The sequence below is a fragment of the Mustela putorius genome, unplaced genomic scaffold (assembly GCF_011764305.1).
Source record: "Mustela putorius furo isolate JIRA1106 unplaced genomic scaffold, ASM1176430v1.1 tig00000083_pilon_pilon_pilon, whole genome shotgun sequence".
NCBI classification, from domain to species: Eukaryota; Metazoa; Chordata; class Mammalia; order Carnivora; family Mustelidae; genus Mustela; species Mustela putorius.
In genome coordinates, this window is record NW_025421273.1 from 40,769,120 (window position 1) to 40,913,298 (window position 144,179).

The following is a 144,179-nucleotide window of genomic DNA, read 5'->3' on the forward strand; positions in this document are numbered from 1 at the left end:
CCTTCCCCCTCTCTCTCCTTCACCCGAGTTCAGGGCAGGGCCTCTCCCAGTTCCTTACCCTTGTCTCTCACTGACAGTTCCCCTAATAAATTTCTAGCATGGTTAATCTGATACTGGAATTTGCTTCTTGGAGGACGTGGACTAACATGCGTGCAAAAGAAAAATGTCAGTACCCTAAGAAAGTAAGGCCTGACACCAAAAAGGAAAAAAAGGGGAAATTCATAAACTGATGATTAATTTAGAAAAACTGACCTTCATAATTTGATTACACCACAACAAAAACTGTCTGTAGAGTTTATGTGGTTTATGTAACCTGCCCTCCCTCTCAGGAGCCAGGCTATGACTACACAGTCCTATAGTTAGAAGGAGAAAATCCTGTTTTCCTGAGACCACACTGACGAAAACCCAGGGGAACCCCTCCCATTTCATGTCTCCCTATGGGGCCTTCAGCTGGAGTGAAGGCATCATGAGAAGAATATCCTGGGAAGAGTATCACTTTTCCCACCCAGTCCCAGGGAATTCAAGTGGGTGGAGCTATAGTTCATTCTGCTGTTTACAATACAATATTGAGTGAGCTGGCATCGATTCTAGTCTGAAGCATAGTTGTTATAATATATCAACAAGACTGTAAGAAATGTTAAAAGATAAACTGAAGCACGTTAAAAAATTTTTAAGGATTTATTTGAGAAAAATATATTCAAATCATGGAAAACCTAACCCATGGTGGCCAGGAGCACTCCCCGATCAGGAGACAGGGAAAAAAACTTATATGAAATACAGAAGCAAAGAGGGGAATTATTTGATTGTCTAGAGCTTAAAGCCTGCTTGGCTTTGGGGATTGGTTTTCCTTACCCTTTTGATTGCATATTCTTGAGGCATTTATAAACTTAGATTTTGGTTTATTTATATAGGCCCCCACAGAATTAGGGCCACATCAGTCAAATGGGCTCCTTGTTCAATTAATTTAAGAAGGTAAGCAAATCTTCATTTCATTAATTGCTTCAAACTCTATTCTTATTTCATGGAGGTTATTATAATACACATATCTAAATTAATACTCTTTTGCCCTAAAGCAAAATTATTTTCCAGTAGTACCATGTAATGTCCAAATGGCTCCACTGGACTCCATATAAGAATTTGCAGAAATGTTGATGCTCTTTAAAAAGCTTCTTGTGGAGGCCTTGTTCATTATTTTAGTGTCCTTTACGTATAGATCTATATGCTGAAATGATCCAGAATGCAGTGCGAGAAATGTTTTCCACCTCTTTTCATCTAAAAGGAAGACCCAAAAGGCTTCATCCTGTCATTACCTGGATGAAAGGCAATGGAAGTGTCAATACTTACGATTTCACTCGTGTAGAATTTAAGAAACAAAACAAATTAAGAGAGGGAAAGAAAGAGAGAGAGAGAGAGAGAAACCAAGAAACAACCCTTAACTATAGAGAACAAATTGCTGGTTACGAGAGGGGACGGTGGTGGGGGTGGGGGTGGGGGGGATGGGTGAAATAGATGATGCAGATTCGGGAGGCCACTTGTGATGAGCACTGGGTGATGCATAGCGTTGTTGAATCACTACATTGTATCCCTGAAACTAACATAACACTGTATGCTAACGATACTGGAATTAAAAGAAAAAAAAAAAAAAAGATGAACTTACCTCCTTCCTGGTCATTTTCCCCCCCTTTTTCCTTGTATGATTTCTGCTCTTTCTGGTTTTATTTGTAATGATCATATTGCTGATGAGTGTATTTTAAGAATGCTAAAATATTTGGATTTGTTTTGGAAGGAAGAGGAATAGGAAGGCCATATAATTTTAAATAAATTATATATATAATTATAATGTAGGTTATCATATATTATATATATATGATTATGTGTTTATAAATGTTTCCTCAAACCATGATTACAAATTACTGGCCAAACTTTAGAAATAAATAATACTTAAAGGAGTTATGAGTAATTTAAGTGTTCTAATTCAAGGAAGCGCATAGAGTTTACAATTCATGATTTTTTATTGAAGAGAACACATCTTTCCTGTCCAGGACTGAGCCAGGTACCAGAACTGGGAAGTGGAACTGGGAGGCAGCAGATGAGCATCATAGTAACTCCTCATACATGTGGCTATTTCTTTCCTCAGTGTCCACATCATAAAGTAAGAAGGTGGGACTAGGGCAAACTCAGATTTCTAGCTCTGGAATTGTATGATTCCTTTTAAGTTTAAGCTTATCGGATTTCAACATTCCAATATCTAATTACAAGAGAACATATACAGGAATGACAAAAAGAGGTGGCATTAGCAAGACGGAGTATCCAAAGTTGCAACTATTTACCAGACACACAGGAAATGGATACTAGTGAAGTATTTCCTTTCAAATTACATTTGGATGTTATATTACATAATGAGCCTTTTGAAGTTCCAAGAACTCAAAATTCCATTCAGTGATCCGACATCATAAAAACGGACCTTTAACCAATCAGAAGACCAAATTCATTATGGGGAAAACAATGATACTAAACATATCTGCAATTTTTTAGTCACTATAATGTTTTGTGAAGCTATAACCAGTTTAAAAACACATTTTTTTGGTATAGTATCATGGCATAGTATCATCAAAACAGATATGCTTGACAACAAGGGAGAATAGTCTTCATAATTATTTTGAAATGGAGTGATGTTTCAAGCCTAACTGTTAACAATTACTTTATTCTAGCACTCAAGATAAATGAAACAATCAGTGCTGAAAGAATTTGGTATTAATTTTGTTGTGAAATATCAGATAACCTTTACATGCTGCAACAGGTTGTGAACTGTCTTTTTACCCGTAGCACTAAGATAAGCTTCCCAAAAAATACATAATAAAGGCAGAATACACCGCGTTAGAAATAGTTTATCTAAGTCTATCTGAAGTAGTTAGCTAGTGAGCCTCTCTTGGCAGGCTGAACTACACAAACAGGATGTGTGTTTCACTTTACTATCAGCTCCATGAGGAAAGGTACTTGTGTGCCCAGTGCCTAAAAGTATTTGACACATAGTAGACGCTTAGTAAACATTTGTAACAAGTGAACATATTTGTAGGGTATCTTGTTAAATTTAGGATTTATAACTGAAAGTTATTGGGACTCACCAAAAGAGATGGATTTTATTTCTCTACAATACCTGGAACACATTTTAGAATGTGTGAGTATACGCATATATTTCAAAGCCAGTCGTGTTTCTGGTATAGTACATAGCTGTTTGAAGGTGGTTGCTGTTGTTTTCTTGTAAATATTTAAAGAAGGAACTCCCTAGGTATGGGAAATCCCTTGAGATCTGAGCTGACAAAGTGCTTTATTATAAAGCTCCATTTTATTTGTATTGAGGCTCTCCAAAGGATATACCATTCAAAATTCTAAGGAATCTGTATTTTATCTGGTAGATGCAATCAGTCATAGGACAAAAACAGCATTTTTCTGAAAGCATATGAGAGGGTCAAAAGTTTTGAATCTCAAGAGGATGAAAGTAATTATCTCATATTACATACGTCCATTGGTTTACCATTTTTGTATTCTAGAAAATCATTTGAGAGTAAACATAGGAAAAAATGTTATGTTGACAACACAGAGGAGTAGAAATCCCAGGATCCCCTAGAGAAGCAGCAGGTGTGAGAAAAACTGTTTCTTCCAGTACCTTCCATACTGTGTCAGAAAAAAAAAACAAAAACAAAAGCCAACCCTGCCCCCCATCAAAAACCAAAAACCCACCATGCTTACATTTTCATTCAAACACACACCCACAGAGTTTTCTTTGGGCCAACCAAATATATTTATTTACCAGGCTAAGAGATTCGAGGATTGAGCAGAAAAAATTCATTTTTAAACAAAAGTTGATATATAACCCAGAGGAATTTTTTTTTTTTTTTTTTTTTTTTTTAGGTTTAAGATGTCAGCTGTGTCACAGTTCCTGTCCCCACAGAAACAGGATGTGCTTGGTCTACCTACATGATGGGTGGAATGATGTCGTGGTTGCTTAGCTGCATCCTTGGAGATGGCTTCACCCCCAGGTTCTCCTGACTGCTGTGCTTTTGGTACATCTGTGGTTCCACTGCCCATTCTGCAAGTCAGGGACTTCGCCTCAGGTTTGTAATTGCATTGAGGATGTCTACATCGATATATATTGAGCCTCACTTGCCTGCCTGTGCTGTTAGGCCATTTCTTCCCTTTCCTTTCTTTGTCTAGTCTGTGGCATTAATTCTTCTAAAACCCTGGATAACACACGGCTGGTTTGCTCTTTTGATGTAAATTTTTGGTTTCCTCTGATTCTTATTAAATGCAGTGTTTGACTACTTCTGTTAGATTTTTAAGATCCACAAGGGCAAGAACTCTTTCTTATAAGTCACATACAGGATCAGAAGAATACTCAGCACACAATAAATATTCACTGGCAGGCAAATATCTTACTTTGGGGCTCCTGTTCTCTGTAATATGTAGATGAGCAGGTCACTTGTCCTCATTTTTATTCAGCAGAGATTTGGTGATAAACACCTAGCTTTTCTCAAGTGGATTATGGATGATGATCTCATCTCACTGTCTGTGCTAGTCATGGCTCACGGGTGATGAGAAGTTGCCCCCAAATAGGCTGCAGTATCTATTATAGGCCCAAATCTCACAGCAAAACTGCAGAGAATCTATCACCACTTTCACACTGAAACAGTTAACATTCTATGGAAACTAGGCTGTATGCACATAGCTGACTTGCTCAAGAATTCACTTGCCTTATTATATTCTGCTTCTTTGTTTATTTTGTATCATACAAAAGGGCATTGCCACAGCTGCTGGATTAAGTAATGGCTCAAAATATCAGTCTACAAGGTCATACAAACGCACTGCTATTTCTTCCTTTGAACAAGGATAAGGGTTTCAACTGCTGCAAAAATCTTCAAAACACAGTTCTATACTCACATGAATAGCCCTCCCATGGATCACTTCTTCCTCTTGAAAATTATATTGAAAGTATTTTCTCGAGTGTGTATGTGTGTGTGTGTGTGTGTGTGTGTGTGTTTTAATTCCTAACACGTTCGCTGCTCTCTATACTGACGTGCTCTACTTTCTGGGTTCTTAAGAATATTGAGATTCTGTTGGCAGGTATTAAGTTTAATGCTTGTTGCTGAAGGGAGAATAAATGAAGTAAAATAAAATATTTGAGAGTCTGGTACTTTTTTAAAATGTAGAATTTCTTACTGAGAATATTCTGAATGTGTTAAAAATGTATATTTAAAATCTTATAGCTTATTCCACAAGGTAAGCTGAAGGCTCCTTGTACTACCAGTAGTTGAATTAGTAACCATCAATTCCTTCAAAAATGTTCCTTTTTACTATTCTAAGCTATCATTAAAAGTATGAAGATTCCATTAATGAAATTGTGGTTTTCAAAAGTACCCAAACAGAGGAGTCAGCCCTTTCCATGCATGAATGCATCCTCTCTCTTATACATTCGGAATAAGAGAAGTCCTCTAGTATTGAACACACTGGCATATTTCTCCTGTGAACATTAGTCCCACATAGGATATAAATGAGGCACAGAGGGGTTAACTCTTTCAGAGCATAAGGAAGTTTCCCATACAGAGGTGATGACTTACTGTACTGTCCTGTATAATCAAATAAATTCATATGGCACCTTTACTAAAATGCAGTTAAATAATTAATCCCTAAGCACCTAGCTTATTCTTTTCCAGGAATGATCTTAGACTTTAGAAAAAAACAAACCCATTTAAAATCAAGGAGGAATTACCACCACGTATTTGCAACAAAGGGAGTATGAAGGGATGGTGGGGAAGACCAAGTGGACTAGACTATTTAAACTAGAATCTTCTTACTCCCACCCCTACCTGGACAAAGATTGCTTATAGGAATCACTTTTATTGCTTTTAAAACAAAACTAATATTCTGAAGCAATCACAGTGTATTAGAAAAGCGGAGACCTGATTTTCAGACCTGATTTTCAGATAGTGCTCTTAGTTCCTTTGAAGGCAGCAGCCAAGAGTTAAAAACGACCCTCCTCTTGCGTTAGATAATACCACAGAGACTACTTCTAACTTCAGCTTTAGCTTCTGTCTACTGGCTAGACCTACTTAAATTTCTGTAACCTGTTTAATGAGCTCCAAAAATAAATGTATATTATAGAGAAAACTGAAGCACACTCACTCTTTACAGAGAAATGACACGGAGGGCGTTTATGCAGTATGTGACCTAAATAACCCAAAACAGATTTAATTCACTATGGGAACCTGGGGTTACAGTGGAGCTGCTATCTGGGTCTATCAGGAATCGTAAAAGTATCTTTAAAAGGTGGCACCATCTTGGATCGCCTGTGTCCTAACAAATGTGAATCCTTCATGAGAACAGAAATTAATTTACTCCTGTTTTGGTTTTCAAAAATCAAATAAAGTTCCCCTACGATTGTATAGCTTAATTCTGAATGAAGAAACGAAACTCTAAAAACCATGCCTTGCTAAATAACATTGTTCAAAAGGACAGAAAACAAAAATGTTCCTGATGATATCACTTCATGGTGTAGACCTAACACACAGACTGAGAGGTACTATTGCAGATTCATTCTTTAAAAAAAAAAAAAAAAAAAAATCATTAATGCTAGTGAGGAAACTCACAGACCGGCCAAGACTCTAGTGCAAATGGGTTTATCCAAGGGATTCTTGGCAGTTAATTCAAGGCAGCAAGAGAAGAAGAACAGGGAAGATACACTGAAAGGGAGAGGCAAGAGGGAAATAGTTCGAGAAAGGAGATGCCAGTGATAATTTTGTAATATAAATGCTTGACTGGGGCCAGTTATGGCCGTCTTCCTCCATTCATTGCCACTTGCTGAGATCCTAGGGTGGCCTGGAACCTGGAAATCAGAGCAATGAAAGGGGAATTGACAGAAAAAGAAAAGATTGATAACTTTTTTTGATATTGGACATGGTTCATATCTGTAGTGGATGTACATAATATAAGACAGCAGTTGAATGCTCAGATCAATGTGTCAAGATAACAGTGGTCTAAGTGGGGAGAAAGTTGTGGTTCTGAAGAACATAATACTTTCTATTTATAATGAATTTTATTTCTAAGTTATACAAAGTTGTTTGTATTGTGTAGTGTATTTCTAGGTATACAAACATACCTAGATTGAGGATTGAATGGGTATAATATTGTTCTCCTGGTGAAGATGATGCTGTGGTCTTCTGAGGTGGTCTTAGCCTATCCATTTAATTGGAAGAGCTCTATTATTTCTAAAAAGCAGCAAATAATGCATCCCTCAGCATCCTATCTTTACTTCAAAATCGAGTTTCCATGATGTTGAGGGTGTGGTTCCCACTGAAGAATTTGTTTCTTGCAATTTTATTTTTGTGCTGTGAGAAATAAGATGGTGATTTCACTTCCCAAGAGATGAGTCCTTATATGATATGTTTAAGAATAAGGTCTCCAAGAGATGACTTAGAGTACAGGTGAAAGGTCACTTTGTGGAATTGACATCTAGGATAGCACAGTCATATTCTATCGGTAGATTATGTTATGACTGTCTGGAGGAAAGGAGGGAACATGGAGGTGAGCTTGGAGGACTATATAGTTTATATTAGACCCTTCTTTTTTCTTCTTTCTAGAATCTCTTTCTTTCAGGTACTTCTTTCTCTTTGCCAGAACTACCCTCAAAACTCTAATTACACCCTTGAAAAAGTCAAGCCATGAGGAAGGTATAGAAACACGTTCTAAATACTGGGACACCAAAAAAAAAAAAAAAAATACTGGGACACCATGGGTACCTGGGTGACTCAGTGGGTTAAGCTTCTGCCTTGGGCTCAGGTCATGATCTCAGGGTTCTAGGATGGAGTTCTGAATCAGGCTCCCTGCTTAGCAGGGAGCCCGTTTTTCCCTCTGCTGGTCTCCCTGCTCATTCTCTCTCTCTCTTAAATAAATAAACAAAATCTTAAACAAAAATACTGGGACAACATAAAGTACACAGTAGCAATGCATCTGGCACACCCTCATTTGAAAATGTGTCTCAGAAAACTTTGGCAGAGAGGAAAACTATCTCGTTTTTATTTCACATAAAAACTTATTTAATTGGTTTCATGTCATCAGTCCATGACTGTAGGAAGAGTCAGAATCCTTACAAACACATCAGTGACTCAACAGAGAAGTGTTGCAAAGCTGTAATCTAAACCCTGGTATTAATTTCAGAGGCCATTAATGCTGTTAAAAGAGGAGGTTTTGCTAACCAAATAATGAAATATCCTTAATTACTTCTCAATTCAACTATAGTCCCTGACAGTTTTACAGACCATTTTCTTTACATACTGACTATAGAACCTACCAATGAGGACTTGCAGTATTAAATTCTCAGGTATGACAAGGCATCTCAAATTCAATAATTTGACTGTAACTGGATGGTAAAAATTGACTATTTAAATATAAAGGAATGTAGCTACCTCTGTAAATATGTCTGCTGCAGTTTTGTAAATCTGATACCTTAGTTTAAATCAACCCTTACTTCTACTTCTCATCACATATAAAAATGGCAAAATGAAAGACAAGTTTCAAACCTATAATTAAATTGCTCTATCATCATTTTTAAAAAAGATTTTATTTATTTTTTTGACAGAGTGAGATCACAAGTAGACAGAGAGGCAGGCAGAGAGAGAGGAGGAAGCAGGCTCCCTGCTGAGCAGAGAGCACAATGTGGGGCTCGATCCCAGGACCCTGAGATCATGACCTGAGCTGAAGGCAGAGGCTTAACCCACTGAGCCACCCAGGTGCCCCTCTATCACCATTGTTATTGGCATTTTTTTCAATGAGTTTATCATTTTCTTTAATTTATATGAAAATCATTAACAGGGAATTAGTTGTCTATTTGGACTTTATTTGGAGTCCGACATTTAAAACTTGTGTGAAAAATAAGGTGTTTATGATTTTTCAAGGAACTTGAACCCTGGCCAAGGATTTGATAATATTAAGAAATAAAAAATTAATTTTTAAGGAACATAGTCTAATGACTTTTTTAAAAGGATGCATGGATTATTTATCACATCTCACCATTGTCTTAATCATCAAACATTTGTTGACCTTCTGCTATATCAAGAGCTCTGCGCTTCAGATGAAGTATTTGATATGAGGCCATTACCAGGTGGTAATTACTCCACCTCTGTGTGAGGATCCTGCCAAGTGCAACTGACTACTTGTAATTTAAGTTAATTCTTGAACACCTGCCACTGAATTCCAAGCATTTCCAAATGACAAAATACTCTTTAAAAAGTCAATAAGAATCTATATTCATTGTTCTGAAGCAACCCACTTGATGTGGCTATGTTTTGCAACTGTAATATAAATGCAATATTTGGTGTTAGTTCTTTTTTAATATATGAATTTCATTTGTATCAAAGTACTGCATGTATACAGTTCTTTAAGAATCAATAGCATGACAACTTTAAAGAAAATCAGTAGCACTTGTTCCTTTCCCCCTCCCAACCGAAGAACCCAAGTATCTGTCAATGCCCTATAGTCAAATGCCACCAGGAACACACCTGTCAGGAACACACCTAGAGCTTGTTACTCATTTCAGTAAAGGAGAACTCACACTGTGGAGAGCCATGGGATGTTTTAGTCAAACAGACTCATTATAGGGTTGGGCTTTGGTTGTGTGGTTTAGAGGTCGTTTGTTGCTGTGGGTAAGAAGTTGTTTAGAAATGGGGACCAGTCTATCATTGGGTATTTTCATAAATCTTATCTATAGGGAGGGAAGACTAGAGAGAAATACTAAAACTACCATTGGTAAGAAGTAGTCTTGAGCTTAAATGTGGAGATGTTTGGCATTTTGTGGCTAGGACAATGCTCGTATCTAGTTTGTGTTTAGACATGATTATAGATAAAGTGTTTTCATTTTGCCTTGATCTATTATAGTCACAGAATGTCCTTGTAGGGTATGGATGTTCTATGAAATTTTGGTGTTCAGCAGGAGAATACCAGGACCCAGTTGTGAGTGTCAGGCCAGTCTCTAACAACACCTGAACCCAGCAGGAAGTGACTGGCCTTTAGAGGTCTGGAGTTGCTTTACTCTTTCCCACAATTTTCACTAGGGGCAAACACATTCTTTTTTTTTTTTTTTTTAGCAGTTTCTTCTGCTAAAAATCTCTTAAATATTAGTTTCCTCTTATTCTTAAATATTTGATTTATTTTAAAATATTTGACTTCCTGTTATAGAAATAAGCCTTTGCTCTCATATCCATCTGATTATACTCATTCTTCCACATATATGTCTCCTGTACCCTCCTGGTAATGTACTAATATCACTGGTATTACTTAAGAGTAATTAGAGTTATTTTTGTTATTATGGCAGTACAAATATTATCCATAGCAGGAATACATAGTGTACTATGATTATGTTTCCTTTCCTTTAGAATTTCATTTTTTTAAAGATTTTATTTATTTATTTGACACAGAGAGAGAGATCATAAGTAGGCAGAGGCAGACAGAGAGAGCAGGGGGAAGCAGGCTCCCTGCTGAGCAGAGAGCCCAATGTGGGGTTCTACCCCAGGATCCTGAGATCATGACCTGAGCCAAAGGCAGAGGCTTAACCCACTGAGCCACCCAGGCACCCCTAGAATTTCATTTTTTTAATTGCTTCATTTTATTTCATTTGCTCAGTTATATGTAATTCTTCCCCCAAATTCTCCAATAGAATTGCAAAACTTCTCTTTGACTGGTTGAAACTCAGACAGTTCTTTAGTTCCACTTACCCCTTGTAGACAACCCTCTTGGACCCTCAGATGACAGCCGCACCCCGGACTAGGAGCTGTTAAGGACCTTGACCCTGGACTTCATTTTGCATTTAATTCACCTGTCCCTCTCTTCACTGGCTTTTCTAGCTCCTGATTCCCAGGACTTTTTTTCTTCTGTTAACTGTTGTTTTTTGTGAGTACATCCCCTAGTACTTCCCAAGAAAATGTACATAGTAGGCAAATTTTTTGATATGTGTATACCTGAAAAATCCCTCCCCACCCGACACACCTGTTTTTTTTTTTTTTTTTTAAGCTTTTATTTATTTGATACAGAGAAAGGGAGAACACAAGCAAGCAAAGTGCAGGCACAAGGAGAGGGAGAAGGAGACTCCCCGCTGGGCAGGGAGCCCCATGTAGGGGGGACCCTGGAGTCATGACCTGAGCTAAAGGCAGATGCTTAACCAACTGAGCCATCACGGTGACCCCAACCGCTCACACTTGAAAAAATATCTCTCATTTTTTCCAGCTGTATTGAAATATAATTGACAGGAGGCTTCATTACGTAGGCGTAATTGATGAAATCATTGGCCATTAGTAATTGATTCAGTCTCCACCCTCTCTTGCCTCCTTTGAGGGGAGACTTTGACAACCAGCCCTTTGACAACAGCAGGGACTGTCCAAAAGCCACTTCATTAACATAACAAAGAACACCTTGATTGCTGTCACTGCTTAAGAAATTCCAAGGGTTTTAGTAGCTCTGTTCCAGAAACGGGATCTAAAACCAAATTTGTATTTCTTAGGATAAATCACAATGTCCCGTCACTGCAATATGATGATCACTATAGCCTTAGCCGACCCTTCTACCACATCATAGCAGATTTTCTTTTTTGTACCCCAGTATACTTGCATGACAGTTTGGGGGAAACAGAATTCTAAGTAAGAAAGAGGTTTCTCTCTGAATATTAAAGTCACAAGTCTGTTATTTTCTAGGTCTTAGGGTTGCTGTTGAGAAGTATGCCTTTTGATAAAAAAGGGACCATTTTCCCTCTTCAGAGGCTACTAGAATCTTTGTTCTTGGGGTTTTGAATATTCCTTATGACATGACCAGTTATGATTTTCTTTTTGTATGTATTGTTCTGGGACCTTTCTATCCAGAATATGAAATTCTGCAGTTCTGGGAAACTTTCTTGTATTACTCCTTTGATAATTTATTTCCTTCAATTTTCTCTTTCTAGGGTTCATATTAGTTGAACCACCAGGATTGAACCACCAATTTTTCTTAACCTCCTTTTTTCCCTGTTGTCTCTTTGTCTTTTTGTTTGACCTTCTAGAAGACTTCCTCAACTATTTATTTCCACCCATATACCAGTCTGAAAAATTTCTGTTGTCCTATTTACATTTGTATGAGTTCTTTCTCATCGTCCAAATGTTTCTGTTTTTAGAAAGTCTCTTGCTTTGTTTTGTTTTGTAGATGCATTATTTTCTCATATCCCAGGCTCTAAGGATGTTAATTATAGCTTTATTTGATATTTTCTCCTTTTCCCTGTGTTCACTGTATTTTTCATGTTCTTTATTCGTGTTTGCTTAAGTGTCTAACATTATATTAGAGACCTTTTCCAATGCCTGACTCCCTTGTTCGTTATTACATTCTTTTTTTTTTTTTAAAGATTTTTATTTATTTATTTGACAGACAGAGATCGCAAGTAGGCAGAGAGGCAGGCAGAGAGAGAAGAAGGGAAGCAGGCTTCCTGCTGAGCAGTGAGCCAGATGTGGGGTTTGATCCCAGGACCCTGAGATCATGACCTGAGCCAAAGGCAGAGGCTTTAACTCACTGAGCCACCCAGGTGCCCCATGATATTACATTCTTAAAATGAGGCATTAGAAGCATCTTTAGGAAACTTTATATACACATGGTGGGCCTTATGATGGACCACCTAGATGCTTCATTGTTGATGACCTGGGGACAGGGCAAACTTTTGGGGGTAGGGAGTAGGAGGAGGGGCACTAACAGCTCCATTAATTGATAGATTTTGCTCTTTGGGTGTTTAGTTATTCCAGAAAGGAAACCTCTAATCTGCCTGAGAGGTCATGCTTGCCAACCTCGATTCTTAGAATGGAGCAGAACAATAGAGTGGGACCTCGCTATAAATATTCACATTTTACTTAACCTTTGTCATCATCATAGCACCTCCTTCCATTTCTCGTCTCAGTCCAGGCCTCCTACCTCCTGCTGCAGCTTCTTCATAAAGAAAATCTCTAGCTTCTGATATATATAGGAGAGAATGTTGTCTGGCTACTCGGGGCTGAGAAAGGGATTTGGGAATCTACCTCCTCCCAAAACTGAGTTTCAATTATACCTCGATTGCTTATACTCCCCACTTCACTCTCATAGTCAGTGATGCTGACAGTCTCTAATTCCTGGGACCTTCTGAGATCCCATGGCGAGAACTGGCCTATTTTCTACCCCTAGAGGTTCTCTCTTTGCTCGGTTAAGTCATTTAGCTTGTCTATCTGATTTTGATCTTCCTAAAGATCAACAAATACATATTTGTTGACATCTTATGTCTATCAGTGTAGCACCTGTTTTCTTTGTCCTTGAAGGTTTATATATTATTTATCCTCTCCAGTGGCATTTTGGGAGAAAGCAGAGACAGAACATTTATCTAACCTATATTGTTGAACTAGAAGTCTTAGCTTCGATTTTTACCACTTATTCTTTAAAAACTTTTAAAAATTGATAAGCACACTGAGAATTCTGTAACAAATTTCTGGGGGTAACAAAAATAAAATGTCTACTTTTCCTACTCCTTCCACACATCATGCAACTGTATGAGCTTGTCTGAAGCAGATAAAAAAATAAACAGAAATTCAACAAGAGTTTTCCAATGGGGCAAATGTAGTCTGTGCTTATTGCACCAAAATTTCTGATATAGGCAACTGCAGGCACTGAAAGAAAGTAACAAAAATCAGGAGCTATAATATTAACTCATGGTACCTCAAGCATATGTAACTATTTTGCTTCCATCTGACTTATGAACCATTCATTACTCACGGTAAGTTCCGTGGAAAGTGGCATACTTTATCATATCGCAGTTCAAACATTGTTTGGCTGGCATCAACAGATTCCTCATCTCTTGCAGAGTTTTCTTTCTCAGGTAGTAAATCAGTGAAGAACCTACTCAACTTGAATTTCATCTCTACTCACTGTGATGCTTTTAACATTAGAACAGTTGCTTTTCAACCACATAATGTTTGGTATGCGTTCACAACTGTGTATGAGTTTTTTTCATGTCAGTGAAAGCAAAGAGTTCTCAGTAAAGAAAGTAAAAGAAAGTCTTAGTAGTGATAATAACTAGTAGCCACAATGAAGATGTTAATCAAATGTCAAATCCATCAAGATGAATTTTCATAGTTAACGTCTGTGGGTGTCACAAATCTTGATGGCAAATGTCAGTTCTTTCCATGGTTAGTGACATCAGTTCATTGAAAACAAGAGGCAGGAACATGCTGATGCTTGTTTTAACAAATAAAGGTAGCATGGCCTGTGGTAGGTCTAACTTTGCAAGTATTATATGTTCTTGGGAAGCCAGACAGAGAGCAAGTTTGGACTTGAAGATAGCAAATGTCAATGAGGCTAAGGAGGAATGTTTTGGTGTTTTTAAATTCCTCTGCCCTGAGAAAAAATCTTCCCACATATCTAGAAGGGGGAAAAAAATGAGTATTGTTCCAGTGTCCATCATTTTGACTATTAGTTCTATCCAACACTCAAAACATGAATGGTGTAAATCTCTCCTGATCTCTTCTACTTCCATGGATTCACCCATCGGCTGGCTGTTTGCTGATGACATTCAAATATGCCAAGATTTTTCTGGCTTTTTTTCTTAATTTTTAGTACATTTCGAAGAACTGTCCTAAGCTATCTCAAACTCCACAAATCCCAAATTAATCCAATTTTCTACCCATCCAGTCTAATTTTTTCCCTAAATTTCTTAATTCAATGATTTTTTTCCCCACCAAACTGAAAGTTTTAATCACATTCTACCACCAAGCACAGTTCTTGCACCGATGGCCAATACATTTTTCTCAAATAAACGAATGAATGGATTTTCAATGCATTTGCTTCTTGTCCCTCTCACTAATGATTTAGTAAGTTGCAGTCACTTGACCACAAACCCCCTCTTGAGGCATCCCCTTCCCTTGGCTGCACTGTTTCTACTCCAACATGGGCCCTCAAGCCTCCTCCCTCTTGGGTCTCTACCATCTTGACCATCGTAGTGCAGCATTGGTCATATTTCAGCTTGGTTTAGAAATATTTAATGTCTCCCTTTTGCCTACCAAACAAAATTCCAACCTTCTCTTCCTGATTCTCCTTAATTATCAGAGTCTTGTCACTTCCTCTGACTCCTTACTGAATCCTCCAAAGCCGTGCTTTCCCATTTTTGATCACACTGGGTCATTTCATGCCTTTACACCTTTGATCGTGTGATAATTTCCTATGCTGGAATGTGCCTTTTCTCTATTGTCTAGCCTACTCAAATCCAGATTGTCCTTTAGCTCCTAATCCAGACAGTTCCCAGGCCTCTACTTGGAATTATTTTGATACACCTCAAAGCTTCCACGATCTTTCTATTTCTGCTTTTGCGCTACCTCACAGCACAGGCTGAGCCACATTTTCATAGTATGTTATGGGTCTGCCTCTCTCCCAAGTCCTAAAAGACCCCATTCCCAGCCCACAGCTTGTGGGCAGTAAATGCAGTAAATGCTCTCTTATCAGGCAAGAACAGTAAATGCTATAGAAAGTTTTCAGAAATGACACTGAATTAAAGCCATTATATATACTAATACCAATAACTAAATACTTATTTCAGGAGTTAGAGGAAAAGGAAAGAAAACAAGAGTAAAGAAAATTGAACAAGAAAATGTTTAGTGTTCAGAAGAAGGTGTAAAATTTTAAAACAATGTGACCCATGATGTGGTCTGAACTTGTATCTCCAAAAAAATCACCTTTTTGGTGAACAGGGGTTCACTGCGCCCCTACTTCTGCACAAACTTGGTACCTTGCTGCATACTTCTCCTTTCCTTTCCTCGAAGGCTCTTCAAACCACAGGCAGCTGGGACAGTATTTAGGCCTGTGATATCATTCCTTATTTATTCACTGGGTTTTGTCTCCCTGTCTTGTCTTCCAGGCATCAGGAGTGCGGCTCTAAGAATTCCCCAGTTAGATGAGATGATGCAATGGCTGTGGAAAGCAGCAGTCTGGCTCTGCTCTGGAAAGCTTTCACTTCACCAAGTACTTCTGAGAGAACATGTGTCTGTATGGAAGGTACTGCCCTGTCCCTTGGGTGCTGTGTTCTCTCTTATCAGGAGAGGGGAGTGGGACTGGATGGGAGGAAGCAGGCTGTCCTGGGTTCTCCCCACAACACCTCCCCAAGTTTCTCCTGTATCATGTCCTGTGTTGCAATGGCCTCATGCGTAATTTCCAACTGAAAGGCCAGTGGTAATGAGAACTTGTTGCATTTGATTTTTAATTATACAGGGTGCAGAGTCCTTACTAGTTCAGAGAGAGTCACCCTTTGGGTTTGCTTTATTTTAGGGAAGGGGCATTTTATCTAATTAGAGAGAAAGTATCACAGAGTTAAGAGTCCAAGCACCTATCTCAATCATACTGCAGATTTGCCCTATAGGAAGGTACTAATTAGATCTTCCCCAACTGATGCCAATAGACTTGCCCCAGCAAAGAAATCTTTTCTTAAGTCTTTATTATAAAAAAAATTATAAATATATGCTAATTAGAGAGACTCGTAATGACTTTGCTTATAACCATGTCCAGCTTCAACAAGTAAGTAGCAACCCATCTTAATTCATCTGCACACCATTCCCACTCTCCCAGATTGTTTGGCAGCAATTCGAATGTCGTATTACTTCATCCATAAGTATTTTGAAATATCACATAGGAATCTTGTTGGCGATATTGTTAAAAGGTTTACCTTTGATTAATAGTTCTCATCCTGCAACAGAATCTTTATTTTGTTGCCCCCAAACTTGAAAGGCTTGCAGGGCTTCCCATATATATATTGAATGTGTAATTCTTACATGGAAAGTGGAATGGTGTGAGCTAGTTCTATTCCTGTGATTAATCTATTCTGTACACAGTGGCACCCAGGGTATGGGAACACCCCTCCTTGGTCACCTAGTAACTTTTCACTGGTCAACAAGAAGCTGAATAAACTATTATATTGCAAGAAAGTGCTTGGCTGGCTCACTTGGATCATCTCCTAGATTTGAAGCACTATCGCCAAGTTTGAATTTGCTAAACCTTTAGGCTTTGCTGGCAGAAAAGAAGCATTCCACTCCTAGAGCATACATGGATTCAGAGGACATGGGCTCAAGCAAACTAGGAAAAATACTGAAGCAGATTTGGAGACAAAACCTGATGCTACAGCAGGCCCTCCTGGGTGAGAACCCTGGTGAAGGGTCTGGCGGGGCCACTTGGATAGCCACAGTGGTCTTTCTGGGTCAGGAGCTCAGTGGGGCCCTTCGCCAACTCTTGGAGCACGCTGCAGGCACTCTGCTCTCTACCTGCCAGCAGCTGTATGCACTGCTCCACAAGGAGAAGCAATGTATCCGGAGACAAGGCAAGTATTTCTTTGATTTATTCTTTCTCTAAGAAATGTTGGTAGGGTAGGGTGCCTGGGTGGCTCAGTGGGTTAAGCCGCTGCCTTCGGCTCAGGTCATGATCTCAGGGTCCTGGGATCGAGTCCCGCATTGGGCTCTCTGCTCAGCAGGAAGCCTGCTTCCTCCTCTCTCTCTCTCTGCCTGCCTCTCTGCCTACTTGTGATCTCTCTCTCTGTCGAATAAATAAATAAAATCTTTAAAAAAAAAAAAAAGAAAAGAAATGTTGGTAGGGTAGTCGCATTGAGAAGTACAAAGGAGCATGCAAAGAAGGCTAAGACAGAGACTTGTCCACAAAGGACCAACAATATATTAGGGGAAATCAGGTAAGACAAATGCACAATAATGCAAGGGACATTAAGGCCAGTCCCATTAAAGACATACAAAGGAAGCCCATTAAGACTTCACAAGCAGGCAAGATTCCATTTTCAGAGTGGGAAATAGGGAACTTTGCTGGACCAGATGCTGTATTTAAACTGAAGCTTAAGAAATGAATTGGATTTACGCAGCTGGAAATTACGAATCTTGAAAGAGCATTCCAGGCATGGTTATTATTAACAGGATCCAAGATTAAAGGTATGAAAACATCCCTAGTTTGAGGTAGAACAAGCAGTTTTTCTAGATTGGAATATGATATTCCATGTGTAGAATTACTTGCGTTTGAAACCATTATTGCAAAAACACTAGAAAGACTGGGCTGCGCTGAGCTATAGAATTGGATCTCCCTCCCACACATACAAAGAGGGGAGCAGGTTCTGGGAATAGTCCCCACTGGGTATAACGGATGCTGAGAAGTATGGCAGGAAGAATACTGTGTCTGATAAATATGATCTCAGACAACCACAGTTACTCTAGATAAAAAGGTGGGTGTTATCATGAAATCCAATTCTAAATAATACAGTGTCAAAGCAAGTGCATAGGTCTTATCAATCAGGAATCCAGGGGATAATGTTAAGAAATTATCTAGGGGGCAGTTGGTAGGCATCAGGGAAATTTGCCCAAAGGCAGCATGACCCAGAAAACAGCATCTGGAGCTTGTAGCCAGGACTCCAGTCTCTGGAGAGAATTGAACAAGGTCCCAGGCAACATATTGAGACAAATACTTATTCATGGAAAATGACAAGGACACTGCTTCCAGAAGAGGAAAATAAAATAAAGACAGTCTTAGGTACAAGACATTAAAAAAAAAAAAAAAAAAAAAAAAGCACAAGTTGTCAGATTGGAGCCCAAAGATAAACCCAGACTCGTCAAAAGATGACTTTTTAAAAAAATTTTATTTATTTATCAGAGAGAGAGAGAGGGGAGAGAGCGAGCATAGGCAGACAGAATGGCAGGCAGAGGCAGAGGGAGAAGCAGGCTCCCCACCAAGCAAGGAGCCCGATGTGGGACTCGATCCCAGGACGCCGGGATCATGACCCGAGCCGAAGGCAGCTGCTTAACCAACTGAGCCACCCAGGTGTCCCTCAAAAGATGATTTAATGATGATTCTTAAAGTACTGACCTATGGGGCTATAAAGTACATATTCCTTAGTTCAGAATTGAATTCTAAAGATTGGAGAGTTGCTAAGCCTGCAAGAAGTGGTCAGATGACTTCAGCTGTGAGCTGTAACCTCAGAGGAAGGATGGACAAAGACGAGAATGGCAGGACATGGGGATGGAGTGAGAGACCATATCAGAGCACATCATGGGGAGGGTCTACATCAGCATGAAGAGGTTTGACTTGGTTTAGCAGCCTCTGAGTAGCCAGTGCATGTTATCAGAGACTCAGAACCTGTACAGTTGGAGCTATTTTTTGGAAGGCCAATTTGAAAATTGTAAATGATCACAGGCTCAGCAGGAGGAATAGTGTAAACAGAACTTAATTCCTACAGCAGCCAACAAAGCACCTTATAAAATGTAACATCTGTGCCAGTAGAAATAGTGTAGCTGTGGTATGCCGGCTACCCAAGTCTCATCCAAAGTGTTTTGCTAAATTTTACGCAAATAATTATAAGTGGGTCATTGATAAATGATATAGTACATTCGAAGGAGAAGAACAATTCTCAAAACCATACTAAATCATTAAGGAATTATTGAGGAAGATGTTGATTTCAATTGAAGAGTTTTATGGATGTGATGGGGTCATTGTGTCTGCCTTAAACATTCAAAGCATTTTTATGAGCAGAAGGGATTAGACTTACTCTTTGCCACTACAGTAAGAAGCAGTTTGTCCCCAATTCCTAAGTATGTTAAAAGAGTGACAGTTGTGCAGATGACTTGTCTTTCAAGAGGGAGGTGGGTTTAAATGCCTGATAAGGGTCTTGATAGGTGTCTAAGGTTATCTTGCCATACCTCATTAGATGTCAGTGGAGAAATATAATTTGATTCAGTTTTGTATTTTGTTCTCTTTATGTATCTGTGTGTGTGCAGAAATCTCTACTTTCATAGACTGTCTCATGAAAATAAACGAATATTTGGGGAGCACTGCTACACTTCTAAAGAAAGAAGAAAAGGAGATGTGTAATTTATGCGGCATGCATGATGAATGTACCCCACTGCAGACAATGTCCACCATTCACGATATCAAAGCAGCAGACATTGCTGCAAGAGGGCAACAAAATGTCATAGAAACAGCTACTGTTTCTCCCACAAATGAAGAGCAAAGTCCTTATACAAACCAGGTCCAGTTAAAAAAAAATAAAGCACATATGAGTTCAGAATCAGTGGGGGAAAAAAACAATACCTCATTGAATGGAGATGTAATAGAGCGAGGGGAGTCACAGAACAAAATGTTCCCTGATAATGATGAAAATGAAGACGATGAACAAACAGTACACATGACTGTTGAGAACATAAATGGCAACAGGGAAGAGATGCATGACATAATCCAGACAACAGAAAGAGAAATTCAAGAGACCTCAGAGAGCCAAAGAGAAGATATTACCACATCCTCAGTAACACGTGATATCTCCAGCAAGTATCAGAATAATCTTCTTTCCAATGATTCAGAGAGTCTAAAGCAAAAGAATAACATAATGGAAAAGGAGTAAGTAAATGTAAAGCAGAGGTACTTGTATATCCCTGGTGATAAACATGTTTCTGTAGTTATTATACATAATATTTATATATGATGATTTTATTTTTCCATTTCAGATCTCCATAATATATTGTAAATCAATAATTCTGTTTAAATTATCCCCGGTAAAGTTATGTGACTGCTATTACCAATATTATTTAAAATTTTAGGAAACAAACATTAAATGGTTCTTTAAAGGAAGAGGATTCCACTATAGAAGAAAGTCATTTAAATGAACAATTGTCCAGAACATGAACGCTCTTCTAAATCACTACTCTTTCAATTATAATAAGAAAAAAGCTAGGAAGCTGTGGAAAGTTCAAATACTAGGAAAACATTTTCTAGCCTCAGATTTATTTTAGCTGTATCCTCAAATAAATTCTCATGTTTATTTTATTTATAAATTATCATAAATTCTTAACCTGTGTCTGTAGATTCTAGGGGGCATGAGTAAGCTTTAGGCAGTTTTTAAAACCGAATGTATGTTTTCATATTTATTTTATTTTCTTAGAGATGACAGAGCCTTTACCAGATTCTCAAAGAGCCCCTGACTTAAAAAAAAAAAAAAAGTTGAAATTGACAGATATACTTTATGAATTATTTCCCTTAAACAAGGGGATAATCATCCCTATTTGTCCAAATAAAATAAAATATTCACAGCCAAAGTTTTCCTGCAAAGATCACACTCTTAGAAGACAATGGGGAGTAATGAAAAGAATCATTGCTTTGGGAATCAGATGGACTTAAATTTTATCTCCTTATTTATTTATTTATTTTTTAAAAAAACATGCTAGTTTTGTGATCCTGCTCAACTTGCTTCATTTTTGAGTCCTATTTTCTTCTTTTCAGAAATAACATATACTTCCTGGGTATATTTGGTAAGGTCAAATGAGAAAGTCACATAAAGAGCCTAGCACCACACTCGTTTGCACCTGTTCATGCTGAGTGGATTGTGAGTGTGCAATTGATTTCACTCTCAACAACCCTCACTTTCTCTACCTCCCACGTGCTTCCAACCTTCACTTAACCCCTCTCCGCCATGACATATGACATATGATGCTCTTTTCAGGTGTACGGTACAATTTCCAGGGCAACACCACAACTGAGTCTTCAATCTCAAGCAACTCATTTTGCTATTTTGACCTTATTTATCTCATCATTAAAACGAAGAGGTTGAGTTAGGTCAGCTGTGAGGTTCCTACAGGGCTGAGAATCTAATGAATTTTATAGATGTCCTGGAAGTACATTCAGAGCTTGACAGACCCCATAGCTTTAAAGAATTACTGCCCCTGCAAAAGAGGTACTTAAATTAGTAAATATGTAGTTGCCCATATCACTTGAGAAAAAATTAACACTTCATATTCTCACATTCAGAAATGACTCAAAGCATCAGCTAATGAGTCACTGCTGAACCACTCCCTCTAACACCTCCCTTAGGTGTTCCCTCCTTGGTGATTTCCTCTTTGTAGCACCCAAACCGATTGTGCTTGGCTTGCGTTATTTATAAAGATGACTAGTCCTTTCAATCCTTCAGGCTAGGAAGCCATCAGGCCACTTAAAATATGTGTATCATAAACAAAACCTTGCTGGGAATCTCTTGTGATTCCTCCCTGGATAGCTTTCTGTAAGAAACCTATCTCGTCTAGTGTCCTTGTCCTAGTGTTTACAGACTTAAAGGAAAACAAGAGTAACACAAACCAATCTGATTACTTTAGCTGCGGGACTAGATCTCTTTGACTAAGGCTAGAGGAAACGGAAGTATTTATGGTTCTCTTTCCTCACCTCATCTGTGCTTTTAGTGCAGACAGTTTTCAAGGCACGGAAGAAAATTATTTTTAAAATTATACAAGGCTGGGTCACTGTATTCTCTATTAAACAATTCAGAAATTATTTCTCATTTTTTTGAAGTACCATCATTAGAGAATATACAAACAAACCAATGTACTGAGTAATTTTTCTTCCAACTTTACAGGTTCAGAATTATAAATATAAATAAATAAATCTCTGCAATTTCAACGTTTTTTAAAAAATATCTATGTTAGAGGGCATTATAAAATTCAGTTCACTAAGAATTGAAAAATAGTTAAAACCTGATTATACTACAAGTGGGTATTAGCATGCTATTTTGTATTGATCTTCTCATTGATATTGCCAATATTTTAGCCATTTCACTGACAAGAAATGAAAAGTAGAAAGAAGAGGAGAAACTCAAGCTGGTAATTTTAATATAGAGTTGTAATTTATTGAGCATGAAATTTATGCTAACCCCCTATTATAAGAAGTTTAAATATTTTATCTCATTCCTTCTTCAGACTATTCTGAATTAGGTATTAGTTTCAGTTTGTAATGAATAAAGAAACCAGTGGTTTGGAATGATTTGAGGATATTTTATCAGAGTTTGGGCTTTTGTGCTAAATATAGGTGGATTCAATTATTGATTCTATAGATCTGCCATCAGTGTAATTTTCTTTTTTAAAGATTTTATTTATTTATTTGACAGAGAGAAATCACAAGTAGATGGAGAGGCAGGCAGAGAGAGAGAGAGGGAAGCAGGCCGCTGCTGAGCAGAGAGCCCGATGTGGGACTCGATCCCAGGACCCTGAGATCATGACCTGAGCCGAAGGCAGCGGCTTAACCCACTGAGCCACCCAGGCGCCCGATCAGTGTAATTTTCAACAAGTGAAATTTTCTCAGCCTAGTTTCCCTATCTGTAAAAGGTGTAAAAAAATACCTGTCTGACTCCCTAGTGAGGGTTAAATGAAATAATGTGGTGGCACCTGACTGACTCGCTCAGTAGAGCATGCAAACCGTAATCTGGGGGTTGCAAGTTTGAGCACCATGTCAGAAAGAGAGATTACTGAAAAATAACAAAATTAAAAAAAAAAAAGAAATAATGCATAACCTAAAATCTGGTCCATAGAGATAGCTAAAATATTGGCTATTTTTATAATAATTATTGATGTATAAAGTCAAACAATGACTGATCTCAAATTTCAATCAAATATTTAAGACCCTAAAACCTCTGGCAAAGGTGATGGTTATAAAAAGCAAGAGTACAAAAAATGGTCAAAATAAACTTTTGGATCAATTCTTCAAGGATTGTAAATATTTTGCTTCTAATTTTAATAGTTAATGATATGTTCACAGTACTTTTGTACCTTTCTTGGGTTTTCTAAAAAACATAATAAACATCATTTGATATAATGCATTTGGATAATTCTAATACCAGATATGTATTTATCCCCTTTCCTCAAAATTCAGTTAATGATTCAGGTATTAGTACTTGGTTTTTCAAGAAGCATTAACAATCTTCAGATTCATATTGTAAAATGAACACAATGGAGAAATCAACCACTTAAATAATAATAGTAATGTCAATAGTAATAATAGTTCATATATATAATACCTACTATGTTTTAAGCATAGCTTTTTAATTACTTAACATATACTAGTTTATTTAATTCTCACAGCCTTCTTATGAGACAGGTATTGTTTTATTATAATTTTGCAGTCGAATAAACTAAGGCACAGAGATTCTGAGTACCTTGCTAAAGGTTGCACAGTTAGTAAGTGGAAAAGTTGGGATTCACAGGAAGACAATGTGGCTCTAGAGCTTGAACTTATTTATATATTTGTTTTATATTTTATTTTAATTTTTAAAATTTTTTAATTCAAATTATAGTTAGTTAACATATAGGGTAATATTGGTTTCAGGACTAGAATTTAGTGACTCAGGACTAGAATTTAGTGACTCATCAGTTACTTAAAACACTCAGTGCTCATCACAAGTGCCCTTCTTAACACCCATCTCCCATTTAAGCCCACCCCCTGCTCACCTCTCTCCATTAACCTGTTTGTTCTCTACAATTAAGAGTTTCTTATGGCATTTAGCCATATAATACATAAGTAATTGGAAAAATTGTTTATTTTTTTCCTGCAGGTATTTTGATATGCTGAGTAATACCAGCCCCCAAGTGTCTTGTTACATTACGGCACCATCATATATTCTACAACATCTAGAATGCCGGATAGTTAACAGCATGAGTTCTTTAATAGTGAGCGATAGTGAAGAGTTGGTCAGTAATGTCATCGCTGTTGAATGTTCAGATATGGAAAAAAAAATTCCATTTCCAATATGCATTGCAATTCCATTTACTGCACGTTACAGGGGAAATTACAGAGACATCATGGTGAAAATGTCTGACATAAACCTTCAATCAAGTTACCTAACCCCAAATTCACTGGAAGGAATGAGAGGAAGTTATAAGGTTGGTAAATCCTTGGCTACATCTACATTTGCTCTTCGACTCCTTTACTAAATATTACTCGGACTACCAAATTGTGTGTATCTATAATTATCCCATTGGTAAAAAATGGAAGGGTTAATTAGATTAACACCAGTGAGTCCACAAACTTTTTGCTATCTTTTTATCTTTATGGTCAAAGAGCAGAAATCTTCGGCCAAACTTAAGAATGAAGAACTTGGGTCTAGGACCCAGCAACTGTTGTGTTTTCACCTGGGAAACAAAATCAAAATCATGGCTTAATTAGCTTCATGCCTTAGACTACCAATAGACTAACATTTAAATGTAATGGACTCTCTGTCTAAATTTAAGAATGTTGGAATCCCCAGATAATACTAGCTTTATTTTTTATCATTTATGAGTTGGGAAAATATGTTAAAAAAAAAAAGATGAACATTTGTGTGTGTGTGTTCCTTGAAATAGTTTTTAAGTCTATAAATTGTGTTTTGTTTATACACAGAAGACAGTATATGTGGTAGTTAGGATGTGGGTTGTGGAGGAAGATAAGCTGGGTTTGAAATCTGGTTCCTGTACTTCCGTGCTATGTTGGTGTGGGTATATTATGTAACCTTTCCATGACTTAATTTCTTTATCTGAAAAATGAATACAATATTAGTTCCACCTGATAGGGTCATAGGGATTAAATGAATAAATGCACATATAGAGATAAAAGGAAGCCTATAAACACGTGTTAGTAGTTAATAAATTACCATTTTTCACGGTCATCTTATTGTAGTAACTCTTGAGTTTCTCTATGGTCACAAATTCGTATGTTTTGAAGACAGGCTATATAAGTTATTAAACTCAGCATAGAGTTGATGGGAACTAAGGTTAAAGATTCTTCTGTGGACCACTGAATTTATTTTTAAACAGAATATTTGACCTTTTAGCTTTATGAAAATTGTTATTATTTGAAAAAAAGGGCAAGGAATAAATATTTAAAATTCCACTAAATAAGAAATGCTTTATAATATATCTCTTCTTCTTCTGATTTTTGTCTTTACTGAGTTACAAACAAGGTTATAGAGTAGAATATGAAAGTGAATCCTGTTCTAATTATTTATTCCAATTCATATCACTAGCATATTTTATATTTAGTCCAGGAAGACTGTATGTCTAATAATCTGGTCTGCATTGCCCTTGACTATGGCTTTTTAATTTTAAGCAGTCTGTGTGACTGTCATTATAAAAGCAAAAATGGTTGACAGTGCCTGGGACTTTCACAAAATGGACAGCAAGATATTTTGTAAATGGATCATAAGAGCAAGAAGGAAAACAAAATAAGAGGACCATTGTCTACTGGAAAATATAAAAGCATATACTTTTTATAGTTTTCTAATGGTAGTTATCCCTATTTTTAGCTCAAAAATTTTTAAACTCTGGATTGCTTCCAAAATTTTGTGTGGTTCCTAGGACATTTAAGAATTCTAATTCTGGAGTCAGATAAACAAACCATCATCAGAATTCTGTTCCTGACACTCCCCTGCTTAAAAACACTTCCGGTTCCCAGCATCTGCCAAGTAGGCTCTGAATGCACAACCCACTATCAGTTCCGGGAAGACTTTTTTTCTTACCTCTCACCATTTTCCCTTCAGCCAATCAATTACATTCATCACACCCTGAATTTTCCCAAGGACGGATTCATGAAGTGATATTGTGAAATGTCTTCCTTAGTTTTCAAATGACAGATTATTCTCCATTGCTCCATTGTGACTGTCCCTGAAATGTGTGTGTGTGTGTGTGTGTGTGTGTGTGTGTGTGTGTGTCTGCATGATTATCCACTCAGGCTGGGGCGGAGCCAGGCTGGTGTTTGGGGAGACATGAATAGACCAAATGACTTTTAAATCTTCCTCTTCATTTTTAAGCTTTGGTGAGTATATGAGTAGATAATTTTGTTTTCCTTTATGTACTCAGTTCCTTTTCTGTGTGATAAAAAAGCTTGAAATATGCCTGCATAGATGCATTACAAATTTAAATGTCACGATGTAAAAATGAAACACCAATATCTATTTTCAGTCATTTGTTCCACTGCATGGAGAGAAACAGAGAAAATGAATTTACTAAGAGATTGTGAATTGTCAGAAGGAAGAATTTGCTGACAGAACAGGTGCTCTAGCTTTTGCATAAACTACCCAAATGATGACGTTTGGGATTCCCTAAAACAGTGTTCAATTTTCTAGATAAGGACCAATATTTAAAGTTTATTCTGATAAATGAAGAGAGGATTCCAAAAATAGTTAATATTTGTGAAAACACTACTTGTGATTGTCCATTCACTATACATTTTGGGGGGGGATTTAATTTAAATTTTAAAAATATATTTAATTCTCTCTTTTCTGTCATGTAGTTCAAATTTGAGAAACTAATATCTACCTCTGCTTCATCTCATGAGATGACCACCCTTTGGAGTTCATGTAATCTTTCCCAACTGTGGGAGATTACAGGGATAGCAGATAGAGTATGTACAGCAGATACTCCCAGAACTGTGCTGTGTTAATGTACTTTCATGTCCTCAATCCATACAGGGGACCTGTGCTGAAGTGAAAGTGTACAAGTTGGGTATCTTTTCTGTTGTGTCCTGTTTAAAGAAAGAGTCCTTCACTGTAACAAAGAAAGGCCTTACTCTTAAGCCAAGCATGGATTCCCGAGTGTCCTTAAATTATCCTCCAGGAGTTTTCAACTCACCAGTGCTGGTACAATTAAAGGTAAATATTAAAAACTGGTCAGTTTCGGGGTGCCTGGGTGGCTCAGTGGGTTAAGCCTCTGCCTTTGTCTCAGGACATGATCTCAGGGTTCTGGAATCAAGCCCCGAATCAGTCTCTCTGCTCAGCGGGGAGCCTGCTTCCCCCTCTCTCTCTCTCTACCTGCCTCTCTGCCTTCTTGTGATCTCTGTCTGCCAAATAAGTAAATAAAATCTTAAAAAAAAAACAAACAAACTGGTCAGTTTCTTTTCATAGATTTTGTGGGTCAGTAAACATGATCCAAAAAGGATAAAGAAGATACAGCTTTTTATTATACCAGTAAATGAATTCTTCTGTTACTTCTAATGACCTAATATACAGTGTTATTAGTGATAAAGTGATAATTTAGAGCATAGCTAATCTCATTCTGAAATAAATCCCTGCTGTATTTGAAAACTTTCTTAGCTACGTGAGTGTTTGTGTGTCTCCTTCATGTTATTTATTGACAAAAATATATGTTGAGTATCTATGATAAAACTGATGCCAGACATTGGGACAATTATGAGTCAAGATTTGCATCTGAGAGGATGACAAACAGGAGGCTAATCAATGAAAATATTTATAATTCTGAATATTTCATTATACTTAATTATAAAACAACCCTTTTTTGAAATGAGGATTTAAAATATACAAACACTATTTGCAAGGTATACACAAGATGTAATGGAACGTGGTTGCCCATTTTAGAAGATACACTTTCTCTGTATTTCTTGTTCTCACAGCCTGACTCTTCCCCCTTGCTTGCCTGTTTCTCCCAGTTATTGTAAATGGTTTGCAAGAAAGAAAAAGTAAGGAAAAAACCATATGATGAGCAATTTACTCGTAGATATTTTCCATAAACTTGAAATTTTAGAATCATGCTAGCTATTTTTATTAGCCATTCTTATGTGAGAGGAAACAAATAAATATAGTCTTGTTTTTCTAGTTTCTGAAGATCACTTGATCTAACAACAGTTCTAATTAGAAATTATGTAAAATGTCTATTTTGTTTTCTAGGTCATTTTGTTGCCTACAATTAAGAATGTTTCTCAGTTATTTATAACATAGGACAGGGAACCTAGATTTCAGAAAGACTGTAAAAAGGGGACCAAATGCTGTGTTTTTTATAAATTAATGCAGTGTTGATTCTATCAACATTGCACAAGGAAGTATATAAAACTAGGTTCTATCAAATTTTCAGAAAATTGGTTTAGTAATGTATGGATACTTTGCATCTTTTGTTATTAAAATATATGAATATATGTATTATTTTGTATAGGTTCAGCCAGTTGACCCATCCTTGGTGGCATATCTAAAAACACAGCAAGATACTTCTTACCCAGTAGTATCCACAAGCCCTCTGATCCATGTTAAGCACCCATCAATACATCCTTTCCAGAAGCCAGTCACTGTATTCCTACCTTGTGCTCCACACCCTGATAAAAAGACCCTTGGGTCTGAGATAGATCTTAAAAGAACAGCTAGTGCCACGACCAATAGGATCATACCTTTATACCTCAACCGGTGAGTTAAATCTTACTATCTCTGACTTGATGATAAACAAAGAAATGTAAATAATTGAAAAATGTAATTTTATGTCACATATTTAAATATCAGTATTAAAATATTATGAAACATTTTGAGGTGCCTGGGTGGCTCAGTGGGTTAAGCCTCTGCCTCTGGCTTGGGTGGTGATCTCGGGGTCCTGGGATCCATCTCCGCATCTGACTCTGCTCAGCAGGGAACCTGCTTCCCCCCGACCCCCAACTGCCTGCCTCTCTGCCTACTTGTGATCTCTTTTGGTCAAATAAAAAAATACATAAAAATCTTGAAAAAAATATTATGAAACATTTTAATATAGCAATAAAATACTGTGGATTCATAAAAGGTAATAGTTTTAGCTGTAACATGCCCAAATGTGTGCTATGTGATAAGGCTGATACAGAAGAAGTAAAATTAAATCTTGCTTTCAAAGAAGTTATGATATGGTTGATTATAAAGATGTGGTATAGTGGTTTTAATTTCTATATTTAAGAGTGTTCTGTAAATGTCAGAAAAGAATTAACCTGAACCTTTCCAAAGCAAATTAAATTTGAGTCTGTTTTGCCATATAGGTAGATTCTTTCCTAATTTTTTAATTAAAATCCCCACTGATAAGAAAAATACGCATATTGAGTTACTAGCCAGAAATAAATTCAAAGGACAGGTTATCAACAAATAGGATACACACAGAATAATCCTGATCTTAATTCTTATCCTTTCATTTATTTTTTTATTTTTATTTTTATTTTTTTTAAGATTTTATTTATTTATTTGAGAGAGAGACAGTGAGAGAGAGCATGAGCAAGGAGGAGGTCAGAGAGAGAAGCGGACTTCCCATGGAGCTGGGAGCCCGAGGCGGACTTGATCCTGGAACTCCGGGATCATGACCTGAGCTGAAGGCAGTCGTCCAACCAACTGAGCCACCCAGGCGTCCCCTTATCCTTTCATTTAATACTTATTTTCTTTTCCTAATGAAAAATGTAGAAGGGAATTTCCTACTCTTCAGTTCTGAAGGAAAAGGGTTTTGTTTTCCTCTGAAAAACTGGAAGAGGGAGAAACAACTTCAGACACTTAATTGAAATGCTAACTACTATTCATTAAGAAGCTTCTGTGTGCCAGGATTCCTGTGTATATCTTCTTATCCAATCTACCCACCATCTTATTTTCATTTTATTAGAGAGAAGATTGAAACTCAGTATGCGTAAGAACTTGTACAAGTATCTGTATCTACCAAGTGGTGCAATCTTGGATGCACCCACATATCTCTAGATCTACTCATGACTCTGAGTAGCTATCATTTATTTAGTTTGAGGCTGCAAGGCTGGAAATTAAGAAGAGGATTATTTGTCCTTTCCCACCATGTTTACAATTTGGGGTACTGGCAATAGTAAAATATCAGGTTATGGCTGGGAGAAGAAATTAAACTTTCCCTCATGTTAGATCAGTGAGAGAGGGCATAAAAATATATATGTGATCCAGTGATACGTACTTTTGCTACTTTAGAAATATATATATTTTTATATATATAAATATAATAATTATTATCTAATAAATATAATATTTAATAATTTATGTAATAAATATAAATATAATAAATATAATTATTATATATATTAAATAAAATAAATATAATTATTATATTTATATTCTCTATATATGCATATATATGCATATATAGAGAATATAAATATAATATAAATATTATATATATATATATATATATATATACATACAGTTGTAGTTTAGTTAATCCACATTCCTGTGTATCATGGTAAAGTAAAGTAACCTGGAGCTTCCAATTTAAAATGTACAGGCTAATAGATTAAGACATTGTGTTTTAGACATTTCCTGAAATACGTATATATATATTCATAAAGACAAGAACTTAATTGTTAAAATGGATTTTACCAGTAACCTGTTGCTAGAATCTGGTATTTCTACTGTATGTAGAGGATGGATGGCAAAGGATTGATAAAAAATAATTTGTGACTGATACATATTTTCCATCATCAAACAAAACCTCTCCATTTGTAAGAAAGATGATAGAAAAATAATTTGTCTGTCCTTGGTTGTCTATTCCCATAGTTTGAGAAATATAAATTTATCTCTGTAATACACAGACAATCATCTTTGGGAACTGATTACATCAGTGTTCCTTTGCTCCTCTTTTGCTATACTTCCACATCCCTCAGAAATGACAGAGTAGAATGCAGAGAGAAATTAGAGACAGCATTTTTCATTGTCAAAACTGAAATTCCCCTAAGTATAGGGATAAGAATAGAAACAATAAGAGCCCTAGTAGAAATCATGCAGACGGTGGCACATTTTCATACACTTAATTGATTCAAAACACTTAAAATCCAGTTATCCCAGGTAGGAAAAGATGACACGTGGTAATCCAGATAAATGATAGTCAGTAAAAATGATTAGACACTGAAAATTGATTTCTAAATTATGCACATGGATCTGCTCTCCAGATCTAAATCTCTTAAAGAGATTCAAGTGGTTGCCAAAATGGAAGTGTGTGGATGAATATTTATTCAAGATTAAGGAAAAAAGCCCTACATGGTTTCTTAAGGGGGAGAAAAAAACTTAATACCAATCAAAAATATTCCAAAAACAGAACAAAACCACAAAAATCAAATTATAGAAATAGGGAAGGAGAACATCGTCTTGACATTTCACAGTAACTTGAAAAATGAGAATCCCAGTTCCCTGGAGAGTATTATGGGAATCTATTTTGGAAACTTAGTAGTATCCAGTAAGCAAAATTTCTGAGAGGCAGAAAGCCATCAGGATACACCAGAGCAAGATGAGGACACAGGATGAGATAGAAAGATAACAAGCAGAGATGAAAAGGGACCCAGGTATGATAAGGAATCATTTGAAGTGATGTCACCTAATAATTATGGTTACCATCAAAGGAACAACCAAAACAACCATAAAAGATGCAATAATCAAAGGCATAGTTGAATTTAATTTCTTGATGTTGATTAAAGCCTTGAGTTAGAAAGTGCTGATTGATTATTAGACACAATTATGAAAAAGAAAAAAGTAACAATGCTTACATAGGCATGACTTGGGAAATGGAAATGTACTGTTTAAAGGAAACAATTCTGTAACAACCCATTTAGCAGAAACAGATTAAGTAAAAAAGAATAACATTAGTCTTGCCTCAGTCTCATTCATAAAAGCAAAATGCAGAAAGGAAAAGTCGATATGGCAAAGGATAACCCAAAAAACCCAAACAAACAAGAAAACAGCATGGGGATATTAAAGGAAAAAGATGATTAAATAAAATAAGCAGTTACATTAAATAGATATAAATGGGTTAAACATAATCTATACTATTGTTCATCCTATCCAAATCTCTAATACTTTTAATACCATCTATGCTATATTTGAGGTGATTTCCTTAGATTTGTCATGTATTTTATTATTTTTAAAATATTTTACTATTTTTAAATCAGCTGTTTCAACCATTCATCTCACTCATTGTAATACTAATTTTTAAAAGGCTATTGCTTTATTGCTTTATTTTAAAAATCATTTTTTCCACGATGCTTTGTTTTTCATTAAGCTTTCCATTTCTTTCTTTATCTCCTTAATCATTGTAAACACACTCATTTTATGGTTTCATTCAGATTATTCTATCACCTACCTATTAACATGTTTGCTATTATCTATTAGCATGGTATAATCCAGAACATTGTCTATAATGCTGATTCTCTCCTTAGAAATCTATTTCCAAGTATTGATTATGATTTTTCGTCAGATCAGCTTTTCTTCTCCCCTTCCCTCCTGCCCAGAGCTGCTTTGCGTGTTTGTTGATTTCTTGAGCCCATGTTCTAAGAGAGTTTGGTTGTTTTTGTTGTTTCTCATTTCATGGCCACTGCTGTCCTTTTGGGATTCCAGGTTGATGACTTAGTTAGTTCCAGCTAATAGCTAGGGGCTGCATATAACGTGCCTGATAATATGTTCAGCTCCAGCCCCCACACCTGGTGTGAGTGCATGGTTGGTGGGGCAGCGTGTGTGTATGGAGGAGACTGATGACTGTGGAAGTATCTGTAGAATCAATTGCTCATGTTCCCTAGGGAGAGAAGAGAATTCTAGCTTTTTGAGATTCTTTTAAAAAATATTTTATTTATTTATTTGAGGGAGAGAGAGTGAGCATGAGTTGGGGGGTTGGGGAGTGGCAGAGGGAAATGGAGAAGCAGACTCGCTGCTGAGCAGGGAGCCCTCTGGGGCTCTATCCCAGGACTTGGAGATTGTAACTTGAGACAAAGGCAGCCGCTTAACCTGCTGAACCACCAGTGCTCCTAGTTTTTTTGAGATTTTATTAATTTCCAGACCTAAGGGATTTCCTTTCTGGCTTTCGAGTTGCTCTCTGTGTGTCTGTGTGTTTAAGAAAGAGAGAGTTTTTGTCCAGCATTTCTATGTAGCAGGAAGATAACCATTTGTCATCAACTCTATTGGCCAAAGTGCAGATTTCTCTTTTTTTCTCTGTTTCTTTGCTACAGTATATACACTCTCTACTAGAAAATCCTTTTTCTATCTATGTTTACTTGAAGAACTCTGATTTATTCTGTAAGTGGTAGTTCAACTCTTTCCTTACGTGTCAAGACATTCTAAAATCTCCAAGAGGGACTGATTTTTTCTCTCTTTGTGTCAGTCCCATTCTTTCTGCATATCCTATATCATACCATAGTATTATTAAATTCTCTTTTCCATTTAGCATCACTCAGCACAAGTACAACATAGTAGGTGCTCAATAAATGTTGTATGAGTTAAATAAATTAATGAATAAATTTGTGGAAATGTAAATAGTATTAGTAATCCTTCTTTTTTTAAACAATGTTAAATAAGTATTTTATAATAGGCTCTGTTGTTATTAGCACTAGATATGGTAGATGCATTTTCTCTATCCAGTGGAGCAGAAAACAATAAAATGGGGGTCAGCTGGGTGGCTCAGTCATTAAATGTCTGTCTTTGGCTAAGGTCATGATCTCAGGGTCCTGAGATTGAGCCCTGCATTGGGCTCCCTGCTCAGCAGGGAAGGCTGCTTCTCCTTTTCCCACTCCCCCTGCATATATTCTGTCTCACTGTCTCTCTGCCAAATAAATAAATAAAATCTTAAAACAACAACAACAATAAAATGGAACCCTATACCAGCTGTTTGTTTAACATTCTTTCATCAAAGGGTGAAAATAGGTGAACATTTTCTGTGGAAATAGGAACACAATGAAGCACTCCATACCTCATAAAATTAAAAAGATAAAATCTAGTTGAGGCCAAAACATAATCTAAATAAAAAAATTAAATGTCTTTATTACACCACATTCCTTTATGTCTGAATGATTTCTGGGAAAAAGTCATCGAATTATGAACCAGAAAAGTTATCTTGACAATAATAAAAGGTGACATTAACTTATTCAATAAAAGTTTATTCCATATTATATTAAAAACATTTTATAGAATCAAATGGGAAAACATTTTTCTTCATGAAAAATGCTATTTCTGCAGAATGTTGTTGGTTTTAAGATGATCTTGTTCAAATGTAACATATACGAGAGTCATATATGAGAATATTTGTGAAATAGATATGTCATATCACATGAGAATAAAATAGACCAGTCGGTAAAACTACCATGTAACTTAAGAAATCAAAAAGAGATGATTCCCCAGAATAGCTGACACAGGAGAAGAACAGAGTTGGAAGAGGAGCACTACCTGATTTTGAGACTTACCTTATAACTGTAGTAATCAACGCAGTGTGGTGCTGGGGAAAGAATAGGCGAATAGATCAACAGAACCCAATAGAGAGCCCAGAAATAGATTCACATATATATATAGTTAACTCATATTTGACAAAGGAAAAAGGCAATGCAATGGAGAAGACAGTCTTCTGAAGAAACAGTGCTAGAACAAGTAGAGGTCCACGTGCAAAAAACATTGAATCTAGACACAAACCTTACACTATTCACAAAATTTAACCCATCATGGATTATAGACATAATAACAATAATTATAGACATAAGGGCACCTGGGTGGCTCAGTGGGTTAGTCCGCTGCCTTCGGCTCAGGTCATGATCTCAGGGTCCTGGGATTGAGTCCCGCATCGGGCTCTCTGCTCAGCAGGGAGCCTGCTTCCCTCTCTCTCTCTCTCTCTGCCTGTCTCTCTGCCTACTTGTGATTTCTCTCTGTCAAATAAATAAATAAAATCTTAAAAAAATAATTATAGACATAAATGTAAAATGCAAAACTATAAAACTCCTAGAAGATAACGTAAGTGAAGACTTAGATGACCTTGGGTATGGTGATGACTTTTAGATAACGACACCAAAGGCATGATTCCTGACAGAAATAATTCATATGCTGGACTTCATGAAATTAAAAATTTCTGCTCTGGGAAAGAATATCAAGAAAATAAAATGAGTCACAGATTGGGAAAACATATTTTTAAAAGACACATCTGATAAAAGAGTGTTTTCCAGAATATACAAAGAACCTTAAAACTAAACAATAAGAAGCAAAAAACCTAATTAAAAAAGGGTCCAAAGACCTTAAGAAATACCTCATCAAAGAAGATAGATAGTTGTCAAATAATCTGAACAGATGCTTTATGTATGTCATCACTGAGATGCAAATTAAAGCAAAAAATGATGCATCAATACACATCTTAATGCATGGCCAAAATCCAGAATACTGACAACCTTAAATACTGGTGAGGATGTGGAGCAGCAGGAATTCTTATTCATTGCTGTTGGGAATTCAAAATAGTACAACTGGAAAACTATTGGTTTCTTACAAAACTAAACATATTCTTCTCCTAAGCACTTCTTGCTATTTATCCAGAAGAGTTGAAAACATGTCACACAAACACCTGCATAATTTATTCATAATTTATTTATTCATAATTGTCAAAGAAGCAACCAAGATGTCCTTCAGTGGGTGAATGGATAAATAACATCCACAATAGAAAATTACTCAGTACCAAAAAGAAATGAGCTATGAAGCCAAAAAAGACGTGGAGGAATTTTAAATGTATATTACTAAGTGAAAGAAGTCAGTCTGAAAAGTCTACATGATACATACTGTATGACGTTTTGGAAAAGGCAAAACCATGGAGACAGTAAAAAGATCAGCATTGTCAGAGGCTGGAGTGAAGGAAGGACAAATAGGCAGAGTGCAGAAGATTCTTAGGGAGGTGAAAATACTCTGCATAATATGATGATGGGTACATGTCATTCTATATTTGTTCGAACCTATAGAATATACAACACAAAGAGTGAACCCTGAGTTAGACTATGGACTTTGGATGATTATGCTGTGTAAAGTGTAAGTCCATGAATTATAACAAAGGTGCTGCTTTGTTGGGGGATAGTGATAGTATATTAGGTATGCATATGCGGGGGTAGGAGATAGAGAATCTCTGTACCTTCCTATCAATTTTGCTGTAAGCCTAAAACTGCTATAGAAAAAAAAGGATTAAAAAAAAAGAAACTATCCTTGAAAAGTTCCCAGCAATGTCTATTTCTATTTGTGGAGCTTTGGAACAGAACTTTTTTTTTTATCTTGGGAAAAATCTTCTGAGTATCTTTTAATTTTGTGGCATGAAGTCATTTATCTCAGAGCAATGTATTGGGGGCACTGTTAGACCTGAAAAGGGCAGTCTGGAGTGCACATCTGCTGCTTTGTCTACCCAGACACTTTATTTTTTGGGGAATTGTATTACATATTCTGGAAATTGTTCTTTCCATCTATGTGAAGATAATGGGATTTTTCATGTTTTTCTATGTCTCTGTTAATTATAATTGAACACTTGAATATAAATAGGCCAATAAAATTCCCTTAATGCCTGAAATTTTGAAACAGAAAAAGTCCTTAAAAAATAGCAAGGTCAATTATTCTTGAATAAATAAATTGATTTAATAAAGGTTGATTCTGTTTTAAGGATCTCTTAATACATCAGAATGTCTCGTGGAGTGTGAGCAGGTGCTCTTCACTATTAGGCAGTACTAGATATGGAAGTTTGCTAATAGCATATAGACAAGGAAGGGTTTGTTTGCAGAGTTGTCAGGAACAGCTGGAATAAGCAAGATTGCTGCCAAATCATTTAATTTCAAGATGAGGTATATGCATTATCACATTAAAGTCTGAATTTGAAGAGATGGATGTGTTTACTAGCTTTACTATAATAATCATTTTACAACATATACATGTATTAAATCACCACATTGTACACCTTCTACAATATGTCAGTTACATCTCAATAAAGCTGGAAAAAATGAAATCTAATTTTGATCTTTATATCATTAAGGGTTTTTAAATTTTTATTTTAAGTGTCAGAAAAGGAAGCTCAAAATTTTAAGGAGAAAGAAATTCTTTGGTTCATGTAAATAAAGTCTGGGGATATGTTTATCTTTACATTTCCTCTTAAACCAGAAAGTACCTAGTCTCTCTCTTCTCTTTCTTCCTTTCTCTGTGCCAATTCCATTCTCTGACATTCTCTTGTTCCTCATGCTGGCGATAGCTACATCTTGATACCTGCATGTCCAGTGGAAATGGTGAAGCTTCCCCATGGATATGCATAAAGGCCCTGAGAATTATTCTTACTCTAAATCAATTACAAACCCATCCCTGAGCAGATCACTGGGACCAGAAGGATGATGCACTATACAGTGCAGGCTAGGTTAAGTTATGGCATATTAACAAAAGCCTGAATTCCCAAGGGCTGGTTATAATCTTTATATCTCACACATGCTGTGTTGTCATCAAAGGCAGGCTGCTCCTTGGTTATCCTTACTCTAGGACTCTGGCTGAAAGGCCGCCACTTTCTGGCTGCTGTCAAGTAGCAGAAGAAAAAGCTTTGGATAGATTCACATGAGTAATTAAATGCTTGGTCTCCAAGTGGCATTCACCGTTCATTAACCACAATCAGTCATATGGCCCCACTCAACCACAGGGGACAGGAAGTGCAGTTCACTCTGGAAAATGGTATGGAGGGTCCTCAAAAAGTTGAACATACAATTACACTATGATCCAGCAATTGCACTACTGGATATTTACCCGAAAGATACAAATATAGTGATCCGAAGGGCCATCTGCACCCCAGTGTTTATAGCAACAATGTCTAAATAGCCAAACCATGGAAAGAATCCAGATGTCCTTTTACAGATGAATGGATAAAGAAGATGTGAGATATATATGTATAAATATATAGATATCTAGATAGATACAGATAGATATAGATATCTAGATCTATATAGATATATATCTATAGATCTAGATATAGATATCTAGATATCTAGATATAGATATCTAGCTCAGGTTTTACATCCACCTTGACCCTGGAGTAGCACCATTTACACTACAGCGAGGAATCTATAAGTCCCCACAAAAATTTAAGGCATTGATAGAAAAAAAAGTAAGAATTGTCATAAGATCTATAGATATATATCTACATAGATCTAGATATCTATATCTATCTGTATCTATCTATATATATATAGAGAGAGAGAGAGGGAGAGAGAGAGAGATAGAGACATATAAATGGAATATTATACAGCCCTCAAAAATGAAATCTTGCCATATGCAACAACATGGATGGAACTACAGTGTATTATGCTAAGTGAAATAAGTCAATCAGAGAAAGACAATTATCATAGGAGGTCACTGATATCTGGAACTGGAGAAATAAGGCAGAGGATTATAGGGGAAGAGAGGAAAAAAAATGAAACAGGACAAAATCAGAGAGGTAGACAAACCATAAGAGACTCTTAATCATATGAAACAAACTGAGGGTGGCTGGAGGGCTGTGGGGTGGAGGGTTGGGGTAACTGGGAGTTGGACATTGGGGAGAGTGTGTGTTGTAATGGGTACTGGGTATTACATAAGACTGACGAATCACAGCCTAGCATCCCTGAAATGAATAAACAATTATATGTTAATTAATTGAATTTAAATTTAAAAATAATTTTTAAAAAGGAAGGGCAGTCCTATCATATGATCAGAATGGGGGAAAATTGTATTTTTTGCCAAATGTATTAATGAATGCCAAATGCACTATTTAGCTCAGGTTTTACATCCACCTTGACCCTGGAGTAGCACCATTTACACTACAGCGAGGAATCTATAAGTCCCCACAAAAATTTAAGGCATTGATAGAAAAAAAAGTAAGAATTGTCATAAGAAGAAGAAATCAAAAATACATTTTTTAAGCCAGTTTCTAGTAAATGGTCAAAGTTTTGGATTCACTTTGAGTGTATCTTCCTGTGTTAATAAATTATTAACTTCAAAAGATTACAAAATTCACTGTATTTGTAGTTTTAAAACAAAACCCCAAAACTAAATGCTATTTCTTCACTATCTCCCTTATTTTAAACTAGTCGATTCCCTGAAGGAATCAGAAGAGTCTAAAGTTTTCAGAGTGGACATTTTAAATAGGATTAAGTTCCTCATTTATGTCATAAGACAGCTCAACTTGTAACACTAAGGTAGATTTAAAGCCATAACTAATTCTTTTTTTTTAAGGTTTCATTTATTTATTTGAGAGAGAGTGAGAGAGAGAGAGCATGAAAGCAGAGGGAGAAGCAGACTCCCCTCTGAGCAGGGAAACTCATGCAGGGCTCGATCCTGGGACTCTCGGATCATGACCTGAGCTGAAGGCAGATGCTTAACCAGCTGAGTCACCAGACACCCCCCACCGTAACTAATTCTATTCACAAATAAAGATGGGGGAATGGGGCTTCATTCTAAGTAGCTAGCAAAAATGGTTCTGAAACCCTCGTGAGTAGTAGCATCATTAGACCATTTTCTCCACTCCAACATGGTCAGTATGGAGGACTTCTTCCTCAGTGAGTAATATAAACCCATTTAAGTGAATTCAGGAAAAGAAAGGTTTATTGTAAGGACATCTCTAGGACTACATGAATTCCATCTCTAGGACTACATGAATCCTTTCATTGTGATTTTTCTCCTTTTCTCTTTTAGCATCTCCTCTATTTTTCCCTTCTTACTAATCTCTGTGCTTATTATTTTCATAATCCAGGGCAGTGCAGCTAAAAGACAAGTTATAATTTCTGAGCCTCTTAGACAAATTCCGAAGAAAAAGGATAAAATATTTTTCAGTGCTTAAAATTGGTCTACTGTGAGTCAGTCCAGCTCTGGCTGATGGAAGGTAGCACATGATACATACAACTGCCCCTTTTAGGGGATCTGAGTGGAGTAGGTTAAAAAGGAAGGAGCACTATACAAGAAAGCTAATTTCTATGTCTGCTGTAGGAAGTAGGATGAGAATTTTTTTTTTACGATGAGAATATTAATGGCATTAATGCTTAGTATAATTATAAGTGCTTTACAAATACTGATTTCATTCCATGATGTAGATACTGATGTTGCTCCCATACTATGAATAAGGAAACGGTGATACAGAAAGAACAAATATCTTGTCCATGGTTGGATAATTAATAAGATGCAGATTTACCAAGGATTTGAAAGTAGAAACTCTTGCTCCCAAGTCTGTGATCTCCCCTATCAGGCACCTCTACTAATCTTGGCTCTCCTAAGGCATTTGTACTTACCAGCAAGTTTATTCATGTTTTGGGGTTTTCCCTTAACTCTTGTCAGTAATAAAATACTTCTCGTTCTCAAAAGCTTATCACAAATATTAACCTTTCCACTTTGCAAGCTTCCCTGAGCCTTTCCTTCTGCTCTAAGCCATCCTGCACATTCCCTTAATTACCACACTGATCACCTTGTCCTGTGTTTGGATAATACAGTAATCCTGTTAGCTTCTGCAAAGCAAGGGCTGTATATTTCTTATCTTTGTATTCCTGGTGCCTGGCATAATTACTGGCCCATAGAATACCACAATGTATTGTTATTGAATTATTCGCTTAATGAAAGAATGAATGCCTTAAATAAGATTTATGCCACGCAAATTTTACCAGTCTTTCTTCTGTTACCATTATATAGGACAAAAAGCGCTTCGCTAAGAAAACCTGGGAACAATGCCTGTGAACCTTTGAAACTACTGGGATTCAGAAGCCGAGACAGTGATTGGTTTGGTCTGGATGATGTGGTGGTGAGAAACATACAGAGTGGCTTGGTAGCATTTGAACTGTGTGAACATTTAGAGAGGTAATACAATGGTAATCACTAAAAGTTGATGATACTATATCCTGATGACTTACAATTGATATTTATAGAAATGGAACTATAGGATTAAATTTTTTATTCTTCAAATAAGCGTAACAATAGTTCTTCAGAGTGTGCTTCAAACGTCAGCCGGGATTGATACGAATACGCTGTCTATAATTTCATTCATGAGAGTTTCATAAGTGCTTTTGGAAAGCCCTCATAACTTAGACCTATTGTTTAAGGTTTCTTTTAACTCCCAAATAGTTTTAAAATAGCACCTTTATTTATGAAATTCCATAAAGACAGTAATTTGCTGTTCCTACTATGCTCATCTCATAACTGTGTATATGTAAACTGAATTTGTTATTTCTGTGTCCTCATTTTGCTTTCTCATTTCCATGCTTTCTAGACAGTTCATTATGAAAAGGGTTTTAGACACTTTTCAAGCTCGTGAGGAGCAGACACTCGTAAAGAGAAGGCAATCCTATGGCTAAAGACAGCTTTTATTTTAAAATGGAAGATCTTACATCTACAATTGTCTTGGGTCAGAAATGAAGTCTAAGATGAGAATTTATTGATTTATTGAGGGAGAACTCTTAGATGAATCTTGTAAGGCAATGAAAGAAATAAGTAGGGCAAAGGAGTAAGATCGGAAAACCTCTGGTTTCAGTAGAAGTTTTACCTCAGCCTGATACCTCAGGGAAGCTCTAGAACATGAGGACCGAGAAAGATGGCTTTATACCCCTGCATCGGTCAGTCCCTGTCTGTGGGTGCAGGGATGTTCTGGCTGAGGGGGCTCCTGTAGGGTAATTCTCTGGAGAAAAGTCGGGGGAAATGTGTGAAAGGGCAGTGATCCAGCTCAGAGAAAGGCGTATTTATTAGTCTGCCAGGCTGCCCTAAAACAGTCCCACAAACTAGGTGGCTTTGACAACAGGAATGTATTGGCTCATCATTCTAGAGGCTAGAAGTCCAAGATCAAATTGTTATAAGGTTCCTTCCTTCTGAGGACTATGAGGAAGGATCTGTTCCAGGCCTTTTCCCCTTGACTTTTAGAGGGCCATTGTCATGTTCACATGGCGTTCCCTGTGTATGCATATTTTTATGTCCAGATTTCCCCTTTTTATGACACCAGTAATATTGGGTTAGGATATATCTACTGACCTCATGTTAACTTGATTACCTCTGTCAAGACCCTACCTCCAAATAAAGTCACATTCTAAGGTACTGGGGGTTAGGCCTCCAACATATGAATTTAGGTAGAGGGGATAAAATTCAACGCACATCAGGGTCCATTCATAACCATCCTTACCACACAGAGACAGAGATAAAATGTTGAATCCCCACTTAATTGTGACCTGTATTCTTTGTCCCATTGGTAGTAAATGGATGATCTTGATTATCTTTCTCTTCTATAGTTTGAAGTAATGCTCTTTGGTAATGCCAGATAAAATATAATTTAGAATATGCTGCCATATTTAGAGCTGATCTGAGACTGGGCAATTGCTTCATCTATAAACATCTGTTTAGAATTTGGTTTGGTTTCAACATTCCCGGGCTGCCAAGAGTTGCATTAACGTCATTCACAAATCTAACTTTTGGGTTTTCAGCATGCCTGATTTCGAAGAATGTTGAATGGGATTGGCTCTTTCCTTGGGTGTTATTTGTTATGAGTATATCTTTGACGTGGCAGGTGGCCCTTATGTCATGCCTCTTTGCTCCCATGCAGGTTTGTTGTGCTTCATCTTTCTTCCAATGTGGAAAACAGCCATTTGGTTTCTTTTGTGAAAGCTCTGGAGGAAGCCATGCTCAGCACCACTGCTTGTGCTGTACTGTGCCACCAGAAAGACAACCCCCGGAGAGTAGTTATCCTTGTGGTGCCCTCTAAAGATTTAAGCCAGGTGCTTCGGGGCTTGCGTTTGGAAGCGTTCAGTGGTCCTCCGGAGCCATCGCGTCCCTTCCAAGTAAAAGAAGGAGACCAGCTTCTTTTAAGATTTACTGGAAATATCTTTGCTTCAAGTAAGTATAAAGACACCTTGTTGTACTCTCTATGGGCTAACAGCTGCAAACTTCAGAAAGAGTTTGTTAAACTTGTAGGACTAAGGACACTTCCAAAAAAGTGAGAAGAGGCTTTTAAAAAGTGGGAAGAGGAAAACACTTATTTCTTTCTTCCTTTCCAGCCTCTTCTCTTATGAGGGGATGAATGATCCTTATAGACAGACTCTAAGTGACATTCTTCTAGGAATAGTCTTCTCCAGGATTACTGAGTCCAAGCTAGAATCATCTCTCTCACACAACAGGGCAGTTACCTCCTAAATACTCCTCTGCTTCCACTATTAGCCATGTGAAATCTAATCCCACACAGGAACAATAATAACCATTTAGAACTATAAATCATACTTTATTGCCCCATCATTAAAACCTTACAGTTATCTCTTAATTTACTTAAAATAATAACTAAACTCTTCCTGATGTACTACGAAGAATCTAATCTTGGATCAGTGGATTCCCAAGAGATGTGTGCATAGAACTATATTCCAGTATAATTATCTTATGTATACTTCCACTTACTTCATTTTATACATTTAAAAGACTACTCTGAGAAGCCAATAGGTTTCACCAAGTTCCAAAAGGGTCCATGGCACAAAAGTGGCTAAGAACCTCTCTGATCTAGAAGACACTCTGCTTACCTCTCACCCTCATATTTATCTGGTGCTTTTTTGCTTCCATTATAAATCTTACCACAACTTGAAACGATTTTATTTATTCACTTATTTTTCATTCATATACTTGTGTTCTTCACTGGAATGTAAATTTCATGAGGCTGATGACTATGTCTTCCCATGTACCCCTGGACCTGGCACATTGAGAGTGTGGTACATCAAGAGCTTTCAATAGCTATGCACTGAATGAGTGAATATATGACAATACTAAGAAAAACAAACAGCACAAATGAATATGAGAGGTTGCAGGATAATGGGGGAGAAGTGAGGGAATAGATAAGAAAAAGAGGTAAAAACATAGACCAGTGGAACAGAGTAGAGAGACCAGATATGAACCCTCCACTCTATGGTCAAATAATCTTCAACAAAGCAGGAAAAAATATACATTGTAAAAAGGACAGTCTCTTCAATAAATGGTGCTGGGAAAATTGGACAGCTATATGTAGAAGAATGAGACTCAACCATTCTCTTAACACCATACACAAAGATAAACTTGAAATGGATAAAAGACCTCAACATGATGCAGGAATCTATCAAAATCCTAGAGGATAGCATAGGCAATAACCTCTTTGACATCAGCGAGAGCAACTTCTTTCAAGACATGTCTCCAAAGGCAATGGAAACAAAAGTGAAATTGAACTTTTGGGACTTCATCAAGATCAAAAGCTTCTGCACAGCAAAGAAAACAGTCAACAAAACAAAAAGGCAACCCACAGAAAGGGAGAAGATATTTGCAAAGGACACTATAGACCAAGGGCTGATATCCAACCCTTGGATTCTATATCCAACCCTTGGAGTTCTATAAAGAACTCCTCAAGCTCAACACACACAAAACACATAATCATGTCAAAAAATGGGCAGAAGACATGAACAGACACTTCTCCAAAGAAGACATACAAATGGCTAATAGGCACATGAAAAGATGTTCTTTATCGTTAGCCATCAGGGATATTCATATCAAAACCACATTGAGATACCACCTTACACCAGTTAGAATGGTCAAAATTAACAAGAGAGTAAAAAACAAGTGTTGGAGGGGATGTGGAGAAGGGGGAACCCTCTTACACTGTTGGTGGGAATGCAGGTTGGTGCAGCCACTTTGGAAAACAGTGTGCAGATTCCTTAAGAAATTAAAAATAGAGCTACGCTCTGACCCTGAAATTGCACTACTGGGTATTTACCCCAAAGATACAAGATGTAGTGAAAAGTAGGGACACCTGTACCCCAATGTTCAGTAGCAATGGCCACAGTTGCCAAACTGTGGGAAAGAACTAAGATGCCCTTCAACGGATGAATGGATGAAGAAAATATGGTCCATATATACTATGGAGTATTATGCCTCCATCAGAAAGGATGAATACCCAACTTTTATATCAACATAGATGGGACTAGAAGAGATTATATAAGCTGAATGAAATAAGTCAAGAGAAAGAGTCAAGTATCATATGGTTTCACTTACTTATGGAGCATAAGGAATAACACGGAGGACATGGGGAGATGGAGAGGAGAAGTGAGATGGGGGAAATCGGAGGGGGAGACAAACCGTGAGAGACTGTGGACTCTGAGAAACAAACTGAGTGTTTTGGAGGGGAGAGGGTGAGGGGATGGGTGAGCCTGGTGGTAAGTATTAAGGAGGGCACGGATTGCATGGGGAGCACTGGGTGTGGTGCATAAACAATGGATGCTGGAACACTGAAAAGAAATAAAATAAAATAAAATAAAATAAAAATAAATAAAATAAAAAGGGAAAAAAAGATGAAGAGAATGAGAAAAGGAAGAAAAAGGAGAACACAAAGAGAAAACAGCTATATGAGAGAAGAGATAAAAAGATTTTTGGAGAAGTTGCCATCCCAGCAATTTCTTTTTACTAATTCAACCACTTCCCCTCTGTAACTTCTCTCCTTGATGTGGAATAGAATCTAATAGGTCCGTTGGCAAAAGTGAGGGGTAAGGGAGAAGTCAGGCATGGGTTTTATGGGGATTTCTGGCCCAGGAATCTTGTGATAGACTCAAAGTAATAGTTTCTGTTCCCTTATAAATTGATACAGATCTCATTGATTTTTAATGATGCTTATTTTCTCTGTAATTCTGGAAATTGAAGCCAAGCTCCATTGGCTCTTTGTTGTCACAAAAATGATGCAGCTTGAAGCCAAGGCTGCCCTTTTTCTGGCATCTCAGAAATAAGACCCGAAGTGTCCCAGCGCAAACTGTCTTTTCCACTTCCGCATTCACTGTCCCAGCCATCTGAGTCAGCTGGCAGGAGCTAGTGAGTGAGTGACAGGGTATCAGAAAAAGGGAAAGGGAAGGGTGAGGAGGAGGAGGAAGGAACATAGAAGAGATCCTTTTCTACTTGGCTTCCGAAACAGAAACCACAGTGTCTACCCTGGGACAATCTCTCTAAGAAGAGAGAGTCAAAAACTGGAAGTGTCCCACCCAAAGTAATGATGCCAGTGATTTTCCTGTAATACTTGGAAGAGCAGCTGTGTTTATCTAGTGCCCTAAACAGGAGTGAGTTACTATGCTTCTCATGAGCCATGGTACTGAGTGTATCATTGTCCGTAATAAGGAGGGAGAACATAAGCTAAAATAAGAGTGCCTGAGGAAAGCCAGTGCCTGAGCAATTCCTCCATGTAAGGAATGGAGAAGAACTTATTTCACTCAAGGGAAATGACTAGGGCAGGATGCTGGGTTGTTTCTCTTTTGCCTTTCCTAGAGACCTCTGCTCAGATCTGTGGCCTCACTGGGTTCCTCTCCCTGTAAGAGGAGCAAGATTCCCAGGAAAGCTCTGATACCTCATCCTTTCATTAAAGCCTGTGATGGTTTCTGTGAATCTCAAAGACATACAATCAGCTAATGTCTGCTTAGAGGGTTCTTCTCTATACCCACCCACTCCACCCACCTCCAGTTACTTCCTCCTCCACTTTCATACCTCACCTTGATGGTCATATTTAGAAGAGTGTTCCCACCTTTTCTGATATGTCAGTTCTTATCTTACTTTCTTTTTTTTTTTTTAAGATTTTATTTATTTATTTGACAGAAAGAGATCACAAGTACGCAGAGAGGCAGGCAGAGAGAGAGAGGAGGAACCAGGCTCCCCACCAGAGAACCTGATGCGGAACTTGATCCCAGGATCCTAAGATCATGACCTGAGCCTAAGGCAGAGGCTTAACCCACTGAGCCACCCAGGCACCCCAGTTCTTATCTTGCTTTTTCAGATCTTTATTTACTTCTCTTTTGTGTACCTGGCCATAGATACAATCTTCATTTATTCATTTAGTTGTTGGATCAATGTCCTTTTCTCTGACTACAGTCCCTTGAGAGCTGGTCCTGTCCTGTTGGTGGGCACCATTCCATACCTAGTACCTAGTATAATGCCTAGCAGTTAGAAGGAGTTTTTGTTGGAAGAATGGAAGATAAAAACTTAGGAAAGAATTTAACATTATAGAATTATGTAATTCAAAGTATTTAAAATTTAAATTTTAAAAATATTTAATTTTGAAATTAAATATTTAAACTTTTAAATATTTTTAAAATTAAATATTTTTATTTAATTTTAATTTAAAAGTTTAGGAGACTGTCCTTTGAGAAATGTCAAAAATTTTATATTTATTTACATAGAATAAAGATGATTCCTTTTAATGAGGAATCATGGGCCATGTACTTTATTTCTCCTTCTAAGAGAAAATAAGATAAATGCTCCCCTGGGTTCTTTTTATATTGGTCTTTGTCTTCCTTCTGAATAAATGTTTTCATTCTCCAGGTTACAGCTGTTAATTTAGCACTTAGACCTCCTATTGCATGTCATCTAAACCCTCAATGCTCACAGAATCCAGAAAGTGCCAGGAAATGGGCAGATAAAATTTGTTATAATTACACTTTTCATCACATCTAGTAATTTCTAAAGAGGTCCGTGTGCGTCAAAGTTGTCCTGAATGCTCTTTGGCCCGGGGAGGTGCCCTTCCGAGAAACATGTGTAGGATGTTAGAATGAGCACCCTTTTATTCATTCAACAAAAATTTCCTGCCCTTGTGTGTATTTTATTCTACTGGAGAGAGACAAAGAAGCAAATAAGTAAATGAAATGTACAGTATGATGCGGGAGAGGTGCCTTATAGATGAATAAAACAAGGAAAAGGTATCAACAGTCTTAGAGGGAGTGCCAGAGTTGCAATTTTAAATCTACTCATGATGGATGACCTTTTTGGGAAAGTGGCATTCAAGCAGAGACTTAAAGAAGGCAAGAAAGGAGCTGTAATCCTATCTCAGGGGAGTTTGTCCCAGGCTGAGGGATTCCGAGTGCTACTGAACAGAGGCAGAGGTGTGCCTGATCTGTTTGGGGAGCAGCAAGGAGGCTGAAATGGGTGGAGGAGAGGAAGTGAGAGGTCAGTCCGGGCTAGGAGGGGAGTACTGAGCATTCCTTGAAGGCCATATCAAGGAGTTTGCCTTTTATTCCAAGTGAAATGGGGAGCCATCTTGTTAGCAGAGGAGTCACATGATCTGAGTTGGATTGTAGAATAGATTCCTAACACAGTTGTAATCTCAGAGGCAAAAGAAGAATTGGGGAGATGGTTAATGAGCCATTGTAATAAACCAAGCAAGGGATGATGGTGGCATACGGATCGAGGTGGTAGAATTGTGTTAGAACACAGAAAACCCCTGAGCCAGTGGTTCTTACAAAATTCTTCTGGTTCTTCATTTTGCTAGCCTTTAACTTACTCATCTGACTTCTCTAAGCCAAAGCATGTATTTCTACACTCGTACTTTCTACATAATCTTTGAAAAATATCCCAATTCCCCTCACTGAGAAGAAAATATATTGCTATAAGATTTATCTAGTAACAGAAAATATAAGTAATTCCTTATTTCTTCATATGAGAAATATTTATTGAACAGCTACTATTCCAATGTCTTCTAGGAACTATATTACATAATATGTTGAGGAGAAAGCGGTTTTCAAAAAGTCAACTGATGGTTGATTTCATAATTTTGGAATGCAATAAATGAATTTTGCTTTTACTTCTCTAAATATGACAATGTGGGAGAAAAAATAGAATACTGAATTTTCTTTGTGTTGCTTGTCCTTTTAAAAATATTTTTAAACATTTTTTCCCAAGGGGCATTCAAAATGTAGTGCCATATCTTGGCAGCAATGAAATTCCAACTTAAAAAAAAAAAATCTATGCTTTCTATTTATAACTTTAAAATCATGCTATTTACTCCTAGTAAATCCTTAATAGTTTAACCTTTATTTCATATATAATCATGGCAGAGATTTACATTACAGATCCTTATTTTAAAAAATTAACTGACAATGAAAGGCTGACAAATTTAAGATCTAAATTGAACCAATGTAGCTATGCTTCACCCTTAATCTTTTATATCCTGCAACTAAATTATTCCTCACGAGTAATTTAATACCTGGCAGGGAGTATCTTTCAAAAGATAGAAGGAGAGATTTATTAAGTTCTAGTAGGGACAAAGGTAGCAGCTCTGGTAGTATGGAGTAGAACTTTGTCAAGTGTTGTACTCCAGTGATCTATAAATTCTAATTTACTTAATTTACTAGTGATATTTTTAGTGACTCCAAATTTTTTTTTCTTTTTTTACTGGAATGAAACTCTTTAAGAAGGCAAGCCCTGGCTTGTTATTCCTTTTCTAGGATGTCCTAGGAGTCATTATTCGAGTAGCCAAGTTGCTCCTAAAATATAAACTTTTATGAAGAGACTTTCTCCAACACCTTTCATAACCTGGAGTTCTTCAAATTCTGGATTTAACTGTGCTTTAGAGATTCACCAAAATGGCCTCTGGTAGTCCAATGGGGAGAAAAATATTGGTGTCATCTACATCTCTCACTGAACTCTTCTTTTATTGGGAAGGTTTTCCATGAGAGAGAGCTCCCAGTAGTCAACATTTAGTCTTCTAGGAATAGGAGGAAATTTCAACTTCTATATAAAGGCTTCATGTTGATATTAAAAAAAAATTAAGTGCTGATCAGTTTATCCATATTATTTCTTTTCATTCCCAGAGCAATCCTAGGAAGTAAGTTTTATTTCTCTTGCTTTAAAGATAAGGAAGTTAAGCCTCCAAGAAGTTCAGAGATGTGAAATGACTGGATAAGTATTGCAGTGTGGATAAATAGTTGGGCTGGACTTGGATTTAGCTCTCTAAATTTGAAACATACTATCTCACTGTTACAATCTAGCTTACATTTACATTTTGAGAAGGGTAATGTAGACATGCCTTAAGGAAAATGGCAGTCTCTGTCTTGCTTTTTCAGTGACAACATAAAATTGTCCTGGTAAAACCTCCATGAGACAAAAGTTATCTCCACCAAAGCTCTAGTATTTACAATGAACAGTTGAGAAGATATACTCTTATTTGGTGGAATTAATTAGGTTTCAATACAAATGTCAGTAACATAAGTCTAGTAACTCTTCCATTTTTAAAATTTTTCTAAAATATCTCTATTTCTGTGATGGTAGAAATGTTTTGCACCTGCACTGCCAAATAAGGTAGCTACTAAACATAGGTTGCTATTGAATATTTGAAATGGGGCTGGAGTGATCAAGGAATTGATTTTCCATTTTATTTAATTTTAATTATTTTCACCTTTAATTTTAAAGCCGCATGCTGCTGGTGGATACCATACATCTAGAATGCCTATGGTGAGGTCACGTTAGTGTTCCATATGCTATGAAGTTAGGGGAGAGAAAAAAGACAATTATTGAAAGGTAAAAATAATTTTCTAAATACAGAAAGAACTGAATATTTCCAATAGTTTTTTTGTTAGAGCAAAATGGAAGGGAAAAAGAAAATCAAAGATTTTTAGATCTAGAAACAGCCAGAGAGCACCTGACCCAATTATAGATAAGAAACCCTTTTAGTCATCTGCAGTCTCAGACCATTGCTGCTTAAATTTTGGCAAAAAGTGATGATACCAAAATAACTTAAGTTATAAAAAGTAAAATAATTATTTAGATTTAAAAAGTAAATAAGAAGAAGTGTTATATTTTAATAATAACAAATGTATTTTACTTCTTTTTAGGCAATGGGAAGGATTATGAAAAAGATTTCAAGCTTATATTTCATTTACAAAGAAAACCCAGGCTGGAACTCCAGATCAAAGAGGTGGATGAATTTGGAAACTATAGCTGCCCTCATTATAAAGGCACCATTGTAATTTATAAAATACCTAAAGAAAAAGTAGTCCACAACTTGGATCAATCTCTTATACTTGATGAAAACCATCATCATTTGCCAATTTGCAAATTACCATTGAAATTGCCAAAGGTAAGATATTTTACTTCCCTAATTAACATATTTTGTTAATTCTTCTTGATTCTCTACCATAATCTATACATGCATAATCTATCCATGCATATGGATACTTCAGGTTAAAAAGAAAAACAGGTCTGTTTAAAGTTGATAAGGAAGGAGTGGGTACAATTTTTTTAAAAAAGATTTTATTTATTTATTTGACAGAGAGACAGAGATCACAAGTAGGCAGAGAGGCAGGCAGAGAGAGAGGGGGGAAGCAGGCTCCACACTGAGCATAGAGCCTGATATGGGGCTCGATCTCAGGACCCTGAGATCATGACCTGAGCTGAAAACAAAGGCTTAACCCACTGAGCCACCTAGGTGCCTGAGTAGCTACAATTTTAAAGTGGTGGAAAACCTATTGGGATTTTCACTTTCTACCAGGAACAATTCAAATAGATCTGGTCTTGATGATGATTACGGACATAATGGCATTCATTTTCTGTAACTGCATTGGAATAACTGGAAAGTTATTTATGAAAACACTGAATATATTTCAGAACACAACATATTTAGGAAAAGGCATGTGGTGAGCAGGAAAACAACTTCAAAACATTTTCATCAATATTTATCAAATCCTGCACTCTTACCTATTCGTATTCTTATCAGGAAGGTAAGATTGAGTTGTTTCTCCAAATAGGTCAAATAGTTTTATTGCTGTGCATATTATTTTCTTCAATGATCTAGGACTTAGTATTTCTGAAGTATTTTCTTAATGAGAATCATAACTGAAAATTCATTTTATCACTCCCATGAGCAAACTTATTCTATAAAGATGCTAAAATTATTTTTCCATGTTTTTGGTTTTTTGTGTTATGAATAACAGAAATATATTTCCCCTACTGTTAGATTTCTATACTGATTTTAAGTTAATTAGTAAAGTAATTAATAAATTGACAAATTTTTTTTGAACTTCTGAAATAGGATATGTGCTATTCTGGGCATTGTGAAAAATACATAGATAGAGAGGATAATACATGCCCTAAAACAGTGTTGTCCACAAATGACAGCCACTATCCGTATGTGTCTGTGGGATACTTGAAATATGGCTAGTCCAAATTGAGAGGTGCTATAAGTGTAAAACACACACTAGATTTCAAAGATACAGTACAAAACACACAAAGTAAGTCATTAATCATTTGTTTATATTTATTTTACAATAAATTATGTTATTTTGTTTATGGGGTTAAATAAAACATATCATCAAAATATAATATAAATAATATAATAAAATACATTATCACTTAGCCCCAATAAAATTAATTTCACTTGTTTAAAAAAATTTTTTCTGTGGCTAACTTGAACATTTCAAATTACTTATTTGTCTCAAACTATATTTCTATGGGGCAGTGTGGTTCGAAATGATTTGCAATCTAAAACAGTATGGGAAACATGTACAGTGGATCCTTGAACAACTCAGGGGTTAGGGGTACCAAGCCCTGCATAGTAAAAAATCTGAGTATAACTTTGGACTCCCCCAAAACTTAACCCTTAATAGCTATATGTTGACTGGAACTCTTACTGATAACATAAACTGTCTATTGACCCATACTGTATGCTACATGTTTAATATATTGCATTCTTATAATAAAGGAGAAAAGAATATTATTAAGAAAATCATAAGGAAAATACATTTACTGTAAATGTGCTGTATTTATTTTTAAAAAATCAGTGTATAGGTTGACCCATGCATTTCAAACTTGTGTTCTTCAAAGGTCAACTATATACAAAATCACCTTCTAAGACAATAAATGATTAGGCTAGTGGGATAAACTGTACTCATAGTTGTTCAGAGGAGGAAAAAAGCTTTTCTAGAAGCTGATGCTGGTAGAAATTTCATGGTGGGCATAGCATTTTATCTGAGTTTGTAAGTTGGTAGAAATTTGACCAATGGAAATAAAGAAAAAAATATGTTATGGTGAAATAGAATTAGTTAGACAGGAGGTGGTAGGCATAACTTAACAGGGATTCATAATTCATAGAGTAACCACTATAATAACTTCTAATGTCTCTCAAGTGCTTTACATATCCCATATTATTAAATCTGCACATGAGACATCACTGTTCTCATTTTACAGGAAACTGAGGCATAGAAATTTTCATCATCTTGCTCCTGGTCCCATAGCTAAGTAAGTGTCTGATTAGGATTCAAACCTAGAAAATCAGCTTCCCACATGAGCAACTGCTCTCTGCTCTTGTCTCTTTAGCAGATAAAATCAGGATTTGGATAAACTTAAGGGCATAAGATGTATATTTAGGACTTCCATGTTCACCCCTGAAGTTGCTGAATAATTTCATGAGTATTATGCTTTAGCATAAAGGTGATAGGAAAATTATATAATGCATGATATGACCTGGATTCTGGTCAAACTGAAAGCAGCCATTACAGCCAAGCTGCTGGGTTCTAGAGACATTAATTCCTTACTTCCTGGTTTGGAGGAGATTCTGGGGCTTCTGGAAGGCATAGGTAGGGTAGCAGAATCTATTAAATCACTTATACTTAAAAAAATATGTTTAAAAACAGTATAGCTGTGTAAGTGTATATCCACTATCAGTTTTCCCTCTGTGCATTTTCATCTCCCTCTCAGGGCCTTTGCACTTGCTACTCACTATGCTTGGGGCTCGGATATAGCTGGTTCTTCTTCCTTTGGGTTTCAGTTCACATATCACCCCCTACCATTATTCCCCTCATCTCCTTATCTACAGTCACTTCTTAACACTTGAGCCTTTTAAAATTTACTTCATAACTCTGACAATTAATTGAAACTATTAGATTTATTTATTTGTTCACATATTTTCCATTTGACTTTGCCCCTTGAGAAAGCAAGCTCCATGAGTGAAGGACCTTGTTTCCTTATTCTGGCTGCACTGTCAGTGATTAGAACAGCGCCAGGCACATAGTAGGTACTTTAAATATTTGCAACTGAATGAATGAGGGAGAGGTCTATAGCGTTCCTTAGATTCTAAAAATTTAAGAACTATGGACTTCATGGGATACTCAAATTCTCTTGAACCAGTGGTTTACAGTCTCATTTACGAACAATTAGCTGGGGTGGGGAGGTTGCTGTGCATCTATGTGAAGCTTCAAGAACGGAGGAAGGCAACATGGGGGAAATTCTCCGGGTGGCTCAGTCTAGCACATGACTTCGTCAGCTTACTCTGTTGTTCTGCTGCTATAGTGACACTGGGTTGACAGGTCAGGGGGCTGTTGGAATTCTCCAGCAGGAAGGAGTGAGGGCCTCACTGTGATGATGGCAAATGATCAAAAAGAGCCTCTAATGGAAGAAAATGCAGACTTGAGGTCCAGAATGCAACACAAATTCAACTTTCAGTTTTTAGTGTTTTCTCTGTGGCCTATCTGACTTCATGAATCAGTGAGCCAAAGTAGCCAAGCTAGATGGCCTAAGGTTTTATGTGGATTTTGCTCAGTGAAAATATATGTGAGTGACTGTCCAGGTCTTTTGCATAAGCCCTTCCTCTGTCTTGATTCTAGCAAACCATTCAGCACCTGCATGCCTGAACATATTCTACCAGTCACCCCTTATAACTCTGCTGAGGTGTGACTTATCCCAGGAAGCCTTCTTTGACTTCCCCTTTTGGTGTGCTTGGTGTGTCTTCCCCAACACCCTACATGTTCCCTATCACTGCAGTTATTGGATTTTATCATAATCACTTATTTCTCATTAGACAAATATTTCTCAATCTTTTTGTTTTTGTCCTCCTAGTGAGTCTTTTTTAGACATTTTTCCCTCTAATCAACCCTCCCCCATTAAATTTTAATATCACAGATATACAATAGGCAATTTATAAATTGAAAGTGTGAAGTCTTTTCAACTTGCCCTAGAGTGAATTTTCTCTCCGGGAGAGTGATGTTACCCTGGTTGGAAATGCATGTGGTTATAACCGAGGCACAGATATTATCCTGTTCAATTTGCATTTCCAGTGCCAGGCATATAGTACATGCTCGATAATTATTTATGGACAATCAGATGAATGAGACAATTTCTTCAAACCTTAAGATTTGTTCAGTCCTGACACTGATAATCTTGAAACTATAATGGCATGTTTAAACATAGTATATTTTATGTGTCCGCTGACCTTCATGTATCAATCCATTGTTCATAGCCACTGTCCTTTCTTTTTCTTCTAGATAGGTTTGTATAGGACTTTCCAGATTTAGTCTCTTGGCTGTTTTTCATGCCTATTTACTAGAAGTTCTATGGGTTGAGGAAAAAAATCTGGCTATAGAAAAATTTCCCTCTTTTCAACCTAATATACCTAAGTGGGAATTGAAACCATGACCTTTAGTTTGTAAGAACAGATTCCTTCTATAAAGTTCAGAATTATTAAAAAAAAAATTGACCTCAGCTTGACAGTATTAGAATATGCTATTTTTCAGGAAATGAAAGTAGCCCTATTATATGGAGGTTAGCCTTAATGGACACTACAGTATGCACACATGTAAATTAGGTGAAGGCATTTGTCTGATGTGCTTTTCACACAGAAGACGCGCCGTAAATATTTATACATACATATATAGATGGAAGCATGCACATTCACATGCACATAATTCTAATGTTGGACCTTAATGTACTGTCTGGTTTCCAAAGATGTGAAAACATATCATGCATTACCTCATGTTTGTGAGGAATAATGTGTCTCATTCCTCAGCTTCCATATTCCATTCGTTCATGTATCAATCTATTCAACAAACACTTTTTGTCTCCCATGGACCAGACATACAGTGGTGTTCTCTTATGTATCATCTCATTTTCCTCTTACCTCTCCACAGACTATTGTCAACTCAGAGAGCAGAATGAGCCTCTAAACCATCAAACAGATCATTTCCTCTCTCAGCTCCAAACCCTGCAATGGCTCCTAGTTTCACTCACAGTAAAAGACTGTGTACGAACTTGGCCCTTCTTGACTCTAGAACCTTCTCTCCTATACTCTTTCCTTGTTCAACGCTCGCCACAATGACCCTCTTACTGTCTTTGAACTTGCCACAGCTGCTTCTGCTTCAGGTCCTTATGTTAGCCGTTCCCCTGGCCTGAAATGTTCTTCCATCCAGCAGATACCAGCCAGGCCAACACCCTTACCTCCTTCAATTCTTTGATGAAATTTCCCCTTCTCTCAGAGGCCTACTCTGATTCTAGTTCTGACTTCAGTCTACTCCTTCCCATACAACCTGACACTCCTGATCCTCCTTCAACAACTCTGCTTTTTTTCTTTCCTTTCCTCTAAAGCATTTATTTCTTTGTTTACTATGTTTATCAGAAGAGCACTACTACTTCACAATGGGAACACGAGCTTCTTGAAGGCAAGGACCTTTATGTGTTGTTCATTGCTGAATTCCAAGGCCTGGAAGAGCACCTGCCATCGGTTAGGTGCTCAAATACTGTTTGTTACAGGAATGAATTCATAAGTAGAGCTTTTATTTTAAATACCCTAAGTGTGAAGAGCAAAGTGAGAAGAGTCAAGAAGGAAAATAAATTAGCTTTGGAGGGTTGACAGAATTTGCAGTGTGTGCTTATGGATGTGATAGCCAGCACAGGCTTCACTGTGACTGACAGGAAACTCTTCTACCCATGAGGCCAAGAGAGCCCTGTGGTGAGGGAAATAGTAAGTACCCAGGGAGCCATGGGCATGAATTTTAATCAAGAACTCCCTGGTTGATGCTCCTGGGAGGGGCAGAGAGAGGGGAAACAGTTTGAATGATAAAGAGGGTCCTCGTGATAATTCACATTTCAATCTGATTTTCTGAAAATGGTCACATAACCAATATTGGTGAAAACATACGATGGAAAAGAACCATGATTTGTCTTTAAGTCTTTCCTAAGTTGTTTGTTAAACTTCCTTCTTTTACAGAATATTCTAGTGAATTCAGTTCACACCATTTCTATTTGTACTCTCAAGTTTCAAAACACTCTCAAAGATTTTTTTTTTTTAGGTGGAAGGAAGTGGTGTGTGCGTATGTGTGCTTCTGAAGTCGCGTCACATAGGTGACTTCCATTTGATTATTTGCACTATGTTGAGCTGTGACTGCCTTTTAGTCTTCCTGTCTGCTTAGAAGTTTTGCTCTGAAGGAGAGAAGGGTTCTGGGTCTGGTGGCTCTTTCTGTGGGATTCTGTCGGGGGGCCCCTCTTTCCCAGCTGTACCTAACCTACATATTTACGTAAGCCATCTGGTGACCCACGCTTTGCTTAGCCTGAACTTCCTCTTTTTTTTTTTTTTTAAGTTTTTTTAAACGACATGTGATTTCTAGTAAATAATGGTACTGCTTCAACACTTACTTTCACCACATGTAAATGAGTTAATATGCTTTGTCAAAGGGAGGAAGCAGGCAGAGGCTGCTACACGATTTACTCCACAATCACCACCTTCTCACCACTTTGGACTTCCAGGGCCATCTCCCTGCCCTGTCAGGAAGGACTATTTTTCATACGATTTTTTTAATCTAAGAATATGAAATATTATAAAGAACAATCTCAACTCTGTAAATGAGAAGACCCAGAGCTATAGAAAATTTTTACATTCATGGGCTCTTCAGTTCTACTTAGGTTTTTTAGTTGTAATAATCTACAAAGTTCTTTTGTCTTTAATTTTTGTCTTTATTTTTTTTATTTTTTATAAACATATATTTTTATCCCCAGGGGTACAGGTCTGTGAATCCCTACAAAGTTATTTTGAAGTTCAAGAATGACATGGAACTTCATATCCCATTGCTAGCTATGACGAAGCAGATTTTACCAGGTGTATACTTTCCAAATAAAACTGGATAAGAGAAATCAGGGTTTTGTTGGCTTGTGTGTGTCTGTGTGTGTTAGATGGGGGGGGCGGTGGAGGGGAGCCATTATGAACCTCATGGTAATTATGGAATTTTTGGTAACTTAGTTTTGTGCCTTTCCTCATAGAGTTAACTGTAATAATATACATGTTGCTTTGTGCTCCCTCCTTATCAATTATAGAAGAAAGTCACTAAAATCTTGGTAAGTAGAGATATCATGTCAATTTTTTAAAATTTATTTTTATTTGTTTAACCTGTGAAAATTTTACCAAGCCTTTGCTCTCCTTGGCTCTTCCTTGACCTGCCTTCCGTTCCTCCAATCTTACCTTCCTCTAAGCCATCAGAAGGACCTTCAAAGACAGCCGTGACCATGTCACTGAAAAATCTACTTTTTATTGTCTATGAGATGCTTAAGGAAGAAAACGATCAAAACTGCTTTAGTCAGAAGCAGAACCTTTTTTTAGAAGGGGGTTGCCCCACCAATTTAATCAGAAGAGAACCTTTCCCTTCTCTGGCTCTTCTCCTTCTTCTTTATCTATCCTTTCTTTTTCCTTTTCATACCCCTCCTTCCTCCTTCTCCCCCCCCTTCCCCATCTCTTCCCCCTCCTGCTTCTCCGTTCCTTCTCTCCCCTTCTCTTCACCCCCCCTTCCTTCACTGTTTATACAAAGGAAGATTTTCTCTGCTCAGCGGGCAGAATAACTCAACCAGAAATTGTGCTGCAAATTGTCCTGTGGATTTCAAGAATTCTTCTACAAAGGAAACACGTAAAATCTTCCCTCACTGAGAAAATTTTAACAAAAAAGTAATTGACATGTTTACATGTATTCTCCTAATATTTAGTAAGTAAAAAATGATGTTTATTAATTTGGACAATTTCTAGTTCATGAACTCCAACTGTAATTTTTTTTCTGTAGAAATGTCAGCCAATATGTTAATTAACATATACTAATTAAATATTAATTAATTAATATATTAATTAAATATTAAACTACATAAAAGATATTATGTAGGGCCTAAAAGTTAATAGTAGTAGTGGTCAAAGCCCTAGCTCTCGGAAATTACAATCCAGTTCAGGAAATAAAGTATAAATACTTTAAGAGTTATAAAACAATGCAAGAGATAAATAATAATTGAATAAAACAATCTAGTAATATCACAGGACAGGAACTGATGATTAACTGCAAATGAATGGACAAGATGGTAAGTGCTAGGACATTTCAGAGAGGGGAGGGAATCCTGTGGCTGAGGTGACCTGGGACACTTCCCATGTAGAGAATGTCTGCGTTCTGGAAAGGAACCGGGAAAGAGGCAGTGGATTCCACACAAGACAGATGGCATGAGCTGAAACTTAGAAGTGGCAAAGCATAAAATATGTTTCAAGAAAGGACAATGTGTAGATCTGTGTGGCTACTGTGGAATATTTGGAAAAATCACATTGGAGATAAATTGGGGGGAAATTATGGTGAGCTTTGAATGTCTTATTATATCAACCAAATGTCTCTGTGAAATTGAGAGAGATTTAGGATTTGGGACCAACTGGACTTTGTGATAGAGTGAACTTGTGGGGTGGGGGGAGTGTTGGGAGGTAGCAGGACACTGAGAGAGAGAGGCTGTTGGGGAGGGGTGCTTCTGAGTGTGACTCCCAGGACGCTGGTTTGAGCGACGGTGCTATGATACAACATAGTGTTTCATTGATTTTAGTTTGGAATTGTGTTCAAACTGGCATTTCGTCTCTACTCACCCTAATACGGTCCTAAACAATAGATGGTTGTGAGTTTCTCCTTGAAGGCTCATCACCAGTCCCCTTTACTACTCTACACCACCCAACTGACAGGGTGGTTTTCTTAAAAACAAATGTATGATTTTATCAGTCTTCTAAAACTTATCAAATGGCACTCCCTATCTGTCCATCTGTCCAACCCACTCACCTGGTGCGTAGGCCCTTCACAAAGCGGGGGCCACTTATCCTTCAACTCCTTCCTATTACATTTCCATGATTGGTGTCTTTTGCTCCAGGGCACGGATGGTCCCACTTCGTTTACACATTATGGTCTTACCTACCTCAGAGGCTCTTCCCACAGCTGCCCTTGGGGCAGAACTGACTCCACACTTAGCTCTGTTATCATCTCTTTGGAAGAAGCCTTTAAATTTTCCAGGCGCAATTAGACACTGCCCTGGTCTGTGACCGTAGCAATTTGAATAGCAATACGAAATACGTATTAGCAATACGTAGCAATACAAAAGGATGGCCTCTTATCATTTTTATTTGTATAATCCTAACAATAACGATAATTACTCATATTTATCAAGTTATTCACTACGAGTAACTCGATAAAGCATTTATGCATATTAACTCATTTACTGAAAGGGTAAGCCATTGAAGAAACCAAGGGACAGAGCCGTTTTTTCAAGGGAAAATAGCTGGCGAATGGCAAAGCTACTGTTGGAATCCAGTTTGTCTGATTCCAATGGTGGCACCCCTTACCGTGATACCTAGCGTCTCCTCTGATAATTGAGTTCCTCAGGGCTGGAGGCATAGTTCGTACCATTTCATAATCCCATCTCCCGGGTATGCATTCAGTAATGTTGTGCTGAACTGTTTAATGAATAAATGAATGCATGCTGGGGAAAGTGATAAAGCAGTTGAAGAAAGAGTTTTACTAGCCCACAAAAGCTTTGCATGTTTGTTTTCCCAGCTAATAGTTAATACATTTAGCAGAAGCCTGTCATGCCTTCAAAGGAATGACTAATGTGGGGATTTTGCAGTTGTGGCCATACCTGGAAGGGAGATGTTTGTGGCTATCCAGGCCTTTCCCAGTAACATTCATATCACTCTTTCTGTTGGAAACGCTACTTCTATGCATAAACCCCCCCCAAAAAAAAGAAAAATGAAAGAAAAAAAAAAAAAGAAAGAAAGAAACAAAGCAAAAAGATCAGGAAACTTGAAAAAAAGTCTGCAGAAGAATATTGGAGTTAGATATTAGAAGAATCTAATTCTGGAATCCAGAAGTTAGAATACACTAGAAAAAAACAATGCTCTGAGTCAAACAGGCACTTGGACAGGTCTTCACGATGGACAAAATCATAGTGGGATTATAATTTAAGCAATAAAGAACAATAAGAAGAGGTAGTTTCTATAAATTTGAACAGTGTTATATACCTTTGATTTGTTGAGCTGTTTTTAAAATCAATAGTATCTCCCACAGAGCTGCATTTTTGGATCCAAGGCATCTGCTTTTGCCAGAATTGCTTGGAAGAGGGAGCAAAGTGTCAAGTATATCAGCGATGATTAACACTTAGCCCATGTTTGCTGTATGCCAGGCATGTTGGAGGTTCTCTGTATATTTTGTCATTTGAGCATCACTACAACTGTGGTATATGTACTGCTTTACCCGTTGGTAGATTAAAGAAAAAAAAAAATGAACACAGAGATTCATTTCAAAATTATGTTTATCCATTCCAGACTGATTTGACAACTTTTCTTTATTGGCTCCATGTATGTCCTATCTATAGTTCCTGAGTTCTCCAGAACTTCGCTCATGTTTTATCTGCAATCATCTCTGAAAGCCCCTTCCTTCCATCTGTTCCAGCTCCTCAGATCAGCCGGGGTTTCTTGAATTAGTCTATCTGGTTACCAAGGTCCTAAAACTGTTTCCCTTCAGGACTGACTGCTTAAATCTGAGAGGTGTTTATTCCTTTCCTCTTGACAAAGCCACCATCAAGTTAAAACCCTAAATAAAAAGAGCCATTTTCTAAGAAGCATTTGAAAGAACTATATTGAAAAAAGAAAAACATAAACTTGACTGCAGGAAAATGAACCCAAGCTGAAGACTGAGAAAGACCTGAGCTCAAACAAAGATAAGAATTGAGATTTCTTCCAAGATAGACAGCAGTCTGATTTCATTTCCAAAAAAAAAAAAAGTTAATTTCATTTCCCCCAAAAAAAGTTAATTTCTAGATTTATCTCCAAGCTAGACTCTCTGTCAGCTCGTCTTGCTCTCAACCTTCTCCGCACCGCACCCCCTTATGTGAATCTTAGTTCTCTGTGGGTTTATGCCAGTCTTCAGATTTCTCTGTGCAGAAGCACTTCCTTTTATTGTGTGGGCCAAGCATTTCTGCCTAAGCCTTCAGGAAGTTCTACACTGACTGTGCAATTACAAGAATATCCACAATGAAAACAACAAAAGGATATGTATTGACTGATGCTGGAGTCTTTTAATTTATTTTAAAAGTTTATGGGGTGGGAAGGAGATTTTCAGCGGCACAGAAAAACAGAAAATACATAATGAATTTGGACCTTGTGCCATTAAAAAAAAAAAAAAAATTTATGGATTTATTTGAGAGAGAGAGCCCTTCTGCATGAGCAAGGGGGAGGGGCAGAGGGAAAGAGAAAAGCAGGCTCCCCACTAAGCAGGGCTTCATCCCAGCACCCTGGGGTCATGACCTGACCTGAAGGCAGATACTTAACCAACTGAGCCACCCAGATGCCTCTGCTATTCTTGTTTCATCTGAAACCACTGGGGGTTTTTTTGTTTGTTTGTTTGAATCTCTTAAAGCAAATCACTTAAAGCTATAGTATCCTTTTACTTGTAAAAAAAATTCTGTGTGTTTTCTAAGAGGGTAAGGATTAAAAAAAAAAACCAACAACAACAACATAGTACCATTGCTACACCAATGATATTAGCAATTATTACGTTAAAAAAAAGATTTTATTTATTTATTTGAGAGAGAGAGAAAGAGATCACAAGTAGGCAGAGAGGCAGGCAGAGGGGGGGGGGGGAGCAAGCCTCCCCCTCCCCACCAACGAGCAGAGAGCCCTACACGGGTTTGGATCCCAGGACCCTGAGATCTAGACCTGAGCTGAAGGCAGAGGCTTAACCCACTGAGCTACCCCACCTTAGCAATTATTACTTAATATCATCTACTACCAAGCCCTCTGTTTTATATTTACCTACTAACTCAATTTTCGCTGTCTGTAGTTAATATGTTCAAAAACAAGGTTTAAAAAATGCCTACACGTATTTGTGTGTGTCTCTGCCACAGCTGGCTGAATTTTCAGGGTAGGTCATGTTCTTTGTGGACTTTATTTCCATCTACCCTCAACATACTTTGGAGGTAACTCTGTCTCAGAGTTAGAGAGTGTAGATGACTTGCCTGGACTTGTCCCACCTCCTGGGGCCAGACAGAGGCTGTGTTAGGACCCAGACTTCAAAGTCATTCCTGTTTCATGCTGTTCCCTGTCCCTGTGTTCCTTGAGCAAGCCAGATCCTTGCTGACTTTACATCTGCCACTTTTATTACCATGTCATATTACCTCTCATGTTCTTTACCCCTTCAGGGTGTTTGGCAATTCCAGACCTTTCAGAGAGCCAGACTGGTTGGACTTTGTGTTGAAACCGAGCTTTTAAGTAGAGCTGCCATAACCTCCACTGGTGATTTCCTTTGTTATTTGGCATTTTTCTGCTTCTGAGGCAGAACCAGAGTTTCTCTATCATCTTGATGTTAAATGTATAGTCACTTCTGAACAGCTCGATAAGGTCCTCTGTTTAACTCATGTGGTGACAAGAGTCCATCACACCTCATTTCAGAGCAGAGATAATCGCTCTCCCTTTCATATGAGGAAGGCTCCAGCTTTCTCTGCCTTAGGTTGTAAGTTCACATTCCTTGCTTTTTGTTCATGATTTATAATTCAGATTTCCTCAAAGTATTTGCTATAGTTTTGAAAGAACAAAAATACTTTCCATATATGTTTATAGTAAAAAGTATGATTCCCAGCACATAAAAGGGAATGTTCCATAATACTGTTTTTTTCCAAATTGCAAGAGCTTCCCCCCCCACCCCTTCTTCTTTTTTAAGGATGATAACACACCAGCTTTAAATAAAATGGATTCACATGTGAGGGAGTTATTCGCTCTCTAATCTTTTCCCTGACCCTCTTCTGAGTAGATCTTGGGTTAGTGTTAGCAAATTTTTACATCTCTGTTACACAAAAGCTCCCCTGTTAACAAGCAGAGAACAATTCTTTGGCTCAGAAATCTTGGCTGGCAACAGAATTAAATAAGGTTGTTTTGGGGCGCCTGGGTGGCTCAGTGGTTTGGGCTGCTGCCTTCGGCTCGGGTCATGATCTCAGGGTCCTGGGATGGAGCCTCACATCGGGCTCCCTGCTCCGCAGGAAGCCTGCTTCCCTCTCTCTCTCTCTCTCTGCCTGCCTCTCTGCCTACTTGTGATCTCTGTCTGTCAAATAAATAAATAAAATCTTTAAAAAAAAATGTTGTTTTAATTGTATTTATTTTATAGATATAAATATATATTTATGTATAAATAAATATAAATATAACACATACTTATATTTATTATTTTTAAGGTTTCCAGGTCATTATATAACTGAAATTGTTTTTCTACTTATGACTAAAATATCAGTTTCTTTTAAAAATGTACTTGTGTAGGTTAAAAATATTTTCAAAAGAAAAATGTTAAGTAATGACAACTATTATTTTGAACATTTATTACACACAATATCTTGCTTTAAGTTACATGATAGAACTCAGTGTTTCTGGGGCACCTGGATGACTCAATGGATAGAGGATATGCCTCTTGATTTCGGGATTGTGATTTCAAGGCAACGTTGGGTGTCCAGCTTACTTAAAATCAAAAAAATAAATAAATAAATAAATAAAATAGAATTTTTAAAATTTTTTATAAAAAAGAACTCAATATTTACTTCAATAGCACTATGAAGCAGGTACTAGTATCATGGCCATTTTGTAAATGAGGAAAATGAGGTATAAAGCAAATACTTTAAGATCCCAAGTTTAATAAGTAGTATGATCAGGAGCTGAGCTAAGCTCTTTCCCTTCACCTAATCCTGGCTCCCAGTCAAGACCAGTAAAGTTGATTTTATGTGAAAGGTGAGCATAACACAAGAAGTACTAGAATTTTGGATGAACGTCTTACCTTATACTTTCAACCTTCACTTTACATGCAAGTTTTAACTTACATATTAAAAATAATGGATCTGTATTCTTACAAGTGATAGTTTAAATATTTTTGGTCAAACTATTTTACCTCTCTAAGCCTCAGTTTTCTCATTTATACAGTAGACATAACAACAACTAACTCACAAGGTTGTAGATAGAGCAGACTATACTGAGGTTATATAACGGTTAAATGGTTAGAGTAATTATCTATGGTAAGTAAGAAGAAATAGTAGCTGATATCATTATCCTGAGGCAATAGGATTTATTGTTTCAGTGAGGGCTTTAGAGAGACCTAGGATTCAAGACCGTGTTACTTTGGAAAAGTTACATCTATGAAACAGGGATGACAGTTATTCAAACTATTGTCATGGGTTTGGAATGAAATAATAATAGTTCTGTATCTGTCATTTGTCCTCCTTGGTATTCTCTGAGCTTCTTGGATCTGTGGATTCATCTCTGACATTCATTTGTGGAAATTCTCACTATTATTTCATGTAATTCTTCTGTCCCTTTATATATTTCTTCTTCTTCAGGAATTTCTATTACATGTATGGTTTATGTAGTTGTTTCGCAGTTGTTGGATGTTCTGTTTGTCTCTTTTTTTCTCTTTCATTTTTAACTTTGTGATTTCTATTGAGAGGTCCTCAAGCTCAGGAATTCCTTCCTCAGCCATGCCCATTTACTGAGATACCTATCAAAGGTATTCTTCATCTCTGTTACAGTGTTTTGGAATTCTTTTTTTTAAAGATTTTATTGATTTATCTGACAGAGAGAGATCACAAGTAGGCAGAGAGGCAGGCAGAGAGAGAGAGAGGAGGAAGCAGGCTCCCTGCTGAGCAGAGAGCCCGATGCGGGCCTCGATCCCAGGACCCTGAGATCCTGACCTGAACTGAAGGCAGTGGCAACCCACTGACCCACCCAGGCGTCCAATGTTTTGGAATTCTAACCCCAGCAGATTAGGTTCTGGTTATACAGTTTCTACCAAGCTCAGACTTTGTTAAGAAGAACAGAACTCTCTGGTGTATTTAAAAATGGCTCTTTTTCCCTTCTCCCTGTTGAGAGCAGGGGGAATTTTTTTTAGCTTTCGCTGTGACAACCTGCTTGAGGTTCATGGAAGTAAAATTCACAAACGTGTGTAAGTCCCCCTTGACTGGGTCACCCCAAAGTTTTTAACTCTTAGATCTGTCCTCATTAAGTCTCCAGCAATTTGTCAATTATAGTTCAGTTTTCCTTACCAGGCACTGGATCCGGAGGCAGTTTCTGCTCCTGGGTTTCTGCTCTGGTAAGTTGTGATTCTTTGTATTCACCTGTCAGTCTTCAGTTTCAGGGACAGAGGTCCTCCCTGTGACCTCACTTATCTGATGGATCTAAAAAGAGTTGTTGATTTTTCAGTTTGTTCAGCGTTTTTACTTACTAGGACAGAGTGGCAACTTCCAGCTTCTTACATGCTTGACTGGAAGCCAGAAGTCTAGCCGAGTTCTTCACACCAGTATGCCCTCACTCTACATCAATACTAGATCAGGTTTGATTTGGTGTTAATGTTACACCCATAACTGCCACATGAAGTTTTATGCTAACATTAATCATTTGTACCAGATTATTTCTTTGATCAATATTCTAACTTATTTACAATGAAAAGCCATTAAGAATTCCATAGACACTGTGCATTAGATAGATAGAGAATATACAATTTCCTACTATGATGCAATAAATGAACTGAAGTTAAGCAAATGGCAGTAATTACTTAGTTGCAGACGCCTCTCTGCAAGATTAAGAACAGAGTACGACTAAACAGTGAAAGCCAGCATTTAGTTAGGGGTATCTTAAAGGCTTCTGGTAAAATCTATGCTAAAGATACACATAAATATTCTAATTATATATACTTTCTTGGTCCATTATTATTCATACACTTTCACTTGGATATCTTCTGGTTACAAAATAAATAACCCATTTACTAGAAAAATCTGCAGGTATGTGGAGGTAGGAAGGGTGTGGGAGTTAGGACTGGATGGAGAAGTTGTCACCACAAGATATCATAATAGTGAACTCGTGGAGGTCTCTTTATACCGAAGTGCCATAGAGTAAATAGGAAATAATAACATCAGTATGGCATTTTTGTTTGTTATATTTCACTGACATTGATCTGCAGTCCAGGTGGCACCTGTGTTAAATGGTGCTTCAAGGGTCAGAAAGTTTTCATGTTTCTTAACATAAAAACTGGTTCTCTAGTAGAGATCCAAAAACTAGCAAACAGGTAGAAATTAAAGAGAAAACCTCTACTTATTATTTCTATATCTGCCCATAGCAATAGTATTATTGTGGGTGCTTTTAGAGTTAGAATCTGTTGCAATTTAAAATAGGATATTCCTTTTTTTTTAAAAAAATATTTTATTAATTTATTTGAGAGAGAGAAAGAGAGAGCAGGAGGAGAAGCAGAGGGAGAGGGACAAGCAAATTCTGTGCTGAGCATGGAGTCTGAGGTGAGGCTCAATCTCATGACCCTGAGATCATAACGTGAGCCGAAACCTAGAATCAGACACTCAGTGGGCGAACCACCCAGGTGCCCCCAAATAGGATATTCCTATGGGATTCAAAAATATCATATTATGTCACTGTTTCCACTTACTGCTTCAAAGTATGTGTGAAATAACGGGAAGGATTTATAATTGTTTGAGTCCTACCCTTTTTTTTTTTTTTTTACTTTTATATTAAGTTTTGTGAATTATTATGGTGGTCTCTGCAGGAATGTCTCCCCATCATCTTTGCTGAACTCCCTCGTTTGATGCAAGTTAGTCCTCGTGCACAATGATGACTTACGTTTATCAAACAAATCATCCCTAAAGGCAACAGTCCAGGCAGTTGTTTGCACTGCCTTTTTTCTCATTCTTGTTTTCCTGCACATGTTTCTAGAGTGAGGTTAACTTAATTAACACTAGCACCACCCTAAGCATCCTGAAATCTCAATATAACGAGGGTGAATCCTGGCCGAGATGGAAACATTACCTTTCTTTCTAAGCTCTGTCAGAGACTAGATAGTCAGCAGTGCCTGAGCCCAGTTTGACTGTGAGGCCACCAGGAAAGGGAAGGTCTGTATTTTTGTGTCAAGATAACACTCAGATCATGCCCTGCTTTACTATACTTATAGGATTCACTTTAGTAACAAATGGAACTTTGGACAGTCATCTATACGTTAGACTTTGGGAGATTTATTAAGCCTTTCTGCATGCCATGTGAGACTCTAGTTCTGTAAGACAGCTTTGGCCCAAAGCAAGTGGCTTTGGTTGAGTACCCACGGTGTGCAAGGAACTCAACTAAGTTATTTCATTTTATTTCAACGGAAGTGCATTATTTTATTTCACTTAAAGCTCACTACACACCTAAGAAGTACATATGATAATGATAGCAAATTTAAGGCACAAACTGAGGCACAAAAAGACTCTCAGGAACCAACAATTGACAGAGTGGGGTTTAAGCACAGACGTTCCCCAGGGCCTGCATGCTCAGGTAGCCTTGTACTAGGGAAAGAAAGTGCCAGCTTTAGAGTTAATCACAGCCAGGTTCAACCCTCCATTCACTCTCTCGGAGGTCCCAGCCATGAGACCCAACCCTCTTGAACCTTGCTATCCCCACTGGTCAGAAAGAAAATCAGTAAGAGCTCCTTCATTTTCCTCACCGTATTTTTGGCAAAGATAGATGAGACAACCAAGAAAAAAAAAAGAATTTGTAAGTAACTATGAAGCAGGATCAATTCTGAGAGTTCCAGACTTGCCTGACAAAAGGTTGCTGAGAGTCTATCAGCCTAGAAGATTATTTATATGAAAGTTGAGGTACGTTCTGGGTAAGAAATTAACCTGTGTTTACAGGTTCTGAAATAACTGAATAAATGCAATATGGCCAGACAGAATTCTATTTGCAGGGGTCAGGGTGGATTTGCTTAATACCACGCATACATATTTATATAAATATATTTATATGTATATATGTATATACACATACGTATTTATATACAGCCCCTTGAACAATGTGGGGACCGGGGTATTGGCCCTGCACAGCTGAGAATCCACATGTAACTTTTGACTCCCTCAGAACTTAACTGCTAATCACTTATTATTGATTGGATAATCAACTGCTAATATAAACAGTTGATTAACACATATTTTGTATGTTATATGGATTAATACTATATTCTTACAATGAAGGGAGCTAGAGAAAGGCAAATGTTATTAGAAAAATTATTAGGAAAAGAAAATACATTTAGTGTGCTGTGTTGTATTTATCGAAAAAAAATCCATGTGTAAGTGGATCCATGTAGTTCAAACTTGAATCATTCAAGGGTCAACTGTATATTAAGCAAATAAATATATTTTATTAAATATGTATAAATATATATTAGATATTCTATTTTAAATACACAACATATTAATATGTATTTGAAGCATCAGAAGCTATCAAAATAGAGTGCCATAGTTATTAGAGAAATCTATTTCTCAGTTTAGGCCCTCAGATGCATGATTGTGTCCTAAAGAGAAAGTTTTTAATTTAAAAATGGAAGACCTCTTTCACTAAACTCTGTGACACATCAGGGCACAAACAACATTACTGTCATGTAACAGGATGGATGGGTAGGGAGCCACTTTCTTCTTTCTGTCACACTTTACCACAGGCCCTACCTACCAGGAGGATTTAGGGCAGCCACTAGTGGAGAATGGCTTCCTGTTGGAAGAACCTAGGAACAACCATGAGCTCCGTGTGGAGCCAGTCAGGATGTGTCAGAACGACGGCAGAGTTGCAGAACAAACCCACAGCGGACCACTGGCGCGGGACAACTGTGCTTATATGACACCTCCGGAACAAAAGTGCAGTATGGGTAGAAACCATCATGGCACACTACATGGCACTGCCCATGGAAGCCCAGGAAGGGAAACTGTTGTGCCTACAAAAGGAGCGCTGGTGACTGCATTCCGTGGCTGAACACTGAGGGGTACGTAGCAGAACAGTGTGGCTGCCCAGAGGAAAGCCTGTGAGACTGCTCGGAGCACTTGGAAAGGACTGTGCCAGAAGCTAGAGTTTCTGGAGGAGGAGGTAGGCACCAGAGCCAAGTCATCTGTGTGACTCCTGGGAGGTAATTTATGGATTAGCTGTGATTATGAGTACTGTCTTACTACAGTGTTAGGTATGTAAGAAGCAAGCCAAATTTCACTTTGGTCCTGGTATTAGAAAACTTTGTCATGTTTTGAACAAAGATAGTTCTTTCATTTTTCTATGCACTTGGTAGGATCCATTTGGGATCCAGGTTGATAACCAGTGTAGATCCTAAATAATGTTTTTCTAGCCACCATACTTCAATATCAGAGTCACCCAGTTGGCTTGGTGTGAATATGGCCTTGTCTGAGGCCAAGTGAATCAATCTGTGAGCTTTTGTTTTTGTTTTTGTTTTAATCAAGCTGTGAGCTTAGTTTTTTTTTTTCTTTTATTTCAGATTAATTTACATGAACCCTAATGTTTGAGAACTACTGCTTTACTTTCTCAGTGAGGAGAAAATAAAACCCCTTTGTCAAGAGAGTGGTAGTTAGGAGCAAGGTACAGGTCTTGCAAAGAGTAGTGAAGTTTTGAACTATCCACTGAAGGGAAAGCGAGAAGAATCTTCAGGGATACACAAAAATATTGCAGAGCAGCCCAGTCCCCACAGAAACTGCAGACCTCAAATTTATGATGATAAAAATCCTTATGCTTGTTTACAGAGGGTCCTCATGGTTATGACATATTTATTGAGGTATGGTGTGGCAACTGTTTGATAAATATAAGTACTGATATAAAAGAAGATACAGAAAAGAATATAATAGTTTTTATCAGCAGCAAGTCCATAAAGAGGTATTAAAAATGATTAAAGAAGACAATTGAGGTGATGTAAACTTTATTCAATACATCATGAAGTAGACAGTGTCAGAGATCTATAAAAATGGGGTGGAAGCGGGGAGCGCCTGGGTGACTCCATGTGTTAAGTATCTGCCTTCTGCTCAGGTCATGATCTCAGGGTCCTGGGATCGAGCCCCGCATCAGGCTCTCTACTCAGCGGGGAGCCTGCTTCCTCTTCTCTCTGCCTCCCTCTCTGCCTACTTATGATCTCACTCTCTGTGTCAAATAAATAAAAACCTAAAAAAATGTGGTGGAAGGAAAGAAGTTTTTATAGGATGACTAAAGAACAAGGAAGAGACAAATGGAAAACATCTGATTGTCTGTGGTCACATAGTTGCTCTTGTTTGAAGTGAGAGGCCCAAAGTTGCCCTGGCCTTTGAGGACTGGCTGGATGAATATACTGGATTTCTGCTCAGCAGAGCATTTACAGGGACACAAAAATTAATTAAGTTTTGGTTTTCTGACCTTGCACCCTGGGCAGAAGCACCTCCATCCTCCATCATGGCCTAAAGATTTATTTAAAAAGAGGCACTAGGATGCCTGGTTGGCTCAGTTGGTTGAATGTCTGCGTTTGGCTCTGATCATGATTCCAGGGTCCTGGGATCGAGCCATGCATTGGGTTCCCTGCTCAGCGGGGAAACTTGTATCTCCCTCTGTCTGCAGCTCCCCCTTTTTGTGTTCCCTTTCTCTCCCTGTCTCTCCCTATCAAACAAACAATCTTAAAATTTTTGTATAAAAAATAAAAAACAAACAAAGGCACAGACATGTCTTGAAAGGGGCCTCAACATGCAGAGCTCTGGTTGACAGCTCGGTCTCCGTTATGCTGCTGCTTCTTTGCTCACATTGATACTATAGTTCTGGGGTAGCAGGAAAAAGGCAGCCCTTGATCATCATCAAACCATTAAGCAAGTCCAAACTATCAGACCTCATTGAGTCTAAGGAAGATTTCAAGCAATTCCTGCTTCCAATCATCAGCAAGATGCAGGAGGACATTCCAATTTGCTCTCACGTGCAAGCAAGAGCTTATATGGAGAATAGGAGGCCGCTGTGGAAAATGGACAGTCTGCTCATTCAAATAAAAACCATATAAAGGCCTCGAGGAAAGCACCCTGGATCATTTTTAGAATCCAAAAGACAGAGTGCAGGAGTGACCAAATAATGTGAAGAAGGCCAAAGAGAAGGCCCAAGAGATTCTAAAGATGGCAGTGAGGCATTGATTAACCTAGTCTAGGAGATAGAGAAAAGCAAATAAGTCACCTTGGAGGATCAGAAGTTTCCAGCCAGTGGTTTCTGGTCAAATGATGGAGATTGGCAGACACCATAGAGACGCTGGAAGTAGAGAGCCTTTTGTGTTTTCTTCCTCTTTCTCTCCTTTTTTCTCTTCTCTGTCTACATGTTATCCTCACTTATACTACGGTTCTATAACGGTTGGTCTGTGGTTGATGACTTCAGTATGAATTTGGATTGTTAAATGTTTGTTTGGGGAGGTAACTTTTTTTTGTCTTTTTTGAAAATGTTCTCACACAAGAGAATGAAGGCCTCGACTGTAAACTCATGCAGGAGTTGCACAGATATCTAGACTTCGGTTATTTCTAAATGTCGAGGTGCTTTGCCCTTTTGTGTGTGACCGGATAGCTCCCCCAGAACTTTGGGTCTGGATGTGACTTGTAAGACTCAGAATTGGGTTTCTCCAGCTCTGGAGGTGCTGAAGGAGCTACGTGACTGCTAGAAGACAGCCCCACACAGCAAGGGCTAACGAAGCTGAACGAGGGACAGACAACAGCTGGCGATGTGAATGGGGCTGATAGGGCTAGGATGGATGAATCGGAAGGAGCAGAGAATGGTATTGCCTATATTTTGAGACTTTAATTTCTGGGTGAGGCCAAAGGAGGAGAGATATGTTTTGTACAAAATTTGTATTTCAGTGACACATTAACTGACATAACCGTTTGGTCCACTTGCTTGGAGAACCTAACTCAGCTTTGTTTTACATGGAACCTAGAACAGAAGACACGATCTTCATATTCTATACAGGGTGATGGAATCCCCCGATGCATTTCAGGGATTCTGGACATAGGATGAAAGAGATATTTACAAAGGCTGTTGAGGGTTGGGGAAGAAAAGTGAGGACTGTCTACTTTGGACCCTACACTGAATAGGGAATAGGTATCTTCAAGGTTCTGTGAGTAGTCCAGCCTTAAGTTCATTTACATAGCAGAACTGATAAGTATTTGGGGTCAAAACCTTACTAGGAAGGGAAAAAAGGTTGCCATATTAACAAAGCTATTCATTTGCTTGAAAAAGAAAAAGGATACATTAGAGTGCTGAAAGCCAAACTGGGGAAAGAAAACAGACATATATGAATGGTATTAGCAATAACACAAGACAACATTATGTTAAAAGATAAATTAAGTGATAGTACCTAATTCCTAAATATGAAAGCAGGGACTAGAGCAGTTGATAAAAGAAGTGAAATATGACAGCTGCCTTAAAAATATGGTAGGATTTGTAGGAGGAGATCATTCACGTCAAGAGAAGATAACGTCCTATAAACAGTTTATACTACCCTATGTGTATAATGCCATTTCTAGCACTGTAAAGAATTAATATAGGAACAAGATGTTTTTTGGCTCTCAAAGACATTCCAATCTAATAAATAGAGGTTTATAATAAATAGAGGTTCATAGCAGGTTCTTAGAGTGGTAAAAAGCATAATGAAGGGAAACTTTTGAAGGTGCCTTGGGAAATAATGTTGAGTAAAATAATAAATATGCTCAAGTCCTGTTTTTTTGGGGGGTTGCACAAAAAAGATCAGGATGCTACATATATGAGCTCAACTAAAAAATGGTTTGCTTGAGATGCCTGGGTGGATCAGTGGGTTAAGCCTCTGCCTTCGGCTCAGGTCATGATCCCAGGGTGCTGGGATTGAGCCCCACATCGGGCTCTCTGCTCAGCGGGGAGCCTGCTTCTTCCTCTCTCTCTGCCTGCCTCTCTGCCTACTTATAATCTCTCTCTCTGTCCAATAAATAAATAAAATTTTAAAAAAATGGTTTGCTTGGTTTTAAGAATTCAGTAAGAGGGTTGTATTTAGGCAACATGGAAAGATTAATAATTGAAGGAGTCTTAACAACAGTGGCCTATAAAACTCAAGACACAATGCCATTTCAGGTGTGAATGGATTTCTTGGCTTCCAATTTTTTTTTTTAACCAGTTTTAAGTTAATGAGACCTGCACTGCATGTAGCAGTATAAATAAGACACAGTTGTATGTATCTGAATTACTTATCATTTTATACTTATGCCTTTTCGAGGCTAATGGTGAAGGGAAAGCTGCTACTTACACCCCACTACACTCTTTTACAGGGTAGGTGTGTTTTATAGAGCAGTAGGGAGCCAGGTTTAGATTTTGCCAACAATCTCCCTGAGTAATGACATTTTGAACATGGCATTTAAGAAATTGTATTCAGCAAAATAAAATACACACTATTAATATAAAAGCAGGCAATCTTAGAATAGAGAACATTCCTTTACCAAATAGTAGAAGCTGAGAAGAAGCAACAGAATGATTCCTTTGGATTAGAACAGGGAAGAGAGGGAAGAGAGAAGTAGGACACAATTAGAGTCAGGGCCACCAAGGAGGCATCCAGGAAGCCAAACACCCCACTGCGAATCTGGAAATCTGTGGGAGGGACATAGGACAAGCAGAAGCTTCCCTGTTCTTCCTGGAGCTGACCTTGAGAACTAGTGGGATTTGAAAGGTGATGTGCAAGGCAAAAATAGTGCAGACAAAAATCATGCGCAAAAAAAAAAAAAAAAAAAAAAAAGGAAGAAAAAGGAGGGAAAGGGAGCACTCAACATCCCTGATGAAGAGGCCAAGTGGGAGACCAGCATAGTGCCTTCAAGGCTAAAAGTCTAAGAGGCAGAGATTTCCATGCTGCTCCAACTCACTACACTTATGGTCGGTGTCAGAACTGGGCTTGAATTTTCATGTATTTGAAAAAGTGCATGTTCTTAAACACTAGAATCATACTCTATGAGACATTTCTGAAGAAAGAAAGACTGAGGGGGGAAATTATTTATACAAAAAAGAAACACAGTGTCTTTTGTCTCAGGCTCAATCCAGGCCATGTGCCCTTTGATGGGAAAGACAGACTCTCCTTCACTTGCTTAGGTTTAAGCACATAATTGATTTTTAAAAACTTACATGTATTTACTTTGCAATTCCACAGTATTAATATACTTGAACCTTTGTGGTTCTTATTTTAGTTCCTTGTTTCCCCTCATTAAAACTTCTTAATGGAAAATGTATAAACATGTTTATGTGATGTCTATGACAGGAATATCTACAGAATACGACATTCAGATTTAGCCACTTAGACTGAAATCTCCCTATGAACCACCAGTGAGCTACATGTTAGGGTAACACACTCAGATTATCCTTGTATCATTGTTATGAAGCAAGGATTTAAAAGGAGTTTTTATTTTGAAAAGTATTGAAGCTTATGTGAGGACTATCTTTGATCAGGCACTTGGCAATTCAATAGTTTAGAGAGGAAAATATTCAAATGTAAGAAAAATTTCACCTCTTATCTTAAATGGTAGAGGCATTTGTGCTTGAGAAATTCTTATAGGAGTGAGGCATTTATACCTAATGACTTTTTCACAATAAAAATTGGCGTCCTTAAATATTGTATGAATACATTGTCATTAAAAATTAACTTTGAAGGAAGCCTGGGTGGCTCAGTCCTTAAGCATCTATCTTTAGCTCAGGTCATGATCCGTAGGTCCTGGGATTGAGTCCTGCATCGGTTCCCTGCTCAGTGGGGAGCCTGCTTCTCCCTCTGCCAGCTGCTCCCCCTGCTGTGGTCCCTCTCTCGCTGTCTCTCTCTCTCTCTCTGTCAAATAAATAAATAAAATCTTTTAAAAAATTAACTTTGAGGAGCACCAGGGTATCTCAATGGGTGAAGTGCTTGCCTTCAGCTCAGGTCATGATCTTGGGGTTCTGGATTGAGTTCCCTGTCAGGCTCCCAGTTCAGTGGAGAGTCTCCCTCTCCTGCCTCTCCATTGTGCTTTCTCTCTCTCTTCTCAAATAAATAAATAAAATATTTTTAAAAATTAACTTTGATTACCAGTCTTAATTTTCTGAAATTCTGTATGGATTCTAATATATTAGTTCATATGCTTTTATGTGTGTATTATTTTGACCATCTGGACAATATTAATGAGAACTATTAGCTCCTCAACAACTTTATTGTTCACAGCAGTACCTTAAGTAGGATCACTGAAATATTCTTTACAGTGCATACATGCAAAATTGTTTCCACTGTAAATTACTACTGTAGCATTTTCTGTCACAAATGCATGTGCAAACGTGGAAATCTATGTCAGGTTTCATAGGCAACCTTTTAAAAACCTACCTGAAATTTGGAAAATTATCTGTAGAAGGTATTTTTTCCTTCAGGATTATCTGTATTTTCCAAAACTTTCCAAAAATTAAAAGGTATTTAAACTTACTCTATGGGGGGGGGAGGGTTTTATTGAAATAATTATGGATTCCTAGGAAGTTGGAAAATAGAGTACAGAGAGGTCTGAGGTAACCTTTACTACATTCTCCTTAGCGGTTACATTTTACATAACTACACCACAACATCAAAACCAAAAAGTTGACATGGATATAATGTGTGTATATAGTTCTAGGCCATTTTATCTTATGTATAGATTGTGTAACCCTTGCATTCAAGATACAGAACTATTTTATCACCACAAAGATCTCCCTTGTGCTACTTGCTTAAATTGCTATTTCTCTCTCTCTCTCTCTCTCTCTCTCTCCCTCCCTCCCTCCCTCTCTTTTTGTGAGGTTTAAGCACATAGTTGATTTTTTTTTATCATTTTATCATTTTTATAATTTTATACCGATTTATTTATCTGATGCTTTATGGTCATCTCCCAGCATCCATAACTCCTGGCAATTTCTAATCTATTCTCCATCTCTATAATTCTGTAATTCCAAGAATGTGGTATAGATGGAATCATAGAATATAAGATCTTTTAAGACTGGAGTTTTTCACTCAACCATTGGGGAGAGGACCATGGAAATTGTTGCTTGTATCAGTGATCGGTCCCTTTTATTACTGAAGAGCACCCCATAGTGTGAATGTCCCATAGTTTGTTTAACCATTCACTACTCCAGGAATTGTGAATTGTTTCCATTTTGGGGCTGTTACAAACAAAGCTCTTATGAACATTTGTATACAGGTTTTTGAGATTTTTTCTTTCAATAAATCACATTTCAGAGCTGAGACCAGAGAGATAAATAAATTATAATAAATAAAGTAATGATTATATATTTGAATAGTCTTGACAAAATACTGGCTTTAAAATAATATCTGCACAAAAACATGATTATTTTTGGCATGATGTATGCACATTGACTCACTCATTCATTCTTGAAAATTATTGATAGAGAACTCAGGACTTGTGCTGAGTGCTGGGGCAAGTTGCCTTCCCCATCAGGGCTTTTATAAAATAATGCCTTTGCTGCATACAGGTAGCTTGCTCTTATGTTCGTTGGTTTTCACAGTTTCAAATTTTAGCTGGAAAATATTTATTCCGAGTTAACGTGACTGCTATGCTAATATTTAAACGTGTAGTCTTAAATTTAAATTCGCTGAAAGATTTGGGTTAATATATTTTGTCTTACCTTAGGAAAAGCAATTGCCAAGCATGCATACACAAATATACAATCTACTTTTGCAAGGTGTGCAATTCAGTACTTCTTTCAAATAGGGGTGAGGTTCAGATGGATTTTTACTTGTAGCCTGTTCACAAATTAATGAATTCTTCTGCTTATTCTGTGTCCTTTTTCTCCCATAGCATAAAAAATTGATCAACCGTCCACAGAGTACCAAAATAATTTCTACTGATCCTGTAGGTAAGAAATATTTGCTTAGTCCTCCTTACACGGGCATTATTTTTCCTCTTATATTTTATACTATGTGGATTGTGTAAAAAAAAAGGGTGGAGAAAGTGACTTTGCAATTAACGAATAATTACATTCATCAGCCTAATAAATGAGTTTTCCTTTGGAAATCATACACATATAAACCAAAATATTCTCAAATATGGGTGTAATTAAAATTGTTAAAATCTCTAAGAAATATGAGCCCTGCTAAGATAATATTAATTGCTTGGTTTGGTAAATAAACAACTACAGTTTGTTCTGAAATGTTGACAATTAATTCATGGATCTAAGTGTGGTCACTTCAACTCTACATTCAAGGCCAATAGCTTTTAAATAGAGGTATGTTGGTATGAAATCACAAAAAAAGAAACATTTAATAGTTGATTGTGGGTATACATAATTCTATTATATAACAATGATGTGGACTTCAAGGTAGAATTTGACATTTTTTAAAAGATTTTATTTATTCATTTGACAGAGAGAGATCACAAATAGGCGGAGAAGTAGGCAGAGAGAGAGGGAGGAAGCAGGCTCCCTGCCGAGCAGAAAGCCCGATGTAGGGCTCTATTCCAGGACCCTGGGATCATGACCTGAGCCGAAGGCAGAGGCTTTATCTCACTGAGCCACCCAGGTGCCCCAGAATTTGACATTTTTATTCTATTTTAGCTTTTGAAACAATCATTTCATAATGTTAATGGTCACAAAATAATTATTGGTCTTCAAATAATTTATTATTTGATCTTGGTCTTCAAAAGATACCAATGCTTTGACTACAGTGTCGGGCCACCACTGACGGCACAGAGTTTCATTCAGGGGTTATCTGTATGGATTGTATGTGCAGGCTTTACCCAATTACATTAGATGTGAGAATAGGCATAAACCTTAGTGTTATACCCCATCTCAGAGACAATAAAAACCATTTCAAACAAAGAACAGGTGATGTAGAAAAACTCAATTAAACCTACCAAAGCCCAAACTGAGAAAACCCCGCAAAGCAAATCTAAAACAACAACAACAACAAAAACAACAAAACAGCAGTAGTGGGACACCTGGATGGCTCAGTTGGTTCAGTGTTGGCTTCAGCTCAGGTCATGGTGTTGGGGTCCTGGGATGGAGCCGGCATCAGCTCCCTTCTTGGTGCGGGAGGTGGGAGGTGGGGCATGGATATGTATGTGTGTGTGGGGGGGTCTGCTTCTCCCTCTCCCTTCGCCCCTCCCCTTGTTTCTGCTCACTCTGTTTTTCTCTCAATTAAACAAATAAAATCTTGAGCAGCAGCAACAACAACAACAAAAACCGAAAACGGAAACAAAACCCAGCTGTAGTATTTGAAAACCTGGCAAGTTTTGTAGGGTTGCTACCTCTTGAAGAATTTGATGTCTACAGAAAAGCACTCTCTTTGCCATTGCCAACAACCAGCGGAGAGCGCAAGAGTGCAATCATCCCTCCTGTGTGTAGAGGAAGTCCTAGGTTGTGATGGTGTGAGGTCTCTCACAACCAAGCCGCTGCAGGAAGGATGGTGGTAAGCGAGGTCAGAGCAGGACAAAACTGTGAGAAGTTTTAAATGCCAAGAGAGGACATTCAGACAGTAGGAGGAGCCGCTATGAAACTTACTAACAAGGAATGGGTGAGACTTTGAAAACTGTTCAATGTATAGAGGACTGAAGTGGGTCGCAACTGATAGCAGGGATAGGAGTTAAAGTCCTGGTTCGCGATACCCCAGAAAAGAGAGGTGGAGCATGACTGAGATTGTCAGTTAGGCTGGCAAGGAGGGGAAGTATCTGAGGTAGGTTTAGAGTTAGGACATGGGTGTGGGGATAAGAAATAAGCATTGAGAAATTTGAATAATGTAACATGTTTCAGCTCACTCAGCAGAGTGGTCACATTCACTAAGAAGTGCGTAGGGTGAAGGAAGAATCTAGTTAGAAAAAGGGCGAAGTTGATTTTTGACTTTAGAAACCTGTAGCTTGAATTGGCTGTGATATATACTGGTACAGACAATTAGGAGATGGATATTGCAAATGCCCTCCAAGATTTAGGGAGACAAAGCCAAAGATAAAGGTATAGCCGAGCTGGGATATTCCTTTCCTTTTCTTTTCTTTTTTTTTTTTTTAAGATTTTATTTATGCGAGAAAGGCCGAGCACAAGTGGGGTTGGAGGGAAGGGTAGAAGGAAAAGGAGAAGCAGAGTCCCCACTGAGCAGGGAGTCCACCACAGGACTTGATCCCAGGACCCTGAGAGCATGACCTGAACAAACTCATTGGGGGGAGAGGACAGAGAAAAAAGAGGCCTGAGAGAGGAAGTAGTAATTCATCAGAATCAGGAGGATGAGAGTCAACAGAGGGGAAAGAGAGGGAGGAGGAGAACCAGGACAGGCCGTAGAACCCAGGGGAAGGAGCGAAATGCTTTCTGGAAATCAGAGAAGCTGCAGACGGAGAGTCGTTAGCTCTGAGTCATAATCAGGAGGGTACTAGGAAGATCAGAAAGAGGATTCCACAGAGTTATAACCGATAGCATATCACCTGTAAAACAAGGGCTTGCGGAGTGAGCCGAAATGATGAACTTGTGGCACTGAGTTTACATTAGGCATAAAAATATCTTATGGTTAAAGGGAAGATGGGGAAAGCCTGGTGGCTTGAAACAGTAGCAGAAGCAAGGAAAGGGGAGGCTTGAAGCATGGTAAGGAGGAGACTGAAGGAACAGGTGTGAAGGGAAATTACTTGGTGAAGAACACTGTAGGGGGGACGCCTGGGTGGCTCAGTTGGTTAAGCGGCGGCCTTGGCCTTCGGCTCAGGTCATGATCCCAGCGTCCGGGGATCGAGTCCCACATCTGGCTCCTTGCTCGGCAGGGAGCCTGCTTCTCCCTCTGACTCTGCCTGCCATTCCGTCTGATTCCGTCTGCTTGTGCTTGCTCTCTCTCCCTCTCTCTCTCTGACAAATAAATAAAATCTTACAAAAAAAAAAAAAAAGAACACTGTAGGGAATGGAATCTGGCAAACATGGAGGAGTGAGATTTTATAAGACGGTGATTTCTACCTGAAAATGAGCTTTAAGAGAACTCACGTCAAATGAATTTGGGTGAATTAGGAGAAACAGACATTGGCTGAGTGAAACAGAAGGTGAGTGGGATTCGGGCTTAAAGATGCTGGAAAAGTTTTTGGTCATTGCTGGGAAAATTTTAAATTGCATTTAGGAAAAAAAAATTTTAATGGGTGGGTTCACTGCTATAAAGGCTTGACTGGTATACAGAACACAGGGCTAGTTGATGACATTTGGCATAGTTTCATAACCCTGGAGATCTCAGTAGTTGAATGCAGGGTGAGTAAAGCAGGATTGACAGTTGGTAAATTAATAACAATGAAAACTAAAACGGACAACAGATTCCAAGATGGCTGCAAGGCGGTTGTTGATGTACATAGCTGATCATGGGGAACAGCCCGAGCTTCTGATAGTAAGAGGTATGCAAGACTCAGTAGAGATGAGTGATGGGCATCCAAGGACTCGCTGTGTCAGTGACAGGGGCAAGAAGCGTATTAAGTGACAGGGGCAGAGCTGTGGAAGTTTAGGAAGTAGTGGTCAGCCATAATATTGAGAAACTGATCCCTTGGAGGGAGATAAAACATGAGTATTGGCCGTGAAAGTCAGTTTCTTATGTGGAATCACAGCACAGGTCACTGAAGTCGACAAGATTAAGGAACCATGTGGTCAGATGTATGACTGGGTATCAATAGGGTTACTGATGCTGCCGTCAGCCAATGGCAGGAGAGAGGTGGTGTGGATGGGGACAGGAAGGCCTCCTCATTCATGAGCCTATAGTGCAGGGTGGAAGCAGAATGCAGATTTGAAGAATGAAGCGTGAGGATGTGTGGACTCCATTTCCTGAGTAGCTTTCCTAGAAAAGTGGCATGATTCACAAATTTATGTGCAATTTCTGTGAATGGGTAGGGAGAAGGAATCGTGGAATCAAAGATGGCAGATGCAGAATTCTTGCTCCACATCAGACGAGGCAAGAGTTAGCTGGAGAGTGGTGCAGGCTGGGGCAGAGAGGCAGGGGGATGGGAGGTTCAGGGGCTTGACTGAGCGTGATGGCTCAGAGTTACCCAATGAAAAAGAAACTTTAACAGCCAAACAACAGAAAAATGGCATCATGAGTTTAGTTGGTAGACACAGGTCACAGGATAAGGGAAGAGGTATACTGAAATACAGGATGCATTCAAAGGAGATATTTGTGGGGGCGCCTGGGTGGCTCAGTGGGTTGGGCCGCTGCCTTCGGCTCAGGTCATGATCTCAGAGTCCTGGGATCGAGTCCCACATCGGGCTCTCTGCTCAGCAGAGAGCCTGCTTTCCTCTCTCTATCTGCCTGCCTCTCCATCTACTTGTGATTTCTCTCTGTCAAATAAATAAAATCTTTAAAAAAAAAAAAAAAAGGAGATATTTGTGGCTGTAAATGGTCCAGAGGCCAGGGGAAATGTTTTGGTCTAAAGGACTGTCCACAGAACTGCTCTTTGGTTTGAATCTTGGTGACTTTGTGTGTGTGTATATTTGGGGTTGGTGGTGAGAGCATTATGTAGTTGCGGTTACAATTTATGCATCAGATTAGTACTAACTAAGAAAACATTTTTTGAGCCCAGGAGTCTCCTTTAACATAGTGCTACTCAAAGTATGGTTGGGGACCCCAGTGTTAGCATCATCTCAGAGTTTGTTTAAAATGCACAATTTTTTTTAAGATTTTATTTGTTTATTTGACAGAGAGAGACAGAGAGATCACAAGTAGGCAGAGAAAGAGGGGGAAGCAAGCTCCCCGCCAAGGAGAGAGCCCTATGTGGGGCTCCATCCCAGGACCCTGAGATCATGACGTGGGCTGAAGGCAGAGGCTTAACCCACTGAGCCACCCAGGCACCCCTAAAATGCCCAATTTTACTTCTACCCTAGTTTTACTTAATTGGACTATCTGGGGCAGAGTGTAAAATTCATTTCACGAACCATCCTGGATCTCAGGGGAGTTAAAAATCTGAGAAGCAATTCTAGTCCTTGTTAATCAGTCGTTCCTTCAGGCGAAGACCCCAGAAATGCCAGGGACCCAAAGTTTTTCACTTGTCCACTGGGGGTGGGTCCAGATCTTTCCACCGTTCAGAGGCCAAAGCAGAGAGCCCTCAGAGTTCCCGGGAGCAGGTGTGGAGGGTGAGATCAGCACTGCCGCGGGGAAAGAGTCCTGATGCCGCGTGTTCTGCGTGTGCCGGCAGGTGCCCTGTGGGATAACCTGCTGCACTGGCTGGCCGAGGAGCTCTCGGAAGAAAACGCCGCGCGCCTCTCCTCGTCCCTCCCGGTTCGCCGCAGCACCGTTGAGCTCATCAGACTGAAGAGCCCTGGTGACCTCACAGAACAGATCCACGAGCTTCTTTGCTTCTGGAAAAAGTCACTCCCCAAATCCACCGATAAAGTTCGCCTTCTGGCTCGTCACCTCCGCCAGATCGGCAGGAGGGATCTCGCCGAAGAGCTCAAATTCAAGTGGGAACAGAAGGTGTTCACGGAGCCCCAGCAGTGGTTTGACAAGACGGAGTGACACCCGCTCGTTCTTTCTTTTGTCCTAGGGAAGGGCCATAGCTGCTTTGAAGGAGGTTTCTGTCAACATCTTACTAGCGAGTTTCCAAGTCAAGTTGCTTGAGCTGAGACTCTGATGGATGTGCTAGTTGAGACAGTGGAAGAGCACTAATCAGATCATAAAAAGCGTTCTCGGGTTTGAGGGCTCCTTCGTGGCTCAGAGATGTACCTTCTGCAAGACTTACTGTCTTGAGTTCAGCCAAGTTTAATAGCATTTGTAATAGAGTTTGCTGTGTTTCCATTTTAATGCAGAGGTTGTTTTCTAAGTGGGAAGGAAAGAGATGATATACAAAATCCCTTTTTTTATTGTTATCTACATAAAAGCAAACCAGTTATGCAGGACTCCAAGCAAGTAATTCACGTTATGCATATACTGTGGAACCCGCAGTTAACAATACCAAATAAATTGAGTTGCAGAGACCTGATGCTGATGATAGTAAATCAGTAAGGAAACAAATAAGCTTGAAATAAATTAAAAATAGAGTAACATCGGCCATTTGCTGCCACATCATATTCTTTTATTTAAAAAAAAAATAGGATCTCAGGGTAGGGAAAAATCTCATATTTTATTATTAGTAAAATGAGGTAGTGCAGAGAAAGTGAAAGACCAGTGAAGGGATTTAGGGCGTTTTAATGTAGGAAAACAACGTACTTTTAAATCAGTTTTCATAGAAACCTTATTGTATAAGCCCTATATGTTCATGGTTAAAAAATACTGTAAAAAACACACAACTGAAAGAAAAAAAAATTACCTAAAGCCCCTTCATCTTTGATAATCCCTGTTAACGTCTAGCGTATAAACTTTGGGACTTCAGCTTTAGCTAAAACAATGTGATATGAATGGGTTATTATAGTCGTATTACCATTTCATTAAGGTGAGACCATCACGGCCTTGGCTTGTCAGCATCAGTGGTATTAATTTTGATTACTGAATACCAGAAAATTTAATGAAATCACATGAAAAATTAAACACTCATGTGGCTCTGAATTTCAAAGACAAGATTTCCTTCTACCAATTAACCAAGGTCTTAGATATCTACTTGGCTACATATTGAACAAAGAGGATTCCAATTTTCAAATATATTACTATTAAGACACATTTTGGTCATCAAGATATGTATTACTTTTACATGTTTCTAGAAAGGTACAATATTTTTCATGTGCTCTTGGAATGAAGAAAACAAACTGAAATGTTCATTGTTTTTCTGAATACAAAGTAGCAGAGAAGTAGAGTTGTTTATCGCCTGGAGTGAGCCAGACACTTTACCTTTAGCCCTTTACGAGCATGAACTGATTGAATCCTCCTGACTCCACTATGAGGTAGTACATTGTTCCAACTTACAGGAGAGGAAAGGAGTTTCCAAAGATTGCCTTGCCTAAGGTCATAAGTGAGTGACATAACCAGGATCCTTGTTCCAACACTCAAGATTACTATTATGAACATTTTGGGGTATTTTCTTCCAGTTTTTCTTTTTTTCCTAGAAGGAAATATTTCTATTGCTATGTGTATAGATGTATAAATATACACTCACCTATGTGCTCATACACACAAACATACTATCTATAAATCACCTTACACATACCGCCACACTCATGCACCTCCTTGCTCAAGCACGTCTTCTCACACCGTCCATGTCTTCATCTCCCCCACACCTAGGCGCTTCCACTCAAATGTACACATACCCTCCTACACACCTCTCACAAACGCCCTTGAATACATCTAACTATCCCTTACACGTACACAGTCTCATGTCCATCTGTACATCCTCACGGGCATGCGTACATTGTCACCAACACATGTCTTAGCACACAGCCCACTCTTACCTCTCACACATACTTACAATCACCCCTCGGTATATGCTCACTCACATACATCCTCCACAGACATGCACACACATAAATAAAATACACGTATTACCTGTTCACTTTCGCAAATACCCGTTCTTCTCACACAGGAATCCACTCACATACATCACATATATACCCTCACAGGCGCTCATCCCTTCTCTCTCTCTCTCTCTCTCACACACACACACACACACACACAGTCTCTGACACATCTTTCCAGAATTTAAAAAACACAGGCATATATTACTGCAACAGTAAAATAATATAAGCGTATATAGACAAAAAAAAAAAGGGGGGGTATCTCTTGGGCACTAACTCACTCAGGTTATCAAAGGAATTGGTCTGATAGGGATCCTGTACCTCATGGGGTTAGTGGGCCACACTCACCCCTGCTCTCTGTCAGCTGACCTGTATGGACCACATCAGCGGTTCCTTTGTCTTCTTGTTGGGTTTGGATAATGGAAGCCCCAGCAGGAAGTCGGGCAAGGAGAGGAGAGTGATTTAGATTATTCCTGTCTTGCTCCCTTCAAATTCGTTGGGACCAGCCTGGATCTTTCACCCAAAGGCCACTTCTCCTTTCTAGGCAACTGTCTCCTGGATTTTGGGATCTGCTCCTCCTCTTCTCTCTTCAGGACTAAGGGAAGCAACAGCTTTATTGCCACCCTATCGATACCTTGTGGCTCCCCCACTCCTGCCCATCCTTTAAGATAAAGCCTCCTTTAATTTTTCCAAGTACTATCAGGATTTGCATTAAGATTTTGATACTTCTCATGGCCATATATATATATGAATATGTATACATGTATACATATATATGTGACTTTTTTCAGAATGGGGATTATATATTATGCATACAGTTTTAAATACTACTGTCCATTAAATTATGAACATTTTCTAATATATTAAAATGTTTTTATAGCTGCTGAATATCCCATTCCATAGTCATGCCATTTTAGTATTAGCAATTTTTGAAAATTTAAAAACATAAAATGAAGCAGTATATATTCTTTTATGCCTGGCTTTTTTATATTCAGCTTTATGCTGTTAAAATCCAACCATGTTTTTCATGTGGCAATACTTTGTTATTTCTCCTTAGTAGTTCCTTAATGCACACTAGTCCATTATATGAATATACAGTACATTGCGTATCTGTTCCATTTACAGATGAACACTTTAGTAGATTCCAATTTTGAGTTATCATGAACAGCGTTTTGTGAACATTCTGTGCATGGCTTTTAGTGAACATATATATTTATTTCTTCCAGTTATAAACCCAAGAGTTCAATGATTGTTTATCATAATTAATTTAAATGTTCCCCTTTTGTGGTGACTCAGGTGACTTCTTTCTTTTCATACAAATAATACAGCAGTGGCCATTTTTCTACACAAGTATGTGAATTGTTATTTCATCAGGATACATTTTTCAAATGGGGATTACTTGCTGAAAGCATTTTAAAGCTTCTTGCTCTATAATGCCAATTGCCATTTTATATTCGAATCATCAGGTTATGAAGATTCTTAGAAAAACAGGATTTTTTAAGAATTCACAAAAAGGAATTAACTTGAGGCACGTAACATGAAATTCTACATGCAAGATAAACCTGGATTGTTTTCAGTTGAAAAAAATTGAAAAAAAATATATGGCTTAATTTTTTTACAGTTATTTCTCTACTAATCAATAGAATATATTCCATTGGCATTGCCATTTTTTTAAAGGATCAGAAGGAGAAATAATACATCAGACATGTGGACAGTTTCTAGCTTGTCAGAGAGCTTACAGTGTCAAAATAAAGCCAAATCCCAGTGCAAGAATTGCTAAATTCACTTATTCAATAGATACCTATTGAACACAAACTCTGGCTCTAGCAATCTGTTCAACACTATAAGCACAGAAATGAGTAAGAGACAGTTCCTTGGGGATATGCTTTCTGTGTAAAGAAAGAGTCAGCGAATGAGGGCACCTGGGTGGCTCAGTGGGCTAAGCCGCTGCCTTCAGCTCAGGTCATGATCTCAGGGTCCTGGGATCGAGTCCTGCATCGAGCTCTCTGCTCAGCAGGGAGCCTGCTTCCTCCTCTCTCTCTCTGTCTGCCTCTCTGCCTACTTGTCATCTCTCTCTGTCAAATAAATAAATAAAATCTTTAAAAAAAAAAAAAAGAAGAAAGAGTCAGCGAATGAGATCAACACCTAGTTTATCTGCTGTAATGAACCAGACCCCTCATGCTCAGCCCTTTACAAGCACTGACTTATTTAATACTCCCACTACCCCTTGGGGTAGGTACAAAGCCGCCGGTTTCTGAGAGGAAACTGGAGTTCCGAGATTGAAAGCCTTGCCTGAGGTCATAAGTGAGTGACAGAGCCAGGATTCAAATGTCGACTGTTGGCTCGGCTTCCAACATAGCGTGATGCCACCACGCGAAGGGGAAGAAAGAAAGGCAATGGACATATCTGTTTCTCCATTATCCTACTTCATATTTTGCCAAGCAACATTTCTAATTCACATCAATGATACAAATAGTCTTGAAGTTTAAGGATGGGAATGGGGAAAAGAGCAGGAGGTGAGAGGAAAGTGTGACGTTGACATCTTTGATATTTGTCCCAACTCAGTTGGTTAAATGTTCTCTTCGACTTATTTAAGAGACTGACAGCTTAGGAAAATACTGCAAAGTTACCAAACACAAGACTGGCGATGCACAAATACTGGGTTATTTGTAGCTATGAGTAGCCACCGATGATTAGAGCTACTTTGCCACAATTTGGCTAATCAGGCACATCAACAACCCTTCAAAGTAGTGGCTGCGAAACAGGATATTTATTTAGCAATTATTAATAATTTAATAAAAATAGTTTTATACCACAGAGGAGTATGAATGTTTCTACCATTCAGACCAATCTACATATCTGAATAACATAATTTCACTAATGAAAACCCATTATAACCATCATTTTGCTAATTATTAAGCACTAAATATCCCAAATAAAAGCTTATAACATTTATTATTCTAATTAACAAAACTTAGGGTGTTAAGCCATAGTTATCTTAATCAAATACATACTATATCTATAACATAAATTCATGATTACAATTGATTATTCCTAAAAAATGTGGCTTAAATGTACACACACAATATTACATTGTACATTCTGCAGTATTTTAGAGTAAGATAGAAACCTCGTAGCAGACAAGTTAGATAGACTTTGAAAGGCACCATAATCCAATTTTCAAAATATCTAAATTTTGTGGGGAAAGTTCTATTTTCCTACCCAGTGTTTGTTGTGGGGTGTGCTGTTATTGAGATTTTGAATGGAATATATTTTTTTAAGTAACCTGAACGTGGTGATGCACTGAAGACCATTTAGCACCCGTGACCTCTGCCCACCAAATGCACACAGCACCCCCCCCACCCCAGTAAATATGAGAAGCAAAATTCCTTCCACACAGTTCCAGTCAGGGGGTGGGTGTTGGGAGAGTATGGAAATGCTATCACTGGACTTTAGAATAGGGTGCCATCGACCTTAAGGGAGAGTGTTGAGAACTACTGTTTCAATCCACTTTTGGCTTGGAGCAGGGCATAAAAGAAAGGGGGCAGAATAAGCCCAAGGAAATTTAGCACGTCATCGGCAAAAGAGGGCCCAACTTCAAATTCCCCAACTGGTGTCAGTGTTTATGAGAAAGGTCAATGACTCTCTGATGACTTGCTCAGAAATATTCTCAGTGAGAAATTTCCTCTGAGTTATAATCCAGAGTTGTGCTGTAGAATGAGAAGTTTGTCGAAGGTTCGAATTCAGGCCCCTGAAAGGTAGAGAACAGTGATAGCTCGGAAGAAAAGAGAAATGCTGAGTGAGGTCAAAGTAGTGGCTGACATGCAGGCGTGCATTTCCCCTTTCGCTGAGCAAACATGGCTTCTGGGACTCAATGCCATGAGAATGCCTCTGTGACATGTCCAGACGCTTTGACAGACATTTTGACATTCTCAGCTTGCCCCTTGTCCCAGGCCTTTGCTGCTGATGTGACCAATTTCCTTCACTCTGCATTTATGACCTAACGTGCTAAATAATTTACATTTCAATTACGGTTCCTATTGACTTTTGGTAAACTCCCACCTTTGTGCACCTCTCCAAGGGTCAGAGAGCTTGTCCATTGTTCGTTGATGTAATCTTATTACTTTGACCTCTGTCTGGCACGCCATGCATGTTTCTGTTTTGTTATCCTTACTTTCCAGATGACAACCTGCAACTTAGAGTTACAGTGATACCCAGTCAGTGCTAGAGCCTGGATTAGAGGCCAAATAAGTCTGTTTCCAAAGTCTTTTTTCCTCTACTATCACTTTCTGCCCCTGGTTCTACCCCCAGACTCCACCCCCATAGTCCTCTGTGTTCCATAACCTCGGGTAACATTTTTCCAGTTCCCTAAATAACCCAAGACTGGGTTCATTGCTCATGGCTATTCCGAAGTCTAGTTACAGCTCTTCTATACTCTGTTGTAACTGCCTATTTACCTGTGTTTTTCTCCACCCCGTTTGCAAGTATCCGGAGGGCAGGGACTGAGTTTTGTTCATGGTTGAATTTCTCATACGCTTCCGGGTCCCAGCATGTAGTAGGCACTCCTTAAGTCTTGTTGAATTAATACATGTGTGACATTTATGTGCTGACAGGCTATGACCCTCCTACCCTCTTCTGTTTTCCTTCTGAAAGCAACCTTGTAGGGCAGAAGTCATGTCTAAAAAGATAAAAGTGAGCTTGGACTGTGAACATCTGACCTGCCATTTATCAGTCTATACTAGCAGACAGAGATGAAGCCCACTCCAAAATTAACAGGATTCAATATTTCTCCCAGGAACATACTGTAGCTGTAATGTGTCCCTTTTTTTGAGTAACTGTTGCCTTTTTATTCACTGAGAAACATGGTTTTTCAAAATCACAGACTCTTACAAACTTTGCTTCTGAAATCACATCAGTAAGAAAGAAATATTCCTCTCTTGCCAGGAGGCTCCTAAGGCCCTTAGACACAGAATCGCAGTCTTCGCTGATGATCCAGGTGCAGAGTTTCAGAGAGAGGGTTTCTGGTTACGACATCACACGTCGATCTCAATGTTACTGTTTTCAAGGGACCAGGACCCTGGGTCTGTTTGCAGTGTGGACCCAGTGTTAGTCCCTTTACACAAACTCTGCTTTGTTGTAAGCCCATGCAAGTACTCAACTCCGCCCTGTGTCTATGTCTTAAAATAACTCTATCTTTGCCTTTGTTTACTGAGACACCACTGTTCCTGTGGCAAGCAATCTCCCGTACTGCAATGAGTCAGTTAACCCTGACTTTGTTGAACTTTAGTTGAGTCTCTGGTAGTCTTTGGTTGATCAAGCTCAGACATCTCTGCTTCCGTGCACTGGCCCAGTAGTTTTCAGATAGGCTGCCCGTTAGAATCAGTAGGGGATATCTGGCCCCATCCTGAGAAATTCTGATTAAGTAGTCTGGGGTGGGTCTGGGGAATCAGAATTCCAAAGGTGTCCAGTTGATTCTGCAGCCAGGGCTAAGAATCATTTTTCTAGCCAAATGACCGCAGGAAAACTCTGAAGGGGTGTTAAAACCCGGTTTGACAGAACCATGGGTCAGCCCCCTAAATCCGTGCCACTGGCTACAGAACTGAGGAATCTGTACTCTGAGTGAATCCCTCAAGGATGTTTATGCACATGGAAGTTTGAGGACGTTGCTGGTGATTTACTTCCTGTCTTAAGCACTGTCAGTTTTATTTTTATTTTTCATGGTCAGCACAGAACACAGAGTAGCATAGGAGGGAAAGAGAAGGGGAACAGGGAAGGCTCTGTTCTGTGCTGAATATACAAGACTTTTTCTTTCAGTTTATGGGCATATTTTAAGACAATTTATCTCTTCACAAGAAGCAGGGTGGAGTCGGGAGCTGAGACTGGGAACTGCAATTGTTGGGAAGGAGGAGCCCTTGACCCAGGCCTCAGAGTAACAGAGGAACATGAAATACAGTTTTAAAAAAGTCTTTCTTAGTGAAAAAAGCTGTGCCACAATCACAAAGATGGACAGACTTTCCTGGAAGTGGATTCTTGTATCCCTTTAAATCTGGTCCCATTAATAGACTGCACACTAAGCTTACAGTGAATTAATATTTTTTAATCTCTTCTTTCATTTTAAAGAGCAAAACTCTATTCTATTGTATTTTTTTGTGTGTGCTAAAGAACTTAAAAGGCACTGCATTAGATTATATTATTTTTAGACTTCTTTTTGGTCATTTTTATAGACACCGAGGGCCTCAAAAATTCAAAGAGCTCAAGGTTTGGTCCACCTAAATGGCCCTGTCTGTGTCTTGCAAGTTGAAACCAATCTTTAGAAATAGTCAGTGCAAATGCCTAAAGCCTGCCACTAGAGGGCCTCTGTGTCCCAGATAAAATTAAGGACTCATTTAAGACTACAGAGAAAATCCCTTCATGTTGTCAAAGAAGTGTCTTCTATGGTTTAAAAAAATAAAATTGTCTTAGGTTCAAGAGCATAATTTGACCTATGGTCAATATATATCGTTAGTTAATAGTACATAATTTGGGGGCTAACCTCTGGTCTAATAGTCAGAAGTACCCAATTCCCTTTTGATACGAAAAAATGAAGTACATAGAAATTTCTGTATTTATCCAAGTCTTCATGTTATATTGCACCTTCTGTTTCTTCAACTAATGCAATAGAAATAACAATGCAGTCTATTATGGGTCATTGGAACTGATGGATGTAATTTTGCTGAAATTATCTGAGAATAGAAATTGAAAGTATAAATGATTGATAGTACCATGGGGTAAATGTACTTTTGATTCACTTAACTTTCTGATAAATGCTATTGTTGGATGTGATTTCTGAAGAATTGCCTTCTAATTTTTGAAGGTTTTGAATGGAGTGTTCCTATGGTTTGTCAGTAAATAAAAGTGGCTAACATACACTAAAAATAAATCTCTAAATTAAGATTTGTATTTAAAAATAATCAGGTGAAAAAAATAAAAAAATAAAAAATAATCAGGTGATAGTTTTCAGAATATTAGTTTTAGTTATGATTTTATTAAAATAATATATCTCCTGAGATAAATTCTAAAATAAACTGAATAGTCCTTCTTCCACAAAACATCACAAACATGCAAACCAACAGTGTTGTGACAGCAACAGAAGAACCCCTGAATATAAAGCAAAAATGAGCAGCACAACCGGAAATAGTCAAATATACCAAAATGAGCGCTGAAATGTGATTGGGTACACTAAAATTTTGCTGCTCCTTTTTTAGGGAGAATGGTACATTCCCATCCCATTGATTAACCCTTGATGATATGTTTTAGAGTGCCCAAGGAAAAGAGTGCCATGTTTGAGCAGGTGCATTAAAAGCCATAGAATGGTTGCATCATGTGTCTTCTCTCTCTCTGCCTTGAGATCAGCAATGTTGTAATGAAAGCATTTCCATCAGCCTGGATTCTGATACATGAAAGAGATCCAGAGCCTACTTGTGATGCATAACATGAAAAAGATAAATGGAACATATATTTTTGTTGGTGTGGATCCTTATTATCTGATTGATGTAATTAATTTACCAAACATAAGGAAAAAACAGTGTGATTGGCTATGAGTTCTATGAGACTTTAAGAAAAGGAATTGAGTCATAAGTTCTATAAACAAAGCAAAAAGAAGAAAAAGGGATGAGAAGGTCAGCAAAACTTCAAAGTGTGGTATTAACAGCAGATCGTCACAGCAAGTAGGGAAATTAGAAACCATTACAGAACTGACAAACCCAGATATTATGCCATTGTAGAAAGATTAATAATAGATACTGATTTATTGAGTGCCAATTAGGTGAGAATTTTGTTTTAAGATTTTATTTATTTATGAGAGAGAGAGAGAAAATATATAAGCAGGAGGGGCAGAGGGAGATGGGGAGAGAGAGAGAGAGAGAACCCCAAGCAGACTCTCCACTGAGTGTGGAGTCCAATCATGACCTGAGCCAAAATCAAGTGTCAGATGCTTTTTTTTTTTTTTTTTTTAAGATTTCATTTATTTATTTGTCAGAGAGAGAGGAGCGAGAGTGAGCACAGGCAGACAGAGTGGCAGGCAGAGGCAGAAGCAGGCTCCCTGCCAAGCAAGGAGCCCGATGTGGGACTCGATCCCAGGACGCTGGGATCATGACCTGAGCTGAAGGCAGCTGCTTAACCAACTGAGCCACCCAGGCGTCCCAAGTGTCAGATGCTTGAGTGACTGAACCATTCAGGCACTCACAAAGAACTTTTCATGTATAATTTCTTTTCATTTTTATAAGTATTCTTCAATTAAATGCCATTATGTTTCTTTCCCAGATGATGAAATAGGTTTTGAAGGTTAGGTATTTATTTATAAATTTCCTTGTTAATTTGTTCATTTTTTCACTCAATCATAATTCAATCAACAAGTATTTATTAAGCACCTATTCTGTAAGAGTTCATGAAGTTAGGTATTTAAACCCCTTCCTATCTGACTTCGAAGTCTGTGTTCTCACCATTTCGTAAAACCGTGGTAGGCAGAATTCTAAGATGACCCCCAAGATTTCCCACTCTCCTGTCATAAACTCTATGAACATAATGAATATGATAGATTTAACTCCCAGGAAGAAGCTATGCTACATGACATAGTTGACTTTAAAATAAGATTATTCAAGTGGGCCTGACCTAATCTCACGAGCTGGTCTTGGAGGGAGAAGTTAGAAAGAACTGAAGCATGAAAGAAATTTGAGATGACAAAGCTTCTCATTCCCTGAAATAGAGGGGACCACCTGGCAAGGATCTAAGTGTTGTCTCTAGAGAAGAAAGAAGTCTGTGATGACAGCCAGAAAGACATTAGGGACATTAGTCCTATAACCACAAAGAAGTGAATTCTGCCAACAGCCTGTTGGAGTTTGTAAGAACAGCCCTAATCAACTTCCAGATGAGAATACAGCCAGCCCACACCTTGAATTCAGCCTTCTGAAACCAAGGTCGCACAAAATACTAGCTAAAATGTGACGGACTCCTGACCCATGGAAACTGTGAGCATATAAATAAGTATTTTTCAAGTCGCTAAGTTTGTGATAATTTGTTACACAGCAATAGAAAATCAGTACACTCTTTAGGTTGATAACTTTGAGCCATTAATAAAAGCAGATTCTTTAAAAAGATTTTATTTATTTATTTATTTGAAGAGTTTATTTATTTATTTATTTGACAAAGAGAGACAGAGAGAGACAGTGCTTGAGTAGGGTGGCGGGGAGAGAGGTGGAGAGAGAGAGGAAGAAACAGACTCCCCACTGAACAGGGAGCCTGATGCATGGAGTCAAGATCAGGACTCTGGGGTCTTGACCAGAACCAAAGACAGATGAGCATCCAGGTGCCCTTAAAACTTAAATTTATGTTCAGAATTCCTGCTTGAGAAGGTAGGCATGTGTGATCGTAGAGTTTAGAAATACGCTCAGTCAATAGAGAGTAAGACAAGAAGAGAAAAAAAAGAAGAAATGGAAAAATGTTAAGAAATGTTTATAATATAGGATTACTAGGGCTCAATGGGTTAAAGCCTCTGCATTTGGCTCAGGTCATGATCCCAGGGTCCTGGGATCTAGCACAGCATTGGGCTCTGCTTGGCGGGGAGCCTGCTTCCTCCTCTCTCTGCCCACCTCTATGCCTACTTGTGATCTCTCTCTATTAAATAAATAAATAAAATCTTTTAAAAAACAATACAGGATTACTAAACTCCCTTCCAAATCCAGAACTTATGATTATATTTCCTGTGATTTCATGACCTCTCTAGTCCTTTCTTTTCGAAGTTATTTTATGGGTTTTTATTAACTTTGCCAGATATTTGTTGACTCTGGGTGAATGGTTGTGGCAGTGGTGGCCCAACCAAAATATAATGACTTTGAACATGAGATAATTTTCAGGGTAATGAGTCATTTAATTTAGACTTCTCCATTTTTAAAAAATTTGTTATGACTGCCTAATTCGTAACAGTGACTGGATGAGACCAGTGGTTGGATGAGACCTCTCCATTTTTTTCTTCATGTAAGACTCAAAAGTCTATTCAAAAGCTTTTCTCATGAGAATAATAAGAACAAATATAAGGGCACTTTCACTGTTATAGTCTTTATTTCAAAGCACATATTTCCTATACTAACCTTGACCTCTCCTCACTATGATTTCCCTCTGTTCTTATTTATGTAGTGTAGGTTAAATATTCTTTGACCATTTGAGATATTTTTGAAAAGTCCCCATAATTTTTGTTCAAGATCTTTTTTTAATTTAACCTTAGTATTCTTCTGTAGCAAAAGCTTCATGAATAGTTTTAATTTCCCTATTCATAATATGTATCTATAAGAAAATATTTAAATAAAATACATGGAAAATAAATGACCTTTAAGAGGATTCTTTCCCTATTTCAAGATCTATGTTAAATGTTACTTGGTATTATTAGAGGGGTTTGAACAATATGCCATACAAAAAGGCTTAAACAACAGGATCTTTAAAGTTTACTAAGTTCATAAGGAACAAAAGCTACAAATGGATCATCCAACCTGAAGCTTTGTGAAATGAAATCTTGCCATGAGAAATTATTCTAAGCTTCCTAAGTAATGAATCTTCCACTGTCTTCTTTGAAGACTGCTCCTCATTATTCATTAGTATACACTGCTAGGCTGCCCTCCACCCAGGCTAACTTTCTTTGTAAGTTGTTCCATTGAATTATGTCTCTGTTCAGGAAACAATCTCCTTCTTTCTTCTTCTTATATATTTGGGAATGTAATTATCTTTAGATTCAGTAACATTGTTTCAATTCAATGTCTCAAGTTGTCTATCTAGAAAAGGATTGCTCATGTCTTCTCTGGGGTTTGCACTCTTTAGACTAACTTAGAAAGAATTTAAATTGCCAGTCTTCAATTAGTGGATAGAATACAGCAAGCAGCTCTAAAGAAGTCATTTACCATTTAGAGCTCTTGATAAAATCTTGCTGCTGGAGGAGGTCCTCGAGTGGATGTGTTACATCCACTCAATAGACTGTGATCTGGACCCAACAATGGAAGTTCCTTACTCTTTCCCTTTTTTTAAGAACTTATGCTCTGCTTACCTTCCCTGCACTAGAAGCTGCTCTAGGACACTTGAGATGGAAATAGGTGGTTGAGACCCTCTGCATGGTCTACATGGCCGAGCCCAGTTAAGGGTTCTATGTAAACTTTTCCAAATTATTGGGCACATGCAGAGATCTACTCACCATGCACCACCCAAGACTAGCGTCATTAAGTTTCCTTGCTTTTTCAACCTACCACCTACCACTCTGGCGTGGCCACCTCTTTCTGTCTCTCCCTGCCCTCTGTGTAGAGGGGGATTCAGATTTCACTTGGGAAGCTCCAGAGATTGCAAGCTAACATTTGCTGAGGCACAACTCTGTCCTTTGGAGAAGAGCCTGGATTAGAGTGTATAAAAATGTCATAGTACAGGCTATGAAGCTACTGCCGTAATCCATGTCAGAACATCAGCATCAGACAATGGGTAAGATATCCTGAGTTCTTCCTTCAGGCTTTGAAACTCATTCAGTATTGACTTTTGGAAAGTTCCTTATTATCTCGGTCATAATGATTTTTGCTTTATGGATGAAAATCCTGGATGTATTTGGGATATATGTTGCTTGAGGGTTGATATTTTCCTCCCATCCCTATGTATATCCATAACAGATAGTTGATTGTAACACTGTTCATTCATTCATTCATTCATTCATTCATTCAAATTCAACCAAAATCCTCATGCTTAAACTCAAAAGTTTTCAACATACTTATTAACACAGAGATATTATCATTTCACATGAAATGAGAGACCACTGTTGGAACAGATGGAGATGAACTCCAAGTTCTCTTCTATTTTATTAGCATCCCATGAGTCCTTCACGCATCTTTCCGTGCATGGATTTTTTTTTTAAGATTTTATTTATTTATTTGACAGAGAGAGATTACAAGTAGGCAGAAAGGCAGGCAGAGAGAGGAGGAAGCAGGCTCCATGCTGAGCAGAGACCCTAATATGAGGCTCAATCCCAGGACCCTGGTATCATGACCTGAGCTGAAGGCAGAGGCTTTAACCCACTGAGCCACCCAGGTGCCCCTCCGTGCAAGGAATTTTGCATGACCTTAAAAAAAGATTCCATTTTGCTCCAGGTCTTGACTATGTATCTGGCTTATCTCCACTTTCCTTAATGCAGGTCATACTTTGCTCCTGAGTTGATGGCCTTCTAAGACTTCAGTGTGTATCAGTATTTGTCAAAACACAGATGACTGGACCCCACCCCCAGTACTAATTCAGCAAGTCTGAGATGGGACCCAAAATTTTCATTTCTAACAATTTCCAGGTGATTGCGATGTTTCTGATCTTAGGATCACATTTTGAGAACCACTGCTCTCTAGAAGAATATTCCTTAATCTAGAGCTCACAGATCTCAATGGCATCTACAGAAAGAATTCAGAGAGTTTACAAAAGATGAATTAAAAGACTGCATTTGAATTTTTACTAACCTACTCTGAATGAAGGCAGCAAACCACAAAAATAGTAGTAGTACTGACTTTGTCCTAATAGAAATTGGAGATATTTTCATATTACCTTACCACTGTTCAGATCTCTTGAAATACAGTTTAGGCATATCACTACTTTGACATAATATTGGCTATTTTCCTCTCATTAGGTTTTGTTACTTTATGAGTTATTAAAAGATTATTATATTTCAATATAAATATATTGATGCCTGTATTTGATTATACTTTATCCTTTGTAATTTTATGTATTTTATTTTAAACACAGAAAACTTCACTTTGAATGGAATTTATAGACTTCCTCGACCTGCCTGAAGGGTTCTTGGCAGGAGACATGAACTCCCTTCCTAAAGGATGGGATAAGAAAGACTTTAAGACTTTAACTCATATTCTACCCATCAGAACCATTCTGGTTATATAAGCATAATCTAAGAATTTGGGAGCAACAGGACTGGAGGTGCTGGGGGAAGTCTATCTCTAAACATCTTTGCCCCTGAGCAAAAAAATATTAAGCTACATCACTGGACAAACGACACATTAAATTTTACCTTTCCTATACTATTTTTCTATTATAGATGGCTGTACAGTGAAATGCCACTGATATTTCTTTTTGTTTAACTATCACTGAGAGCAATGGTCTCAAAATGGTTAGTGTTTGTGAGATCCCTGAAACTTTCCCAGGGGATCTGAGAAGGTGAAGTAAACACTCACTGTAATGTAACTAATATTTTGTTTTCCTTTTTCACTCTCTTTCTCTTATTAGTATGCAGTGGAATCCTCCAGAGGGTACGTGATGTGTGATTGAATATAAAGGCAGATATGAGAGTCCAGCTGTATTTTTTAAAATAAAACCCAATATTAAAAAGATTTGTTATAATTTAAACAATGCCAGAGTTCTCTATTTTGTTGGGAAAATGGAGTTACTTTTAATGAAAATGTTGTTTAGGTTAACATACAATGGATTTATAATTGCAGTTTTAAGTGAATTAGTCAATACATACATCAAAAATTTATTTTTATTTATAATATGATAAATATAGCTAGCTAAAACTAACATTGAAAGAAGCACTTTGAAATCTTTCATTTTCAAGAGTGAAAAAGAATGATGAACCAAAACAATTTTCCTTAGGGAATTTATAGTCCAAACAGTATAATTATGGGGCACCTAGGTGGCTCAGTTGGTGAAGACTCTGCCTTTGGCTCAGGTCATGATTGCAGGGTCCTGGGATTGATTGAGCCCTGAGTAGGGCCTCTCTGCTCAGCAGGAAGCCTGCTTCTCCCTCTCCCTGTGTTGCTGCTTGTGTGAGCACTCAATCACTCAAATAAATACTCAAATAAATCACTCAAATAAAATCTTCAAAAAAATACTTAAAAAAAAGAACATGATTATGAATATACCAAAAAGCCTATTAGTGACTATGCTGTCTATGCCTTTGGAATTTCTTAAGAATATCTCCATTGACAGGAACTAATATGAAGAACAAAGAAAAAATATCAAACAGTGAACATGAATGATTTAAAGTTTTAAAAAAGGTTCGGTATCTTTGGTGGATAACAAGGTTTCATGGAAGCAGGATGAAACATTTGGATTGAGCCGGTGACCACACCTGTGGCAAGTGCCGACCTACCAGGGTCTCGCTTTCCTGTCCCGCAAGTCTCTTTGCCCGCTTGCTGTTATTACTGCAAGATGAAATAAGACAAAATACAAATATTTCAGAGGGGTAATACATTGGACAAAATTCTCACTAACATATGAATCGTTGCCAACAGGAAGCCACACACTGGCAAACCCCCATGGTGTTAGGCAATACGGAAGTTTGAGATAGATTGGATTTTATTCAAATGAGGTTCAAGCCAAAAGTGCCATGGATGCAGTCTTCCCACAGGGCAACGTGTCTTTACAGTCCTTACCTGAAAGGAAGTTTTGATGGAACTGAGGGGAAGGTGACCTAAAGGGGAGACTGAAGGACATGCCAGCCAATGGGAAAGAGCATCTACTTCAAAATAATGTTTTCTGTAACCACGGACAAATCTAAAATCAAGACTAAGAGTGAAAATAATGTCTGTCCTTTTCTACATATAGCCAGACATCTTCCCTAGGGAGTTCAAATACTTTTTAATCCTCATCTGCAGTTCCTCCTGGAAGCAGAGGTATTTAAACTGTGTGACAATGATCTAGTACCTGCGAAAAGGAGCACAGTACTTAAAAAGTACATTAATATGGATTAATTAATATGATTGGTTCATTAGGCTCCCATAAATCATTACTGAATGGAGGATCCCATTAATCCAATGACTAGACTTACCGGCCAGGTGTGAACACTATAGCAGTCCCATCCTCAGAGAAGCAACTAGATAATTATTTCCAGTTGTTACTAACTTGTGGTTCAGCTGTGGGCAGTTGGTTACCAGAACACCTAGAGATTCTCTCTTTTGTTAATTTATATCTCCCAAGTGCTAAAAGCAGTACATGATTGATCACTGGTGCTCTATAAGTATTTAAAGAATAGATCAATTAAGTCAGTTTAGATTGCAAGTAAGACAAAATTTAATTCAAATGAGATTAGATAATAGAGTGAACCTATTACTTCTCACGTGATTAGTTCTCACACTGGAGAGATTTAGACCACCCTTTCCTATAAAAAGGAGCCTTAGAATTCTTGTATTAGTTCTCAGTGATTCTCTCAAACTTACTTTTATTAATGAGTTGTCTTTGTCCACAGGCTGTCTTTACCCATGATTGTAGCATACTGGCTTCTTCCACATATATCTGAAGGGAAGGAATCTCACTCAAAAGCAATGATCAAGAGCCTTCACCTCACAGAACTTGGACCACCCTGGTCATAGTCTTATGACCAGGAGAGTGCCAGGTGCTGGAGGCTCATGGGAACAAGGAACAAAGCAATCAACACATCTGTCCATGCTAATGCTAATGTTAAGCATCATTTCTTTTTCTTTACAGAACTGGTAACATCAAGCCCCAGCCTTGGCTATGAGTTTCACCTTTCTTTTCTATGCTAGCATTAATAATTTCCCTCCACACTGTTATGTTATCTTACCAGAAGAAAGGAATAGGTTAAACAATATGTTTTCCACTTGTTAAATGTTGGCTGTGAAACCTAGCTGATCATCAGAATCATTGTTGAGCTTCTAAAAATTCAGATTCCTAAGCCCAAAGCTGTTGATTATGATTTAGTTGGTTCCTCAGGTAATTCTGACTATCAGTTAGGTTTCAGAATCAGTGCTAAAAAGCACTTTGTAAAGGTATGGCAAAATATGTGAAGCCACAGAGCGTGTTGGTATTGTGTTTGGCAGTCATCCTTATAATACCCTGTACCTGCCTATCTCTCCTTTCCCTGAAATTGCTAGCATATTAAAAGCAACAACTGTTTCATATATGTGTATATGCCTCACTGTATCCTCATACTTGATATTTTGTGAACAGTGTGCACAAGACAAATTTGACTAGGTTTGACACAACACCACAAAGGAGAGGGTAGGGGTTTAAAACACAGCACATCTGGAAGGCTCAAGTCTGGCTTTGGGAAACTGAGGGACCAGCCTCGCATTTCACCTAGAAACCACCAATAGATCAATCAGGAGCAGTACTCTTTTAAATAATTAAGGAATGTTTAGGATGACAGGCGAGTGGCATGGTCAGATAAAAACCTGCATTTTACTTGGATAAATGAAAATATTCCTAATATATAATATTTGACACTCACATAAATTCTATGTCAAAATTTATTAGGTAAAGTTACTTTATTTACTTGAAGAAAAAGAGAGTCTATGTAGATTTAAAATTAGATATTGCTTCTGGAGAGAACCAGTGAGATGGCAAGCCCACGAATAAATATGCTAGCAAATACTTTCTGTTATGATAAACTATATTAAATCTTGTGTTTTCCTATTTTAATAAAACTTCAACAACTAATTTTTACTTATGCTTTAAATCAAGACAAATAGAAATCTTGAAAGATTAATATTAACACTGACATTAGTGCAGTATTTATTTGGCTATTCTCTTTAGTTTAAAAAATAAATAATAAATAGAATACATAAATACCTATATTTTATTAAAATATTCTGGATAATTTGATATTTCATGTGAATTATAAACTCATCTTCCTCTTAGAAATCTGAGGTACAATTCTATGGATAATATTTACCGCAAACTTAATTTTTAAATAATTTTTCAATATGTTGAGTTACTATTATCTACATTTTGCCAGTAATCTAATCAATTGTTGAAATTAATGGACTCCTCAGCCAGTAAAGCACAGGCACCTTCATGGTCTGCTTAATACCTTCACTTCCTAAAGTAACACTTAGCATTCAGGGTAATTTATCAAGTACCTAACTTGCTTCCAGGAGATTGCTTATAGGGAAAATTTGTCTTTCTGAGTTCTGACTTCAACCCTATTCAATAAACAGCATATATGCAATTATAAGCAAGTAAAAATATGTTTCCATACAAAAAATATGAAATATAACAGAAGTTGGAGCTGGGAAAAATCTTAGAGATCAATCTGATATGGTACTTTTATTTTGCATATGAGAAGACTATACTTCAACTTTCCATATCCTGTGTACCTAATTATTGAAAAAGAATGGGTATAATGCAGGTTTCTTGATATCCAGTTCATTTTTCTTTCAGTATATCAGCATTTTTCAAAGTCTGATTCTTTTTTAAAAAGGTTTTATTTTTACTTGAGAGAGGGAGAGAGGGAAAGCAAGAGAGAAAGAGGGAGAGAAAACCTGAGTGAGGGAGAGGGGCAAAGGGAGAGAGAGAAGCAGACTATCTAAGCAGGGAGCCCAAAGCAAAGCTCAATTTAAAGGTCCTGGGATCATGATCAGAGCCAAGAGCAGACACTTAATTGGCTGAGCTACCCAGGTGCCCCACAAAGTCTTATTCTTATAATGCTGGTGACAAAGTAGATGAGCCCAGGTGGATATGGATGAAAATTAGAAAATTATTATGCATTCATTTTCAAACATATTGGGGACTTGTGATTTCTGCTTAGGATATAAAAATCTAGGAAAGGCATTGCTTATAACCCAGCAATCAAAAGAAGCATAGTAATCTGCAAAATCATAAATTTTCTTGAATCTTTCAGAGAGATGAGGTTGCAAGTCAATCAACTAACTTGAAGTTAAAGGAACAACTAGTGCTTTCAGGTATTAGAGGTCATAACCCTGACCCTAAGTGAAATATCATGGGTAGAAGGGGCTTCCATGCAAGTTGGCAGGAAGAATTCAGCCATAAATAAAATAAGTTTCAATTAAAAGTTGCTAAAGATGACGTGTAGACAAGTGTGAGAGTATAGAACCCTTAGAAACTAAAGATACAAGGGGAATTTGCGCCAACTCAGAGTTTCTTCTTTGTAGCTCTCCATTGGGTGCTCACAAGAAAGGTTAGAAGATGAGAGGCAAGTGAGAAAGCAAACATGCCTCATGGTCTAGTTCTGGATCAGGGGAGGAGTCACGACTACAGGAAAGGCAGAGAACCCACCTAGATGCTACTCTCTGTGGGGGAAAAAAAAAATCCCTATGTTATTGAGGGAAGGGCAGTAAATCCCATCACATGGGCCAAGATTCTTCATGGCTTAGAAAACAGAAAAGAAAAACACTCTACATCTTCGCAGCGACAGGAAATCTCCTAGGCCTAGATCATAAGAAATTTCTTCCCTGTGAGGGAGGGAAAAGATCACTGAGATGTCGTGATACATAGTCTGCCTAAGACTGAAGCTGAATCAAGTGAAGAGTGGACTCAGCTCCCCTCACCCATCGGACTAGCAAGCACTTAATAACAAGCACTAGCAATCTTCTGCTGGGGAAGGGACAAAGCATGGAGAGAGAGCCTCTACAATGTAGTTACAGGGAAGGCCTATAGTGGAAGAATGAAGAGGAACATAGTGAAAACCCCTCTAGCAAGTCAGCCCACACCATAAACAGTGGCAGGAGAGGAAACTGAAGCCAGCAATGTCCTAAAAGTGCACCATTGCAATAATAAAATCCTTTCCCTGCCTCTATTCACTAAAAGACTAGCAGAAGAACAGGTATGCCCACTTCAAAAATAAATTCTATTTACTTCAGTCTTTACTCTTCTCTAACAATGACAAATTTTCAACAAAAATTACAAGACACACAAAAAACCAAGCAACAAGCAATGTAGTTTTAATTGACAAAGCAATAAATAAAATCAGATTTATATATAAACTAGATATTGGAACTATCAGCAATTTTTCCTTTTTAAAATTTTTTTTGGGGGGGGGTGGGCAGCTAGAAAGAGAGAGAGAATCTTAAACAGGCTCCATGCCCAGCATGGGGGTTGATCTCAAGACCCTGAGATCATGCCCTGAGCTGATATCAAGAGTCAGACGCTTGGGGCACCTGGATGGCTCAGTGGGTTAAGGCTCTGCCTTTGGTTCAGGTCATGATTCCAGGGTCCTGGGATCAAGCCCTGCATCAGGCTTTCTGCTCAGTGGGGAGCCTGCTTTCCCTTGTCTCTCTGTCTACCTCTCTGCCAACTTGTGATCTCTGTCTGTCAAATAAGTAAATAAAATCTTAAAAAAGAAAAAAAGAGTCAGATGCTTAGCTAACTGAGCCACCCAGGAATCCCCTATCAAACAGCAATTTTAAATTATCATGATTAATATATTAAAGGGTCTAGTGGAGAGGTCAGTCAATAAGGATGAATGAATGGACAATTTCAGCAGAGAGATGCAAAGTAAAGTGAAAAGTCAAATGGCAATGCTAGAAGTAAAATTACAGTAGTAGGGACAAGAATGTCTTCCACAGGCTCATCAGTAGACCTACTACCAATTAGTGAAGAAAAGCAGTGAACCTGAAAATAGGTCAACAGAAATTGCCCAAATTGAAACATCAAAATAGTTATAAATGAATTAGAAAAGCATAAACAGCCAACCAAATGTGTGATCCAAATTCTACTAGTTAGATAAGGTTGCAGAGAAAAATAAATATTAATACCAACAGAGACATCATATTGATAGTATATGATAATATAATGTGACAAGAACAGGCAAGTTACCTCTGTGGTTTTCCTGACAAAAACCTATACCCCCAGTCTAATCATGAGAAAAACATCAGACAAATTCCAATTGAGAGACACTATACCAAATGCCTGATTCATACTTTTCCCAAATGTCAAGGTTCTCAAAAACAAAGAAGTCTGAGAAACTACAGTAGCCAAAAGGAGCAGCCTAGGGGGATATGATAACTAAACATACTGTGGCATTATGGATGGGATACTGTAACATAAAAAGAACATTAAGTAAAAACTATTTGCAAATAAACTAAAGCCTTCAGTTAATAGTAATATATGGACAATATAATTAGTTTCATACTATATACATATACATATACATATATATGTATATATATACAGGTACAATTACATACTAATAAAAGGTGTCAATGATAGGGGACATTGGGTTTGAGGTATATGGGAACTCTGTACATCTTCACAATTTTCTTATAAAGCTAAAACTATTCAAATATAAAATACTTTAATCATTTTAAACCTCAGATAATTATGTAGGTAGTATGTATAAATGATAAAATCATGAAGGCAGTATGGGAATAATTGAGGTTTGGGAAACACTTCATTAAGACAGTTAAGTGTCTATATTATGCCATGCTATTTGCCAATTTACTTGAAAAAAAAATTCTTAATTTCTCCGTCCTGGGTCTATATTTTTATGGAGTTTCTTAACAGTACTTTGTGTACCAAAACGCAACAGCAGAACTTTCTCTATGATTGGGAGTTTCAATTAGGACAGAGCATATGTCTTTCTTCAATTCCCTTGGGATCTTGTATGATAATGTTCAAAATGGATACGCAGCATTTATTCACAAAATCAATTCCTATGAAGATGAATGTTTATTTGTGTTTTTCTTTAATTTTATACTACTAATTTCTCTCAAGAGTTAAGAAGCCCATATTACACCTATATTTTTCTTTAGAGTCACTTTAAAATTTGGATCATTAATAATACCAAAATTGTCATAGGGATTTTTTTCTGTGATTATTTGCATTATTTTATATTGAGATCAAACAGATGAATATCATGATCTGTGCCAGCTCTTACTAAATCTCCTTAGAGCTGGGAGAGCAAATAGGTGTCATTTTGTAAGCCAATTCCAATCCCACTGTGATGGCTATCCAGGAATCTGTCCTGAGGATTCTGAGGCTGTATCAGGTGCTTAAGGGTGAAGAATAAAGAATGATAATGCCATGATGTCTTAGGTGTCATATGCCTGGAAAACCCAATTTGAAGACTATTTGACACTAACAAATGTTCTCATTCTCACAAGAAGGCTCTGAAAGCCTGAGGAACTTAAATATTAGAATATTTAGATTTCTATGGGCAAATTCAGACATTTTGGCAGGTGGTAGATGGTAGGGCTGCCCTTTTTGGTGGTTTTCTTTTCTTTTTTAAAGATTCTATTTATTTCTTTATTTGAGAGATAGAGTGTGAGAGAGAAAAAACAGGGGTAGCTGCAGAGGGAGAGAGAGAAGCAGGCTTCCCACTGAACAGGGAGCCCCATGTTGACTGGATATCAGGACCCTGAGATCATGACCTGAGCCGAAGGCAGACGCTCAACGAACTGAGCTACCCAGTCATCCCTTGGTGGTTTTCATGTATTTTCATCACAATTTAAAAAATTATTTAAATTCAATTTAGTTAACATATAGTATATTACTACTTTTAGAGGTAGAATTTAGTGCTCATCATTTGCATGTAACACCCAGTGCCCATTGTATTAAGTGTCTTCCTTAATGCCCATCACCTTATTAGCCCAGCTCCCCACCCATATCTCCCACTTTAACCCTCAGTTTGTTTCCTAGGGTTAATTCTCTTATGGTTTGCCTCTCTGTGTGTTTTTAATCTTATTCTATGTTTCCTTCCTTTCCTCTATGTTCATTGGTTTTGTTTCTTAAATTCTATAAATGAGTGAAGTCATACAATATTTGTCTTTCTTTGACTGAATTATTTCATTGAGCATAATACTCTCTAGTTCCATCAAGTTCCATCTTGGAAATGGCAAGATTTTGTTTTTTTTCTGATGGTTGAGTAATATTCCTTTACACATATATACCACGTCTTCTTTATCAATTCATCTGTCAATGGATATCTGGGTTCTCTTCATATTTTGGCTTTTGTGGGCATTGCTGCTATAAACATTGGGGTATATGTGCCCCTTTGAATCACTATTTTTGCATCCATTGATAAAGATCTAGTAGTGCAATTGCCGGTCTATTTTTAACTTTTTGAGGAAACTCCATACTGTTTTCCAGAGTGGCTGCACAGTTTGCATTCCCACCAACAGTGTAAGAAGGTTACCCTCTCTCCACATCTTTTTTTTTTTTTTTTAAGATTTTATTTACTTACTCTCTCCACATCTTTGCAAACATCTATTGTTTCCTGAGTTCTTAAGTTTACCCATTCTGACAAGTGTGGGATCTCATTGTGGTTTTGACTTGTGTTTCCCTGATGATAAGTGATGTTCAGCATCTTTTCATGTGTCTGTTAGCCATTTGTGTGGATTCTTTGGAGAAATGTTTATTCATGTCTTCCCATTTCTTAACTGGTCTTTTTGGTTTTGCAGGTTCTAAGTTTGATAACTTCTTTATAGATTTTGGATACTAGCCCTTTATCTGATATATAATTTATGAATAACTTTTCCCATTCCATAGGTTGCATTCTAATTTTGTTGATTTTTTTTTCTTTGCTGTGAAAAAGCTTTTAATCCTGTGAAGTCTCATTAGTTCATTTTTGCTTTTATTTCCCTTGCCTTTGGAGACATGTCTAGCAAGATGTTGCTGTGACTGAGGTCAAAGTAGTTGCTGTCTGTGTTCTCCTCTAGGATTTTGATGGATTCATGTCTCATAATTTAGAACTTTCATATAATTTGAGTTTATTTTTGTGTATGGTATAAGAAAGTAGTCCAGTTTCATTCGTCTGCATGTGGTTCTCCAATTGTCCCAACATCATTTGTTGAAGAGGCTTTTTCTCCACTAGATATTCTTTCCTGCTTTGTTGAAGATTGACCACAGTTCACCAAAATCTTTTTTTTTTAATTTTTATTAACATATAATGTATTATTAGTCCCAGGGGTATAGGTCTGTGAATCATCAGGCTCACACACTTCACAGCACTCATCATAGCACATACCCTCCCCAATGTCCATAACCCAACCACCCTCTTCATACACCCCCTCCCCCCAGGAACCCTCAGTTTGTTTTGTGAGATTAAGAGTCTCTTATGGTCTGTCTCCCTCCTGATCCCATCTTGTTTCATTTTTTCCTTTCCCATCCCCTAAACCCCCCATGTTGCCTCTCAAATTCCTCATATCAGGGAGATCATATGATAATTGTCTTTCTCCAACTGATTTATTTCACTAAGCATAATACCCTCTAGTTCCATCCACGTTGTTGCAAATGGCAAGGTTTCATTTATTTTGATGGCTGCATAATATTCCATTGTGTATACATACCACTTCTTTATCCATTCATCTGTTGATGGATATCTAGGTTCTTTCCATAGTTTGGCTATTGTGGACATTGCTGCTATAAACATTCGGGTGCACATGCCCCTTCGGATCACTACATTTGTATCTTAAGGGTAAATACTCAGTAGTGCAATTGCTGGGTCATAGGGTAGCTCTATCTTCAACTTTTTGAGGAACCTCCGTGCTGCTTTCCAGAGTGGTTGCACCAGCTTGCATTCCCACCAATAGTGTAGGAGGTTCCTCTTTCTCTGCATCCTGACCAGCATCTGTCATTTCCTGACTTGTTAATTTTAGCCATGTGAGGTGGTATCTCATTGTGGTTTTGATTTGTATTTCCCTGATGCTGAGTGATATGGAGCACTTTTTCACATGTCTGTTGGCCATCTGGATGTCTTCTTTGCAGAAATGTCTGTTCATGTCCTCTGCCTATTTCTTGATTGGATTATTTGTTCTTTGGGTGTTGAGTTTGATAAGTTCTTTATAGATTTTGGATACAAGTCCTTTATCTGATATGTTGTTTGCAAATATCTTCTCCCAATAGAAAGCCCAGAAATAGACCCTCAACTTTATGGTCAACTAATCTTCAACAAAGCAGGGAAGAATGTCGAATGGAAAAAAGACAGTCTCCTCAACAAATGGTGTTGGGCAAGTTGGACAGCCACATTCAGAAAAATGAAACTGGACTATTTCCTTACACCACCCACAAAAAAAGACTCAAAATGGATGAAGGACCTCAACGTGAGAAAGGAATCCATCAAAATCCTTGAGGAGAACACAGACAGCAACCTCTTTGACCTTGGCTGCAGCAACTTCTTCCTAGAAACATCACCAAAGGCAGGGGAAGCAAGGGCAAAAATGAACTACTGGGACTTCATCAAGATCAAAACTTTTGCACAGCAAAAGAAACAGTAACCAAAATCTTTTATGAAACACATAAAAAACTCAATTTCTAGATAAAAAATTGTGAGTAAATACATATTACCATTATTATCATTGCTGATGGAAAAAAATAGATAAATGTAGAAAGTAAAAATTTCCATAAGTATCCATAGGATACTTTTTATTGGAAAAGAGAGACAAAATGTCAATCTTTCAAATTTAAAAAACATTTTCTGGTTAGCCTGGCAGTGATCTCAGGCCTAATTTCTGGGAAAGCTCTGAGTCACCTCTGACTTACCTACCATACATGCCAATTTAAGTATGGTTCACCCTAACTGAGGCCAAAGGCAATCAATTACCTCCCCATCTCACCTCACCTGCCACCTTGCTTATTCTTGGCTGTAATCACCAGCGAGGCACAGCTTCTCCAAAATATTTTTAGAATTTCCATTTATAAGAAGTATTTGTGGAAGACTAATGAGTGAGCAAAATCTCCATGTTATCAGCTAGATTGTAAGCTCTTGGAGAATTGGAAAGATGTTTTGTTTATCTCTACTTCTCTAAGACATACTGAAAATAAATGAAATTTATCCTTACACTCTCCATATGGAGGTTACTTGGCTCTGGTATTTGCAGGTCCCTCTCTGTCCTTCTCACTCTCTCCAGCCATGCATCCATCACATCAATCAACAAGCATTTATTGAGCATCTACTATTTTTAGGCACAAATAGATAAATACATCAGTTTTTATTCTCAAGAAGATCATATTCTAGTACAGGGGAATTAAAATATCTCTACTTTAGTTTACTTCAGATAGAGAAGGAGTGCAATTAGTGTTTGCTCAGGGATTAGGGAAAAATGTTCTTGAGTAGTATAAAATTTAAATGTCAATGATTTTAAAAGAGACATCATTTATGGACAGGATCTTCCTAGAAATTGGGAGTCAAAGTACAGAAAACTTATGACTAACTACAAAGGGCACTACAATTGAATTATGATTTCTAGCCCATAGGAAGCACCTGGATCAACACTGAAGCCAAGTTGGTGGGAACAGGAGTGTGCCTTGCCCTGAGCTCTGGCAGAAGCATGAAACTGATGGATGTGCTCCTTACTTGGAGAAAGATACTCTACTCTACCATTCTTTTTTCTTTCTTAAAAGACATATCTGCTCCTTTCATTAATCTAACAATTGAACACCAGAAACAGGCTTGAAAATGCATCCATCTCTCCTTGGAATCTGCCAACATACTTTCCTTGGCAGTTGAAAAGTCAGTAAGTGCCCCTGTGATGACATTGGCATCATGAACAACAGTGTTGGAGGCAGAGCAAATCTTGTCCTACACAGGTGGCAAGTGTCAATGGGCAACACTTCCCCATTCATCAGTTTGCAGCCTGGGACTTCCATAGTGCTCTGATCACCAGGCCATTCGCATTTGGTATACACACACACACACACACACACACACACACACACACACACATATATATATATGACAGAGTCCACAGATATATTAAAATTATGGGGTATCTTTTTTCTTAGACAAAAATATCAGAAGAAAATAGAAGTAATAGCCATACTTTTTGAACAGCTATGCATTTTTTTCGATGGAGACCATTTTGTTTACTCAGTCAGTCATTCATGATATTTTTTTTATTAATCATTGAACACCAACAATGCAGATTCATATATAGTCCTAGATGCTGTGACTTCAACAATTAAAAAAAAAAGGTTTTTTTCTCAAGAAGCTTTCATTCATTAATTCTTTCATTCAACATGTATTATTTGAATGTCTACTCTAAGGTATATGCTATGCTGGGTCCTAGGGATAGAACAGTAAACAAAACCAGATATGACCAGACCTCTGGCCTCATTATTTTGGAGTTTTCTTTTAATACTTTACTGAGAATACCAATAAAATCTATCAGGTTCTCTGCCTGTGGCTTCTGGGTATGGGAACAGGCTAGTTGCTCCAAGCAAAGTAATTTACTCTTTTAGAACTAAAGAATCAGGGAGAGAAAGACAGTCTCTTCAGTAAATGTTGGGAAAACTGCACAGCTACATGCAAAAGAATGAAACCGGACCACTTTCTTACACTACACACAAAAATTAAATTGAAAATGAATTAAGGACCTGAATGTGAGACCTGAAACCATAAAAAATCCCAGAAGATAGAACAGGCAGTAATTTATCTGATTATTGGCTGTAGCAACATTTTTCTAGATGTGTCTCCTAAGGCAATGGAAACAAAAGTAGAAATAAACTACAGCGACTACATCAAAATAAAAAGTTTTTGCATAGCAAAGGGAACCGTCAACAACAGGGGAAAAAAAGGCAACTGGCTGAATGGTAGAAGTATTTGCAAATGCTATATCTGATAGGGGGTCAATATTAAAAAAAATATTAAGAACTTATGCAACTCAACACCTAAAAATCACCAAAGAATCTGATTAAAAAATGTGCAGAGAATCTGAAAAGATACTTCTCCAAAGAAGATATACAGATGGCCAACAGACGCATGAAAAGACGTTCTTCCGTATTACTCATCAGCAGGGAAATGCAAATCAAAACTACAATGAGATATCACTTCAAACCTGTCAGATGGCTAAAATAAAAAAGACAAGAAATAACAAGTGTTAGCAAGAATGTGGAGAAAAAAAGAAACCCTCATATACTGTTAGAAAGTAAATTGGCAGAACGAGTATAGAAGAATATAGAGTTTCCTCAAAAAATTAACAATATATATGCCATGTATCTAGTTATTTCACTAATTTTGGTATTTGTCCAAATAAAAAAAAAACACTAATTTGGAAAGATATATATATATATCTCTATGTTTATTGTAGCATTATTTACAATAGCTAATATATGGAAGCAACCCAAGTGTCCCCTGATGGACAAACAGAAAAGGAAGATGCTATATACTCTCTCTCTCTTTCACACACACACACACACACACACACACACACACAGAGAGAGAGAGAGAGAGAGAGAGAGAAGAATATTATGTGGCCATAAAAAAGGATGAGATCTTGACATTTGCAACAGCATGGATAGACCTAAGGGGTATTATGCTAAGTGAAATAAATTAGACTGAGAAAGACAAATACCATATGATTTTACTAATATGTGAAATATAAAAAAAACCCCACAAATAAATAAACAAACAAATAACATGCAGAATCAGACCTATAAATACACAGAACAAACTGATCACTGCCAGAAGGAAGTGAGAGGATGGAAAAAATGGGTGAAAGGGAGTGGGAGGCACAGGCTTCCAGTTATAAAATGCATGTCATAAGAATAAAAGGCGCAGTATAAGGAAGAGAGTCAATGGTATTGTAACAGGATAGTATGGTGACAGATGGTAGCTATACTTGTGGGGAGCAGAGCATTATGCAGAAACTTGTCTAATCACCATATTGTACACTTGAAACTAATGTAACATTGTGTATCAACTGTACTCAAATGATAACAACAACAACAACAAAGAATCAGAGAGAGAAGCTAGAAGCCTCTTTTCTACATGCAGAGGAATCACATGGGGGATTCCTCCATATGTAGAGGAATGGGGGGAGGAATCCTCTACATTGGGGGAGGCATCACAGTTAATCTTTGCTTATAAATGAGGTTGTTGGGTAGACCAATTAATCTGATATATGCTTACCATACCACTATGTTATGCTGAAACATATGTTAGGTTCAATGCAGAATGAATTCTGGGAAGTATAAATATCGATATAAAACTAATGAAAAAACTCAGAAAAACCATAAAAATATTTTAGATTCCCTTTATCTGTATATTGTTGTTAAGGCACTTTGTTTTTCACACTGAAATGACATGAAACAGTACAAAGAGCCCAAAAGGAAATATAATAATGACACAGCTAGGTTTTTTGATATGGAAACCTCCCATCAGCAGACTTTCTTGTTCTGTGACATTTGGCATTCCTTTATAAAAACCTGGGAAGGAAGTCAGAATTTAGGGTTCGTTTATCTTGTGCTGTTAGTAGAGGAAATTTGAAAAAAAAATAGTAAAAATAATAAAATATTTTAAGTAAAGGCCATACCAAGAAAGCCCACATAGTGAGAAAAATAAAAACTATGACTGGTTTTTATGACATTTCTGATTTTTCTTTTTATTTCTGAATTTTTCATAAGAAAAACTGGAAAGTGTGGTTGAGACAATCGAAAGGAAAATCTATTCTCCTAGGCTAGAAGTGGGAAATTCTTAATGAAAGGAGTGGTCATCCAATTGCTCCACAAACATATAACATATAGCATTGGCCTGTTGGACATGCTGATCATCTCCACTTGCAATAAACTCTCTTCCCTTCTGACTTCCAGCCAAATGAAATATATCCCAAACCTTCTCTCTTGTATGGCTTTGCCAACCACAGTATCACCTCTGAACTCATTATACTTATCTCTATCACCAGTTTGTCTGTTTAAACATATGTAGCCTTGTGATTTTTTTTTTTTTTTTAGATCATTGTTATTATTGAAGTGTCCAGACTGGACCCAAGATAGATTCACTTATGTTAAGCCCCAACACAGACCAGAAGAACTTAATTAAGTTTCTGTGTTCTGTTCTTCCAAAAAAGGAAGGCCTACATCAGCCAATCAGGCTTGCCTGCTCAGCACAGGTTACCTGACTGCGCCCCGCACACCCCTCCCCCGGACTTCCCTCTGCACCATATGAAGGAAGTAACCTTGCTTTAACCAATCAGCAAATGCCCAGGATGGCTTCCTGGTTCCTGCTCATGTTGTTCTATAACATTCTCTCATCTTATACCATTCTTTGAAGCTTTTTAAAATTTTTTAGACTGGATGCTTCTCAATTCATGAATCGTTGATGAAGCTTACCAGATCTTTTCAAATTTTGTGATAACTGGACTTCCCTTTAACATGATTTAGAAATTCCAGGAGGACATTTCTCATATTTTTGCTACCTCAGTCATAAACTTTTAGGGATCAAGGATGCCTTTTCCACATATTTCTAACTCCATCACATGGAATAAGCAGAGAATCAATGCCTGAAGCACTCCATGACCTTAAGTAACTCAGAGACCACACTCTGCATTTGGATCAAGTGGACTTAGGCACCAACCGGGGGAGCATGAAAACGTGCATATCCCATCTGGGCATAATATAGGCTTTGTCCTATTCTGGCTTCTTTGATGAATAATTTCTGCATCTTCATAATAAATATTTGTTGAACAATTAAATAAATGAATGAGTGAATTTTGCTCCGTCTGGCAGTCTTGTGATGGGAATATTTGGGATATTTGAGAAAAATCCTTAAGGAAATTTTATTTGGTCAGAAGACTTGAAAAAAACTTAGGGGGATTTCCCTGACCTTTTGTCAAATACGCAAAATGTTGTAACTTAGCCTTTGATCAGGATAATGCTTTGTCAGAATTTTGTAGAACTTAGAAGAGATTGCTTTCCTGGCTCCTTCAGATCCTCCCTGTTGTTTCACCATGTCTAAACTGAAAGGAGTAGACTCCAAATGAGCTAGTTTGTTCTGTCTTCCGAGATTATACTGCATTTTATTTCAAATTTACTGTCTACTTTAGGGTCCTTTGTTCTTAAATCTTGATATTGTAGTTCCTAGAAAATTCTAATAATAGTCTATCCAAGAACTTGGCTAGTCCAAAGTAGAAGTAGCTTGACATTGCTAAGTTGACTGCATCTTTCTTTAAACATTCAGATGGCCCATGAGCCTCTTGATACATTTTAGAATAATTATTATGAACATAAATTACATGTGGCTTGGGAAGAAAACGAGTGCTTGGAGCCTTGATCACTATACACATGGGACTTTAGTATTTTAGTTTCCTGTGATAAGGAATATTTATTCCCCTAATCTCAATGATGACATGAATAAAAGATACAAATATAGAAATAATAGTTAACATATACCAAGTCCTTGTATTTTCTAATTACATGTGTTATCTCCATTGCTGTAAATTCTTACAAATACCCAGTGAAATAATTTTTTTTTTTCATGGTCATTATACAGATAAGTGTTGAGATATGTAAAACCCAGGCATCTGGAACTCACACTCTGATAGCAAAAACTAATTTCTCCTGGTTCATAAGTTGATTGTTAAATATTCAGGAATTTCATGTGCCAAATGATGTCATATTATGACATCTTGAAATTGGCTACATTGTGGGTGTTGTAGGCAGAATAATGGTCTCCCATAGTTGTTCATATCCTAATCCCTGAAAATTGCAAATATATTACATGGCAAAAAGGACTTTGTAAATGTCATTAAAGTTAAGGATGCTGGGGAGATTATTCTGGTTTATCCAGGTAGGTCAGTCTACTTATAGGCATCCTTAAAAGTATCTTTCCCACCTGTAGTCCGAGAAAGGGAAGTAAAAACAAAGGGTCAATGGGATGTAGTGTGGGGAGGAAATTGCTAGGGCAGGCAGTAGAAAACTATGCGTTCAGTGGGAGTATTTACACTACAGAAGCCAGCAAACCGTATGAATTGGCTTTTATGCTTTGTTTCTGAAGGGACAGTTTTAAACACTTACTAGTACATCACTGCTTGTAACCATTGTATTCTGCTGTATCCCATTAAATACATGAATAAGAAACATGGAGAAGTAACTCATTCAAAAGACAGAATAGAGATTCAGTTGTCTTCATAAAAATGTTTGTTGTCCCGAAAACATAAGCATGTTTTTTATTTTTGCAAAATCAGGAAGCTTCATTTATTTCTTTATTGCTGTACAATGTATTTAGGTTAAATGTGTTTAAGTAGAACCATTCCTTACTACAGCACATTTCTTCAGAGTCCCCTATTTTTCTTGAATACAACTTTAGTGAATACCACTCTGTCCTCAAGAAACAGGATGGTATCCAAAGATATGCAGGCCATTTAAAGAAAAGAGAGAATCAGTCAATGATTATTCATCCATCCATCCATGAATCCATCTACTAACTTACGCATTCAAACAATAACGGAGTTACTGTATGCTCAGCTCTAGATGTTTGGTTGTTAGTGAACAAAACAAGTAAAAAAGCAACAATGAAACAAAAACCCAAACTACCACCATCTCAGACAGCTTAAGTTCTAAGGGAGAAATACACCAGAATTACCCCAGGCACAGAATATTGATTTGAAGGGTAGGGACTTTTTCACATAACCGGATGTTGTCATTTTGGGAAAGCCCAGGCCCAAATAAACCAGAATGTGTTCACCCTCGTAGGTTCTTAATCCTTTATCGCCCTCCCTCCTTCTTATGCTCCCCCTCCCTTCCTCTTGCTTCTTTCCCTTAATATAAAGTGGGTATCCTTTAGAGAGAGATCATTAGGGGCGCCTGGGTGGCTAAGTCGGTTAAGCATCTGCCTTTGGCTCAGGTTGTGATCTCGGTGTCCTGAGACTGAGCAGGGAACCTGCTTCTCCCTCTCTCTCTCCCCTCATGCTCATGCTCTCTCTCTCTCAAATAAATAAAATCTTTAAAAAGAAAAAAAAAGAAAGAGATCATTAAAGGTCCAAGCAAATAGAATAAATAAAGAGCCTTTATTAAAGCCATTACTTAAAATGGCATGATTAAAGCTATGAAATACCAAAGGACGGTGGGGAGACTCAGAACTAACAATGTCAGGTTCCTAAACCCTGAAGGAATAGGTTTTGGATAGGAGCTATGCTCATGGAGAGACACGGCTCCTGCCAGAGGCACAATACCCAAGCAGGAAGGCAGTAAGGAAAAATACCATGACTATCTACCTCCTCCTGACACCTGTTCTCATGCTGGTGCCTCCCACTGGCCAGTCCTTAAGAAGCCAGCCAGTAAGGGAACTTGAGGGATGCAGGATGCTGTGGTCAATCCTGGGGTTGCAGAGTTCAGAGACTGCAGCTGAGGCAAATGGAGAGTTATCAGCCCAGAAATAATTCAAATTATGTTGCAAATGCTGCATATGTAAAAATTATTTATAATACTAATAGAAGGAAGATATAATCTTCTAATAGTAAAATTTAAAGTAATGTTAAATATTTTGGGTTAATGAAGGCTATCTTTTGACCCTCAGATCACTGTTGATCTCTAACAAGTTGTCAACCTTATTACAGACATCCTGTGTTACTCAAGAAAATAATGAGATAATAAGGAGTGAGATTAGGATGTTCCAATCAGAGTGCCTTTCTCTTCTATTTATTAATGTTTGTGTAAAACAAAATCTTAGGGTTTAAAGGATGGATCTGTGGGACATTTGGGTGAAAGGGAGCCTCCTTGTCCTGTGGGCATTGTCCTTACATTGGTAACCTTAGGGAAGTTATCCAGTGATCTATTTGGAAAAAAGAAAAATGAGCTTTTGCATCATATACACCCTTAACCAGCAGATGTCATGCAAAGTCTTGTGCATGTGCTTTTCTGCTTACTGTTGTCTGTAGAATAACAATAGTATATGAAATTCAAGGAAAATTTTTCAAAGGCTTATAACTCCAAAACTATCTCTTTTTTCTTTGAGAAGAAATAGCAAGTTTAATAAAAATTGTTTACATTTTAATATATTTGAGGGAAAGAAAAAGAACTAGATATTTAATGCATGTGGGAGAAAAGAAGCAATCAGGAAGAGAAGTGATCAGATATTCCCAGATTTGTATCTTAATCTTAAAATACAACTATTCTAAATATTCTCCATTGGTATTCTAGCCCTCACAGTTTAGTAACTGTGCTATGTATGAAGGATAGGGCAAATTCAGAGTGCTTTCATTGGCATGGATTTTGTTCCTTTGTTCAATGGTCTGGGGCATTTTAAGAAAAACTAAATCCTATAGATTTAGCACAGTGCTTTATACTGAAGAAATGCTATTAATCCCCTCCGAATCTGCTTATTAAACACAGGAGGAGTAGCTTTTCCACAGTCACATAGAAAAGGACAGTCACATCCTGGTATAAGGCTGCTAATATTTATGGGAATTTTTTCTTTTTTTTTTTTTTTTCATTTCATACTACATTGATATGGGGACTTTTTCATATTGAATCCTACTTTGTTCATTCTGAACACATAAACACCCCTACAGGTATAATTAACCCATTATTCCCTTTGCTATCAGTTGCATCACTTGTAAGCTTTATATCATTCCTTTAGCCTATCAAACTATTATTAACTTTGTCCTTCAGAACATTAGTAACTCGATAGACCTCACTGGGTTAAGTACTAGGTTTTGTATTACCTTATTGGCTATCTCCTAATTATTTGGAAAAAACTACAATGCATCACTATAATCTAATATACATGATTATGTCTTCAATCAAGCTAATGTGAAGCACAGAGTTTATACCCAGTGGGTGGATAAACCAGTTACGAAGAACAAATGCTCTATGCTAAGGAGGCAGTGATTGTTGATGGCAAATTTTTAGGATATCATTCTTATTAAGTCTTAATGTTTTTTTTCTTTTTAAATCTAGCCAGAACTTCAGAGTCACAGACCATTTATTAGTTAGAATTCTCCAGAGAAACAGAACTAATAGCTTGCATATACAGAGATTCACTATAGGAATTAGAAATTCATATTCATGGAGCCTGATATGTCCCAATACCGGCATTTGGCAGGCTGGAGATGCAGGAGAACCGATGGTATAGTTCCAGTCCAAGTACAGAGAACTGGCAACTGGGGGAGCCAATGGTGTCGTTGAAGTCCCAAACCCTTCAGGCTCAAGACTCAGGAAGAGCTGATGTTTCAGTTCCAGCTTAAAGGTAGGAAAAAGCCAATGTCCCCTCTCAAAGACAGGGAAGGGGAGTTTCCTTTTTTATTTTTTATTTTTTATTTTGAGGCGCGCTCAGCCTTTCTATTGTATTTGGGCCTGTACAGAGCAACTGGTTTAGTGGCACATCCATATCATTGAGGACAATCTGCTGTACTCAGTCTACCAATTTCAATATTAAACTCATCCCAAACAATCCCCACAGAAACACCTAGAAATAACTGGGAACCCAACCGCCCTGTCAGGTTGACACATAAAATGAACCATCACAGACCATAAGAACTTTCAGTTCTCTTGCTCATTTTCCTCATTACAAAATGAAAAGTTTGTTCTCCGTCAGTGGTTTCCAAACTAGCTGAACTTCAGAAACAAGTGGATACCTTAGAAATATAGATTTTTGGTGCTTGCTTGTGATCCACTGAATCAGACATTCTGTAAATTGAATCCAGAAATGAAGTGATTCTGATTCTATATTCTGCATATTGATGTTTGTGACTTTGCAAACTATATTTCTCCATTGTCAGCTGCCTTCTTACCATTTCCTCCAATAGAGTTTACTAGAAGGAGACCAAAATGTGGCAGGAGGAAAGGAGGGATTTCTTTTTTTTCTATTTGCTTTCTGTTCCTGTTGGCATCACTCTAGAAATGACCCTTTCACCCTGAAAGAAATAGTTGATTCTAGTCTTCAGTTTTTACTGGCACTTCTGGAATCAATCTCATTCTGACCCCTGAGAACCTCCATCTCAGTAATCCAGGTCCCAGTTCTCCAGGCACCTCACTGGATAGAACCTCTATGACATCAGTGCAGATGGGCAACGGTCCTTCCTTTGAAATAGGAGACCAAATCTTGCAGGAATCCTCTTCTAAGCTCCTAAAGTCCCCAAACCAGATGATCTGTGTACCGTCTTCAAATGTATGAGCCTCGACTTCGTGGCCACTCCCCTGAGTTATTACCCTGATAACTCTGAACTCTTCCATTTGTTTTTCCTGGCTGTAAAGGTGTTAGACATCTCTTGCCTTTATATCTAGTGTTAACCTGTTTGTTGCCTTTGACTGTTCCTATCCTTCAACACCTGCTTCACCAATTCCATGTCAAATTTTCTCTGGAAAGACTTAATGTCTTTCATCAAGACATTTAATTTAATATTCTTAATGTTTCCTGACTCACATCTGCAGCAAATTAGTGAAATATCCATGTGAACGTCTATGTGGATAACTGTTCAGTCAGTTCAAAGAGCAGGTACAAAGTCCTCAAGGCAGAAATAGGACTAGAATTATTTAAAAAAAAAATAGAAAGGAATCCATTTTGGTTAGATAAAAGTGAATGAGAAACAAGCATTTATAGATTTCAAAAAAGGCTAGATCATGCAAGGCATTCTAATTATAGAAAAGCAAGAAGCAAAAAACTTTGGCTTTTGAGTGCTGAGGGAAGCCACAGAAACCACTAAAGCTACGCTTCTCCAAGGAGAGGACTGATATAATAAAATCTTCTATGAAAAGTACCACTGTGACTGCTATATTTGGAATATATTTAGGATGACACAAAACCAGAGATATCCACTGGGAGCCAATTATAAGCATGCAAGCAAGAAAGAACAGTCATTATTTTTAGGGTAGTAGCAGTGGAGGGAAAATAACGAATGAGATTGTGAGTATATTTGCCAATAAATGAGATGAAGAGGGGTACCTGGGTGGCTCCGTTAGTTAAGCCTCTGATTCTTGATTTTGGCTCAGGAGATGCTCGGGGTTGTGAGTTCAAATTCTGTGACAGGCTCCATACTGGTTGGAGAGGCTGCTTAAGATTTTCTCTCTCCCTCTGCCCCTTCCCCACCTTCCCAATCTCTCCCTCTCTTTCTCTCTCTCTTTCACTCTCTCTTTCCCCCTCTGCCTATTGCCCCTCTCTAGCATATATGTCTGTTCTTTTTTTTTTTTTTAAGATTTTATTTATTTATTTGACAGAGAGAGATCACAAGTAGGCAGAGAAGCAGGCAGAGAAGGAAGCAGGTTCCCTGCTGAGCAGAGAGCCCGAGGCGGGACTCAATCCCAGGACCCTGGGATCATGACCTGAGCTGAAAGGCAGAGGCTTAACCCACGGAGCCACCCAGGCGCCCCCATATATGCCTGTTCTTTAAAAAACAAAACAAAAAAAGGCATCAAAGAGGACTTCAAATTTTTGGCCCAGGCAACTGAACTAATGAAGCTACCACTAATAGAAACAAAACTGCTGCTTTTTGGTGTGTATGTGGTGTGTGTTTGGGGCTGGGATGAACAGCAGGAGTTATGTTTCTAATAGGTTAGGTTTAAGATGTCTATTAGACATTAGAGGTGTGAAGTAGACAGTTGTATCTGTGGGTCTGAGGTTCAGGGTTCAAGTTCCAAGATGGAGATATAAATGTGAGAGACCTCAGAATATAGATGATATTTAAAAGCCATGAGAATGGAACAAATAATCGAGGGGCTACAGATAGCACAGAGAAGAGGTGCAGGAGATTCTAACCTTTAGAGAATGAGAAGCAACTATCAAAAATGACTGAAGATCCTGAAAAGTAGTAGGGATACCAGAAGAATGTGGTATGCAGGATAAATAAATATCTTTAAAAAATAAAAAATAAAAAATAAATAATGCTGCTATAAACATAGAGGTGCATGTATCTTCTTAAATTAGTGTTTTCATGTTCTTTTTTTTAAAAATTTTATTTATTTATTTGACAGACACAGATCACAAGTAGGCAGATCACAAGAGAGGCAGGCAGAGCAAGAGGAAGGGAAGCAGCCTCCCAACTGAGCAGAGAGCCCAATGCTGGGCTCAATCCCAGGATCCCAGGATCATGACCTGAGCCGAAGGCAGAGGCCTTAACCCACTAAGCCACCCAGGTGCCCCTGTTTTCATATGCTTTTAGTAAATACCTAATAGTGGATTTATTCGATCACATAGTATTTATATTTTCAATGTTATGAGGAACCTCCCTACCTTTTTTCCGAGTGACTGTACCAGTTTGCATTCCCACCAACAGTTCACAAGGATTCCTTTTTCTCCATGTCCCCACCAACACTTGTTTCTTGTGTTTTTGATTTTAGCCATTCTGACAGCTGTGAGGTGATTTTGATTTGTATTTCCCTTCTGATGAGTGATGTTAAGTATCTTCTCATGTGTCTGTTGGCCATCTTTACATCTTGGTTAGAGAAATATCTGTTCATGTTTTCTGCCTATATTTTAATGGGATTATTTATTTTTTTTTTGCTTTTGTGTTATATAAATTTTTTATATATTTTAGATACTAACACTTTATTGGATATGTTATTTGAAATATGTTCTTCCATTCAGTTATTCCCTCCCTTATACTATAAACTAATGAGGGAAATAAGATGGTAAAGTGGGAAGAGGGATTGAGAGGCTTTTTTTTTTTAAGGTGTTAGAAAAAAACAACAGCATATTTGTGTATTGTTGGGGAAAATTCACTAGAGAAGACAACTAGATGTCCTTGATCTAAGGCAAAGGTGGAGTTGTGCTTTAGAAATATGGGAAATTCATCTACAGTATTTTTAAGTCACAAAACCTATTATTTCATTCCCCTGCTGAAAACCTATCAGTGATTTCTCTTAATTTGTGAACATAATCCACAATCCTTACCCTTACATTTAAGGTTGGTTTCTGCCTTTCTTGGCTGCACCATCTCCTACCATTCTTCCTGCCACACTAAACTCCAACCAAACTGGTTTCCTTTCCATACCCTGCACATGTCAAGCTTTTTTGAACTTCAGAAACTTTGTGCTTCAGGAACTTTGCACCTGCTGTGCCTTCTGCCTGGTCAACTATTTTCTTGGCTTTTTGTGGACTTCCTCTTTCACATAGTTTAGATTTCAGCTAAACACTTCTTTTTTTCAGAGAATCCTTTCCTGATAACCTTATGTTAATATATGCTCAGAAATTACTATCATTATGCTTATTTTCTTGACCTTACCATGATTTTTAATTATCCTGTATAATTATCTTTGTATCATTATCTTGTATCATTATCTTTCTCCCAGTTGAAACGGTACGTTCTAGCTATACCTCCAACAACTAGTAAAGTGTCGGGTTTACACAGATGATCCATAAATTATTATAAATAAGTCTTTATTAAAATAATAATTAAAACCTCAGTGTCTCAGAGTTCTTAGACCTCTAAGGTGCTTATTACTTTTAATATATGTTCAACAATAATGTGAACTCCCATATTGGATAATCGCAAGAAGTCTAATTCTCTTCCCAAGTACTCTTGATCTCATTCCTTATGTGTCCTAGATATCCGCCCTTTCTTGCTTGTCACTTCTTTTTCTTCCTTGCAGATTACCTCCAGCTGTCTTTCAGTACTTTCTCATTTCCTAGCATACCACATCCCAAAAGATGGACAAAGGTGACAAACACAGCTAGAGCAATGCTCGTGTTAAACTTTTTATTGATTCTTGGGGATAATCACAATACTGGTAGTAATAACAATCTCATATTCAGCACTTGCTGAGACGAGACACGTGTGTGTGTGTGTGTGTGTGTGTGTGCATGTGCGCGTGCATATGGGTGCATGTGTATAGTCACTTAATTATCCCACCAAGCCTATATTATAGCTGTTATTGTCCTTCTTTTCAAGATAAAACACTGAAGCACTGAGGGGGTATATGAATATCCCCCAAATACGTAACTAATCGTGATTTACTCAGGCTTCAGTCTCAGGCAGTTTGACCGTGAAGTCCATTATCTTAAATAGAGGGAAGTCATCATGTAGGAAAAGACAGGTTAAAAACCGACTATCTGATCATGTTTTCCTGCTCATACACTGGCTGTTCTTTGATTCAAGTTCTTCTACTAGACACATCTTTCTCAGCTGCTGGCTTATTTTTCAGAGTACTTGGAATAACTAGGGGCTTGACTCTCTTTCTTTGGGATGAATTCACTTTTTCTCAGCTCTTTATTCACCCTCATTACCTGCCTGTAGCGAGAGAAAATCAATATACCTTAAAAACAGAATAATCTCTGCAAAGACTAACTCAACTCAAAATAAGCAGAGCCTTTTACATGATTAAATATATAACAACAGCTTGATCTGAAATATGTGCACTTTCGGTTCTCCACTCCCTATAAGAGCAAAGGGAGGATGTTGACATTCACCCCAGACTTCAGAAATGGCTGTGGCCTTTAAAATGGCACACTTTGTCTCCACTTTATATGCAAGACACTGCAAGGGTAGCAAGAAACAACGATGGCATTTGCTACTCCTAGCAGCTAACAGGCAACAAAAAGAAGACAGCATGACACATGATTTCAAGTGTTACGAAATCGCTTCTGAGAGCTGGGAAGTAACAGCATTTTGTTCAGCAAAGAGATGCTACCGTGCCCGAGGCCAGAAGTAAAAATCTAAAGTAACCATCATAATAATCTTTAAGAGAGCATTCATTTGAAGTGTTGTTCTTTTTGGGGGGGGTGGTGCTCTTGAGCAATAAGGATGTTAAAGAAAGGCTGACTCTCATGGCTGCACGCAGAAAGTAGAGACTCTTATGTTGAAAATCTAACAGCAAATCTATATCCCCTAAACTTTCTGAGGACGGTACACACCTATATGGGTTGAAGATTTTAAAAAATGCGCTTTCTCTCCTTATGAATACTATACACCTCATGAATTTACATGAACACCTACAAAAAGAGTAATACGAGCCACTGCCATTAATTATTTAATTATATAAAAGTTTACTAAGTGCCAGGAGCTGGGGCTTTAATAATAAAGCAGATAAAAGTCCCTGCCTGCATGCAGCTTATATTTATAGAGTACTTACTGTGTGCTAGACATTGTGGCTGAGTTTTTATAAACTCCTATGGTTCTTCTTCATAACAGAATAGGTTTTTGAGATGGTTTGTTTTTGGCAAGTATTTTACAGTTCTAGAATAAAAACAGTGAGGCTTAGCAGGACTTATCAGGGTCCACTAACCAGGAAGCAAGGGAGCTAACCTGCAGTAGCCAGCTTGCCTGAAGTCTAGGGACCTCATGCTTTTATACACTTAAGTGTTGGTTCCTACACTCCCATTTGTATTCTGTGGATTCCTTGGCTCTCTACTGTTAACTCCAGGCTGCTAATTTGCCTTTGTTCCTCTGCTCTAGCCATTGATTTTAAGATTTTTTAAGATGGCTTTGGATGTTTGGAATCTTTTTGGTTCCATACAAATTTCAGGATTGTTCATTCTTGTTCTGTGAAAAATGCTATTGGTATTTTGATAGGAATTGCCCTGATGGTGTTGATTGATTTGGGGAATATAGACATTTTAACAATATTTGTTCTTCTAATTTATGACCATGAAATGTCTTTCCATTTGTTTGTGTCCTTTTTCTCCAAAGAAGAGACCCAGATAGCCAAAAGACACATGAAAAGATGCTTATTATCACTTATCATCAGGGAAATGCAAGTCAAAACTGGAATGAGATATCACCCCACACCTTTCAGAATGGGAAAATCAAAAACACAGAGAAAAGAAGCATTGATGAGAATGTGGAGAAAGGGGAACCCTCTTGCTCTGCTGGTGGGAATGCAAACTAGTGCAGTGGCTCTGAGAAACAGTTTGGAGGTTCCTCAAAACATTAAGCATAGAGTTACCTTATGAGCCAGAAATCACAATACTGGGCGTTTACCTAAAGAATACAAAAACATTAATTCAAAGGGATAAATGCACCCTTTATAGCAGCGGTATTTACAATAGCCAAGATATGGAAGTATCCCAAGTGTCCATCCATAGGAAAATGGATAAAGGGGATGTTGTATATATACATACTGTGGAATATTACTCAGCCATAAAAAAAAGAATGAAATCGTGCCATTTGTAATGATATGAATGGAGCTAGAGAGTATAATACTAAGTGAAATAACTCCATCAGAGAAAGACAAATACCATATGATTCCATTCATACCTGTAATTTAAGAAGCAAAACAAACAAGCAAAGAGAAAAAATAAAACAGAGAAAGAAAAAATCAAGAAAAAACTCTTAATTATAGAGAACAAACTGATGGTTACCAGAGGGATGGGGGTAGGGGAATGGGTTAATAAGTGTTGGGGATGAAGGAGGGTCCTTCTCATGATGAGCACTGGACAATATATGGAATTGTTGAATTACTATATTGTACACCTGAAACTAATACAACACTGTGTGTTAACTAACGGGAATTAAAAGCTTTTTTAAAAAAGGCCAAAGATGTGTTGTACTATCCTGCACATAAATAGACTAATATTTCAAGCAAAGACACACTTAATAGCTTTATCTGATTTTTACAAGGATGAGTATACACATGACATTTAATGTGGTCACTTGGATTAGGCTAGGAGTTTCATTTCCCTGTATTCTTCCAAATTAGCATGGCCAAAAGGACTTATGTGTACTTGAAATCCAGAAATAAGGCTGCATCCATTATTCTTTGAAGGCCTTTTCCCAATCATATATGGTGACAGACTATTCACCTCGGGGCTTGCTCTTTATCCAGTTAGGCCTCCAGACTGTTGGCCAAGACCAACAGTGACCTCTGGCTCTCCCCACACTTTGCTGTGGACTCACTGATTCAATAGATACTTAGAAGCAATGGCCTCTCATAGGCTTCTCCATAAGCCCACATTTCATGATTCGAGTCTATAGCTGGTAGTACATGGTTTCTCTGACAGACCGGTTGGTGAGTCAATCTCTGATCCAACCCCGCTTCAGAGCTATATTTTCCAACGATTGTCTAAAGTCCACTTCCTGTAATCACTCTTATTCCAGAACACTCAAATGGACACTTCTCTACCGAAGGATGATTATTAGTAAAACAGGAAGCAATATGGCAATTATTTATTCCCAGATATAGAATTCTCAGAAAAAATATTTATAATCTCTTTTTAAGAAGTGTTATCCCTATGTTGAAGAGATACCTGTACCCTCCATGTTCACTGCAGCATTGTTCCCGATATCCAAGACAAGACAAAAGCCCGTGCCTATCAGTGGATGAATGAATAAAGAAGACAGAGTGTGTATGGATACATTCGTATGTATGTACTTGTATGCGTATAACGGAATATTATTTAGCACTAAAAAATAAGGAAATCCTGCTATTTGTGACAACAAGGATGGACCTTGAGGACATTACGCTAGTCAAATGAGCCAGAAAGGGAAAGACACATATTATACGATCTCACTTATATAGGTTTTCCCAGCCTTATGAAAACATTCTTAAGATGAAACAGCACAAGGTGAAGAAGTGATTATCATTAATTCACATGAAATGATTTTTGAGTGTTCTCAGACCCAAAATATTACATCTCTTAAAGTTTCCTGATATCTTAGGACAAGACCTACAAACAGACGCACAAAGTAAACTAAGATATAGCACAGATGCTCACAGACATAGTTCAAAGCTACAGTGGCTTGAGGCTGAAAGGCCTAGTGTGGTTGCCAGACAGAAGCCTGGAGGGGCCCCTCTTGCTGCTCAGCCATGCACTTGCTTCTCTTTGGGCTTCCTGCAAATAAAAACCCTGAACCCAATTTTTGCTTTTCTTTTCCTTCTTTCTTTCTTTCTTTCTTTTTTTCTTTTTTTGTAAAAGCCAAAGTTATCTTCAAATGTCTCACGGTTAGCAAAAAGAGGTATTAATGTAGGTCTTTCATAAAAGTGAAGTGACATAGCATGAATTTTCAGAAAGCAGGGGATGCTTGTATTTAGAATCTAAAAAAGCTGAACTCATCCAGGGTAATTGCCAGGGACTGGGCCTGGGGTAAATGGAGAGATATGGGTCAAAGGATGTGAATTTCCACTTATAAGATGCTTACATTTTGGAGATCTAATATACAGCCTAGTGACTGTATTATATGCTTGAAGGTTGCCGAGAGAGATCTTTTTTTTTTTTTTTTAAGATTTTATTTATTTATTTGACAGACAGAGATAACAAGTAGGCAGAGAGGCAGTCAGAGAGAGGAGGAAGCAGGCTCCCCACTGAGCAGAGAGCCCGATGCGGGGCTTGATCCCAGGACCCTGCGATCATGACCTGAGCCTAAGGCAGAGGCATTAACCCACTGAGCCACCCAGGCGCCCCCCGAGACAGATCTTAAATATTGTCACTATACACAGAGAGAAAAAAAACTATGACAAAATGTTGTTCTATTGGGAAAATTAATATGCCACACATGACTTAGTATTTCAGTGCCTCAGATGTTTTTCTAAATCTTTTCCTTGACTTCTGTTCATTTTAGGAAGCAATCACCTGTAATTGACAAGGCAAGGAATGACAGGACTAGTCTGCCCCAAGTCCCCAGACAGTTTGATTTTATATACAATACAAAAGATAAAGCTTACTGATAAATCTTTGACTCAGCTCCTTTATTTTAAGTCATTACTACAAAACATAAAAAAAAAAAAAAAAACCTGTTCAACTGAAATTAAATGAACCTCAAGTTGTTTATGTGACTGTCTGAGAATGATATGTCAAAGAATTTTATGATTCCAAGTAAACTGATGGGGAAAAACAATTTATTAGCTATAGTTTTGAAAGGATTAAAAAACTCTTGGAGGCTGTGTTTGAAATGTACATTCTGCCCCACTGAACTGAAAAATTTATATCAATAATTTATGGTCATACTATTTTTCATTTAATACTCCTATTAGCTTTTATGAGCATGTTGAGAATTATTGAAAACTAAATTTCATGTAAAATATACCTATATTTCACAGTATTTTGCTTTATGTACTTTAAATAATAAAGTATAGCTGTTCCATTTTTTCATTTATTTTTTAAATACAGTTTTCATTTTTGAACAGTTTTGGATTCATATTAAAGTTGAGATTACAGAAATTTCCTATGTAACCCAGGCCCAGTTTTTTGCTATTATTAACAACCTATATGATATACTTGCTATAATTAATAAATATTGGCATATTATTAACTAAAGTGTAAAAGTTACTCACACTTCCTTTTAACTTGATGTTCTTTTTCTGTTTTTGGTTCCCATGCAGATTACCACATTACGTTTAGTCATGATATCTCCTTATAAGGACTCCTCTTGGCTAGGCAGTCCCTGAGACGATACCTAATTTTGATGACCTTGATAACTTGGGGAAATACTGACAGTCCCTTGACTGGGAGTGGTCTGGTATTTTTCTTTTCTTTCTTTTTTTAAGATTTTTAAATTTACTTTTCACAGAAAGAGAGAGAGAGAGAGCACAAGTAGGGGGAGAAGCAGGCAGAGGGGGAAGCTAGCTCCCTTCTGAGCAAGGAACTCAATGTGGGACTCAATCCCAGGATTCTGGGATCATGACCTGAGCTGAAAGCAGGCACTTAACTGACTGGGCCACCCAGGTGTCCCTTTCTGGTATTTTTCCTAGGACTCAAATGAACTAGGTAGGTTTTTGTGAGGAAGACTACAGAGGTTAAGTGTCCTCTTCATCACCTCATATTGAGTCACACCTCAGTGTGACTCATCCCTGCTGATACTTATCCTGTTCAGCTGGCTGAGACAGTATTTGTCAGATTTCTCCACTGTAAAGTTACTCTTTTTTTCTCTTTTCATATACCTACTCTTTCAAAGGAAATCACTATTTGTTTGCTAGGATTGCTGTAACCACGTGACACTAGCTGGTGGATGTAAACATCAGAATTTATTGCCCCAATGTTCTGGAGGCAAGAAAGACCAAGAGTTAGGGCATCGACCGGAGGATCTCTTTGAGGATGATGAGGAAGAATTTGTTCCATGCCTTTTCCCTAGCCTCTGGTGGTTTGCTGGCATCTTTGGAGTTACTTGTACACATATTGCCCAGATCTCTGCCTTCATATTCACTTGGCATTCTCCCTGTGCTTGTTTTCTGTGTCCAAATTTCCCAATTTTGTAAGAACACTAGTCACCATGTTCACAGTGGATTAGAAGCTCATGCTACTCCACTAGGGCTTCATCCTCATTACATCTTCAAAGACCCTACTCCCAAAGTCAAATTCTAAGGTCTTGGGAGCTTGGACTTTACCACATGAAGTTTTGGGGGACACAATTCAATCCACAACAGTTGTTATGTGCAATATACACTTAAGGGTGCAGAATTATCATCTTATTTATATAGTATGGATTCATTGGTAACTACTTTGTGCTTATGGTTATAATCTAATATTACTATATTTTGTTGCACAGGTTGGCCATTTGGATCCCATTTGTTTGGCTCCTATGTCTCTTTAACATACTCCTTTCAGTGGTTTTTATTTTTATTTAAGAATAATTAACATTTCCTTACTTTCTGACACCACAAAGTGCCCCAGACTCACTTTGTATATTTCCTGCCCCAGAGTTATTATCACCCATTCTCCAAGAACTCCAGGAGCCCTGGATCCTTTCATTGGGAATGCTTTTAGCAACTGAGATAGGGTACTAGTTGTACCCATGCTAGTGAGTGGCTTCTAGGTCCTCTCAGCTGAGGAAGAATGGAGCTGCAGGTGTATATACTTTCCTATATGCACACACACATACACACACATATCTATACATAGTTCCATTATGTAACCATTTGAATCTATATTCAGCTGACTGAGTTCCTTCTAATGTCTTCGTTTCTACATGGATCATCTTTGCCCCTTCCCCTTGTTTATCTGCAATCTCCTACTAAAACAGTGAGAAACTTGGCACCTACCGACCACCATCCATTCACTTAATTGTCCAATCTTAGTATAAATTTATAACAGGCTTTCATTGACTTTTAATCCACAGAATTATTACAGTATAAATATTTATAAGATAATCATAAATATTTAAATATGCAAAACCCCCACACAGTCATAGCTTACATTTCCTAGGAATAGCTGCAGAACTAATTGATGAAATGTAATTTCTTCTCTGGATCATTGTTAATGAGGACAGTTCCATTACTGAAGTGCAACTGGCTTTCTGTTTAATGTAATATGTTAAGATATGCACTAGACCAATTAGAATAAATGATATAAACATCAACTGCATGTTTTCATCAGAGTAGTAAATGATAAAGTTTGTATACATCACCTCCTTCCCTGTATATATGTTATTTGTATTCATAAGTTATATATGCATGTGTACACATACTCTACATACCCTTACAAACATGTAATAAAATTTCAATAAATATTTCACAAGTAGTTGAATGATTATTGAGTTTCTAAAATAGAGATACAAAAGTAAAAGCTGAAAGGCAGTTTCAGTATGTTAAATGTCTTTGATTATAAGAGGGGAAGAAAGCTCCTGATGCCAGAGGTTTGTACTAGGAAAATTCCAAATATCTCAAATATATTAGAATATAATATTTTTTCTTTGTTCATCACATGCAACACTGAATTTTTCCTGCCCTTTATATACAGTATGTAACATAGTATTTATCAATCGTGTGTTTCTTTCCTTTCCTTTTTTGTGTTATAAATCTAGTTTGTTTGTTTTTTTAAGAAATTTTTTTTTTTTTGATTTATTTGAGAGAGAGAGAGCATGGTGGGGAGGAAGGGACAGAAGGAAAGGGAGAAGCAGACTCCTGGCTGAGCAAAGAGCCCGATGCAGGCTCTGGGGTTGATCCCAGGACTCCAAGATTGTGAGCTGAGCTGAAGGGAGACATTTAACTCACTGAATTACTCAGGCACCCATAAATCTAGTTTTAAATGCCGACGTCTGCTTGTTTCAAGGACAAATGAAAAATCGAAGTTTGTGGGAAGGTACAAAAAAATAAAGTAAAAACAAATGGAGTTGGGGTTCCTGGGTGACTGAGTCAGTTAAGCATGCCACTTTTGATTTCAGCTCAGGTCATCATCTCAGAGTTGGGTCACTGACCCCTGCCTCAGGCTCCATGCTGGGTGGGAAGTCCTCTTGAGTCTCCTTCTCCCTCTGCCCCTCCCCCACCGCTCTTTTCTCTCTCTCTCTCTCTCTCTCTCTCTCAAAACAAGCAAACAAACAAAAATCAGGAAAAAAAAAACCAAGTACAGTTAATATAAAAAATGCACTAGTTGTCTATAGATTTGGACCTAAAATTTCCACCAGTCACTATATATCAGACGTCTCTTTTTGTGCTGTTTCAGAGTCTCTCAACCTCACTTGTTCCTTGTCCCAGCAGCCACTGTAGTGGCCAGCTCCGCATAGACCTGGACTGACTTCACACAGATGCACCATGACAGGCCCTGGACCGAAGCCACACACTCTCATCTCCCGTCCTGTGGGATCCTCTGTTGATATTGCTTTGGGACATTAACTCTGAAATCTCATCACTGTCCTCAATAAAGAAGCATGGCAATCTGTTCCCTTTCAAAATTTAATCCCTGCTGTCACTTTTTCCTTCTACTGCTCATTTTCTTAACAAGCTTATACATCTGTGTGTTTACTGTGTTATGGATACAGCATCAGAAATCAAAGGAGAGAGCCTACCACTGGTGAGCCTCTAAGACTCTCATGGAGAGAATATGGTAATTTATTACAACATTAATACAGCTGGTAACAGCATTTTTTTTTTCCCTTTTTTATGTGTCTTAAGAGTTGAATATGAAGTAATGGAGAGGCACATAGATGTCAGGGAAAAGGGTAGTTACCCTTGGCTGAACAAGAAACAAGGGATTTAAATTTCAGTTTAGGCTCACTGAGATCTCTCAGAAAAAAAACACTTGCAGATTGCATTTTACCTGCAAACCCAAGCCCATGTTACCTGGGCAGGTATCCTTGGGAAAACCTTTAATGAGCCATTCCCTTCTGATCCTCTCACAGGGAACTCATTTTCTTAGTCTCCCTTGTCACCAACTGACTGCTTTTAAAGTAAAACTTATGTCCTGCTGGTCCTTCTGACAATAACCTGAGACAGTAGGGGGTTCTTAATGCAAACTGGAGAACAAAATAAGAAAAAAAGAGAGGAACATTAAGACTTCCTCCCAAACCATTCAAAGTAAAATCCAGACTATAAAACAATGATGCTTTCCCTCCAGCAGGGACTTTATAACCTTTTATTCATTGGAAATTCAATTAAAACTGTGCATCTCTCCTGTTTCCTGAAAAATTTAATTTGCATCTTAACTTGCTACTGCTGTGCCCAAGATTTTCAAATCAAATATTAAAAATGAACTTGTCAACTCCAGCAGCTTTATGCTGTAAGCTAACCACTTCATAAATTCTCTTTCATTTTGTAGTCTATTAAGATACACTTATAAGTGAATGGGTAGTGTCTTAAATTGTTAATAGGTAAATTTTACAATGAGTTTTAAATTAGATTTTCTCTCCTTACTCACTAATCCACCTCATTTCCTGTGTGTATTTTTGTCTTCATGCCCAATTCATGATCTCAGAATCCAACACTAGCCATTAAGTTGTTTGAATCCTTTCAGAGATCCTGTAGTCTAATAGTTCATCAACTTAGTTTTTCTCTTCCATGTTTCTGAACTATTTTAGATCTACTTAACCAACAAGGCAAGAAAAAAAAAAAAAAGATCAAAATTTGTTAGACATGTCTGCCTTTGAATAGAGAAATTATGATCTTATTATTCCTTGATAAAATATTCAAGATTATAAATCACGATGGCTTTTCTTTTTCTTTTTTCACATATATACCAATTTACTATAATATTTGTTATGTCCTTCATATAAGTCAGAATCACCTTTACTTGCAAGTGGGACTAATGACTAGATCTTGGGGCTCCTTCAGAATCTTTTGTCCTCTTTTGTTCTGGTGCTTTGCAAACTGGCTACAAGAAGCCCTGCATTCAAATCTTTCAAACTTGTTAACCTCAGTGGGAGGATCATCTTTCCAAATAGTCCTTAAGAAAAGTCCACAAAAGGCATATTTGTTTGGTTTGTGATGAAGTTCTAGAAACTAGGTGAGGTTCGGTGGGCTGAGGTTCGGGGTCGATGACCAAGAAAGAATTCTTGAGACATCTTTGGTGCAAAATGGTGGTTTATTAAAGCACAGGGACAGGACCCATGGGCAGGAAGAGCTGCTGCCCTGGGTTGTGAGAGATGGCAGGTTATATACCTTGCGGTTGGGGGAAGGTGAGGGGAAGGGAGGTTTCAATGGAGTTTTCATATGTTAAAGAGGGCCTACAAGGTGCCTGGAGGAGGCCTTGCCCTTGTGGCTTGATGTCATCCTTAGGCCAGCCATTAACATCAAGATAGTTGGGAGATTCTTGGTGGCCTGTTATGATCCTGCTATCATTTACATTCCCTTCTACCTCAGCCTCCTCCAGTTTCCTTTATGATGGGGAGGGAGACATTAGGGCTTGAGGAACTGAGAGTTATTTGCCTCTGGGAATTTGTGCTATTGATAAGGTAACCTCCCTGTTTGTAGATCTCCAGGACATCTGTAGAGCAAGGGAGATTCCTGTCTTGCAGGATTGTGATCTCTGCAAGTTAACTATTTGTTTATTGTTTATGGCAGTCATGGGTGCCTGAGGAATGCTGCACATATTATGGAGGGGAGCATGTGGACAGGGGGTGCAAGGCGCCAGCTTTTGCTTTGTCTTCAGCCAGCCTCCTGCTCCCTCATCAGTTTGGATCACATGATTCTTAGAACTAACTAATCTGGTCAAGGCTCCACAGAGCCAGACCAGGGCCATAGGAATATTTGCTATGGTTCTGCAGAACCCCATGAAATAGTTTTTCACAGGAAAAAAAAGGGAAGGTTGTCACCAGGAAAAGGAGGGAGAAAAAATACCAAAAAAATAAAAATAATGGCAGTTACCAAACTCTGTTTACTATTCTCTGTTTCAGTCTCTTCTCACTCTTGATTTTAGGTTGCCTTCTCCTGGATTTTAGAATTTACCCTGTTGCGTTGCAATTGTTCTTATATTTCTGGCCCTAGTCAGACCCAGAACATCCTAAAAATAAGATGCCAATATTATTCCTTTATAAAATACACATTGTCATTGTTTCATTTTCAGAGTCGAATCCAGGATTTGGTATTTAGTAGCTCTTCAATAGATGATATTAATTATACTAAATATTTACATGTTTGGGTGTTCTTTTATCTTCTTATTCAGCCCTTATAAGCTCTTTTTTCTTGTATTTCCTTTAATTTTCTTTAAAAAATATTTTATTTATTTGAGATAGAGTGGGAGAGAGAGAGAGAGAGAGAAAGAGAGAAGGAGCACAGAAGTGGGGGTGAGAGACAGAGGCAGAGGGAGAAGCAGGCTCCTCACTGTGCAGTGAGCCCAAGGCTGGTCTCCATCCCAGGACCCTGGGATCATGAACTGAGCTGAAGGCAGATGCTTAACGAACTGAGTCACCCAGGTGCCCCTCCTTTAATTTTTCTTTTCATTTCCTCTGCTTCTCAAAAATCCCTTTCCTAGGAAGCCAAGTGAAAAAAATATATATATATATATGTAAGTTTAATAATACATTTTATTTACAACAAACACTTTCATGTTTGAGAGAGGAGGACCTCTTGGGCCAATAAACAGAGGAAGTAAAAATATAATAAATGTAATTGTTTTGTTCGTGAAGCTAACTCAAATATATCTAAAATCTCTGATCTCTCATTTTCTCAAACTCATGAGAATACTTTGGTTTCTTGTTGGCTTTATCCCTAATCTCCAGTACCCCTGAGATTACTGATTACCATTCTTATCTAAAATGGAAGTAATTTTGATTGTGTAGCTTTATGATGCATCTTTTGTTCTGGAATTTTAGCATATTTTCTATTTTATTGTCTGTTTAAGATTCACGCGTGTTATTTAACTCATTACAGGTCCAAAGCTGGTGTCATTCTTATTAAACCCAATGGTATTTGCTACGTTTTGGCAAAGCAACATTCCAAGTCTTGTCCCAAAGTTTTAGGGCTCTAGCTTGGTCCTGGGGCTGTTGTAAGTTTGAGGTTACTCTGGATCAGGCACCAGATTAGCAGATATATTCCAGAACATCACAAAGAAGGAAAAATAAGTATCACTTCTTATGCAGTCACCTTTCTATACCAGTTGTGATTAGACAGTTCTTCATTCTTGTGTTATATCATGTTTAAGTGATTTTTTTTTTCTGTACCTTTTCTCTAGAATGTCTTCCTGGGTTTTTTCCCCTAAGTGATTTCTATTCATCCTTACATTCTCCTTCCTTACAAAAATTTTTCCTAACCTCTAAAATAATAATGATAAAAAATAAAAATAATTGTTACCTTATCGTGTACTGTAATATCACCTTGTATTTACCATCTTATCACTAGTCATAATTGGACATTTAAAAATTAACTTTTTGTTCCCTACTCTAGTGTAAATTTAATGAAATATATGACCACCTTGTCTTGTTCACTATTGAGTACCCAACCCATATATGGCATACAGTAGACTTCCTACCTGGCAGAATTTTTTAATTATCTTTGTTTTGTAGTATTTTATTGTGGTAAGAACTTTTAAAAAGAGATTTACTCTTTTAGTAAATTTTTTTTATTTTTTTAAAGATTTTATTTATTTATTTGACAGAGATCACAAGTAGGCAGAGAGGCAGGCAGAGAGAGGAGGAAGCAGGCTCCCTGCTGAGCAGAGAGCCTTATGTGGTGCTTGATCCCAGGACCCTGAGACCATGACCTGAGCCAAAGGCAGAGGCTTTATTTAAGCCACTGACACCCAGGTGCCCCTCTTTTAGTAAATTTTAAGTGGACAATACATGACTGTTGCCCATTGGTACAATGTTATGTAGTAGATCTCCGAGCCCATTTTTCCTTGTCTGAAACTTTATGCCTATTGATTAGTAAGTCCCCATTTCACCCTCCTTTAAATCTCTGGCAACAGACATTTCACTTTTTTTAATTCTATGAATCTGACTATTTCAATACTTCATATATATGGAATCATGCAATATTTGTGTTTCTGTGACTGGCTTATTTCACTCAGCATAATGTCCTCAAGGGTCATCCATGTTGTCACATAATGTCCTTAAAGTATGCCCATGTTGTCACATACTGCAGACTTTCCTTTCTTTTTAAGTCTGCATAACATTCTACTGTGCTTATACCAAATTTTCTCCATCCAATAATCTATGGGTGGATATTTCAGTTGTTTTCTACATCTTGGCTATTGCGAACAATGCTATAATGAATGCAGAAGTACTAATATCTGTTGGAGATCCTGATTTCAATTGCTTTGGACATATACCCAGAGGTGAGATCATATGGTAGTCCTGTTTTTAAGTTTTGAAGAGCCTCCACACCATTTTCCATAGCAGTTGCACCATTTGCCTTCCCACAGTGTGAAAGGATTTTAAATTTCCCCATAACCTTGCTAACACTTGTCTTTCTTCTTCTTTTTTTGATAGTAGCCTTCCTTATAGGTATGAGGTAATTTCTCATTGTGATTTTTGACTTGCAATTCCCTAATTGTGGGTGATGTTGAACACCTTTCCCATTCCTACTGGCCATTTTCATGTCTTCTGGGGAAAAATATCTATTCAAGTCCTTAGTCTGCTTTTAAATTGGATTACTCGGTTTTTGGTTCTTTTTTTTTTTGTTTGGTTGGTTTTTGTTTTTATTTTTGTTTTTTTACTATTGAGTTATAGGAGTTTCTTGTGTATTTTGGAGATTACCCTCTTATCAGCGATATTGGGTGTGGATTTTTTCTTCCCATTCCACAGGTGGCCTTTTCACCTTATTGACTGTTTCCGCTGCTGTGCAGAAGCTTTTTACTTTGATGTAACCCAATTTCTTTATTTTTGTTTTTGCTTTCTATGATTTTAGTGTCAACATCAATGAAATCACTGCTAAGACCAACTCCGTGAAGATTTCCCTATGTTTTCTTCTGGGAGTTTTAAATTTTCAGGTCTTATGTTTAAGCTTTTAATCCATTTTGAGTTGATTTTTGTGTATGGTGTACAATGGGGGTCTAATTTTATTCTTTTGACTTTGGATATTCAGTTTTCCCTGAAGAATTTCTTGAGACTGTTCTTTCCGCATCGTGTATTCTTGACATCATAGTTAAGGAACTGATTTACCTGTCCTGGTCCTTTGTGATTCCATATGAGCTGTAGAATTATTTCTTCTATTTGTATAAAAAATGTCATCAGAATTTTGATAGGGATTGCATTAAATCAGTACATTGCTTTGGGTAGTATGGGTATTTTAACAATATTTGGTTTTCTAATCCATGAGCATAGAATTTCTTTCCATCTGTTTGTGTCTTAATTCTAACCAGATTTAGACTGTTCCAACTCATCATTTTTGAGTCAACTATAAACAAGCTCAGTGGTAAATATCTTGTTTCTCTTATTTATTATAGAACCTAGAATTTTGCTTGGCCCATAGTATATGCTCAGTGAATTCTTTTTTTTTTTTTTTTGGAATAAGTGAAGGAACCTTTACTGCACATCAAATAATAAAATATCTTAGCATTGAAGAACCAGTTGCTGAGCCAGTGGTGCCCTCTGGTGACCAAAAATCATCATTATGGGTCTTTCTTTTCTTTTTTTTAAAACCAAGTGCTAGGCTTTGGATTTTTCTTTTGTGTCTAGAACTCCGTATATAATTGGGGGTTATCTCATAAAGATTCACTTAAGAAACCCTAGTGTAATCATAGCTGTGTAAGAGTAATATTTATGTGTATTACTTCATAGTTTTCTCAAGGTTCTTCAGAGAAACAGGATGAACTAACTAACTATAAATATACATATATATATACATATATATATGTATATATATATATTCAAATTCCATTGGCATATTCATGGAAGAGTAAATAAGATAATAGGGCTAAGAACAGAATGATAGAGAAAGAGGTTGTCAAGACAGGAGATATTGTCAGGAGACTTGAGCTTTATTTATCTTTGATCAACCCCAGAGGATATTTACCTAGCATAATCAGTTGTTTCAAAAATGGCTTCGTTAATAAAGTGACTAAGGGTTGGGGTGCCTGGGTGGTTCAGTCAGTTTAGTGTTTGCCTTTGACTCAGATCATGGTCACCAGGTCCTGGGATGGAGTTCTAGGTAGGGCTTTCTGCTCAGTGGGCGGGGAGTCTGCTTCTTTCTCCCTCTGTCCCTCCCCACTGCTCATTTTCTCTCTCTCCTTTTCTCTCTCATTGTCTCAAATAAATAAAATCTTTAAAAAAAAGTGAGTACGGCCAAGACTTGTGAATTGGTTAGAAACACTACCAGAGCAACTGGCCATCACACAGATAGCAAGCCAGCAGCAGTTCATGTGGTTCTAAGGACTTCTGCATTTTTACTCCCAGAGTCTGGTATTCAGTCACTAATTTGAATCTGATTGTCCCTTACAAGTAGATAAACTGACTCCTGTTTGTAGCATATTGTTACATGTTCTTCCAGAGGAGCTTTCATGCTAAGCATTTAAAAAGAGTGAAAGATAGGATTTTATTGAGGTTAAGGGAACAGGTTGCATAAGTGTTTTAGTTCCTGTTTGCTAATAAACATTGGTATGTGTACAAAATTTATTCTGATGATTGCTTTGATACATGGTACATGTCTGGAGGAAGTACTTAGCTCCTACCTACAAAACTTAGATGTTAGGATTCTAAAATGAAGCCAGCAATTATGAGGGCCCATATTGTTTTAAATCAATTTACAACTTAGACCAGTTTTACTGTTTTCCTTAGAAGTCCTTTTGAAATTGATGATTTTGAATCTACCTTCTGCCTTATACATACCATAGAACTGTATACGAACGACAATATTATAAGGCATGGGTTATTAATGGAAAGAGCACTGCTTTGAAAATCAGAAGATAGAACTTTCAGTCCCAAATCTAGCATAACTTGACTGTTTATACTGATAAATTGGTTTATCTCTTTGGACCTCTATTTTTCTGTAAAATGAGTTTCCTTCAGACTGTGAAAATCTTTGAGTCTATATGAAACACATAGATTCTTACCTCTCTGGAAGGATTCTGTTAGGGACTGAATCAGGTTCCTTCCCACAATTCATATATTGAAATCCTAACCCCCAGTGTTATATTTGGGGATACGGCCTATAACGATGGTAATACAGGTCAAGGGAGTATGGCTTTAATCCTAAATGACTGGTGCCCTTATGAGAAGAAACAAGAAGAGCTCCTTTCTCTCTGCAAGTACCCAGAGAACAAGGCCACGTGCTCACACAGTGACAAGCAGGCCCTTTGCAAGTCCAGAAGAGCTGTTTCACCAAAAACTAGCTGTAATGGTACCTTGATCTTGGACTTTCAGTTTCCAGAACTGTGTAAAAGTAATTTTCTGCTGTTTAAGCCACGGAGTATGTGGCATTTTGTTGTGGCAGCTCTAGCTCATTAACACAAAGCATTGCACAAGATACATCATCTGGGAGGTAATACCATTCTACTAGAAAAATATGTGACATTCAGAGTCAGAAATGGAGCCAAATGCTGTGTGAAGTTGAGCAAGGGTCTCAATTTTTCAAAGGTTCAAATTCTTTTTTAAAAAAATGTAAAGGAAATAAAATTTATTTATTGGATTATTGTGAGGTTTATTTATTTTTTTTTAAGATTTTATTTATTTATTAGAGAGAGCGAGCATGAGTGGGGTGGAGAAGGAGAAGCAGACTCCCTGCTGAGCAGAGAGACGGATGTAGGACTCCATCTCAAGACCCCGGGATCATGACCTGAGCTGAAGGCAGAAGCTTAACCGACTGAGCCACCCAGGTGCCCCTATTGTGATATTTAAATGAATAAAATAATTTAAGGAAATACTTTGTAAACTGTACAAAGCTATTTAAATATACTGGTTTACTCCACCTAGCCTGAGAATCTGGTATTTCAGAAAGAAAAAAAATAATACCTCCTTACAGACACTAGCTCAGATCTCTTCAGGCCATTCTTGGGCAGGAAGCTCCACCCAAGTGCCTCAGGCTAAGAGGATAAATAACTCCAAGGGCATATAAACAATCCCCTTCCACAACTGCTTGGAAGTCAAGTGTATAAAAGACGTTCCTTTTAAATCAGTAATTCTAAGAAAGTAATTCTATATGGGACAAGTTTCTCTTTCAGTTTTTTAAAAAACTTTATTGAACAGTAATTGACAAATATAATTGTCCGTATTTAAAGTCTTTACAGTAAGGACTCTCTCTGTGTGTACATATATAATATATTATGGAATGATTCCCAGGATTAAGAGAATTCTTTTTTTTTAAGATTATTTATTTATTTATTTGACAGACAGAGATCCCAAGTAGGCAGAGAGGCAGGCAGGGAGAGAGGAAGGGAAACAGGCTCCCTGCTGAGCAGAGAGCCCAATGAAGGCTCCATCCCAGGACCCTGAGATCAGGACCTGAGCCTAAGGCAGAGGCTTTAACCCACTGAGCCACCCAGGTGCCCCAGGATTAAGAGAATTAATATATCCAACACTTCACATAGTGAACTTGTTTCTTTTGTTGGGAGAATTATTAAGATCTATTGTCAACAGCTTTCAAGTATATAATATCATATTATTAATTATTAGTTAATAATGAATAATTAATAACTATAATATTAGTTAATAACAACCAATGTTATTAACTGTAGATTCTCAGAATCTAGTCTCAGTTTTTGATGAAGATGATAAAGGAAAAAGCACAGGAATCACTTAAAAAACTAGTTAGCATGTTTAAGGAAAAAAATCAGTTACCTATTTAATAAATCACTATAGTACAGAAGTTGGTTCTATGTTAATTCCTATGGATATCTTCCTTGTATTTTATAATTATGTATTTTTTAAAATGTGATTTGGTTCTCATTATACTTTTAACATATTTCTGTCCAGTGTGATTTAATTATGAGACTGGAATTTTTTTTTCCAAAAAAAAAAATTAACTCAGATAAATGTTTTCAGAACACAGATAACTTTCTCTAGGGTCTTTATTGAAAAGTCACTCTATTTTGTTGCCAAGGACACTAAAATTGCTGGTGGACCGGTTTGTCATTCTTTTTCTAATGAAAAGAGGCAGCCTAGAGACTTCCTGGAAAATGAATCAATGTGAATGGGAATAGAGGTTTAAAGTCTTTCTGCTGAACTATTTAGAACATGACAGAGACCCATTACAAAGCAAAACTGATATAAAATGTGTTAAAAGGACCTCATATTATGCCTTTACCATAAATGAATCTGCTATGGAAATAATGTACGCCAACGAAGGGACTGAATATTAAACTGTAGAGAATTGAGTTATCCCCGTGTTGTTATAGAAACTAGGGCAAATTGTCTCCTCTTTATTTTTAAAGTTAATGTGTCATTTATTCCACTAACAAATATAAATTATGAACTTTTTATTCACTTAAAGTTCAGAAACCAGAATATATTAAAGAATGACTAGTAGCTTTGTTATAATAGAAAATCATGGGTCTCTGAAGGCATTTTGTAGATGTGATCAAAGTTGATAACAGTTGATTCTAAGAAAGGTAGATTATTCTAGATAATATGCCTAGGTTCGATCCCATCTGTTGAAAGGCTGTAAAAGGAAAGTGGAAGTTTCCCTAAAGAAAAAGAAATTCCACCTGCACGCTGTAACTTTAGCATATGAAGACTTCCAGTTTAACCTTCCTGATACCATTTGACCTGACTTATCAGCCTTGATAGTTGCCTACGCTAATTCTGTTCAATCAGTCTAGTATTATATACCTCTTAATGGTTCTGCTTCTTTGGTTGAACACTGACTGATACAAATTTGGGTGAGGTTAGAGGAAAAGGATATGAAGGATGAGTTTTCTGAATTGATTCTGGGTTTTCTGGAAATAGCTCCCTAGCTGACAGATTTAAAGGCACTGATGACTCTATTTCTAGTAGGAAAGAGAGCAGTGACAGTCCAGGGCTTGATATGGTAAGAGAGATATATAAAATATTGCCCCCAGATACTCCTAATCAAATGCCTAGGGAAAACAATGCGCTGGGTGATGACCTATTTGCTATCTCAGGACATTGTAGTCAAACTGAGTAGTAAATGGGATTGATTGGTTGCCCCTAATTGTGCTGGAAAAAGTAGAAGAAGGTAGGGATGAGCTCGGGGCTTCACATTCTTAGCACAAGCTCTGCATAAACTACTCAAAAGCTTCCATATCTTCCCTGAAAGGAATTCTTATTTACTGCAGTTGCAGGGCTAAGATTTCTGAAAATCAAACCCAAAGTGTCATCCTGTAATGGACTGAACTACAATGCAAATTGAACTCCCAACCATCCCAACCTCATTTTTGTTAAAATGGGAGCATTGGTTAGGAAGGATGAGATCCTAAAATTTGAAATAGGGTCATATAGGGAGTTCCTGATACAGCCGGGGATGTCAAGCCTCTAAATCTGCCCAGTCTTCTCTTCTAGGAAAAGCAGTCCTTTTTTATCTTTGCCTAAAGATAGGCAATTTCCTTCCTGAGACAGTTGCCTAACAAGGCACTCCTGACTCTTCTCAGTATGTACCACCTACCACCCAGCTTTGATTATAAACCAATCATTAAATTCAATTCACAGAAGCTCCCAAATGTTGAAGTAGAGATTTTGACCCAGGGGGAGGTTCACTATACACCCAAAGAAATCTAGGATTTTTTTCCCCAATTTACGCAGACAGAAATCTTGAGAATGTGTGTAAGATTGGATTGTAAGGGTCTGAGATCATGATGGAAGAACATATAGTTGAATTAGGCTAAATTACTGATATGGGGCCAGTTATGAGAGATTCTGGATTCCAAGTTTTAGCTTAAGGAATTAGAAAAGGTTCTAACAATTTGGCTGGTTCACTGAAACATGGATTCAAGAATGGCCTGTCCTAAAGGAAATTGAAATACCTGAACAGTCTTGGTATACTTCAGAGGAAGGTATCCAAAGGTTTAGGGAGATTGGAATGCTAGAGTGGTTTTATCAACTAATTGTCTAATTTGACACCATTCTCCAGTGCTCTAAGTACTACTGCTCTCTTCTCTTTCATACTTTAAATTTTGTTATTATTATAAGTCAGTTAAGTATAAAAACAAAATCATTTTTATAATCAAATTATTGACAGATTATCAGTCTTTTTATGTGAGCCAAATATGTTCCTTTTCAGTCTGAAAAGTATAGAATTATTAAAGTGTATACATTAATAATACATATCACTGTTAGAAGAGGTTATGGAGAGGATGTGACCAGCAGCTGACGTACAAGATGACTGAGGCAATCAGAAGCTCCTCAACCCCACCACTGACCTTGGGATTCTGTGCACCATTCCCACAGTGGAAGCCATTTCAGGAACACAGACTTAAGAGAGCAATGTGTTGTTGAGACCATCTGGACTGAATATGTGACTGAACCCAGTTAAGAC

The 144,179-nt window shown here is 37.7% G+C and overlaps 1 protein-coding gene across 1 annotated transcript; it reads left to right on the forward strand.

Annotated features, from left to right (window-relative positions):
• Nucleotides 1-3,954: 3,954 nt before the first annotated feature.
• DTHD1 (death domain containing 1) lies at nt 3,955-83,940 on the forward strand. The gene is made up of 11 exons (XM_045076353.1): nt 3,955-4,115; nt 15,932-17,380; nt 19,827-20,442; nt 24,413-24,740; nt 27,302-27,481; nt 28,776-29,020; nt 41,015-41,179; nt 42,906-43,195; nt 50,944-51,188; nt 77,768-77,825; nt 83,096-83,940. The coding sequence occupies exons 2-11, from the start codon at nt 17,110-17,112 to the stop codon at nt 83,413-83,415; spliced, it is 2,718 nt and encodes a 905-aa protein (XP_044932288.1). The 5' UTR covers nt 3,955-4,115; nt 15,932-17,109; the 3' UTR covers nt 83,416-83,940.
• Nucleotides 83,941-144,179: the final 60,239 nt, after the last annotated feature.

What these genes read in the sequence shown, in the direction of transcription:
- DTHD1 (XM_045076353.1), top strand. Translation starts at nt 17,110, where the DNA reads ATGGATTCAGAGGACATGGGCTCAAGCAAACTAGGAAAAATACTGAAG. An exon ending in CAGTGCTGGTACAATTAAAG is followed by an intron (nt 27,482 to 28,775) that starts GTAAATATTAAA and finishes TATTTTGTATAG; the next exon opens with GTTCAGCCAGTTGACCCATC. An exon ending in ATACCTTTATACCTCAACCG is followed by an intron (nt 29,021 to 41,014) that starts GTGAGTTAAATC and finishes ACCATTATATAG; the next exon opens with GACAAAAAGCGCTTCGCTAA.